The sequence below is a fragment of the Lissotriton helveticus genome, chromosome 2_1, assembly GCF_964261635.1.
Source record: "Lissotriton helveticus chromosome 2_1, aLisHel1.1, whole genome shotgun sequence".
Taxonomy (NCBI): domain Eukaryota; kingdom Metazoa; phylum Chordata; class Amphibia; order Caudata; family Salamandridae; genus Lissotriton; species Lissotriton helveticus.
Genome location: NC_136059.1, coordinates 1840370581 through 1840514759, shown reverse-complemented (window position 1 = coordinate 1840514759; position 144179 = coordinate 1840370581).

The following is a 144179-nucleotide window of genomic DNA, read 5'->3' as shown; positions in this document are numbered from 1 at the left end:
TAGGGTCCACATCTGTTAGCGATTAGCCCTAGATTGGAATGTGTTCGCCGAAACCCTAAGACTGTTATCTCCACCCACTGATCGATTGTGCTTCTCGATATTACCTTATATGTACATAAAATATGCTCTTGTGCTTTGTACCGCCTTCTTTTGAGCCCCTTTGTGGGTATAAATAAAACACGCACCCCTAGTTCGGGGTGCTACTTCTTGCAATGCCGCAGGGTACTGTTTGAATTGTAGCACCACCTCATGAGGTGTAATAAAAGTTATGTTTTGTATTTCCAGTTCCTGTGCCAACTTCTTTCCTCTTGTCTGAGGACTTTGTGCGGAGAAGGGTGAACCCCTTGCACTAGCGGGCCTGGCTGAGGCTTGCTACTACAAATTGGTGCCGGCACGTGGGGCTCATCGGCGACTCGGATGCCCGAAGGATTGGTCGTGACGAAGGTTTGGAACCTCGCCAAGGACGCAATCGCTGCTAGAGGAGACCCAACTCTTGGCACCCGAGGCGTTTCTTCCCTCCTTTCCGATCCGACCATCCAGGTGGCACCGGTCCTCGACTGAGATCTCTTCTGTTGGTCTGCCGTGCAGTGACTGTTTGGTCGAATTTGGAACTTGGCAGTTGGAATCTGGACAGCCTATGATTGGTAAGAGCCGTTTTTCAGCACCTATTGTAGGTTTTTGGATGCCTGTATGGTAAGGTAGTTTTTAGGAACACTTGCTGTGGCATATTTGTATTTGGAATAGACTAGTCTAATTTGCATTTGGAATTTGTATTTGGAATTTGGAATTTGTATGAATATATGTGTTGCAACTCATATAGGCGGGCAATGTGAAGACTTTTCTTCAACTATTTGATTTGAACGGCGCAACGTACTAAGAAAGTACCTTAAGCGCTACTTTGCGTATAATATTGTATATTTTCCAATATTTCTGGCATGACTGTTTTCAGCACACTTCGAAGATTGTGCTGCTTTTGTAAGGGTACCAATTTGAGACTTGAGGAATCACAGCCGGCTCCCCCGGAAGGGACGCCTAATAGGGATATGTATGTGAAGTTTGGTCTTTCTGCCATAATGTACAGCACGTTGTGGCACAAATATACCAAAAAGGATCCTGAGTTACGATGGCCACTGCATGGGTCATTTGATGCGCGAAAGATTGAGTATGTGGAACGATGTATGTTTGAGCGAAGGTCTAGACGTGATATGTTTGAATGTTTGCGTATGTGGGAGAAAGAAGTACGACAGCAAGAGAAGCGTGAGCAAGCGTTGATTGAGAAAGAAGAGCGAAAGAATGTGTATGAGAAAGCGCTGGAGTTGAGAAAGAAAGAAGTGAAAGAGTTAAAGGAGCGAGAGGAGAAAGAACATAGGTTGCAGGTATCTGGCCAATATCCTGTCCGACAGCCTCTCTATCCTGTCCTTAATAAACCGCAAGATGATTTTTTGTTATTTGATTGACCTCCACCTCCGTATGCCGTTCCCTCCGCTCCGGCCGAACGCGACGAGGATTCTGACGCAGATCAACGGAAAGCACGGGACACTCGATCCATGTTGTCTGCTGAGCGTTCGTCCGAAATCAGACAAGCTGCTCGTAAAGCATTACGTAATATCAATTCTGTTCCGGATCTTTTAGCTATGATGAAAGATTGGTCGGAAAAGGAGCAGATATATTTTTCTGCGACATTTGCTGAAGAAGTTGTAGAAATGTCTCAAAAACACTCTCCAGTATGAGAACCTAATGATATAGCATATGATCGTAAACAGCTACGTGATGGTTCTTTTGTTTTTTCCCAGGTAGAAGACGCGATTAGATGACTGTTTAAATTACGAAACGAGGTGTTCCATCTGAAGGAGCAGAAAAAGAATGCGGACGTCGCTCCACAGTCCAATCCACCCGTAGAAACGCAGTCCCCTATCCTCGTGACAGATAAGAGAATACCAGCCGAAATGAGACCTATGCGGGAAGCCACGCCCTTGTATGTTACTCCTAAAGGAACGGGTGATAGTGACGATAAAACTTCTGTTGATGCTAAGGGATATTTTATTTATAATTGGGTGTACACTCCTTGGAATAGAGCAGATGTAATGGCGCTTAAATTAACGTTGCCTGATCCGCGTAAAAATCCAGCCGCTTTTTATGAGGAAGCGAAGGAGCTTTAAATTCTTGTACTATGACCCTATGTGATATAGATTTATTTTTCGGCCTAATTTTGCCCCCAGATATGTGGCGGACTGTTCGTAAAATTGATGACCGTGTTACTTTTGGTGCCGAATGGAAAGATTTGGAACGAATAGATGCAGAAAGAGAGCCCGCCCAAAAGCCACATCGGCTAATACTAGATCTTCCTGCAGCGATTTTAACTAAACTTAAAACAGTTAATCCCCCTAAAAAGATTGATTGGACTATTTTATCATCGTGTAAACAAAAGGTAGATGAATCGGTTTCTGATTTCTTTACACGTTTTGAGGAAGCCTTTCATGACTTTAGCGGTCAGTCTTTAACGGATGATACCGGCAGACATTTGTTTGTCGATAAATATGTCACGAATATGCTACCAGGAATAGCCAGCCACTTAAAAGCTAGTGAAAGTTCTTGGACTACATCCTCTCCAGCATCCGTTTTAACAATGGCTCAATATTATGAGCGTCAAGAGTTAGAAGCAAAGGGTAGTGAGGATAAGAAATCTAAAGAATTAAAAACAAAAGTTATGTTGGCTCAGGTTTACAGACCGCCCTCTAGAGGCTCTGATAGAGGCTATGATAGGAGTTATGATAGAGGCGGATGAAGATTTTCCAATCCCTCCTACACTCGTTCGAATTTGGCTATTGATCAATGCGCGTATTGTAAGGAGCTTGGCCATTGGATGTCTGATTGTCCAGTGTTGCGCGCTCAGCAGAATCCACGAGGGCGGGGACAAATGAGAAATCGTTCAGGGTTTTCGGGGCCTGGGGGAACTACGAACGATCGTGCCCTATCTGATACGAATGTACAAACACAGAATAATCGAAATACTTTTGATAGACGAAATTAATATCAAATGTCTGATTATGTCCAGCCTGATCTTTACGATTCTGCTCATGCATAGGATTGCCTAGGATGGGGTAAGGAATCAGTTGAAGTCCCAGTAGATCAGACGGGTCCCTATGTTACAGCACATGTTTTGGGTTCTACTGATCGGTTTCTGGTTGATACAGGAGCTACTCGCAGCGCTTTATCTAAACAATTGGTTCCGAGGGCTCCCCTGTCTGGCACGACTATTACTTCGATAGGTTTCGATGGAACACCTTCCCTTAGCCCATTGTCATAACCACTTGCATTCCATGTTGATAGATTTAGTGCTCCATGTCCATTTTTGCTTTCCCCAAATACACCCGATAACATTGTGGGTCTTTGAGATGTTGAAGTATTTTAGAGCCACGATACGATGTTTCCCTGAAGGAGTGCGTGTCATTTTGAATGATAATTACTCCGAGCCTGAAAGAATTTGTTTTGTTAAAGAAGATATTGCATTAGCTTCACTTCCCAAAACTTTGTGGGCTACCTCAGACACTGATGTGGGTCAAATGGTTATCCCACCGGTTCAGATTAGTGTCAAGGAGGGAGCTGTGTTATCTCGTTTGCCACAATACAGGATCTCACAGGAGGGTGAAGAAGCACTCATCCGTATTGTATATGATCTCATCCAAGTTGGGGTTGTTGAGGAAGTCCCTTTTAATGTTTGTAACAGCCCGATTCTTCCAAATTTGAAGAGAGACACTGATACACGAGTTTACAGGTTCATTATAGATGTCAGGGAAGTGAACAAGATTTGCATGCCACAGTATCCTGCGGTTTCTGACATCACAACACTTCTTACTTTGGTTCCCCCAACTGCTACTACATTTTCTGAAATAGACTTGAAGAACGCTTTCTTTTCGATCCCTATTCATCCTGACAGCCGATATCTGTTCGGTTTCACTTTGAATAATCGATCGTATCAATTTTGTAGAGTTCCTCAAGGCTATACTGAGAGTCCGAGTATTTACAGTCAAGCATTAAAAAGAGAACTTGATTTGTTTGCTTTGCCCGAAGGTGTGGCTCTCATACAATATGTCGATGACATCTTGTTGGCAGCCGACACCCCAGAACAGTGTGAAAAATGTACGCTATCTTTGCTTTCTTTTCTTGCTTCACTTCATCACAAAGTGTCTAGAAAGAAACTGCAATATTGTAGACCAAAGGTAACCTACTTAGGTCACCTTTTGTCTAAGGAGGGACGTGCATTGACATCAGATCGCATACAAGCCATTTTAGATACGCCAGTTCCTACTACACAGAAAAGAGTACATGCATTTTTGGGTCTTACTTCGTTTCGTAGACAGTGGATTTTCACACATTGTAAAGCCCTTGTTAGCACTTTTGACGAAAGATACCCCCATACCTCTTCCATGGACAGATGAATGTGAAAGTGCTTTTCGACAGTTACAACAAGCGCTTGTTCAGCACCAGTGTTAGGCACACCAGATTACACGAAGCTTTTTACACTTTACATACATGAGAAAGATGGGTGTGCATTGTCAGTTTTAGTCCAGTTACATGGCGATAAGCAACGTCCTTGTGCTTATTTTAGCTTTTTACACTTTACGTACATGAGAAAGATGGGTGTGCATTGTCAGTTTTAGTCCAGTTACATGGCGATAAGCAACGTCCTTGTGCTTATTTTTCAGCAGTACTTGATCCTGTTGCTAGAGCATTACCTGGGTGTTTTCGTCCAGTTGTGGCAACAGCTGTGTCAATACGGCAGAGTGAGGGAATAGTTTTGTCACACAAGCTGTTAGTGCTGGTACCCCATGCTGTTGATGCCCTTTAGAATCAAACAAAGATGCAGCATTTAACTAGCGCGCGTCTGACAGGATACGAACTGACATTGCTAGCTCCTCACATTACATTGAAGAGATGTGCAACTTTGAACCCAGCTACTTTGTTGCCGTATCCGGTGACTCAGCCTCAGTCACAAGAAACGCATGATTGTATATTCCTGACTGAGGAACAGACAAAGGGTCGCATTGATCTGCAGGATAAGCCCCTTCCAGATGTGGATGGTGAATTGTGGGTTGATGGGTCTTGCTTGAAATTACCAGATGGTACGACCTCAGCCGCGTATGCAATCACCGCGCTTGAAACAATAGTGGAGGCAGCTCGTATACCACAGAAATCAGCTCAAGCAGCTGAACTGATAGCTTTGACACGAGCATGTGAGCTTAGTGCTGGTTTATGTGTGAACATTTATACAGATAGTCGCTATGCTTTTGGAGTAGCGCATGATTTTGGCCTACTCTGCAAGGAAAGAGGCTTTCTTACATCTCACGGAATGCAGATAATGCACAGAGAATTAGTGGATAATCTCTTGATTGCATTGACATGCCCAAAGAAAGTAGCCATAGTGAAATGTATCGCGCATAAGAAAGTAACATACAAGATTGGACAAGGAAATGCCTTTGCAGACCATGTGGTACGTGAAACCACGGTGCAGAGAAACACTACTCACATGTATGTAGTGAAGTCACAAGCTCAGAGATGGCATGATGCTAGGCAAGAGGTCCGAGAGATACAGAGGACAGCCTCTGACAAAGAACGTGAGCAGTGGTCTGAAGAAGGAGAGTTAGATGACGAAGGTTGTTGGAGAAATAAACAGATGGATAGATGGAAGCTGCAGATAGCTTTCGTACAACCTATGGTTCAGATGGCACATGGGCTAGCACATCTTGGAGCTTCCGCAATAACGAAAATGCTTACGCAAGTTTGGGAGCATCCAGAAATTGCTAGCACAGCTAAAAGAGTAGTACAGTCTTGCTTGATTTGTTTGCAATACAATCCTGGAAAGGGAACACGAGTTCCATCTGGAGGTTTTGCTACACCGACTGCACCTTTTGAAGTCCTACATTCAGCTTGAGCATTGTAATAACCTGAAGTATGCTCTAGTGGTGGTTTGTGCTTTCAGTAAATGGATTGAAGCATACCCCACGGAGGATAATACTGCTATTACTACTGATAAGGTGCCATTGAAGGAGTTCTTCCCGAGGTTTGGTGTTTGCAGAATTTTATGGAAAGATAACGGACCTTATTTTGTCGGGGAAGTTATCAAGTATGTCTTGAAGGGATTAGGAATCAAGCAGAAGTTCCATGCTGTGTTCCATCCACAATCAGCAGGATTGGTGGAGAGGTATAATGCTACTCAGAAGCTGAAAATTGCGAAAATTCAAGCTTCTACGCACTTGACTTGGCCAGATGCGTTGCCATTGGCATTGTTGTCCATCAGATCAGTACCACATTCTAGAACAGGTCTCACCCCATACGAAGTGGTATTTGGACGGCCAATGAATATTTGGGGAGTTCCGAAACCGAGTTCTGTGTATGATGTACCTTGTGTCTTAATGAGTGACTATTTGGCACAATTAACTGACAGTTTGGTTTCTATTCATCAACAGGTTCGAGAAGCACTCCCTGATAAATCTGAAGGTGAAGGCCATGAACTCCGTCCTGGTGATTTCGTGATGGTGAAAGTATTTAAGAGGTCAAGCAGCTTGGAGCCGAGATGGCGTGGACAAGAACAAGTGCTCCTTGCCACGAGGACAGCGGTTTGGGTTACCAACAAGAAGAATTGGGTGCATAGCACTCATTGCCGGAAGGTTTTGTCGACCTTGGTGGTACCTGCTGTGTTGACCGATCATCGAGAGATCTTGACCACGGAGAAAGGCCCTGCTGTATCACCTGACGGATCTGCGGAGTTCTTCCCGGACCAGGCGACTCCTGGAGCAACGCGATACAACTTGAGACCGAGGAAGTGATCTACAGTTTTGTTTTTTGATAGAGACAGGTTGAGCAACCGCCCTGGGTAGTGGAAACGGAATGCCAATATGACAAGGGGGGTGGATCAGTCCTGCGTAGTGTAATGACACCCGTCTTGGTCTGTGGTGAAGAAAACAACGTCTACCCACGGAGAAGAGCTCATTGACTATTTTTGTTTTTGTTTTTGTTCTTGTAGTATCTTTGAGAGAGTTGACTCTGCTGCTATGATAACCACTAAGAAAAAGATTTTAGGAGTGTTAGGTATTTTTACTGTTTTGACAATTATAGCAGTGATTACTTGGTCTATTGAAATGATGATTCCTGCTCGTGAGTTTTTTGTGGTGCCTACTACTCCAATCCCAGAAGAACATCAGCATTTTACTCTTCCGTATCATGAGCAAAAGCATCGAGAATCTTAGCTCAATATTACGTTTGTTCAGATGCTCCACCATACTCACAATGCAACGAATGCCACAAATTGTTGGATATGTGGTATGCTTCCAGCACATCAAAACAAAGGTGGAACACCGTTTATTCCACTTCCTTTTTCACATAATGGTTCTTGTCGAGCCTGGTACACTCTTCTTTTTGCAACTAGGAAACCTGCAGTAGGTGGACTTCTTTTCCGTCTAAATAAAGAGTGTTATCAAGATGAACATGGGTATCCTCAAGCAAATGGAACTATATGGGAATGGGAGGAATACCGACCGGACAATGCTTCTACACCATATGTTTTCACCCATACGAGAGACTCTACCACAAGCAACCAGTCTGTAATCACTGTTACAAGGACTAAGGCAGACCTGTGTGTGCAAAGTACTGGACAAATTCCAGTTGGAACTAGTGATTGTGTTACTGTGTTAAATATAGACGGAATAAATGATAGTTCGTTCTTGGATTCGGATAACACATATCTAGTATGTGGAAGTCATGGGTATCAAAGACTACCAGTAGGGTGGTCAGGTATACGTTATGTTTCTTTCTTATTGCATCCTGTTTTTCTGGCACCTGCTTCCTACCATCGAGATTTTAAACTGTTTAGAAACATTTCAATGAATCGTTATAAAAGGACAATAAGAATTGATGACGTGGATCAGACTGATACCAGTCTGCAGCAATATGTTGATTTTAATTTAGGTCTGTTTCCTTTTGTGGGTGCTGCATTAAATAGCAGGAAAATACGACGATTGACTAGAGTTGTGGAAGCTGTCACTAATGAAACTGCTATAGCCCTTGGCAATATTACAGAGGAGTTGCAAATTGCTACAATTGTAACTCTCCAGAATAGGATGGCTCTAGATGTAATGTTAGCAGATAGAGGAGGAGCATGTAAAGTTATTGGTAGTAGTTGTTGTGTTTTCATCCCAGACAATTCGCCTTCAGTGTATGAAGCAATTCTTAAACTGCATAAGATAGCTACAGACATTCATACCAAAAATAGCTCTTGGACTTTTGCTGGATGGTTTTGGGCTCTAGTTTCTGCTTGGGATTGGAAATTACTGACTGTACTATGTATTGCAATTGCAGTGATTTTCACCTGTTGTACGTGTATCCATTGTGGCCCAATGCTATGTTCTATGTTCATAACTGCTTGTATACCATCCAAAAGGAATGCGGTAAAAGCACAACGCATGTTGGATAAGGAAGTGACTAACATAATGAGTATAGATATATGAGATGAGTGTTTAGATTACCCTAAAAGAGCATATGTCTTTAGCTAACGCTAAAAGGGTCGTCTGTTGTAATTTAACGGCGATTAGGTTGAGCGTTAGCAAAAGACATCTTAGTTCTAGTCGTTATCTTGGCATTTAGCGGACTCCATTTTACATTCATGGCAGCCATTTTGTCTGCCACACGCTACCTCGTGTCGACCATGTGCTTTGTCCTATCTTCCTGCCCATTGCACTTGAATCTGCCCAGCAACAGGATATTATTAGCATCCCCTTGTTTTGCTGCTGACCGTTAGGGTCCACATCTGTTAGTGATTAGCCCTAGATTGGAATGTGTTAGCCGAAACCCTAAGAATGTTAGCCCCACCCACTGATCGATTGTGGTTCTCGATATTACCTTATATGTACATAAAATGTGCTCTTGTGCTTTGTACCGCCTTCTTTTGAGCCCCTGTGTGGGTATAAATAAAACACGCACCCCTAGTTCGGGGTGCTACTTCTTGCAATGCCGCAGGGTACTGTTTGAATTGTAGCACCACCTCATGAGGTGTAATAAACGTTATGTTTAGTATTTCCAGTTCCTGTGCCAACTTCTTTCATCTTGTCTGAGGACTTTGTGCGGAGAAGGGCAAACCCCTTGCCCTAGTGGGTCTGGCTGAGGCTTGCTACTACAAAATGATAATCAATGGTGGTGGTAGACAGGGACGATGGCGCAATTTCAGGCTGGCCTGATGGAACATGTGTTAAATACACCAGTCAGGTTCATCCTTATCAATGATTTTACTTCTGACATAGACGTAATGTCCCATGTTTTCAAGGTTTCTGGAGCAGCACCTCTGGGCAACTTACTAGACTCCAAGGACCTCCGTGGTAGCATGTAAAGGCAAACGCTCACTCAAGCAGAGGCCACCTGCAAAGTCCAATCCATCAAGTTCCTACTCATCAGCTGCGTCCTTCAGGGAGAAAGTCTCTTGCAGCTTGTTGTGTCACTGTAGCCACAGAGGACATCAGCCAACTGACCCTTGGAGTTCACTACTTCATCTTGAGTTCAAGGAAGAGCAGGTCCAGTCCTTCAGTGCTAACCCTCTGGTCACTGACAGCAGGTCCAGTCCACTTCTGTTCCTCCACAGGTTAAGAAAGTGTTCTGTTAGGGTGCCTTGGAGTGTCATATTTATGACTAGCACCAAATAGTGGGTGACTGTGATTTCTAGTCCCTCCCTATCCAATGGGAGAAAAGTTCCAGGGGCCAGCCATACCGACTTTTTCAGTAGTTCCTGTTTACCTTACTGTACACAGGCCAACAAAGCTGAGTGTCAGGGCATTTTCAACATGGCGAAAATCTTTGCCACACAAAAACGCCAGGCTAAAATTGGGCTCTGAGTCCAGGTGGTGAGAATGGGGAGTGTACTATGATAATCAGAGAGCCCCCTGTATCTAATATTGAAATACAGTTTGAAGCAGGCATGTATCCATACCAATCCCAGAGACAGGCAGCTGGTAGCAGGAGCAACCGATGTAGATAAGAGCGGTAGAGTGGGAGGGGACTGGACAGATGGCGACCAGGGAAAACTTAATATTTATTTAATTTTCCCTCCTTGCCTGTCCAGTTCTGCCCCACCCCACCTTGACCCACCGCCCCACCACTCTTACCTGCACAGGCCACTCCTGTCTGTTAGGACAAAAGCAGGGACCTTCAGCAACCAGACACAGGATACCCAAGAATTGGCTTGGCAACCTGTTCTCTCCCTTTCCTTTCAAGTGTGCCCATGTGTTACATGGGGCTCAACACCTGTCAAGCAGGATTTGGCAGTGTTGTGTAACAGTATGTCCACAGCCTCCACAATATAGTGTGGAGTTCAGAGGAGTCATCTCTTATTCAGGTCAACGTATTGCTTGTGTCTGGGAGGCACTTCATACCTCATTCACACCTTAATATTTATGAAACATCCAACATCATCATTGAAGACTTTTTTATACCATTTAACATAGTGGTTTAATTGTTGCTCTAGATTGTCCCATTCCTAAAATACAGTATTAGTGTTGTAATCTATACTCGTTTTCTACAAAGGATGACTAGGCCTGCTACAGTGAAAATAGATTATTGGACCTTCTCACTGTAGGGACACGGTAACATAAATGTTCTGCATGTCCCACTTTTAAATATCATACACATTACCTTGAGGTCTCCAAGGCCTACACGGGTGACTTACTAATATTTAACTGGGATGTTTTTAGATATCAAGAGCGGTTATTTTAACAGGTCGCACTGCAGGATTTACACTGCAGCAGTCAGGCTACAGAACCCATGTTTTTGTTTATCACTCTAGTGTATGGCACATTAAGTGCTGTAGTCCACAGCTGATAGTTAATGTTTCATGCCATGAGTTTATTTTCGCACCATATTCTTGGCTATATAGAAAAGTTCAATACACCAATAAGTAATTAGCCAGTTTCTCCATGTTTTGGAGGTCAGAGCACATAAGCTTGGCCCTGGACAGCAGTGCCTCAGTGTGCAGAGTCTAAAAAGAGCAATAAAATAGAGTCCAGCTAAAAGCAAAACAACTGGTATAGCAACACAGAAAAGGAGAATTTCTTATAGCCATGTTTATGTTAGCTTGTAGGGCTGTCATTCTCACAAAAAGACTATACTTTCTTGTTATAGAATGCCCTTGACAAAGAGTAAATTAATGATAAAGAAAATACTGTAAATAATTTTTATATAGTTTATTTAAATATGTTAGTACAAACAGTAGGATTTTAATTGTTTTCTGATGATAAGAAACACCACATCCTGAGCATTAATGAGAAACAATGAATTAATTACCAAAAAGATGGTTATGTAGCACGTATGGGTTATTTCTCTGTAATTGGCCCATTTTAAGGAGGTTATAAGGTTATAGATTCATGTGAAAAATTATAACAGATTGCTTATCTGTTGAAATTAAGGGGTGTGTTGTGTGTTGCTAACAACATGCTGTGAAATCGCTTTTGAACTTTCTTCAAATCAAAAGTAAAAGCTGCAATTTGGTGTGAGGAGGAAACGAAGTGTTTTAATCCATCGGTTGCAAGAGCCTGCAATAGGCTTTGGAGGATGATAGTAATGTACTAGCTTTCACATGTGCCAAAAATCCGTATACCAACTAACTGATATTGGACATAACTTTAAAATATATATAGGATAGGCTGCATATTTTACAACACAAAAATATGATGAACTGAATACTGAATATTGTCAAATATTCACCACCAGTCACAGATCTGGGTCTAAATCTATTGTTCTTTGGCTCACCTAGCCATTCCAGTTTGGACCCAGGCATACGCAAACCAGCCCTGACCCTGCTCCCCATAGGAACAGTGCAGCCTAAACTGCCAGGTCAGGTCCTCCAAAATTATGATGGATGGAATGCTAAACATTGTCAAACATTTGCCACCAATGACAGATCTGGGTCAAAATACATAGTTTTTTTGCTTGCCACACAATCTCAGTATGGACCCAGCAATATGCAAATTAGTCTTGAACTTGATCCCCATGGGAACAGTCCAGCCTGAAATGCCAGGCCTGGTACTCCCTCGACCGGAAAACCAGCCTCCTGGGACTAGGTCCAAGGTATCACCCCTCATCAGCCAGCTTGAATCCAGTGGCATACCGAGCACGGGGCCCATTTCCAGGCATACCATTTCCACTTAGGGCAACAAGAGCAACACAAAAAGATGATGGATGGAATACTGAACATTCTCTCCCCATTCATCCCCAATCATGCATGTAGGCCTTTGGCTGTGTGCTGCAGCGGTAACCCCCTGCATGCACCCAACCCCAAGCTTCAGACAGCCTTGCACCACAAGTACCAGCCTGCAGCCAACCATGTGGCCAAACCCCAAAGACAGCTACCCTTTGGGCCCCCACCCTGGGGTACTTTTAGTCCCACGTACTTGATTCCCCAGGGCCTAGCTGATGATTAAAGGAGCATGCAGCCCCCTCCCTGGGCCCATTTTGGCCCTGGAGACACCATCCCCTGGGGCCCAGCCAAGAAAGAGTGGGTACTCAGGGCACCCACTATCTCCTTGTTGAGTGTCACGGGGGGAGCCCCAAGCCCCGAGCTGGCTCACCACTTTGAGTGGTAGCTCGCATTGCTCCCACTCATAGGGAGTAGCTAAATCCTGCTCCTAGTGGGCGGCACCGACATTCAGATCTGAAGTCCACTCCCAGCTGAAGGGATTCTTTTCAAAGCTATTGCCAGCAGGGAGTAGACTTTGTGTTTGCTCTTGCTTGGTGTGAGCTTTGAAACTGCCTTTGCCACCAAGCAAGAGCAAACACAGGTTTTGCCGTGCAGGCTGGGATATCACTATGTTCCGGGGGTGTGGGCACCCTAGGACAGGGTATTGCTGGAGTGTGATTGGGGCTCCCAGGGCCATTAATGACTCTGAGAGTGAGACCCCCGCCCCTTTCTAAGTTCATCCAGGCCCAAAGGAATAGGGTCCCCACGGATAAAATCAGCCCGGGAGGGGAACAACTTGTCCCCACTCATTATACCTAGACAGCAGGGCCTCGGGGATGGGGTCCCTAGTGCCAAAATCAACCCGGGGAGGGGGACTGAATGCTCCCTTCCCCTATGAACCTATGGCTGTGTCCTGCGGAATGGGTCCAAAATTGGCCTAGGAGGGGGGCTACGTGCCCCCTCACAATATAATTTAAAGGCCGGGCATTAGGGGATGGGGTTCCTGGGGTCTGAATCAGCTTGGGGAGTGGTAGCGCCAACCCCTCTCCCTTCATATTATCAGTTGGGCTCTGGGGAGTCGGTCCCCGGAGCAGCCACATGCACCCCCTCCTCCCAAACCTGTGAAAAACCCCCAGAGACCTGGCCCACCCAGGGGCCATAAAAAAAACAAGCAAAGGAAGCTGCACTTATTTTTCTTTTAAAGTTTGCAGCGGATCCTCTGTGAAGTCGGAACAAAATAATAGGGAGTCAGGGAGGGTATTCCAACCTTGCACCATTATGTTTTTTTGTGTATTTTTCTTGGTACTCAGCTGAGTCCCAAGATGGCTGCCACCTCTTCCTGGTTGAAGTGGTAGCATCCAATCAGATTCAAGCATGAGATCTGTTGGATCCGCAGATACGTATTTTGTTCAATAACTCCAAAAATACTGAACAAATTTATACCAAAGTACAAAAATGTTCTTTATCGACCAAGATCAAGCTTTCTGCAAAATTATGTGTATTTCTTTCCAGTGGTTCAACACGTAGTCGTGTCTAAATTACCCGCAAGAATTAACGTGTTTTGGGACCAAAGTTTTTCTCAGGGCCCCCCTTGCCGAATCACCCCAAGACTTACCAGCCAGCAGCTGAAATGAGCATCAAATGAATTCAGAAAACTTTATGATGATTCATTAAACAGTGCCAAAGTTATTGACAAAACAAAAAGCTTTTTTTCTACAGAAAGTAGGTTCTTCTAACTATAACAACTAACTGGAGATTGATAGTAGGTAATATATAATGTATTTATAATCTGAAGTGAACAATGACGTCCCTGTTACATTTGGATTTTTAGTGAGTATATAAGCCATTTTTTACCCTGGGGATCTCACCTGCTTAAGCCCACCCTTAAATTTATGAGGAAGATGGGCATGCAGCCCCTCTTCCCAGGCTGGTTTCAGTCTCAGGGACTCCATCCTCCTTGGGCCAGGATTATTAAAATGTGAAGGGGACACATGCTCCCCTTCCTGGTATGATGTCTGCATGGTGGACCCCATCCCCCAATGCCCAGCCAAAGTTAATAGGGAGGCACACAGCCCCCTGGGCCTATTTCAGCAGCAGGGGGACCTCCCCTGGCCAATATTGGCCCCAGGCCTCCTCACCTGGGGCCCAGATTATGATTAAAAGGGGGAGGGGGCATGCAGCTTTCCTCCGCAGGATGATATCAGTCCCCAGGATTCCCATCCTCGCAGCTCAGCCATGGTTAAAAGAGAGAGAGGGCCACACTCAGGCCACAGGACCCTATCTTCTGGGGCCCTACCAACTAATGGTGGGTACCATGGCTTCACGTATTAACCGGGAGCTGGCATTGCTCCAGACTACAGGGAGCAGTAAAAAATGCTGCTCCCTGCTGGCGGGAGCAATATTCACATCTGTTTCCTGGCCTGCATCACTGCAGGTATGGAAACAGTTCTGAAGACTGATCCCAGCATTTATAAAGCTCTAGTCAGTTTGAAGCGGACTTCGTGTTTAAGTTTGCTTGGCATGAGCTTTGAAATCACTTCTGCCAAAGAACGTACTTGGTGGCCAACTACCCCTCCTGTTACCTCCAGTAAGTCCCACACAGCAGGATTGCTGAGAGGTTGCTGGCGGCCACGCCCTCTTTCTCCACCATTCTGAAAATGCGCCTTTGGGCAACAAATGTACTTCAGTCCTGGGAGCAAACTGGTGGAGAATAGGAGTGTGGCGTCAGAAGACCTCTCGGGAATCCTGTTGTGTGGGACTTACAGAAGCTAAAAGGAGGGCCTGTTGGCCCCCAAGGACCCTCTGGGCCAAGGGGATTTAATCTCCCATCCGGCAGTGTTGCAGGAGGACGTGTATCTGCAGAGTGGTAGTGAAGTGGGCGTAGCTGCCGGGGATTTCCCAGAAGTTTGTTTTTGTTTTTGTTTTTTTTAAAGGAGGGGGCTGGGTGGCCCCCGTTCCCTGGGCCATTTTTGGCCATGCGGACTCCATCCCCAAGGGCCAGGCCTTTATTCAGTGGGTGAGGGGGCCACATGACCTCCCTCCACGGGCTGATTTAGGCCCAGGGACCCTCTATCCAGGGGCAGTGGCTTTGCATTTAATTTAATAGAGAAATAAGAGGATGGGGGCAAGGTGGCTCCCCACCCAGGCCGATTTTGGCCCCTGGGGCCCCACACCCAGGACCTGCTCTCCATTTTTGGTGCCATGGTCCCACTCATTGACATTTGACATTGACCATGGGGTGGCTCAAGGGAGCCACTATTATTTTCACAGACAGGGTACAGTTGGAAAGGCCTCCCCAAATTATTTAATCGGCAAGTCAGTGTGCCTGGAGGTGGTCGTCCTCGAGGCTGAGGGGGGAGGCCATAGGGCCTCCCCTGTATTATTTAATGGACAAATCTGTGCACAGAGGAAGTCGCAGTCCCAAGGCCAGCATGCAGGGCTGCAGGGCCTCCCTCTCATTATTTTTAATTTAAAACTGTGCCCCGGGAAGGGGGCCGTCCCTGGGGTAGTTGGAGAGCCCCAAGGCTCTCCTGCATACATAATGATGTTACTGCCCTGGGGCTTTGATTAGCCTGAGGAGAGGGGCCTGTTCACCTCCTCCCAAATTTACACGGTGCCTGGCCCTCATGGGGGCTTCTTAATTAAAATGTGTGGGAGCTTGCCCTTCATTTGTATTTAAATTGTTGGCAGGAGTTGCAAATCCAGCACGACTCCCGACAAAATATTTTTCTAAATGCTTCTTTGCCCTTGTGGGGTGTCTGTGGGACGACCACAAGAGGCCTAGGGGTCAGTGTATTTCTACCATGCTCCCTTTTCTTTATTTTCAATGTTTTTTTCCTGTGACTCAGTTGAACCAAGTCACAAAATGGCTTCCAACCTGGTTTGAAATGTTGTCAGCTAATCACATCTCAGCAAGATAACTCCCAGGTGTTCGTGGATCCTCTGCAGTTGTATATCTAAAAAACCTTTAATTAACTACGTAAATACTGAACAGATTTACACCGAATCACAAAAAGGCACTTTCGTGTACCATCATCTACATTCCTGACAAATTTGGTGTAATTCTGTTCAGCGGTTCAGGCTATAGCTGTGTCTAAAGGCCCTATTGGAATTAACATGGGGAAGATCCACTTTTAAGCACCCCCTGGTTCCATCAAGCGAGGGCCGTGTATAACAGGGGGGTCCCAAAACGCGGTGTCTCCGTGTTATGTCTATGGGTATTCTTCAATTTTTGAACACGACTACAGCCAGAACCACTGAACAGATTTACACCACATTATGCAGACAGCTAGATGTTAGTCCAGAAAGTGTGCTTTTTGTAGTTTGGTGTAAATCTGTTCCGTAGTTTCTGAGATGTTCCACTTTAAAAATGAAGATGTCTGTGGAAACGTGTCCTTGCAGTGGACTCACGGATCCTACTAAACTGTGATTGGCTGCTAACACTTCAGCCTGGAAGTGTTGCCAGCCAGCTTGGCAATTGGCGTGAAGCTGAGTCCAACAAAAAAAGGGAAAAATAGAGAAACACTGTTAGGGTAGGAATACCCTGACCCGCCAGATACAGTGGGGGGCTCCACAAGGATCCAGTTGGGTTTATAGTCATTTTTTTTCCGTGGGTCCATGGGGATAAAACCAAGCTTTTGGTGCTTGGAAATAATGCGCTCCCCAGGCCTATGATCAGCTGGCTTATATGTCTAGGCAGCCCAATAATCCCTAATACGAAATAAAAAATCTTGGCTTCTGGCTCAACAGGGAACTAACCATGGAAACCCAAGCGAAAAAGCTTGCAGGATCTTGTATGGGGCTGCTTAGAATGCTCCAAAAAATTCTTGAGCGCATTCCAGGTTCTCTTTCCTGGGTCCCAAGATCTGGAACTCCTTTTCTGCTCATCTCAGGTGTGAAGAAGACTACCTGCGATTCAGGAAGCTGTTGAAAACTTGGCTCTTTACCATGGCCTATAACTAGCTGTTTCTGGCATAGCACTGTACTCTCCACTCACTTCTTAGCGCCAAGGAACCTGTTGGTGTATGTTGCGCTCTATAAATCCCCATGTAATGTAATGTAATGTAATTCCCTCCCAGCTCAGCAAGACAGTAATTCATGCGTTGGTTACATCACGCCTGGACTATGGAAATTCCCTCTATTTGGGGTACCAAATATGTCATAAAGAACTTCAGGTGGTACAGAACACCGGAGTTAGACTGCTATGTAAAGCCATGGGAAAGAACTTAAAAGCACTACACTGGCTGTCGATTGAGATGGGAGTCAAATTCAAGACACTCTGCCCAATACACAAGGCCGTACATGGCAAGGGCCCCAGCAGAATCAGATATTTGGTATGCTTATATGTCCCAAACAGAAGCCTTCGCTCTGGCACCGAAAGGTTACTAAGAACAACCAGAATGAAAAGAGCCAGATGGGGTGGTAGATCTTTTGCATATTTGGCACACAAGCTATGGAACTTCCTGCTTCGTGAATGCAGATTCTTGGAAGCTGAATCAATTTTCTGAAAAAAGATTAAGACCTGGCTCTTCACTCGATACCATTAATCTCTTTCAGCTTCAGTATCAGACTTGTCTGCACGCACTGGGAAGCCCCTGGGCAGCCTTGCGCTCTATAAATACCCTTAACATAAACAGCCACGAATATGCGGCAACATTTTTAAAAACAGACGGGCGGGCTCCTGTGAGGTCATAAGCAGTGTATTGCATGGCGCGAGTTATAGTTAGCTAACAGCTGAATTTCCTTGATTTTCCATTGGTTTTGTATGAGTGATTCCTGAGCATAACTATAACGTCAATGTAACCTTTGTTTTTTTTCCAGTGAATTTCTAAGGTTTTTTTCATTCTATTTCCTAACTATAACTTCCCTCTAACCTTAGTTTTTTTCTGTGAATTTCTAAGATTTTTTAAATGCTAATTCCTAACTATAACATCCCTGTAACCAGTGGCAGAGATGGAAAAGTCCCCACTAACAGGCCGTCCGCCATGGAGGGAATTTCAAACAGGTGCTAGCTAGGCAGCCAGAGGACAGACAGGAACTCTGCTGTTTTTTTTGTCAATTCCCTATTACCACACTTCTCTTCCTGAGACAGAAGGCTTGTAAAGAACATAATAATGGAAACAAATTTGCTTTTTTTGCCAAAACAGGAGGGGGTCTTAATGCAATGTGAGGTGTTATTGCAAAGTCTACTCAATTGCGTCCATATCCTTCACCTATTAATCTATTCTGTGTATCTTAAAATTTGGCGCTAATAATTATCATAAATTCCAAACCACAATAGGTGGGGAGTGGGCTCTTGACTGCACTGTGCAACCTCAGATGCTTTGACTATACTTCCACATGAATGCCAGTTGCTGAAGCGTCGACATTTCATCTTCGAGTAGTGCAACTGAAGTTGCTACTAATATTTCTTCTACCAGAAGTTCCTGGTCTGTGTCAATAGGTCGGACACAAGGTGGAGAATATCAAAGCATGTATTATTCTGATCAGTTACACATATTGTGACTACTGAGCAAAATCAACTGATCATTTGTGTGTAATAAATCAGTTCAGAAAGAAGGTTTTGTGTGAAATGAATGTGCATTGCGAGAATATTTAATACTTTCACATCACAAAGTACCTGGAATAAAGAACAGTTACTGAATAATATTATGCTGATTTCGTACCCGGAATATGCTTAATAAAATTCACAGAGTGAAATAAGATAAATTATTCTGGCAAGAATTCAAGCATTACAGAACTATTGCTAAATTATGAAGACACACTTATGTAAATAAATGTTAGTACAGGAATATTAAATGAGTTCATTGCAATCAGTTCTATTACAATAATTAAAACAAAGTGTGAGTAATATGCCACTTGATTGAAATCACATTTACATAAAATTCAGGTTTAGACACCGTATGAGAGATTTATGTTTTTGAGAAATGCCTGTGCATAACTAAATTGTCTCCAAACAAAAAATCGCTGTATCTGTTCCTCCCAGGGCGCACTGGAAAGAATCTGATGACTTTAAAGTTGAAAGTGTCGCGCACCAACTGAGTCCTATTTGACAGAGCCAGTTTTACGCAGCAAGAAAACTCGGTTCTATTAGATTTTTATCACAATGATTTCAGGAAATGGTTTCCACAGTGGGAAATGCAGACCTCCCTGCGTGATAGAAGCAGACGTTTGCGAAACAGGAACCGAACATGCGAGCTCCTGACAAATGAATTCCAAGCTAAGGATGTGGAAAAAGAAAAAAGAGAAAAGAAGTTCATTTCGTTAAACGATTCAGAGACCTGCGTACTCGAAGTACCATGCCTCTCGCTATGCCTGATTCCCGATCAGTTTTTTTTTTAATATAAAAGTGTTATTAAAACAATGACAGGGGAAATGGGAAGAGTGAACAACTGTCTTTTTAAAATGTGCTAACTAACGAAAAGCACCAAATATAGTTACGTGGTTGTGGTAGACCGGGTCAAAGTCACAAGTTCAGGTCAATTGTGATGGTGCGTGTGCCAGATACAGGACTGAATTTAGTCCTCTGAAATGTACCTTGTGGCCTTGGCATCGAGATGCAAAGTCCTTGCCTCTCGTTGGGTGGATGGGCGCCGAGGCACAGTCACCGAGGAGCTGCGATGAAAGTTCTGGGGTCGAGATGCATAATGCAGCTTCAGGTTGATGTGCCGATATATTATTAGTCAATTCAAACCATAAACACAGCACAATATACAATACAAAGCAGTTAAAAAAAAGAATTAGGAATACAAAAAAAGAAGAGTCTAAAACATCGTCATATCTGCGTCAACCATAACACCTCATATTAATGAACCTTGACAATGTCTTTCAACCATTCCTATCTATGGGGATAGAATTGCCAAATACAGGTAATAAAAAATACAAGATGATTTGATCAAGCACCGACAATATCCTTAGCTGGAGAAAGGTAAAAAAAATGTGCGAAGCTGCCAATTTTGTTCTTCTAAATAGGCAAGTAGGGTACCTATAAACAAGAGTATGATTTATAAAAGTGCCAATGTGCATGACAGCAGTGCCAGGTTAGGCAAGTTATTACCTTAGCAAGACGGGATAGGGAACAACCACCAGCACCCCGTCCTTTCAGTTTGCCTGCTCATATATATTTTCCTAAAAATGACAGGGTTGTCATGACCTAAAATCAGGTTCCAGGCCACACCCCCCCCCCCAAGTTCACTCAGTACACAACATTAATCAGTTTTTTAAAATATATATATTTTTTAATGGCCACTAGTCTAATGTTCAACCTTGTATTTATTGGGTCCATTGACCCCACAAGTGCAGTACTACAGGATCTGATTCTCCGGTCAAGAAATTCACCCATTAATAAGTGTCTTCATTGGTCAATCAGCATTGGGCAGATGCATATGTGGAGCAAAGTCTCAATTTCCTGATGACACAGATGACAGGTCTGGACGTCTGATAGGCTGCCCATCTTCCATTTTGGCATGAGATCTAGTGTGTCTAACTGTCCAAACCTGAGGGCCAAAAATTACTATTTAACCTTCTGGTCGTAAGGTGCTGCCAGCAAGAGCAATTCTCTTGGGATTGAATAAGATTTAAACACCAGCCACTCGTGATGATATTTGGACAGCATTTCCTTATATGCAGCACAGCTTTGCAATCTGGTCAGCTTGGTTACCACTTTATTACAGGTTTGACCAGTGATCTTAGCGGTCCAAAAGTCGCCCAACTCCAATGACCTGATACTATTTTCAAGAGGTTTCCTATGGGAGCAGTTTTCCATTGTCAATTAATCTCATACCAGAATTGATTTGCCAAGGTTTATGACAGAGCTTTACAAATGCCCCCGGCCTGGCGAGTGACAGTTTTGTAAGTGAAAATTCTAACCGAAGTTGAGCAGGTGAGAACGGCCAAGGCAACCTGAAGGTTTGTTCATAAGCTCTTATTAACAGCTTGCCAAGCAGAGGAGCCTCATCACATAGCATTATCTCTGATCCATATGTGAAGGTTGGCAACAATGTGGCTTTCATTACTGCTCCCAATGATTTCAGATCATGACATTTAATGGTTCTGGAAAAATCAATGGGAGAGCGAGGGCTTAGGGGAGCGTCCTGTCAGGAACCCTAGAGCTCAAGGAAAAAGAAGACAATCTGTAGGTGTACTTACAATGTGTAGAATCAGAAAAAGACCAAAAACAATGGTTTTGGTGCAGAAGAAAAATCGCGGAATGTTCAAAATGGCCGCCGCCATCTACTATGAAGGAAAGAAGGTTGGCGGTCTAGTTTCCAACCCGAAAACCGAGAACCAGGTGAAGCGCGTGAGGAGTGGCGCACTTCACCTGAGTAACGACGAGGAATGGCCGTTTGTCCAGTGCGTATCGAAGATTAGGGAATTTTTCTTCGTCGCACAACACCCAGAGAAATAAAAGAAACAACCGAGCAGAGCAGGATCCAAATAGGAGTAGGACGAGTATTTAGCAGAAGCTGTCAAGTAAGCCCGTTCCTTGTTTTTGAATCTTCGTGGAATTGCAAGAGTTCTAGAAGAAATTGTTTTGGGGCTGAGCTACGGGTGAACTAAGAATATTATTAGGCACTCTAGCAAAACTTTCTGTATTAAGTACAATTAGTATTACATTCACATTGTACGGACAATGTTGAGAAGGCATTAGTAAGACGCATTAGAGACAAAATGAGAATAGCGAAATACAACTCTTATCTAGATTATAGTGATAGAAGCATAGCAGAATATAAATAGGTTACCAGGGCAATATTTATAATTGAGAGAGGTACTGCATCAATTGTGGAAGAAAAGAAAGACTTGTATATAGTTACAAAATAAAAAGAATACAAACAGAAGACTATCCAATAGCCTCAGGTGTCGATAATTACACTTACCAAACCAGAACCCACATCGAGGCAAGGAAGCAGGAGAATAAGGTGCGGAGATCTGTAAAACAAATAAGAAAGAGCGAAACAGTTAGTGTACTTAGAGAAGAGTAAGAAATAAGAGATACATTTTGTATTACAGCAGATAATATAAGAATAGAAAAGAAGAAGAAGAAGCAAGAAAATAAAAAAAAGATAAAAAGAAATAGAAGAGAAGCAAAGGCCACACATGGGCAGGTAGAATTGAAGGAATTCAGAGTTATAGAATAGTGTTAAGAAGTGTTGTTGGATAAAGACAAATAACTCCTTTATTTACAGCAAAATGCAAGCAGCCCGGAAGAGTTAGAAGTCAGAAGTCAGAAGACAGACGGCAAGAAGACATTGTGTGGCAGTCTCTTCTCTGTCCCATCCCCTTTTCTCCCATGGGGCCCAATTGGTCAAATTGCTATCCATTGTGTGCAGCCGAACGAGTCTGAGGAGGGAACTGGGAATTAGCTTCATACTGTTCCTGCGTATTGGTGGAGAAGCACTAGAGAGATTCTGGCATTCTGACAGAGTGACGTGCCCACGACAATATTTTACGCCCGAACAGTATGGCTGAAGGTCTAGACCTTAAAACTTTAGGGGAAATTTTAGAAAGTATTCAAAGAGAGTTGATTGTAGTGAAGGAAGAAAATAGAGAATTAAGAAAAGAAACTACAGACTTAACCCAAAAGATGAGTGACATAGTGTCAGGTACAACTTTTTCCTCTTCTTCCACTGAGGAAAGAATGGGAGGAATACCGATTATGCAACCCAAGCTCACAACACAGGTGATCCACTCTTTATCACCAGTTATTCCTTTAGCTCCACCCGAACGCTTTGGGGGGGACCCACAGAAGGCACAAGTTTTTCTAACTCAGTGTACTCTACAGTTTATGTGTAGACCTGCGGTGTTTCCAGATGCACAATCTCGAGTAGCATTTATCCTATCGTATTTAAGTGGAGACGCAGCATCTTGGTCCATGCCTCTGGTCACTCGAAACGTTCCCGTACTGTATGACTTGGATGCTTTAAAAAAATTATTTCTTCGAATCCTTGACAGACGAAGGGTATCTCAAGCAACTGATAATGAATTATTAGAATTAAAGCAAGGAAGCCGAGACTTGGTGGCGTATCTGGCCCAGTTTAATAAGTTAGTGGTGGAGACGGAATGGCCAGAAAATAAACACGCAGCAGTATTTTACCGCGGATTGAAGGATGAATTGAAGGATGATCTAGCGCAGGTTCCTAACAGGCCTACGGAAATTTCCGCTCTAATAGATTTGGTACTAGAAATTTATTTTCGCCAAAGCGAGAGAAAAGGGGAAAAAAGAAGGGAATTTCGGCCAACTGTACCAAGATTTAATAGAGTGAGGAATGAAGCAGTCAAGGAAGGTGATTCAAATAGAAACGGTGAGCCTATGCAAATTGGAACCATTCGTGGCCCTCTTTCAAAAGAATAGAAAGACTGAAGAAGAGCAAATAAGCTATGTGTGTATTGTGGAGGAAGTGGACATTTTGACGACAAGAAGACATTGTGTGGCAGTCTCTTCTCTGTCCTATCCCCTTTCCCCCGTGGGGCCTGATTGGTCACATTGCTATCCATTGTGTGCGGCCGAACGAGTCTCAGGAGGGAATTGCGAATTAGCTTCATACTGTTCCTGCGTATTGGTGGAGAAGCACTAGAGAGATTCTGGCATTCTGACATGTCCTGCTCCCAAGATGCGTACTATCCTTAAACAATGTGGACGGGCCCACTATGGGTGTGTAATTAAGTCACTGTTTGTAGCATGAGCTTGGACCCATTAGGTATTATTAAAAGACCCCTCACACACCAACCTGGTTGGTGTCATGCTTCATCATCGGGGTCCCAACCGGGCGTCCGAATGCCCCCCGGTTGTGCTACGACGCCTGGTTACAACGGAGCTGGTGTTGGTGCGTAAGTGTGATGTGATTTTATCCAGTTAAAAATACCTCTGAGAATCCTTGCCTCTATTTTTAATGTTGGCGGCTCAGGATATGATTAAAAAATGTGTAGTGCAACTATTCAGGAGTTATTACCTTTAAGTTGGCTTATGTGTGGCGGTCTACATGTTTCAGCCCCCGCTGTGTGATTAACGGGGCTTTCTTCAGGACCAGGTAAGTGACAAGTGAGTGGCGAAAGGTGAAAGATGCCACGTGAAAACCAGTGCAGTACCTAAACACACGCTAAGGTGTGTGGTTGGACAAGTGTTGGCGTACTCACTGACACTTTAATGCGCAAAGCATTCCTGTGGTAAAGAAGAAGACAAAACAAAACATATAGAGTACGCAACATAAAATGCAATCTTTTTGGCTACATTGTTTTTTGAAGTCGTCCTCAAGAAAGGCTATTACAGTGACTGATGTGTTTACCCATGCAGGTCGCGGCATGCATAGATACTGAAATGCATGCTACAATGACTAGAAAGTGAGCAGCAGGGTTCGAGCAGCGCTCCTGTAGGGGTAGATGCGCTAGTAGTGGCTGCACAAGTGAAAGCGCTGGTGCTGCATTCAGTCTTTAACTGTGATAAATGTGGCACTGGATTGTGAGTGGGGGCCACTGAGGTAAGTGCCTAGTGGTCCAAGGCGCACAGTGTGCACTACTGCTGTGGTCAGGTCGTTCACTGGAGTGATTTAGTGCACCCATTTATGGCCCCTAGTAAGGGGACATCACTACGAGAAAATGAAATAAAATACAAAGATTAAAAACACGCACAAGTAGATTCTATAGTTAAAATGCTAATGAGTTTAGGGAAGATATCGAGGCTCGAGTGTGGATGCTCATCCCAGATCCAATGTGAAAGTAAAGAGAGCTCTGGGGTAAGCCCAATCGTCTAGCTATGCTTACTGTGGAGGCAGCATTGGAGCACGCAAAGCCTTACTTGGTGAAGAAGAGTCATCCACCTGAAACCTAGTTATGGTCCCCCACTTCTGGTGGGAGTGCCGGTGTGGGCAGCTTAAGTAGTGTGTGACTCGGCTCCGATATGTGCAAAGGTGCATGTCCGGGTCCGATCATGACTAAGCTTATTGGAGGGGTGTGAAGCTTGAGCATGCGCAATGGCACTAATGCCGGTTTCCATTCGGGCGGCCATGTTGGAAGGTGTTGATATTGAGTCGAAAGCTAAGGATAGTTTTCAGAAGTCACTAAATGTGTGCATGAACACTTATCGTGCTGTATATTACCGCAACTAGACGTGGTCGCGTAGTGACCCGCCGGGTGGCCATCCAAAGTTTGATTAGTTGGCTCCCTGTGGCGTGCGCATGTGCGATTACACTAGTTCCAGTTCTTATTCGGCCGACCATGTTGGAAGGTGTTGGTATTAAGTCAAAGGCTGGGGATAGTTATCAAAAGTCCCTAAATGTGTGCACGAACACTTAACGTGCCGTGTATTATGGAGAGTTGTTATCGCAACCAGACGTGGTCTGGTGGTGATGCGATAAAGATCAGCGCCAAGACGCCCACGGGTATACGTTGCGCTTAACAAATTGCAAAAAATAAATAAATAAATAAATAAAATCACATCACACTTACGCACCAGCACCAGCTCCACTGTAACCAAGCATCGTAGCACAACCGGGGACATTCGGCCACCCGGTTGGGATCCCGATGTTCAAGCATGACACCAACCAGGTTGGTGTGTGAGGGGTCTTTTACTAACACCTAATGGGTCCAAGCTCATGCTACAAACAGTGACTCAATTACACCCACATAGTGGGCCGTCTACAATGTTTAAGTATTTAACGGTTCTAGCCAGCAGTCAAAATCCATAATTGATGGCCTGGGCTTTAGCCCTAATCACCTTCTTCTGAGATGCAAAGGTGCCATTTGCATCTATTTTGACCCCCTAAATATACATAGGTGGCAACTTCATCAATGTTATGTCCCTTAAGGTGCCCTTTTCGACTTTTGTTGGGCCCCGATTGCAAGCCATCACACTAGTTTTTTTATAATTGACTTCCAGGCATTTTTTTCTGTATTAGTACCAAGGGAATGAAGCCTTTGGAGGCCTATTGCATGCAGCTCTGTTATACACCAGTTGCTATTTGCACTTTCATTGATTCTTGTGTGCCATCATACATTTTTATCTTGACCCATGTATCTGAATATACCAGCCTGATTGCACGAATGATGTTGGGAGGAATGGCCCATTGCTGAACTTTGGCCCATAGCTTATCTGGAGGTACACAATAAAATCTGTCCTGAAGTCAACAAAGCACATGTAGAGAGATGTTCCTTTAGCCTTTGCTCTATTTGTGATTAGTCTCAAGGCCATAAGGTTGGTTAGTGTGCCTTGATACCGGTTTGATTCATGTGGAGTTTTCCATTTTTAGGCGACCAGGATTCCAAATCATGTAGTATAGGCATGGAAAAATATTTAAATTCAACATCCATCAGTGCAATTTGCTGGTAGTTGCTAGGTGAACTTGCCTGACCCTTTTAAAAAATGGAGTGGAGTATTGAACCCCTCTAGCTAACAAGATTACGTCATTTTCCAAAATGTAGTTAAACATTGACACCAGGAAGCCAGCCCAGTGCAATATAAAGTGCTTAAAGGGTGCTTGGGGGAGCCCATTTGGGCAGGGGGCGCAATCAGCATGAGATTTTTTTAATGACACTTCCAACCTCTGCCAATGTCATAATCAGTGGTTCAACTTTTTCTTTTTCGGAGCTAAGAGGATTAGTGTTGACCTGCAGATCTTCTTCTTTAATGTAGTGTACTCATTCCATCTTGATAATGTTTGCATTGTTTGCTGCTGCAGGGCCTTTCTCGCTCCTATTGATTATTCACCAGAATCTTTGTGAGTCATTTCTTTTGGCCGCATAGAGTAGCTAGGCCCATAATTCTTCATGTTTTGCTTGTTTAAGTGCCTAGATTTCCTTTTTTCGGCACTGTTACAAAATGTTTGCATTCATTCTAAATCTCCTGAACTTTGACGTAATTGTCTGAACAGTTTTTTTCTACTTTCCCTCCTATTTTTTTAATAGGATATGGACAGGCATATTTGTCATTTTATATAATAATAATAATAATCCACATTTGTAAAGCGCACAATCACCCGCAAGGGTCTCTAGGCGCTGGGGGCCGTCGGGAAGATTAAGCAAGCTATTGCCCAGAGTCACATGGTGCTGAGCTAAACTGCCGCCGGTGATCGAACCGTGATCCCAGATTCCAGAGTCAGTCGCCCTAGCCGCGGCGCCACACCTCTTCCCTTTTTTACAGAAATTCTGTAACCACTGGGTCCATGGCTTTCGTTTGTAAGCTGCTGAAGTTATAAGAGCAAACTGAAAGGCCACCCTGGTCCTTAACTGGTGGACGCCCCTCCACTCAATCCTTATTACTCCCAGTTTTGGATAGGGCTCAAGGTAGCCAACCCCAATGATTGACATGCTCATTATTTGTATCCAGTCTTCCCTGTAGGCCTCAATCTGCTCATTTGGTTATTTTAACCACCACCTTTGTAAAGTCAAAGTGTTTTTTATGCTGAGCTGAGAGGAAGGGCCTTCAACTTGAAACTTTGTAATACTGACGAGTCGAACGCTGGTTGCTCATCTACTGATGCCCTGCTAGGAGCACATGGGGGTAGCGATCCCCCTGACAATTTTTTTCCGTCAGAAAGGCAATGTCTGGGGTGGTGGAGTCCAGAAGGTCCCTGAAGCTCCCAGAGTTCAACGGCGTGTTTGCGTTCAGAGCGGGTGTTGAGATGAATGCATCTGAGGTCGTTGGGTTCTTTAGTAGGTGGGTCGGAAGCTGGTGAAGCTGCTGTTCCGACAGAAGAAGGGTCCTTGGGTGCGCTTTGGGGCGGCCAGGCAGCAGGTGCGCGATCATCCATCGGAGGCGGGTGTCGTGGCGTTTGCGGGGGCTAGTGGTCCTGGCGCTGGACGCGGTCCAGGCGCGGATGGGCGCAGACGAGCTTGCCTTTGGCGCGGCCTCCATATGAGGGGATGTGGGAGGGAGGAGCAGTTGGGAGGCAGGAGTGGGCGGCGAATGGAAGTGCAGGGGGCAGAGGGCGGGGACATAAGGAAGCAGCGGCGGTAAAAACGGGCAATGGACGGCGGGGGGGCCGCGGGAGAATGGACACTGAGGAAGAAGAAACAAGTTAGGCAAATAAACGAGTTAGGCAAAGAAAAACAGGTTATGCAAAGAAATACAAGTTTTAGATAAAGAAAAACAGGTAAGGCAAAGAAAAACAAGTTAGGCACAGAGGGATGAACAAGTTTAGGCAAAGACAGTGCAGGTACTGGTAGCGAGGGAGGCAAAGACAGGCAGAGTCATGCAGCAGCATGGGGAACAACCTGCCTGCGAGCAGGGTCAGAGGGCGCTCCTTCACCCCTGCGCGGCCTCCATATGACAGGATGTGGGAGGGAGGAGCAGCTGGGAGGTGGGAGCGGGCGGCAAATGGAAGTGCAGGGGGTGGGGCCGCAGGGATGCAGCGGCAGGAAAAACGGGCGAGGGACGGCGGGGGGTCTGCAGGAGAACGGGCACAGAGGAAGGAGAAACAAGTTGGGCAAAGAAACGAGTTAGACAAAGAAAAACAGGTTAGGCAAAGAAAAACAAATTAGGCACTAATACAACAAAATCCAGTATCAACGTCGAAATAGATCATCTCCAGAACCACATTAGGAACGCACTGGAACATTGTTCAGTGCTACGTTCCAGTAACAAACCCAGACGTACCATGTCAGAAAAGTGGTATGGGCCAGAACTAAAGTTACTAAAAAGGAAATGTACATCACTTGAACATAAATGGAGACTTACAAAAACTCAAGATGCCAGATTGTCATATAAGAAAGAACTTATACTATATAATAAAGCCATTAGAAAAGCAAAAAAGGAATATTTGTCTCGCAGAATAACAGAAAATAAAAACTCGTCCAAAGAACTATTTAAAATAGTCAAAGAACTATGCAGTCCCACAAGCCTTTCATCGAATCAGACTCCCTCACAGGCAGGCTGCGATAAAATCAATGACTTTTTCTGTGAGAAAATAGATAAAATTTACACCTCATTCTCTAATGTTAAACCAGAATGCCTAGAGCCTCCCGAGTCATCCACCCCCCTAGTCAGCTGCTCCAGCTTTGGCCCGTTCTCAGAAGAGGAAGTGGGTAAAGTCATGCTAGAAATAAAATCAGGTTCCCCGTTGGACCCATGTCCACATCATATTTTCTCGCAACTAGCTCCAATTATATGCCCAGCAGTAACACAAGCATTGAACCACTCGCTAGAATCTGCTGAATTCCCAACTAACTGGAAGAATGCCATAGTTACTCCATTACTAAAAAAAGCAGGCTCAGACATCAATATGCCTGCCAACTACCGACCCATATCCCAACTGCCCTATCTATCTAAAGTTCTAGAAAAATTGGTTAACAGGCAATTATCCACTTTTCTGGAAAATAACAACTTATTAGATATCTCCCAAACGGGTTTTAGGGTCAACAACAGCACGGAGACAACACTCTTGTCCGTGCTGGATAACATAAGAATGCAGGTGGACCGGGGGAAAACAGTCCCCTTGATATTATTGGATCTCTCTGCGGCATTTGATACCGTACCACACAATCTGCTATTAAGAACTCTTGCAGCAAAAGGTATCCGGGACAGAGCTCTGGGGTGGTTGCAATCATTTCTGTCGGATAGAACGCAATCAGTGCGCATGGGTAACTTTTCATCCCCTCACCAGAACATCAAAGATGGGGTCCCACAGGGGGCCTCATTGAGCCCAACCTTATTCAACGTGTTTGTGTCCTCCCTGGCAGCGATAGGAAGAAAGTGGGGTGTCGAGATCTGTTCTTACGCAGATGACACCAAATTAACTGTAATCCTGTATGAGGATGACGACCCCAAGAACAGGCTACTAAATTGCCTCTCCGAACTGTCTGACTGGATGTATAGCCACTGTCTAAAACTGAACGCGGACAAGTCAGAGATATTTCTTTTTGGGGGACATACTCAGCTGTGGAATAACAGCTGGTGGCCAGCGTCCCTGGGCACTGCCCCTAGCCCGACACTGACAGAAAGGAACCTGGGAGTGACGATCGATAACACCCTGTCCATGAAGTCTCATGTGACAACAATCTGCGGCAAGGGTTTTGCTCTGTTAAAAATGCTCAGAAGAGTCTTCCGCTGGATTCCCATTGAGTGTAGAAGGATCCTGGTTCAGTCATTATTGATGAGCCGGCTGGACTATGGAAACTCCCTGTTTGTAGGCATGGCAGACTACCTCTTCACCAAACTACAAATTGTGCAAAATGCAGCGGCTAAGGCAATTTGTAAGAAAAAAAACTCGACTCAGCCAAGAGCTGCCTGAGAGAACTCCATTGGTTGCCAATGAGGCAGAGAGCAACCTTCAAAATGCTGTGTATAACACACAGAGCACTGCACAAAACAGGCCCACTTATCCTAATAGGATTAAGTTTTATGCTCCAACTAGAAATCTCCGCTCTCAATTCATAGCAAGAGCAAGAACTACTCAAGTGAAGAGAACCAGGATGGGAGAACGAGCCTTCTCCCACATAGCCGCAACTAAATGGAATGAGTTGCTCGTGGCTCTTAGGCTTACGGACTGCCATCTGTCATTTAGAAAAGCTTCCTTTTTCCCAAACCAGAGTAAACTTGTAGGATTCAGGTCTACCCACCGTTCATCATAGTCATTGCAGCGCCGTGATATCCTATGTAGGATGATTGTTAGCGCTTTATAAGAAACACAATACAATACAATACAGAGGGATGAACCAGTTTAGGCAAAGACAGTGCAGGTACTGGTAGCGAGGCAGGCAAAGACAGGCGCTCCTTCACCCCTGCGTGGCCTCCATATGAGGGGATGTGGGAGGGAGGAGCAGCTGGGAGGCGGGAGCGGGGCGGCGAATGGAAGTGCATTGGGCGGGGCTGCAGGGACGCAGCGGCAGAAAAACAGGCGAGGGACGGCGGGGGAGCTGCAGGAGAACTGGCACAGAGGAAGGAGAAACAAGTTAGGCAAAGAAATGAGTTAGGCAAAGAAAAGCAGGTTAGGCAAAGAACAATAAGTTAGGCACAGAGGGATGATCAAGTTTAGGCAAAGACAGTGCAGGTACTGGTAGCGAGGCAGGCAGAGCCGTGCAGCAGCATGGGGAGCGACATGCCTGCGAGCAGGGTCAGAGGTCAAAGGTCAGACCATTTGGCATCAACGTTTGGACACAACTAGGGCGATGAGGGTTGATTAATACCTCCGCTCTGCTGAATTTCTATTGTTTTGTACGAGTTGAATCTGAGCCTATCTACACGTCCCTGTAACCTTTGTTTTTTAAGTGAATATATCAATAATGTCTATATGTTCATATAGCTATCTATATCAATATATATCTATTATATTAATCCATAACAACCATTGTTTTGTGATGATCCAGCTGCTCTCCCACCGCAACTCCAACAAAAGTGCCCGAAGATATCTGAATGCTCATTAGGGGTTTATTTTTTATTTTTCATTAACACAGCAACACCCAACAAAGGACGCCAACGCTTTGCAGCTTACGCCCTCAACCAGGCAACCCCATGACCCACGACTGAGTTTAAAAAGACTTTCACATGTTCTTCGCTCATTTCCTGTCAATAGCATTTAGACTGCCTACATCCCTATCATGTTTCACAGATTCAGACACATTGGAGTTACTTTTGATTACATGCAGTAACAAGTTCCCTGAATTTAAACCACATTTTTAAATATAATCTTTTAGGTATTATTATCACTTGATGTATGTATCAGATTTAAGACACTTCAGCCAAAAATTCATCGTCAAGAACTAATGCACAAAAAAACCAATACCTGCCATACCTCACAGGTCCAAAAAGAACAACTGATGGACAGAATGTTGAACAATGTCAAACATTCACCCCAGTACATAGATCTGGGTTAAAATCCATGTTTTTCTTGCTCCCCATGCGATTCAAGTTTGAGCCGAGTCATATGCAAATAAGCTGTGACCCTGTTCCCATTGGGGACAGTCCAGACCGAACTACTAGGCTGGGGCAAGAAAGCAAAAGACACAAAGATGATGGACAGAATGCAGGGCAAATCAAACATTCTCCCCCAGTCAAAAGATCTAGGTTAAATCCAATGTTCTTTTGCTCACCATGCCGGTCCCTGACAGTTTGGGTTGGACTGTTATTTTTGCATTTGTATCCCAGAGTGCGGCGGGTATGCCCAGAAGTGGGTCCCGTGGTCCCCATGCCCCTGGGCTGGAATCAAGCTAGCTTGACAATCACGTTCCAAAATACAGACCACAGACTTCATCTCACATGTGATCTTTTCCCTGATCTCGCACAATCTGCCTTCAAATGTCTTGTAACCTGCACAGTTAGTTCCAAATTTGCAAGCCTTGGAGGTGGCATATTTCTTAAAGCCATAGTTCCTACTTGTTGATAGAACATGGATCTTGTGAACATATCACACAATGATGATGCCTTGTGATCCTCGGATGCTGACCGATAGCTTTCAGATGTTTATAATGTTGTAAAATGAGCCAGTTACGCTTGATCAGGAAGTTAATGGACCCTTATCCCATGTTTAAACCCATAAAAAAGTATAACCTGGTCCTGTTTACATATGTCCCTTGGGGTAGTTGTGGATTTGGCCTGAGTGTTCAAGAGCAACAATTGCTCCCTATTCTTAGTCAGAACCCCCTGTTTGGCTTCTCTGAGAACTTGTGCTGGTATCCCCTCTCAGAGAAATGTGCAATCATCAACCTGGCTTCTGTTTCAAATAATTCATCTTTCGAGCAGATCCTACGCACCCTTAATAGCTGAATGCAGAGTATATTCCATTTCAGGGGGCACGGAAGACCACGATTGCAATACAGAATGGACTTGTAGGCAGTCTTCTTCCAAAATACATTGGTTTGGATGGACTCCCCTACTACTTGTAATTTTATATTCAAAAAATCAGTTCCATGCATGCTCCATTCTACCGTCAGCTGCATATTGTATTGATTGTGTTTTAAACTTGCAACATATTCACTCAGCGATGCCTCATCTCCATCCCACAGGATGAACAGATCATCAATGCTGTGCACCAAGGTTGCTATCTCACTGGTCTTGTGCACATTACAGTGAGCCCATGCAATCCCCCTCGCCATTCCTTGCTTCTGGAGATATTTTTTCTTGTCAAAGAGAAAGATGTTGTGCGTTAGGCAAAATGAGAGCATCATGATGAGCATCAAGGTATGTTGCACAAGTTCCAGGAATCTTGATTTTAAAAAATTGTGGCGGGCCTCTGCACCATAATCATGGGATCTGGATGTATAAAATGAGCAAACGTCCATTGTTACCATAACTGCACCAGGGGATGTTGTTAATCTTGCACAAAACATCATAAGCATCCAGTTTATATGATGCAAGACTTGTGACGTAGTGACATAAAAACAGATCAATAAACCTGGAGCTGTTCTCTAGTAGAGACCCCATCATACTAACACTTAATCTCCCTGGAGATTTTTGAAGATCCTTGTACACCTTCGGGAGACAATACCTGACCGGTGTCTTGGGGTGATCGATATTTAAATACAGGTGTCAGGCACTATCCCTGTTCCAACTGCAGTGTGTGTCACTTGACAACACACACTAAAGAACTCTCCTTAGAACCAGGCAAGACTTGGACACAAAGGACACACACTAACTGTAATTCCACCAACGTTGTTTACTTGATCACGTGCCCCTGTCTAAAAAGATATGTGGGCATGACCACTCGCAAGGTAAAACAACGTATCTGCGAGCATCGCAGCAACATCAGATGTCGCAAGATCACAACAAGGATGAGTGAGCATTTTCTCCAAAATAATCACACTCCAAATGATTTACATTGGACCATCATAGAACAAATCACAACCGAAAAAAACACTGCCAGCCTCCTTTTTGAAAAGGAAAAATGCTGGGTCTATAGATTGGGTACCCATCGCGATGGCCTTAACGATCAAATTCCCTGGAGCTCAGTACTGAAGCGGTAACAATTATGATGGGCTACACAACCACCTCGCTTGCCCTTCTTTGTTACAGAGGGAATTTTACAAAACACTGAACGCTTTGCCCTGCAATTCGCTAATCAGTAACCTTGCTTACCTTTGCCTATTATTGGGGGATCCTTACTCAAGACTGAACATTTCGTTTTTAATATTTGAATTACTTTTTTGCCAGTTCCACTTTTTGCTCCTGTAGTATGGCGCTGTGTAATTCCACCTTTACCAGTCAATAAAGCATCTAATTATATCGCTCTCCCGATCCAAAAAAAACGATCACAAAAACCAATGTAGTTTTTTCGATTAAATAAAGTTAATGAAGTTCATTTCCATCCTGAGTTCCAAGCCTCTTCTTGGCCGGACTCTCTGATAGGTCCCTATGACTCACATGCTCACTATCCATGCCTCACAGTGATGCTGTAACCTGATTGGCTGCCTCTCCCAAGCCTCACTTTCAGTCCTTCCAGGGATTGGCTATTAGGTAATAAAGTTCGTTTCCATCCTGAGTTCCAAGCCTCTTCTTGGCCGGACTCTCTGATAGGTCCCTATGACTCACATGCTCACTATCCAAGCCTCACAGTGATGCTGTAACCTGATTGTCTGCCTCTCCCAAGCCTCACTTGCACTCTTTCCAGGGATTGGCTATTCCGCCTGGGCCAGCAGCCGCCGCCCCCGTCAGCACCACACTTTAGCTTTCTTCCACCACTGCCCCATATCCACGGGGTCCGGTTGCAGGAGACGCTAGGTGCAAAACGGGTGGCAGGCATTGCGGGCGTAAGATCTCCAGACCACCCTCACTTCCAATCAGATAAGTAATCTGCGCACACTCTTTCCTTTGTTTTAACTCAGTTTTTTGCCTTTCTTGTTATCCCTCCACAGGGTGTGCCATTGTCGCTTCCCCCCCCTCCGAGACCCATGGGGTGTGGATCTTGTGCATTACAAGTGAGAACCCTGTCCAGTATTCGTCAATTATTTATTTTTTGACGCCATACTTTACATCACCCTTTGCCCCATTTTCGGGGTAGTTTGATCGCCTAACCACGAGTGTTGTGTTACCGGCCGATCTGTCTAACGGCCATTTCTATGTGACATAGTGCATGTTTCTACGCTGTTCCCACCTATAGGACGGCATTTTCTTGCACTAAAATAGCGTTTATGGCACCATGATCACCTTCTCAGTAGTCTCAAGCACGTCCACACAGAGTTTTTACGCTGCAAAAAACCCTTGAGATGGATCGCACTAACTGTGTGTTGTTTGTCTTTTGTGTATGTATGTCCTTTTCTTTCAGACAGTACAGGGACCTCAAATTGAAGGTTTCCCATCACTTTTGTTTGGTTTTTGCACTTTATTTTACACACTTGTTTTTAGCTTTCACGTCCTCTGGTAAGGGTGGGCCTTAGCGCGCCCATACCGCCGAGGTACACCACCTGACGGTCCTGATGAAAGCCCAGTAAATGACACATAGACGGGCAGAAACATGTAGACCCCACTTTAAGTGGAAACAACCGAGTCATTAACTGGTAAGTTTCCCACACATATTTTACTTATGTCAAACTGACCATTGAATAAAAAAAATTCTGTATGGTACAGTTTCTGACATTTTTAATTCACATTTCTTTTTGACACTTTTGCCACAAAGAACCTGCTCCGCAGTAATCTGGCGTTGTAGCACACCAGGGAGGCATTCGGCTTCTCCTGGTGGGCCCGATGATGAAGCATGTCACCACCCAGGGTGGTGAGTGAGGGCTTCCTAAAAAAAAAACGCTGATTTCCACTGTGACTTCTTCAGGGAGATTTCTTCTCTGTGTCTAGTGCTTACACACTTCTCTCACGACACTCTTTTGTTGTTTTACAAAAAGTCCTCAATTGACAGCAGCCCCTGATCAGCCCATCCATTGAGCATAGCATGATTCTCTCTTTGGTTGTCACAAATAGGGTTGCTTTTCAATTCCAGGTAGTGTTCTCTCACCTTAATTGCCTATTCATTTCCCTGGTTTATTGGCTGGTGTTCATGACAACGGTGTTGCCATGTTTATCTGAGGATTTCAGAATAATTGATCTATTATTCCTCAATGCATTTAACTCACACCAATCCTGCACCATGAAGTTGTTATGTCCTTTCCAATGTTCAGCCACCCTCAGTTTATTAATGTTGTATGTTAACCATTCATAAAACACATCAGCTAAGTTACCTGTTGGCAACTGTGGTATAAATCAACTCCCTGGTTTCAGTCTGCTATCAGTAGTGTGATCTGTTGAGAATCCTATTTGGTTGAGTAAAGTGATGTAAATTTCATTTAGTGCCGATGTGGGGCCTCTTGTGTCTCTGCCCATATCTAGGCTATATATACCCACTGTCATTGATAGGGACCGTGGGGGGAACCAGAAGGCCCCTTTGGTCGCTGATGTCTCCCTGCCTTCTCGGGTAACTGGCACTGCTTTTACAGATAGGGAGCAAATAAAGTGCAGCTCCCTGTGTGTAAGAGCAATTTTGCTCCACTTTGAGTGAGCGGGGGCAAGAAGTTCTTGCTTGTTCAATACAGTGCACAGTTTGCTACAGCTTGGCTGGAGTAGTAATGCTCCTGCCAAGCCATAGCAAACAGATATGTCCCGTGGTTGGGTACCTGAGCCATAGCAGGAGCTTGCCTTGGGGGATGGTGGTTCCTAAAGCCATCTTTGGCTCCAGGAGAAGGGTTGCATGGCCCCCCTCCTTGGTTTCATTAGGCCCCAGGGAGGTGGTGGTCTCTGGGGCTACGGGGGGAGGGGGGGCTGTTGGGCCCCCTGCAAACGTATTATTGTTTGTCCTCGGAGGGGACAGTCCTTGGGGCTGTGGTAGGTCCACGACCCGCAGTGATTTCCATTAAAGCACTCTGGGAGATGGCAGACCCTGGGGATGCAGGACCGGGTGGGCCCCGCATAGTTACTATTGTTTTCCCCCGGGAGGTGGCGGTCCGTGGGCTGCATGTGATTCCCTACATTGTACTTATTGTTTGCCCCAGGGAGATCATGACTCCCAGTTGGGGTTCATCCCTGGGTGCTCAACTTGCAATCATCTCTGCATCCTGCTCATGCATTACTGTCCCTAAAGACATGGGGGGGTGCCCTGTTATCAGTATGATGCCTCCATCCAAGGCCCAATATACGGCTCAAAGAACCCAATGCTTCTGACAATGTCTAAATCCTGGTTTCGAGTCCACCGCCTTTTCTCAGTGGACACCAGCCTGCATGACCATCCTTATGGGCCAAATTCATCCTTTATATTGGTGGCAAGTTGCTTAACTGGGGAACATCGCACGTTGTGGGGATTCATACTCTTCATCAAGAGCTTGCCGAAAGGGGACTCAAGTCCTTTCCAGCACTCCACAAGAAGTATGACCTCCCCCCTGGCTAATACTGCTGGGACCTCCAACTGCATAACTGCCTCACCTACCACCTGGGCCCTCAACCCTACTCTCCCCTGTCCTTCCCAGTGCCTTCCTACCTCAAGGCTGCTCTCAGGAGGGTTATGTCTGACTTTTACAGCCTCCTGTTTCATCATCGGTATTCCTTACCCCTGCTCGACCGCCTGGGCAGCAAAGTCAGACTTGCCTCCAGGTGGAGTACGAGCCGGTAGATTCGACTGCCCTACTGGAGGCCCTAGGGCATGGGGGTAGGGAGCCCTGGTTGAAATTTCGCATTTTCAGATCACTGCATGACTCATGCTGGATGCCCCCAAAGCTGTGGGAGGCGGAGCTGCTGTCCCAATTTATTTATTTATTTATTTAAACATTTGTAAAGCGCTACAAAGGCCCATGGCATCTCGGCGCTGATATCTGCTAAATTCAGCCCTAAAGGGGGATCTACCTATTGGTCAAATAACCAAGTTTTGAGTTGTTTTCGAAAGGACCACAGGGAGGGACTGTTCTTTATGATTAGCGGCAAGGAGTTCCAGAGCTTGGGTGCTGAAACAAGAAATCTTCTGTCGCCCCATGAGACCAGTTTGGTACGGGGTACTTCCAACTGGAAGAGATCAGAGGACCGCAGGGACCTAGCGGGCCGGTAGGGGATAAGTTGTTGAGTCAGAAAGGCTGGTCCCTGGTTATGCAGTGCCTTGTAGACAATGCACAGAGCCTTAAACTTAGTTCTGTTCCTAATGGAGAGCCAATGCAACTCTCTGATAGTGCTCGAGACTGATTGGAATTTGGGGATGTTACCCAACAGTCGGGCAGCAGCATTTTGAATAGTCTGCAGCTTGTTGAGGACTCTCTCTTGGGCATTCAGGAATAGAGCATTACAATAGTCCAAGGTGGATAAGACCAAGGACGTGATCAAAGTTTTGCCAGCTGAGGTAGGGAGAAAAGGGAGGATTTTTTTGATGATTCGTAGTTTATAAAATGCGGAGGAGGCGATCTGATTTGCATGAGGAAGAAAAGTGAGCCTGTCATCAACCATGACGCCCAGGTTTCTCACCTTGCTGACTGGGGTGGGCGGTGAACCCATGGACTGTGGCCACCAGCGGGAGGACCAATCTGGGGATAAGTGTCCAAAGATGACCACCTCGGACTTATCCGAATTCAATTTGAGGCAGTTGGCGGCCATCCAACTTCCTATAGCCTGCATACCCAGATTGAAGTTATCAGCCACTTTTTGCCCGTCATTTCTGATGGCCAAGACCAACTGGGTATCGTCAGCATAGGAAGTGAGGCTCATCCCATGAGCTCTGATGGTATTGGCAAGGTCCGACACGTATATATTGAAAAGTGTCGGACTCAGGGATGAGCCTTGGGGTACACCGCATGGCAGGGACAGGGTGGTAGACTGAAAAGGCCCTATGGTGACCACCTGAGTCCTTCCGGCAAGGAAGGATGCCAGTAGGGCCTTGGCCTTATGCTTAATCCCCAGATCTTCGACACGGTCGATCAAAATAGCATGATCGACCGTGTCGAATGCTGCTGAAAGATCCAACAATATCAAGACCGCAGTGCCACCCGCATCACGAATAATTCGGATATCCTCTGTGGCCTTGATCAGGGCCGTCTCCGTCCCATGATGTTGGCGAAAACCAAACTGAGAATCGTCCAATAAATGATGGAGTTCTATGAAGGCTGACAGTTGGGCGTTTAAGGCCTTTTCGACAACTTTGGCCAAGATGGGCAAATTGGCAATCGGTCGATAGTTCTTAAGCTCATTCCTGTCTAAGTTTGGTTTTTTTAGCAGTGGCTTAAGTAATGTCTTTTTTAGGTCAGCGGGATAGACTCCTGTAGTAATCAGAGTATTACATATATTAGTAATGGCTGGGAGCAAAACTTCCAGAATTGGTAGCAATACTTTAAACGGGCATGGATCAAGGGCAGAGCCTGATTTAATAGGTGACAAAAAGTCCCTGACCTGAGTAATAGAGACCTCCTCAAACTGAGATAGAGAAGGACTGGTTGTAGAGGGACTCGCCTTCTCAGGGGTAGTATTTAGTATTTAGTATCTAACTGTTGGGGCTCCAACAGTGTTCAGTGTGATTTGGTCCACATCCTTGCACTGCCTCACTCTCTGGCGCTTCTGGGGGGCTGTTGGTTCCACTCTGTGTGAGGTCCTACTGATCCCCGTGGCTCTACCCCAATCCCTGATTCTGCTGCAAGATCTCATGGACTCCCCAGCCATGTCTTGACGTGAGGGCCGGCTGCTCCAAATAGTACTTGCAATGTTGAAGAACTGCATCCTTCGGCACTGGCGCTCCTCTTGTCCACCCATGCATGAGGAATGGTTCTAAGCCATGTACCAGACAACCTCATATGAATGAGTCATTTATACCCTATAAGAGAGGGCAAAAAACTTCCTCCAAACCGGGTCACCCTCCTGCAGGATGGCAATCATTGAACTGTCAGCGATGGAAGTCCGATGACTGGGTCTGCTGGGTTATTGAGGTGCCTTGGGACAGGTCCTGCCCCCATGGGCCATTTACCATCACTGCCATGCGCCTGCCTCTGGACCCGAGACCCTTGCTCTACCCCTGATCTCCTTCAGCCCCTCCTACTTTCCCAGCCCTCTTCTTTTTTCCCTCTTGCCTCTGCCCCCTTTTGCTCTCTCCATTCCTCCTTTTTTCCATTACTCCCTGTCCTGCTCTTTCCCTCCCTCTCTCCCCTTTCTTTCTTTCCCATTTTTCGTTTTCCTCCTCTGCTCCCAATTCTCTTACCTCTGTCCTTTACCACCACGGACTTGCGGGTCCTACCTTTGGCTATTCACAAAATGAGTGTAAAGGTATTCAAAAGTGTAAGAGTAAATTACATGTGCATATTACAAAAGTATGTGTTTCCTTTGTGAATCAGGCCCACAGAGTATATTTAACTTTGTGAATTGGCCTCGTAATAAAAAGCATAGTCACCTTGAATTCCACTCTGAGAGCAGAATTTAATAAGGAATCGTTTTTTCTTTTTGGCTTGAAAACAGATGCTTTCAAGCAAGGCTTCAAAATGTACAGTCATTTTAGCAACTGACAGCCATTGTACTTTTAAAGAAAATGTAATTTGCAACGGCATTTCTGTGTCACAACCTGTAATGAAACTAATCACACATCAAATAGCACTGGCCCATTATGCTCAGTTTACTATAATTGAAGAGCAAAACTACATTACCAAGACTGCACTCACCTGTTTAGAGTATAAAACAGAGTCCTTTTGTTTAAAGTTTTATGCAGTTCCGCCAATTGAAGAAGACTAATTTGAAAAGCAGCTTTGGCTTTTGGCTCAAACGTAACTGCCCTTCTCACAAAAGTCCAGTCTCTCTATCATGATTCTCTCTTCAGCCTTAGGTTAGTGACAGTAAATGCCTTTGGGTAATTTCACCTTGATTATCAGAATTCTGAATATCTTGGATGGCCAAAGAAACTATCACTTCTTTACAATAGGTGCAAAACATATTCAGGCCTTATTATGTCTTTAGCAGTCTCAGAGCTAGCCACCATGTGGCTGCCCAGCTCTGAGGCCACAAAGCCATAAAAAACGCCTGCCAGTATTCTGATTTTACAGTCTCTGGCGGGCAGTTCCTTGGCCGACCCAAAGCGGTGCCTTTAAAAACGCACCACAATATGAGGATCAAAGACAGTTCCTGCAGGGCATGGACTGTCATGTCCATGCCCTGGAGGATCTTGGGGTGCATGCAGACATGGGCCACAACATGTGTCCCATTGCATGCACCCCATGGCACAAAGGCAAAAGGGGGCCCTACAGTGTGTTGCCCCACACTAAAGGGTCCTGTAGGGCTCCCTTTATTCCTCACCACTCTGCATCGGCACACTAGCAGCAGCCACGCGCCAACCTAGACATCCTTGCACCATGGTGCAAGGGTGCCCGCATTGCAGGGATGAATGTTGTTGTGCAGGAAGGGACAATTTAATGCAAAAAATAATAATTCATAGTGCTTTGCTTCTGGTATGTGTGCTGCCAAATGCAGCACACATAAAAAGAGTAAATTATTAGGGGAAATAAAAGTATTTCTCCACGTTGTGCCAACCCTTATCACCTCCCCTGTTGAGGCAAGCATTTTTGGTGCTGCTTCAGATATACGATTCCTTGTAAATCTGGGGCAGTGTCAAAAAAACATGGGTGTTGCTGGTAATGCCAACAGCAACACCCATTGCATGCCCCTTTAAGGCCGAAAACAGCATCAAAGGGAACCATATTTCCAAGGCCTGGTTAAGCTATGAAAGTAAGTTAGGACTGCCTTGTAAATATGGAGCAGGACAGCGCCACCAGAGCACGTGCGAGTGATGCTCTGTTTGCACAGGGGCCTTGTAAATTAGGCTCTCAGTCATTAGAGTCCAAGCATGCACTATAGTGACATTCTGGAAAACAAATCTACCATCACTGGATGGCACATGGTGTGAAAAGGATTCGTGCAGCTAGCTAAGATTGGTTGATACCTACAGTAAAATATGGTCTGTGTAGCTAGCAATCATCAGAACCAGAAATGTTGCTAATTTTCCACAACAAAAGTGGGTACGGCTTAGCCGCATTTCTCAGGCGCTGCTTTTACTAACGGGCTTAATTGCTTGGCATACGGTTTAGTCTACATCTGGTATGGCACTGACGATTTACAAAATTATTGAGATTTGCTCTAAGGCCACAACATTTCTACTCTAGGTAATAATATGCAAAGGAACATGAATCACACTTTAAGGAATAAAAGAACTCTAGTCATTGTGAGGTTGTGCTGCTGTGTTTTTAACCTGATTAGAAATTTAAAATCACTGTAAAATCGGCGTTTTTTAAACTTTGTTGCAACACTGCCCCATCAGCTTGATTTAAGAAGCTCTTACTGCTGACTCCTTCCCCCTCTTCCCTGTTGCCCTTGGCCACTCCCAGCCGAGTATCGACGCTGTGGAGTTGGTCCCAGGTTCAGACAAGCGGCGGCCATATTGGGTGTGCAAAAATATTTACAACAAGGGATGGTGATGGACAAAGTCTCTGAATTAAGCAGAATACTCTCACCCAGTCAAGAGATCAGGGCTAGATCCAACACCGTTTTTTAGCTCATTGCACCATCCCAGTTTCAGAACCTGGCTGTATGCAAATTAGTCTGTCCCTGGCCCAGTGCATCATGGGAACAGGGCAGACCAGACTACAAAAGCCAATTCTTACACTGGGAAGGAAACAAGCTTCCGGGGACCGGTTTCTGGCATTTCAGCCGTCTTCGGCCCGGCTTGCTTGAATCCTGATGATGCAATGAGCAAGGGACTCACATCTGAGTATACCCTTCCACGCTTAGGGTGGACACAAATATTTATAACAAGGGATGGTGATGGACAGAGTCTCTGAATTAAGCAGAATACTCTCACCCAGTCAAGAGATCAGGGCTAGATCCAACACCGTTTTTTAGCTCATTGCACCATCCCAGTTTCAGAACCTGGCTGTATGCAAATTAGTCTGTCCCTGGCCCAGTGCATCATGGGAACAGGGCAGACCAGACTACAAAAGCCAATTCTTACACTGGGAAGGAAACAAGCTTCCGGGGACCGGTTTCTGGCATTTCAGCCGTCTTCGGCCCGGCTTGCTTGAATCCTGATGATGCAATGAGCAAGGGACTCACATCTGAGTATACCCTTCCACGCTTAGGGTGGACACAAATATTTACAACAAGGGATGGTGATGGACAGAGTCTCTGAATTAAACAGAATACTCTCACCCAGTCAAGAGATCAGGGCTAGATCCAACACCGTTTTTTAGCTCATTGCACCATCCCAGTTTCAGAACCTGGCTGTATGCAAATTAGTCTGTCCCTGGCCCAGTGCATCATGGGAACAGGGCAGACCAGACTACATAAGCCAATTCTTACACTGGGAAGGAAACAAGCTTCCGGGGACCGGTTTCTGGCATTTCAGCCGTCTTCGGCCCGGCTTGCTTGAATCCTGATGATGCAATGAGCAAGGGACTCACATCTGAGTATACCCTTCCACGCTTAGGGTGGACAAAAATATTAATATTGGGTGTGACTTCAATACCCCGCGCTCTAGTCGCGCATAAAAGGTGTTTCCCGAGCCCGTTTGCTCGTTTGATTGAGTGTCTCGTGTGTCCCTCCTGAGGCGGAAGCCGGGAGGTTGAGCTGCTGTGTTTTTAACCTGATTAGAAATGTAAAATCACTGTAAAATCGGCGTTTTTTAAACTTTGCTGCAACACTGCCCCATCAGCTTGATTTAAGAAGCTCTTACTGCTGACTCCTTCCCCCTCTTCCCTGTTGCCCTGGGCCACTCCCAGCCGAGTATCGACGCTGTGGAGTTGGTCCCAGGTTCAGACAAGCGGCAGCCATATTGGGTGTGACTTCAATCCCCCGCGCTCTAGTCGCGCATAAAAGGGGACGTTCATGCATCCGCGCAGCGGACGCGGGCAGCGGACGCGCGGACCTGCGCCGGAGTCATGCCAGAGTCCTGCCCGTCTGCGCCCGTCAGCGCCAAGGAGGCGCAGGAGGGCCCCACCCCCCTTGTTTATTCCTCTCATGCTCTTAGGGACCTAGACGGTGCATCTGATGCACTACCTCCGAGGATCCTAGATTCTATCTCTGCACTTGGCATTGCGCGGAACGTACCTCCTCCCTCCCCTAGCACTAAACAGTCATCTGATCTCAGTACTACTGAAACGCGTATCAGGGTTATATACCTAAATACACGCTCACTGGTCAAGCATTAGGCTGATCTCTTTCTCCTTCTCACCGACGAAAGGCCTGATATCCTTTTACTTACCGAGACCTGGCTGACTGATGATTCTCTCCCTGACATCTTAGCAGCTCTGCCCCCGATTATTACCTGCTTAATACGAACCGTCCTTCTGGTCGTGCCGGCGGTGGGGCGGCAGCTGTCATTCGAAAGGAGTTTAAATTCATCTCCAGGTCTTCTTTCACCCTTACTGACGTGGACAATCTCATCATTAGGCTGGAGACTGGAGAGGGAGCTCTCACCACTGTCATCCTCTATCGTCCCCCCCACCCTATGCCTTCGTTCCCTGCTGCCTTCCGTGAACAGCTAGCTAATCTACTCACTTCATCTGTTCGAGTTGCCATTTTTGGCGACTTTAACTATTGGTATAACGATAATGATGCTGGTCCTCATGCGGCTGAGTTATTCGAAGTCCTTACCAGCTTCAACATGAACCAACATGTTACTTCTCCCACTCATACTGGGGGCCACATCTTAGATCATATTTGGACTCATAACCTCACTCCCTCCTATCCTGTGATCACCCCTTGTATCTGGTCCGACCATCATTTGGTCGACGCGGTGATCACAGTCAGGGGTTGCATGAAGGTCCCTCCCATGGCCGGTGTGTCTGCCTGTAAATGGAGTACTCTTGACTCTCAGGCATTCCTTTCGTTTTTGGCTGAGACTCGTCCCCCGCTGTCTAATACTGCGACTGTCCATTCTCTGGAGGAAGACCTCACTGGCTGGATCATCAAAGCCAGCGATCGTTTTGCGCCTCCCTCCAGATTTCCTCGCTCCCGGCACAGTAAGTCCCACAAGTGGTTTAATCCCACTTTGAAAGCTCAGCAACTCGAACTGCGCCAAACGGAACGTAGGTGGAGACGCAACTACCTGCCCATCGACAGAGAACTATATGTTGCTGCGAGAAAAAAATATAAAGATGCAATTATGGCAGCTAAAGCTCTTCACATCTCGGAAAGGATCCTCACTGCTCATAATAAACCCAAGGAGATCTTTTCAGTCATAAGGGAGCTCACGTCTGATGCAAGGACTCTCCTCTCTCAGACTCCGACGCAAGAATCTTGCAATGCCTTAAATAGTTTCTTCATCGAAAAAATCGCCAAGATCAAGTATACCATCCCTTCTGTCTCTCCTGATGATATGCCAGCTTCCCCCCCTGAAAACCCGCTCTCATTACTCTCTTTCCCTGCCCTCGACCCCAGCACTTTGGCTAAACTTGCGGCTCGGGTCAAATCCGGCTCGCCCAACGATTGCTGCCCTCCCTCTGTTTTCCGTGACATCTGCCTGTCCTTACCGGACTACATCTTGCCTTTGCTAAATGCCTCACTGGAGGCAGGAGCAGTGCCCAATTCCTTCAAGGAGGCTATCCTTGTGCCCTTATTGAAGAAGCCTGGAGCTGACCCGGACGATCTCGCCAACTATCGGCCTATCTCTCTCTTACCCTACCTATCCAAACTCCTGGAGGCACATGTTACTAGCTGCCTATCTGAATTTATCGAATATTCCAACTTTCTTGAACCTAATCAATCTGGCTTCAGACCAGCCCATTCCACCGAGGCTGTGATCCTGGCAGTTATGGATATGCTTAGGGCTAATGCCGATAAAGGGACATCACAGGCGCTCGTCTTATTGGATCTGTCGGCCGCATTCGACACGGTGGACCACAACATCCTTGTCCACCGTGCCGAGCAAGCCGGCATCCGAGGCCTGGCTTCTGCCTGGCTCAAATCTTTCTTGTCGGGCAGAATGCAGGCGGTCCGGCTAGGTCCCTTCACAGCCGCGAAGGTCCCATCCATCTGCGGAGTGCCTCAGGGATCTTCCCTGTCCCCTTCTGCTTTTTAATCTCTACCTTCAGCCGCTCATTTTTTCCCTGAAAAGGTGGAATGTCACCGTATTCAACTATGCAGACGATCTGCAAATCATCTTTCCGCTTAACACCCCCAATGCAGCTCTCGATTGCCAAGCAGTGATGCTACACATCCAACACTGGATGAACTCCCACCAGCTTCAATTGAACCCGGGGAAGACCGAGTTAATCCTTCCAGGAAACAGTCTCACTCACTGGGGCCCACAGTTTTGGCCGACTGAGCTTGGCTCCCCGCCCGTTACGGCTAAGTCAGCAAAGAGCCTTGGGGTCATAATCGACTCGGAGCTCTCTCTTAAGCCTCAGGTGGGTGCGGTTGTGTCATTATGCATGTTCTAACTCAGAAAAATCAGGAAAGTTTCTCACCTCTTGACCCCGGAGGCTCTGATACAAGTCCTGATTGCCTTGGTGCTCTCCCGCCTGGACTTTTCAAATTCCCTGTACCACGGCCTACCCAAATCCCTCCTTAATAGACTCCAGATTGTACAGAGCCAAGCGGCAAGACTGGCCTATAAAACGCCGAAGTGGCAATCTGCGAGACCACTGCTTCGCAGTCTCCACTGGTTGTCGGTGGAGCAGAGGACTGCATTTAAGATCGGCTGCCTGACCTTCAAGGCTGTGTCCGGGACCTCCCCTGCCTTTCTCAAATCACTGGTCGTCCCCTACCGCCCGGTACGTAATCTTCGTTCTTCTCATCGCCTACTGCTAGCTGTCCCTCCTACCAAACTTAAAAAATCTGGCGGTCGGAGATTCGCTTACCTTGCTCCCTCCTTTTGGAATCAGCTGCCCCTCTCGCTCAAATCTGCCAACTCCCTCCTGGCATTTAGAAAACTTCTAAAAACGTATCTTTTCACGCAGACAGGCTAGACCCCCGTCTCCCCATCTCACAGCACTCAACCAGCACCAGGAAACCTTTGGTGTCAGTGCGCTATATAAGAGCCCCTTAAGATAAGATAAGATAGTCATATACCCATAAATAATAATAAATATTTGAATTTGAATCTGAGCAAAAAGTAAAATTACGTCGACGTTACTTCACATACCCTATTAATTTAAAAATTGAATAATTCAGTATTTTAATGATATCCGCCTTCCTCTAGTGCAGGGGCATATTCATGTATTTGCTCTAGTTCCAGCAACCATACACGATTTAGTTTTGCTTTGTACTGATAAGTAACAATGTGATTAAAGCTGCACTTGTGCTAAAATAAGAGAATGCTATTTGCTATAACCAAACATTCTACATAGTTCAACTGTAGCTCAATAATTAAGAAAATAATAAGTAGGACAACAAGCAGCGTGTTTATCTTTGATCGGGGAAGGTGTGTCAATGGATATATAAATCAGTTGCAAATACAAAACAAAACAAATTTCAATGATGGTTCGACCAAATACAACAGACGTTTATGCATTGGTATCTGGCCCTTGACTGGAATTGACCGGAGCTGGTAATGAAATTCTTGAAATATTAACAAAAATTACAGTAATCATACCGATTTCAGTGCTGTAACTTTCAACTAAGGGATTTAAAGTCACTTTACAGAAAATCAGTCTATGCAGAAGAAGGATCCAATCACACTAAAAGGCGGTGATGTAAAGTTCGTTTTCTAATTGTTCATTCCTATGTTTGTGTTTAATGGTTTTGTGTATATCAGGCTATTTCAGGAATTTCGATCCATAATGCAGACACAGCAACTGCTTAGTAAGAAAGAAGCCATAGAAAATATGGGAGCATTAGAAAATTAAACATCTTCTAAGCAAGAATAAGGCTAGGTTTAAGGGTTTTTGCCAAGTGGGTTGAACTTTGATGGTGGCCAGTCACCTTGCTTGCGCCCACATTCTGGGCTGGCTTTAGCGTTGGTGGCACCCGGTCTGTCAAACATTGTTGCCAGCCCAATGACTCCCTCCTTCATGGATTTCCTCACTACCACCCTTCAATGGTGCCCCTCATCTCTCCTTCGTCACCCTCTGACATTTATTGATATTATAGCGATACTCATCCCAGTGTAGATCAGAGCACCCTTACATCACAAACATATTATGCAGTGTGTAATTCTCAGCACAGGAAATGTTACTGAAGACACGGAGGACTATAAAGTGTAGGAGTCACGTCACCCATAGTGGATAGCCATTATAGGTTAAGAGTGTTTGCTCTGGAGAATTGAAGGGGCAGATTACGAGGTGCAATAATCAAAGTTGCTGCAAAAGGTAGAGAGAACAACACTATATCCACGAATATATAGAGATGTGGATCTCTCCTCTAAGGCTGGTGTACAATAGGCTGCCTTGCACCAATGCACACACCCTTGCAATATGGTGCAAGGATGTATGACGTTACAACGCATACTTTTACAACGCATGCCTTTACAACGTGGTTTTTACAACGAAAACCTTTACACTGCATAGCGCTTTGGGGTGCTGGATAGTGAATAGTTTAATTTACTATTCCAACTCCAGTCCCCGTGGACACTAGGGAAGGTGTTGGATAGTAAATTAAACTTATTCCCTATCCTAGAGCGCCCCACCGCGCAATGCATTGTAATGGTTTGCGTTGTAAAAGTTGCGTCGTAAAGGCACTGCGTGGTAAAAGTTGCGTTGTAAAGGATGTTTCCCTTGTGCAAGTGTGTTGATGTGATGTCAAGCTTAGGGTTTATACTGAAAGGGTACACTTCTAGCACCCAATTCTTTTATTTGCCAAAGTTCAAAATTATATCACATTGTACGTGTGCTTTACAGTGAAGCACACATCCAAAGATGGAGGGATTTGGAGACAATACAGTGCATGGGAACGTCCATGTACTACCCATGGCATGCCCCCTTGACACAACATAGTACATCATGATATTTTTTTTTACTTTAGGGCTTAGGATGTGCGCTGGAAAGTAAGACACAAAAATGCACTTTTGTGTTACGTAAATTCGCCCCATAAATGTAATACAGTGATCATGGTGTCATACTAATAACATTGTATTGCTACCCAAAAGAACCCCTTTTATCAACTTTTGATTAAGGAAAGATTGAGGGGAAAAACAATAAGGTTCTAAACCTAGGCTTTCAATTTGCATGCAGCACTTTGATGCCGGTTCAGACCTCAATGTGCTATATTAGAAGGATTGTTACTTATGAACTCCAAATAATAAAAATATGGGTTATTGTGGTGAAAGCAATAATCCACTGAGCCACTGAGCTATCTGCACAAATACTAATATGTGATCTGAATTTCACACTTGTGCTTTACAGTTGGAACATTTGCCATCTATCCTACTATATCAAGTCTAAGTCAAAACGTGTGACTAGACAAATGGCGTATGTCTCCCTCAAGTGAATTAACCACCAAATATAATACCATTGGAACTATTCCCTGAAAAATGTGGTGCACTCAAAGATTTCAGCAGGTTCCTCTTATCTGGGTTCAGTCTGTCATGCGGAGGATGTCCCTTTGACCTTGGCACTGAGAGCAATGCCACCAGTTGTACCGCCCTAATGCCAGGACTGACCTAGTCCTGGCATTAGGGCAGTCCTGGCAATCTCAAGAAATGGTATGATTCATGCTTACAGGAAAGTAAAAAATACTCTTACTTCAGGGTTGAACGTCCGAGATGCCCCTGCATATACACACTGCCCAAAATACAGAAAAACCTCCCATTTCCTCCTAGCAAACCAATAGAGTCGGGTATAGGGGGATTCATTGAGAGACTTTTAGAATATGTGGACACTATCCTACAGCCACTTGTGAATAACCTACCATCCTACATGAGGGACACCAAACACATTCTAAGCATACTAACTGGAATAACTTGGGAAGAAAACATGACGTTGGTGACATTTGATGTCACAGCACTATACACCAGCATTAAACATGATCTTGGATGGCTAAGATTACAAGAGATTCATTAGGCTGTTTAGAGACATCATCCACAGAAGAAAGGAAATAATAAAACTACGGAACCAAAGAAGACTACTGTTGCTTTATATTACTGTCACTTAATTGTACACTCTAAGCATGTGCAGTGGATTACTGTTTACTTTGTATGTGGTTTATGACCTCGTATTTGGGAATAGGGTGGTTTTCCCTACCTCTTTGCACCGCACACAACTCTAAATGAATCAAATACCCTGAACAGATATTCTTGAGAGTGCCACTTTCCTATAATGCTACATCCCAAATTTCAGTAAACAGATTTGATGCTTTGTCAGGGTTTGTGGATGTGGATTGACATCAACCGGAAGTCCCTACAGAAACCCTATATAGCAGGACCAAAGGTGCTGAGTTTTGGTCCTCAGATCCTCAAGTAGGAGTCCAATTAGAGCCCAATGGAGAAGTGACTACTCCATCCCTTAGCTTTGATTCTCAGTGTACTGCTTTTTCCTGGAACATTGCAGGGATGAACTCAAAGTTGAATAACGAGGACTGGGAGTTTTGATTTAATCTGTTTTCAGGAGACATGGTCAGTAGTGGCTTCTTGGCCATGTTGGACTTGTGTACAGAAAAAAAACGCATCCTCCTCTATCTCCATCATTCATCCCTTGCAAGATTTGATAAATCACGTTAGTTCTTATTTCTTGTTTATTTGAGTGATATTTCTGATGATAGGACTGTGCTTAAGCATAAAGGGCACCAAACAAGCTTGTTTCTTGTTTGTTCCTGGAAGGACTGCAGGTACAAGCATACAGGCCAAAGCAGTTCACAAGGTGGGTCTCCACACTCTTAAGTACTTGGACAATGGACATCCATATTAGAAACAGTGGTTGTGTGGGTCTGTGAGTACCTGTATGAGTGAGTGAATGGGTGCATAAGTGGTGCATAGGTGAGGGAGTGCCTGTGTGAGTATCTGTGTGAATGGCTGAGAAGCTGCAGGAGTAGAATATGAGTGAGTGAGTGAGTGAGCGAGTAGCTGTGTGTGTGGCAGCATGGTTGAGTGAGTGAGGTCATAAAGGGTTGGTGTGTGATTACTTGTATGGGTAAGTGAGTGGGTGTGTGAGTGAGTGACTGTATAAGTGTATGAGTGGGTGGCTGGGTATGTGCATAGTGAGCGACTGGCTGTGTAAGTGGTTGTATGAGTGAGTGACTGTGAGTATTGTATAGGTGAGTAAGAAGGTGCATGAGTGGCTCTATGGGTGAATTAGTGGGTGGCTGTCTGGGTGTATAGATGAGTGCATCCATTGCATGGGCGAAACAGCCTATATGTGGGTGGATGAATGAATTATTAACTGTGTGTGAGTAGTTTCATGAGTGAGTGAAAGGATGTGTGAGTAGCTGTATAAGTGAGTGAGTCTCTGAGTTGCTGTATCACTTTGCAATTGAGCATGTATACAGGTAAGTGAAAGGGTGGTGAGTGATTGTATGAGTGAGTGAGTGATTGAGCGAGTCAGTGTATTAGTAGTGTATTGGTGAGTGAGTGTGTATAAGTGGCTGTATTAATATGTGAGTAGATGTGCTTATGGCAGTATTGGTCAGTGATTGGTTGTGGCAGTGGGTGTTGAGACAGAATATTGAGTTGGAAATGTCGACTTACACAAACATCAAGTTGAAAATATTGTGATTCCGAAATATCGACAGCAAGAATATTGTGGTCAAGAATATCAAATTTAATGTAAGAAATGTTGTTTAAAAATATAGAAGTGAATAATATTGTTTGCAAAAAAACAGTTCTTTAAAATAGGGATTTTTTAATTAGTGTTATGTATTTTAGTTTATGTTTTAATGTATGTGATGTATGTTCTTTTGTCTAAGTAATGCTTATGTTTTTTAATATATGTGTTACATTTTTAGTAGTTATCAATTTCATTTTTATTAAATTTAGCATTTATTAGTTCTGTAGTGGGTTGTGGGTTTATAGGGGAATAGGGTAGGAAGTAATTTAATTATAATAAATCGATGATTATCTTGTATTGATTTAATTTAGAATTTATAGTGTTAATTGTGGGAAGTTATTAATGTGTAATTAATTATTAATTGGTTGTTAATATTAATTAATAATTGATAATTAACTATGGTAATTGTGTAATTCTTTAAGGTGCTGGTTGTGGGGTTTATAGGGGTAATGGTGGGAAGTAATTCATTTTTGTTAATCAATAATTAGTTGTTAATTTATATTAATTGATTGGAAATTAATTATGGAAATTGTGTAATTAATTTTGGGTGCAGGATGTGGGTATATAGGGGTAAAGGATGAGAAGTAATCTCTATTTAATTAATAAATAATTAGTTGTTACTTTATATGAACTAATTGACAATTATTGTAATTGTGTGATATTTTTAGGTGGGGGTTATGGGGTTTATTGGATAAAGGGCGGGAAGTAATGTATTTGTAATCATTTATTCATTAGTTATTAATTTTAATTAATTAATTGAATGAAAGGTAATAATGGAAATTGTGTAAATAATTTTAGGTGCTGGTTGTGGGGTTTATAGGGGTAAAGTGTGGGTAGTAATTTATATTTAATTAATAAATTTGTGGTTGATCATTAATGTTAATTACTTAATTGATATTTAATTAGGGTAGTTGTTTATATTTTTTTGTGTGTTAGTTTTTCTTTTTTAGGAGTAAAGGGTGGGGAGTAAATTAATTCTATTTTTTATATACCAATATTTATTTATTGAAAATAAGCTTAAATTGTGTAATACATTTTATTACAGTTTAATTTTACCAGTCTTTTGTGGCTATTATAGGGGAAAAGTGTGGGAAGTTTATAAATTGTTATGAGTTTAATTTGTTTTGTACTTAAAATTTCTTTATTTGGTAATTAATTATGTTAATTATGTAATTATTTTGTGTTTTACAAAATTTAGATATGGGTCGTAAATTGTGTAGTGTTATCGGGTAGGTGATAAAAGAAGTCAATACATCTAATAGTTACTGTTTGTAATTCTAAAAAATGTCTAAAAATATGAATTAGTTTGAAAATGACTTTTTTATTTATGTTACATAATACTTGGAGTAGGTAATTGTCATATGCACTTAACATTATATATTTTTATATGTATTTATTTTACAGAGTTTTATATAGCGCAAACTAGACCTGAATCGGGTATCAGAGCGCTTTACATAGCACCAGTTGCATTACATGAGGACACATTTGTTTTTTGTTAGGCACGGGGAGATTAAGTGATTTGCCCAAGATCACAGGATATTCAGCATTGTTGCTGAGACTCGAACCCAGTTCTCCAGATTGGAGGTTGACCGCCCTAGCCGTTAGGCCAACTCCTCTATATATGTATATTTATATGTATAAATTATATTCACTGAAAAAAACATAGGTTTCAGGCAGGTTATAGGTAGGAATTATCATTTAAAAAACCTTAGAAATTCACTGAAAAAAACATAGGTTTCATGCAGGTTATAGTTAGGAATTATCATTTAAAAAACCTTTGAAATTCATTGAAAAAACCATAGGTTTCAGAGGTGGTATAGTTAGCTGGACATTTTACTCACACAAAACCATTGAAATTCCTCCGTTATAGTTAGTTGTACTAACTGTAACTCTCGCGCCCCCAATCCACTCGTGATGATGTCACATATTACATCATTCATGACATGGTCAGTGACGTCACTGATGATATCACTGATGACACCTCAAATTACATCACTGATGACATCAGCGCAAAACAGATTAATGGACCTTTCCAAAATATTATATCCCCTCATCAGCACACTAGCTCAAAGTACAGAGATGTGACAACCAAGTATGTATAATGGAAAGAACTCGCACATCAGCAATAATGTAAACAACACCGAGACTACCAGTGAAATACTATACACAATTCACTATATGAACCAAAAACTTTTCCATGTGTAGATGTACCATTGATACATGTACTGTACTGGATAGTGGACGCAACCATATTATCTCAGACACTGGGGAATATTTCGGTCATGTAGCTATGTTCCCCCAATTGAAACAGAAGCGTAGTGGGCTAGCCCAACGTACACAACGTCAACATAAGACTATAAATAATTAGGCTACTCCTTGGGCGTGGTTCACTTCTGCAAAGAAAAGAGACAGCGCCACAGCGAAGGTCCACACCCTGCCACGTGGCTGCCGCCATGACCAGGTGCATCCTTGATAGAGGCCCATTGCGAACTCATCGCCACAGCACCGCAGACTTATGTCTGTATCCACTACTGTCTCCAATCTACACTGCAGACAGCAGGGTTTACAACTTGAATTGAACTTTGGATCTAAATTTGTCATCGGTATCTGTTCTGAGTACTGTCTTCAATCTGCGGTCAGTAGAATTGACAAATGGATATCAGTTGCGCATCAGCACTACAGAAAACATTGAATTCAGTCTCGATTTATTTAAAGCAGAGACAACTGTACTATGTCCTCTGATTTTGTTAAAGTTTGAACAGTATGAAATTCAGCCTTCATTTATTTAATATAGAGACAATTTAACTATATGTCTTTAGATTATGTTTACATAAGTGACAAAAAGCATTCGTCCATGTCTGTGTCAACAACTGCCTTCAATCTATCCTGCGGACAGCAGGGTTCACAACTTGAATTCAGCTTTCCATCTACACTACGAACAGTAGGGAATTCAGCCTTGATGTATGTAATGCAGAGACAATTCTATTGTTTGTGTTCAGATTTTTTTCACATAAGTCACAAAAATCATTCGTCGATATCTGTGCTGACAACTGCCTTCGATGTACATTGTGAGGGCTCACGATTTAGGTGGAATGGCGATTGCACATGACGTATTCCAATAGCCAAGAGACATTTTACAGTGCCACCCGCCCGAACCACGAATCATCGCAGAGTGCGCACACACTCAGTTGTTCATGTACCACTAACTCACTGCACCACAAGTCATCTCCACGTGGCATTGTTAAGGAAGAATTCACTAGGCAAAAAAAAGTGCTCCCAGTGCTTCCTGCCCGGACCACGCATCATCGCAGGTTACGTACATGCTCAGTGCCAAAGGTACCAGTAACTCACTGCACCATAAATCAATACCACGTGGCCGTACTTAGGCAGAATTCAATAGAGAAAAGACATTGGTCTGAATGTGGACCCCCCTTTACCACTCATTATCGCAGGGCACGTACTAGCTCAGCACCAAAGATACTACTAACTCAGTGCACCATAAATCATCGCAAAGAAGAGTGAACAGTTTTATGTCAGCAACAAGGCATACTGTCACTTTTAAATGGAATTCATGCAGAATTCAATCAACAAAAGACATTACTTAAATTACTGTGCCTGCCCCCTCACCATGCATCATCGCAGGGTACATACACGCTAAGCGCAAAAGGTACTACTAACTCAGTGCACCAAAAATCATCACCACGTGGCCTCACTAAGGCAGAATTTACAAGAAAAAAAACATTACTATCAGACAGCCTGCCCGAACCACGCATCATCGCAAGATCCACAGAACCTTGTTGTTTCAGGTGCCACTAACTCAGTGCACCACTTATCTTCGCTGGATGTACACACACTAAATTACCCGTACCCACTTCAACTATCTATCTGTGATGGTGTATTTATTATAATTGTAAAATGCTGCTCCTGTGCCCTCCCATATTATATTATGTTATAAATAGCGTATGCAACCATCTTATTGTGGGAGAGGTGTGGCGCCGCGGCCAGGGCGACTGACGCTGGAATCTGGCGACCACGGTTCGATCCCCGGCTCCGGCGGCAGGTTAGCCCAGCACCATGTGACTCTGGGCAATAGCTCGCTTAATCTTCCCGACGGCCCCCAGCGCCTAGAGACCCTTACGGGTGATTGTGCGCTTTACAAATGTGGACTTTACTTTACTTTACCTGTGATAATAAGTGTGGGCTATTTCTCCTTTTTTTTACCATATTTACATAGCGCAAAATCAACCCAAAACTATGTCAGCAATTTACACGAGCACCGTATTTACAGTACATTTTCAGCCACACGTACATTACATCATTACTCTACAAGAACAGGATGTGCACGCAACTGATTTCCAGCACCAAGTTCTACAGTGTACCTGAATAACCACATACTTATATATATGAGATGCCCTTCATGTGCCAAAAACTGCAACTTAAACCTTTCACAGCCCTGTATTACTACAGCTACAACACTCCACTGAATGTACAACAAACATTCATAATCATAGAAATGCGTCATGTACACCATCTATTATGTATGTAACTATGAATGAACATAGAGTCAGTGATGCCCCGTACCTTCCATGTTGGCCAAGTTGTGGAACTTTACAGATATAATAACACACTTGCGTTTAAGACCCGGGTGACATCATCACTAACAAAACAGACACCCAAATCACTTGATTGTTCATGTAGCTAACGACGGAACCACGCCCATAGCTCCGGAGTCATCGTTCACAGCCTCGCGCAGCACTGACTTTCGTCAGTCCAGCCTATTCCGCTTACGCTTCGAGGAAAAAACTAAAACGCCACATGGCCCAGATTTCCATTGTAGTCATTTCTTACTTCCAGGTCTAGTTGTCAGAACTGCACACACACACTCCCTCATGGCTGGTATACACCCACACCACACCCATCCAGCTCCTGCGTCACTACACACGTGACCCTACCAATAAAAAAGACGGGGCGCATGTGCTCTATGCCATTTTTTAGAGTTTCTCCCATCCCAGGCACTGTGTTGGCCCGTCCTAGTTTTTCGGATGCCTCATATAGGCCCGAACCACCGACTACAAGGGCCCACTACTACGTGTGTGGCCTCTTTGGTCACTGAGTTAGTGGTACCGCAAGGACTGAGTGGGTGAGAGATCTGCGATGATGATGGGAGCACAAGTATATCATTAGCGATAGCAATATCAAGACTCTACACCATATGTCAGACTTCTTCGTGGCAGAGCAGGACTGCATGATGTAGAAGGTGTCCTGTCCATGAAAAGGTGAGCAGTGAGGCCTACATGTGCAGCGGAGGGAGTCGATGGGGTGCATCAGACTGGATACAAAAAGGCAACGCAGCTATTTAGGCGTACGCACTCCTATATACCGTATCTTATTGCATTTATTAAAAAAAATTCAATAGCAGGAACGTTTTTATATTTGGTCAAATGTCCGATGCTCATGATGATCAAAACCACGTGCTTCACTTCAGAAAACACATGCTTTCACAACAACATAAAAACATTACTACTATAATAATTTTTTTTAAATCAAAGCCTATTAAACAAGTTAGAACTGTACAATTAGTTGTTTTTAAATGCGGGAGGGAAGGTGTCTGAAAAGGCTATGTAATTCTACTCCACATTAAGATAGTAACAAATACCAATCATAACATCTTTCTTTTACTATCTTTTAGATACAGAGCATAGGAGTGCATTATGTCCCGGCAGGTGGTGGAAAACACCGGTGACAAAAAGGTGAGCTGCAAATATTCTTTTCAGTCACTCTTTCACTTCCTCTCTCCTTTGATAAGGAAGTTACAAACAATGTCAACTTCCTTTTTATCTTACAGGTTGTGTTTCACAAATTGGCGTCATCCCCCCAACACCTCCAAAGCTCAGCGTTTGAGGATTCTGCGATGATGCGTGGCCATTGTAACAACGGATAAGAAGCTTGCTTCGACACGTGATGCACCCTCTTTGAAACACGCCAATGGCACAAGGTGAGCAAAGAAGCTTGTTTCCAAAGCAGTGAGAAGTCACCTGAGAGTGGGTAGTGTGCAGCAGCTTGACTGCGTACGAATGTACAATTCCCTCCGGGCAGTGGGAGTGGATAGCACCGACACCTCCTTACTGTGGAGGTTGATGAAATACATTATCCTTAGTGTACAAATAAATAAAGCAAACATATACTTGTGCAGTTGTATGTACTATGCTATTACTAACTCTATATGCTATCTTTCAGATGACTAAACTGGAGGGTGCACTATGAACCAGCACGTACTTGGACTCACAACAAAGGCAAAAGGTGAGCTACGAAGATTTTGTCCAGTATTACCTGCTCCATGTATAACTTTCTCTCTCTTACGTTTTAATGTCATTTTTTCTGTCTTTCTCTCTCTCAATCTCTCTCTTACATTGTTTCTCTTTCTCTTTTAAAGTTATGGACGGTGCTGTCCACTTTGCCGATATAAAAATCAAGGCTGAAAATTATTACTCTCCAGTGTAAAACCAAAGCTGAGTTCAAGTTGTGAACTCTGTTTGCCACAGTGTTTTCAGAAGGTAAGAAAGGCGGCCTAGATACACAATGCCTCAGATTAAATGTGTTAGAAATAAAGGGGCTTATTTACAAGCCCCTTGTTCCACTTTTTCGTCACTTTTAACATGAGAAAAGTAACGTAAAAGTGGCGCAAGGGGCTTGTAAATAAGGCCCCAAGTATATTGTCCTTCATAATGACGTAATCTCACACCTAATTCTGTCTCATCTCTGAATCATTTTAAAGACCTGTTGATCCATACTGTAAATTTGACGCAGTAGGCACTTGCTTACAGATACCTCTTGCACTCAGGCCTATAAGAGAGGTGGAATGTATCAGGCACACTCCAGACTTGCAAATTAAAAAATATTGCCAAGTAATACCATAGTTTGTAATGTTTGACCTCTTTTAATCACATCGATCTAATTTTGAACACTTATTTTCATTTTTGTTTTGCAGATTACCTACCCTACTTCTATTGGAGACATATCACAGTTTCTTTATTAAATTGTTTTGTTAAAGTTATGTTTCTAGTTATTTATGATATTGTTATCTTTAAGTTACGTTTCCAGGTATTTTAAAAAGTATATACGTCTTCTTTTTCTGACAACATTTCACTATTATTTAGTGTGATAATAATACAGTTAGAAAACATTTAAAAATAGAAATGATTTTTATAATTAGAAATATATTACTAAGGCTAACTCTTTACCAGCTCTTTACCAGAGTCTAAAGCTACGACTAACGGTTTTAAAACTCCAGCACAGTAACTGTTTTAATTAGCAATTTAGGAGCCGATTATGATGGCGGTTTTCCCGCATCCTCCGGGCCGGCGGAAGCCACCGCCGGCCCGGAGGATTCGGGAAAACTGCAGCGCACTGAAAAAGACCCCCGCCAGATTAGGATGGCTGGGGGATCGTTTTTCAGTCCGCAGCTTTTCCGCCGCGGTCGCCTCCCGTCCTCGGCGGAAAAGCACTAACTTGGCCGGCGGTGTCTATCAGATACCGCCAGCCATATTAGGATGTCTGTAGTAACATGCCTGACACGGCGGCATTTCCGCCGTGCAAAGGCATACGGATTTGTGTTTGGGGGCCCGTTGCGGGCCCCCAGGGGTAAAGGGGTGTTGGGGGGGTGCACATGGGGGGTACCTATGGCACCCCCCTGCATTTGTGTGCACAAAGCGGCAGGCACCGCGCGGTGCCTGCCGCTTTGCGCATGCAAATGCACAACTTACATTTTTAACATTGCGGCGGGTGCTGCTTCAAGCAGCACCCGCCACAATGTTAAAAATACAGGATGTGACCGCCAGGTTGGCGGTCACATCCTAATTTGCACGGAGGGACCGCCGCTGCCCCTGCGGACGGTCCCTCCTTCTCTATGGTGGCAGACGGACTCAGGTCTGTCCGCCATCATAATCGGCCCCATAGTGTGGTGAACTTCTAACCTCTGTGCTCACTTAAGTGTTCCATGAATTGTTACTATGGTACAGCCACGGCCGGTAGTGGGAGTACCGGCCAGGCGGTGACGTGAGAAGAGGGAGGGGCAGGGTGGCGGTGACATGAGGAGGGGGAGAGCAGGGTGGGGGGCAGTAATGTATGGATTACGGACTTTAAAAGGTAAGTAAATATAAAAATATATAAAACGAATCTCGTTGCACACGATGCAGTGTGTGCAACGAAATTCGTTTTTTTATTTTTATGTTTACTTACATTTTAAAGTCCGTAATCGATACATTACTACCCCCCACCCTGCCCCTCTCCCTCCTCACGTCACCGCCCGGATGGTACTCCCACTACCGGTTGCGGCTGCTATGGTAACAAGCAGTAAGCAGTTTGGGGGTAGGGTTGAAAGATACTGACTGTACAGAAACTGTTATATTTACCCAGGGATCCTCTACATGACAGATAGGAAAGCAAAGTAAAACAGAACACTGTGTACAAGATTTACAACCACCTTGTGCCACTTTCGCATCACTTTTCCCATCTTAAAAGTGATGCAATAGTAACGCGATGAATTTGTAAATCTGCCCCTATGCACATTACGAGCAAAAGAAGAGCACAACTCATTCAATTCTTTATCAATCACAATTAGACAGTGTTACTTCACGATTCTTAATGCACTTCAATAAATACTTTGTGCCTACTTAAATGGGAGATGAGATTGTCGATATTAAAAAACTCAGTGACATATTTACAAATACGGAGTTAAAACTGTCAACCCTTTTAATGGCTGCAAACTAAAACAAAAACACCGAAAATGGACTTCGAAATCCTTAGTTATCTCACCGGAAGATTTTCTCAACATTGCTGTTTGCTATTCAAGAGTGAGAGCCACCCCCAGGGCTAAACAAATAAATGGTTGGGGGGGTCCAAGGCCCCCCTGCAAAATTAGAAGTGGGGGGCCCCAATGACCCCCTCAAGTCCCGGGAACGACCAACCCCGGGGTTTTGTGTATTGTGGAAAGGAGGGTGCGTGGCCCTCCGCCTGGAGCCCTTGAGGGCCCTGGGGACCTCCACCCCCATGGCCGACTCCTGCAGTGTCCTGGGGTGCCTCTCCCCGGGACACTGCTGTTTGCTATGAGAGGGCAGGAGTCTTGCGGCTCCCACCCTCCCATAGCAAACTTGGTTTGGATTTTGAAAGACAGAGAAGTGAAATCTGTTCTCACTTTCAAAATCCAAACCGGATTGCTTTTCCACTCGCAAGTTAGCATTTCCCCATGTGGAAAAGCAATGCTGGCTCCCAAAGGACGCTGGGAGCCGGTGGAACCGTGAGGGCATTTTGGCTCCCCCCACACTCCCCAACATTTTTTATAAGGCCCGGGGGATGGGGTCCCCGGGGATATTAGAAATTACTGACAGAGAATACTTTTTTACGGTAAAATTAGAAGCCTCGCAACCAGCATGGAGCTCAGTGCAGCCCCATGGTGTGCACACGCTGGATGCACGACTCATAATCTGTAGGGTGCACAACTTCACCGCCTTTCATGCACAACTTCTAAGCGTTTGGGAGCCGGCATTTCTTTTTCACATGGGGAGCTACTAACATGCAGCTTCCCATGTGGAAAAGCAATCTGGTTTAGATTTTGAAAGAAAGAACTGATTTCCTTGCTATAGGAGGGCGGGATGGGCAGCCCGGGACACTCCAGGAGCCGCCCCTCCCACAATACATAAAGCCCCGGGGAATAGTAGTCCCCGGGGCTTTGGGGACCTTGGAGCCCCCCCAACCATTTGTTTTCTAGCCCCGGGGGATGACGCGGCCCTCAATTGCTCCAGTAGGGGGCCACGAAGCCCTCCTCGCACAATCCATAAAGTTCTGGGAGGTGGTGGTCCCTGGGGCTTTGGGGACCTTGGAGCCCCAACCATTTTTTATTGTAGCCCCATGGGGTGACAATTCCTGGGTCTGCAGGGTCCCTCTGGGCCCCCCATAAAATGTAATAATTTTGCCCTCGGGATTTGGCTCCCCCGGCGGCTAATTTTGAAGAAAGCTCCATTTTATTTATTTATTTATTTATTTTACGGCAGAGACCGCGCACCCTACGCCACTTGCCGTTAAAAAAAAAATTGTGGGTCCTGGGGGACCTTCTGGGACCCCCTAAGCAGGTCTAGAGGGTCAAACTATTTCTACCCTGCCCCTTTCTACGTTTTGCACATTTGTTCCACTAACTTCTTCAATACTATATATTTACCTCAAAGAACTTCATATTTTTATCTTTTGACATAGTTCATATGCATCTTATTAAACATTAAACATTAATAACTCAATAGTGACAACTCAACTCTTCTCATTACTTTTTTTAATATTTCATATTCTTTTTTCATCTCTTTTTTTACATTATCAGACTTTTTCAAAGAACTTCATTTTTATAAATTGTTCATCATCATATTTTCTCACAAGAACATTTCTCCTACCACCGTGATTATTCACAATCCATTTTTTTTCCCACTAACTTCTTCAGCCTCGCTTCTACCGAGCCACAAAATGGCTGTCAACAGTTTCTGGTTTCGAATGTTGACAGCCAATTAGCATTCAGCGCGTGATCGGAAGGCTGCGCTTATGCTGCGCTAACGGTGCGCTCACGGTGCGCTCATAGTCTGTGGACTCACCGCGCCCATAGATATATATATATATATATGCTTTTAACTGTACTTTTCTCAGGAACTACTCAACAGATTGACACCATTTAAGCAAAAGGCACAAGTCTGAACTGAGGACTACATCTCTGTCAAATTTGGCCTAATTCCGTTCAGCAGTTGGGGCTGTAGCTGTGGCTAAAGGTCCTATTGAAAATTGCATGGGGAAAAAATGTTTTGGGACCCCTTTTTTTCTCAGCCTCTGCTTGATGAATCAACCCAAAATTTTCAGGGAAGGAGCGGAACGGAGCTAGTCGTTAGTATCGAAAATTTCGCACAGATTCATCAACCAGCGCCAAAGTTATTCCAAAGAGTGTTGCAGATTTCCTATGGAAAATCGGTCCTAACTATAACTACCTACTGGAGACCGCCAGTAGGTAATATATCTACATATATATATTCACTGAAAAAACCATAGGTTTCACAATCATTATAGTTAGGAATTAGCATTTAAAAAACCTTTGAAATTCACTGAAAAAACCATAGGTTTCACATTTGTTATAGTTAGGAATTAGCATTTAAAAAACCTTTTGAATTCACTGAAAAAACCATAGGTTTCACACCAGTTATAGTTAGCTGAACATTTTACTCATACAAAACCATTGAAATTCCCAAGTTATAGTTAGTTGGACTCATTATAACTCGCGCGCCCGCAATCCACTGCTGATGATGTCACATACTACATCATTCATCACATGGTCAGTGACATCACTGATGACATCACTGATGACATCTCAAATGACATCACTGATGACATCTCAAATGACATCACTGATGACATCATCCATGTAATAATACGATGCACCTCCTCACACTCTAATCAAACCTTTGATACACACAGTGTTAAATACAAACTACCATTCTTGAAATTATTGACACACCAATACCAGTAACTACATACACACTCACTGATTTCTAGGTCTACACAAACATCCACTCATACACACATACAATCACATACACATACAATTCCTAACTATAACAAATGTGTAACCTATGGTTTTTTCAGTGAATTTCAAAGGTTTTTTAAATGCTAATTCCTAACTATAACGATTGTGAAACCTATGGTTTTTTCTGTGAATTTCATAGTTTTTTTAAAAGCTAATTCCTTTGCATATCGACTTTGTAACCTATGATTATTTTCTTTTTATTAGCAGTTTTTACAACAATTAATTATAATTTTTTTAAATAAAAAATAATTTGTTCAATGTTTTTTTTTTTTTTAATTTTTTCCTGGTGCGCTCAGGGTGCGCACACCGGTAAGCTCTCCCGAGAGCGCACCGAGAGCGCTATTTTTGCGTTCGTAAAAAAAAATATGTATGAAAAGTAAATAATAATGCAAGACATTTAGTACCATACTTATAAAAGGAATATTTTTGGTTTACGAAATGAAAATGATTTTGCATTTCCGTAAAGCTATCAAAACGTCTCTCAGGCATGCCACGTAAGCGCCCCCAGAAGCGCCTACGTTCGCGCCGCGTAAGCGCCCCCGGAAGCGCTCCGGTGCGCACAGCGTAAGCGCGTCAAGTCATATGACCTTAAAATAACTCTTTTCATTGGTTGCTAACAGTTTTTTTTTTACAAAGAATGAAATCCACACCCATTTCCTTCACTTCTTCTTTCACTTTTGTGACTGCAAGAACTGTCTTTTTGCTCTTGGATCTTTGTTGGATTACCATGGCTGCCAGACCATCCAGCAGCGATGATGACACAGAGGGATTTATTGATGAAGAGGTTCCTCAGCCCAGGATAAAAGAACACTTCATATGAAAGTTTTTTTCCATTCCAGATGATCAAAAAAAAGTAAATGCTCCAAAGGTGGAGTGCAGGATTTGTCACACTATCCTGTCACGGGGTGACCCCACCAAAAAATATTCATTCGGAAACTCCACCATGATTCGCCACGTCGAGAGGAGGCACCCCCAGAACTATGCCCGGGAGAATGTCAGGGCTCTGGCACGAGAGGCTCCCAGGGATGGTGCCTCTACTTCAACCGGAGGACCAACTACATCAGTAAGGGGGCAATCAGAGGAGCTGATCCCTAATATTCAGCCTGCTTTTAATAGAGGCGTCTTTAAATGGAAATATTGTGATCAGTTACTTTGCTATGGGGAACAAAGTGTTCTGCTCATGGTTCGAGCATTAGACAACCACCGCTGCCGTCCCCAGCCCTAATTTTTTATTTTATTTTGCTCCTGTTGAGCATTCCCTGTTTTTGTTCAAAAAAAGGAAAAAAGAAGAATGAAAAAGTTCTTTTCAGAACTACCTCCAATTCTCATTAAAGAGCTGTATTCTTAAAAAAATGAAAAAGAGTAAGTGAAGTGGAGTGCAGTGAGAGAGGAGAGGAAAATGAGTGAGAAAGCAAAGAAAGGGACGAGAGGGGAAGGGAAGTGAAGTAGGGGGACTGAAAGAAGGTGAATAAGTAGAAGGAGAGTGAGGAGAAGGAGAGTGAACATGGGGAATGTGGATAAGTGAAGAAAATATAGTAAAGAAACGGGTGTGTGGAAGGGTAAGAAAAGAGCAGTGATGTATAGGAAAGAGTGGAGATACAGACTGGATAAAGACAAGTGAGTGTGAGACCAGGTAAGTAAGGCAGTGAAGAAACAGAGAAAGTGAAAGAAAAAATAACAGTAGAAGACTGAAGGCCTCATTTATGCACCTGCCTCACAGCAGGCGTAAGACTGACGCAGGCCCTTTCACATGGGCTTGGCCCCATGTGAAAAGATGCATTACTGGAGTTGCGTCACTTTTGTGACACACTCCAGCAATGCGTCACTTTTGCGCTTACAGATACGTCAGAAATACTGAAAACCCCTGCGCCACATTATACCTGCGTCAGGTGTAATGTATGCAAAGGGGGCGTATTGACGCAAGAAAGGGTTGTAGAGGTGACGAGGTGAAATCTATGATATTTCACTGCGTCACTTTTAGGACACCATTGCATCAAAATCTTGCACCTGCCTCACAGCAGGCGTAAGACTGACGCAGGCCCTTTCACATGGGGCTGGCCCCATGTGAAAGGATGCATTGCTGGAGTTGCGTCACTTTTGTGACACACTCCAGCAATGCATCACTTTTGCGCTTACAGATACGTCAGAAATACTGACGTATCTGTAACTCCTTGCGACATAATGTGTCATACATTAAATATGATGCATGAGTAGAAGACTGAAAGTCTCATTTATGAGGCCATGCGTCACTTTTACGCCACCGGTGCGTCACTTTTTGTGACGCACCAGTGCTGTAAAAAATACACCTTGTTGAGTCATATTTACAAAGTGACGCATCTAGGTAGATGCGTCACTTTGTAAACCCCTGTGCCACATTATACCTGTGCCAGCTGTAATGTATGCAAAGGGGGCGTATTGACATAAGGAAGGGTCGTAGAAGTGACGCAGTGAAATAAATGAGATTTCACTGCGTCATTTTTACGACGCTGTTGCGTCCAAATCTTGCGCCTGCCTCACAGCAGGCGTAAGACTGATGCAGGCCCTTTCACATGGGACTGGCCCCATATGAAAGGATGCATTGCTGGAGTTGCATCATTTTTGTGACACACTCCCGTAATGCATCACTTTCCTCTAAAAACTCTACTTTATTTTTTTACTCTATTTTTTTATACTGTTTTTTCCCATGGTACGCTCAGGGTGCGCGTATCGGAGAGCGCACCCGGGAGCGCACCCAGCGCTTACCCCGCAAATTTAAAAAAAAAATGTTTTTTGACCTTCAGGGTCCTTCTAGGCCCCCCTCAGAAAACCTAGGGGGTCAGGGGTTGTCTACTCTGCCCCCTTTTAATTATTTCCCCATTTATTTTTCACCTCTTGTGTCTCTGTTCTTCAGAGTCACAAGATGGCGGACTATGCAGACCATTTAGAATGTTTACAGACACCCAAGAGCCAATTAGCTTTTGAAATGTACAACCAATTAAAATGTTTATTTGGTTTTGAATTTATGTGTGATGAAGTTTCATTGGTTTTCTACTAATGAAATGGTTTTCTAATGAGAGGGAAACACAGCCATTTTGTGATAGTACTCTTTGAGGTACATTTGTGAGGAATTTTTGGTGTTCTATTTCTGGTGTGAAATTTACACAGTATTAACTCTTCTACTGCTTTCTAAAAGGTGAGTTGTTAATTTGTAAGGGGAATTTAATACTTGATAAAGCTAGTTTAATATTATCTATTACTAAAAACGAAAAATGAAAGTGATTTTATTTTTCTGCAATTTACAGCAAGAAATTTGAAAAGAATATGGATCTCAATGAGGACACCGTTAATATTATTTTTTAAATTTCTGCGACCTTTGTTGAGGCGAGTTTGATTGAGGTCTTAAATGATACTGTTGATAACACTATCTATGAAGAAGACCTTCTTTTGAGAGGAGATGGAATGGAGGATTTTAATGATGAGACTTTGGATGCTGAATTAATGGAATTTTTGGACTATATTGAGTTCCAGGAGTCATGTATGAAGAGTTCTGATGAGGAGATTCCTGATCAGTTAATGTTAGAAGTTCTTCTAAATTATGAAAATTCTGAAGAATAAATTTATATTTATAAATTATAAATTGTTTGAGACATTTTTCTATTATTCTACTTGAACTTTATGAGATAGTAGTGAAATGATTGTGGTATAAAGTGAGACTTATAGTATAGAGTGCAACATTTCTGTGTTACATAGTAAGTTTACTCACAGTTACTTCCCTTCTCCAACTATATTTTCTCCAATGTGCACTTCACATCTCTTCTTCATCTAATGCCTTCTTTCTCTCACTGTCTCTCTCTAATGTACACTATCGCTGCCATTTTTTGTATTTTCAGAAGACAGTGAATTGTAAAGCTCCAAAGGTGGAGTGCAATATGTGCCATACTATATTTTGCAGAGGAGACCCCAGAATGAAGTACAATTTTGGTAATCCAACTATGATTCGGCACGTGCAGAGGAGGCACCCCCAGAACTATGCCCAGAAGAGTGTCAGGGCTCTGGCACGAGAGGCTCTAAGAGATGGTGCCTCTACTTCCACTGGAGGAACAACTGCATCGGTAAGGGTGCGCCCAGAGCAGCTGATCCCAAATATTCAACCTGTTTTTAATGAGGCCTCCATCAAATGCAAAAATTGTGATGCCCTACTTTGTTACGGGGAACAAAGTATTATGATCATTGTTCGAGCATTAGGGAACCACCGCAGCCGTCCCCAGTCCTAATTTTAGTGAGAGAGGAAAGGAAAATGAGTGAGGGAGCAAAAAAAGGGACGAGAGGGGAAGGGAAGTGAAGTAGGGGGATTGAAAGAAGGCGAGTGTGTAAGTATAAGTAAGTTATAGGGAGTGAGCATGACAGAAGAGGAGTGAGAGACTAAGGGGACGGAGAGAATGAGGCTAACAGAGAGAGAATGAGGTAAGGGGGAGTGTAGAACTAAGAAGATAGAGGGAGTAGGACAAGGAATTAGTGAAGTGGATTAAGGAGAGTAAGGGAAGGGAAAACAGTGAAAGAGCGAAGGATGGGAAGAGAGAGGAAGGAATGTAAAGGAGAAGGTCTGAAAGAAGATGAGTGTGGGAATATGGCTCAGTAATAGGGAGTGAGCATGATAGAAGAGGAGTGAACGACTAAGAGGACGGAGAGAATGGGGGTAACACAGAGAGAGTAAGAACAGGGGAGTGAGTAAGTTAGAGAACAGAGGGATTGACAGAAGCAGTTAATGAACTGCAGAAGAGGAGTAAGGGAAGGGAAAAGAGTGAAGGAGTGAAGGATGAGAAAAGAGAGGAAGGAAAGTAAAGGAGAAGGTCTGAAAGAAGGTGAGTGTAGGAGTATGGCTGAGTTATAGGGAGTGAGTGTGATAGAAAAGGAGTGAGAGACTAAGAGGACAGAGAGAATGAGGCTAACAGAGAGAGAATGAGGGAAGGGGAGTGTACAAATAAGAGGACAGAAGGAGTAAGAGAAGGTGTTAGTACAGTGGAATAAGACAGTAAGGGAAGAGAAAAGAGTGAAGGAGCAAAGGAAGGAAAGAGAGAGGAAGCAAACTAAAGGAGAAGGTCTGACAGAAGGTGAGTGTGGGAGTATAGCTGAGTTATAGGCAGTGAGCGTGACAGAAGAAAAGTGAGAGACTAAGGGGATGGAGAGAATGAGGCTAACAGAAAGAGATTAAGGGAAAGGGAGTGTAGAAGTAAGAAGACAGAGGAAGAAAGAGAAGTAGTAAGTGAAGTGGAGTCAGGAGAATAAAAGAAGGGAAATATATAAAACAATGAAATAAAAGAAGAGAGAGGAAAGAAAATAAAGGAGAAGGCCTGTTTTCCGTATGGTGCGCTTCAGGACCTCATTTATGAGGACATGCGTCACTGTTACGCCACCGGTGCGTCATTTTTTGTGACGCACCAGTGGTGTAAAAATTGCACCTTGTTGAGTCATATTTACAAAGTGATGCATCTAGGTAGATGCGTCACATCTTAAACCCCAGCGCCACATTATACCTGCACCAGGTATAATATATGCAAAGGGGGTGTATTGACGCAAAGAAGGGTCGTACAAGTGACGCAGTGAAATCTAAGAGATTTCACTGCGTCACTTTCAGGACGCCGTTGTGTCAAAATCTTGCACCTGCTTCACAGCAGGCCTAAGACTGACGCAGGCCCTTTCACATGGGGCTTACCCCATGTGAAAGGATGCATTGCTGGAAATTATTTTTTTTACTATAATTTTTTACACTGTTTTTCTCTGTGGTGCGCTTCAGGGCCTCATTTATGAGGACATGTGTCACTTTTACGCCGTCGTTGCGTCACTTTTTGTGACGCACCAGTGGTGTAAAAATTGCTGCACCTTGTTGAGTCATATTTACAAAGTGACACATCTAGGTAGATGCGTCACTTTGTAAACCCCTGTGCCACATTATATCTGCGCCATGTATAATGTATGCAAAGGGGGCGTATTGACGCAAGGAAAGGTCGTAGAAGTGACGCAGTGAAATCTATGAGATTTCACTGCGTCACATTTAGGACATCGTTGCGTCAAAATCTTGTGTCTGCCTCACAGCAGGCGTAAGACTGAAGCAGGCCCTTTCACATGGGACTTGCCCCATGTAAAATGATTCATCGCTGGAAATTATTTGTGGGTAATAGAGAAAGAGTGAGAAAAGTGGAGTGAATAAATTAGAAAACAGAGGGTTTGAGAGAAGGAGTTATTGAAGTGGAGTAAGAAGAGTAAGAGAAAGCAAAGGAATGAAAGAGCAAAGGATGGGAAGAGAGAGGAAGGTAAGCAAAGGAGAAGGTTTCCAAAAAGGTAAGTGTGGGAGTATGGCTGAGTTATAGGGAGTGAGCGTGACAGAAGAGAATTGAGAGACTAAGGGGATGGGGAGAATAAAGCTAACAGAAAGAGATTGAGGGAAGGGGAGTATAGAAGTAAGAAGACAGAGGGAGTAAGAGAAGGAGTTAATGAAGTGCAGTAAAGAGAGTAAAGGAAGGGAAAAAAATAAAACAAAGAAGTAAGAGAAGAGAGAGGAAAGAAAGTAAAAGAGAAGGCCGGAAAGAAGGTGAGAGTAAGAGAAGAGTGTGAAAAAAGAGAGTAAATGTGGGGATTCAAAATAAGTGAAGCAAGCGCAATAAGAGAACAGAGGTGTGAGAATATCAAAGAAGAGTAGTGAGGTGATCGAAAACAGTATAGAGAAAATAAATATTGCACATTAAACTTACCTTATAAGTAATGTCAACTTAGTTTTATATTTTCATTTAAATGTATATCTGTGAAAGACAAAACAAAATAAGTTACAATATTTATAATATATATTTTACAATACAAGAGACAACGTAGGAGATTAACAAGTGTAAAGGAGGGTGAGTGAAGGGCAGGGAGGCTGATGAAAAAGGGAAAATAAAGAGAGGATAAACGCAAGTGAGCTTGAGACAAAGGAAGTGAAGGAGTGAGAATATAGAGGTAGTGAAGGAAAGAGTGACAGAAAGGAACTGAGTAAGATTACAAAAAAAAGTAAGGAAGGGAGTGTGGGTCAGTTTTAGGGAGTAAGCATAACGGAAGAGGAGTGAGACAGTCAGAGGATCCAGAGACTGAAGCTAAAAGACAGGCAGTGAGGGAAAGGGAGTGAGGATGTGAGAGGACAGAGGAAGTGAGAAAAGGAGTGAGTGAAGTGTAATAAGATGAGTGAGAGAAGGGGAATTATTGAGGGAACAAAGAAAAGAAACAAGGGGAAGGGGATTGAAGTAGAGTGACTGACACCTGGAAAGTGGTGGATGGAAGAGAAGTAAAGGGCCGTGAAGGAGTGGTTAATGAGAATAAGTGAGGAAAATGGAATAAGGGAAGGGAGGTGAGGAAGAGTGAAAAAAGGCCAGTGAGGGTGAGTTAAGAGAAGTGAGAGAGGGTAGAAATAGGTAAGTGAGCATAAGAGAATGGGATAATAATATATATTTAATAATACAAAATACAAAATAATTTCAACAACATGTTAAATGGTTTATTTTTGCTGTTCTCAGAATATATTGAATTTCACTTAAAACAGTGACTTCAACAGTACTCGTCATATAACAGCGGGCAAAAAAAAACACAATCAAAATGATTGTTTAAAAAACCCATTAAATAATTTCTTAAATAATGTAAAATTTTAAAAACCATATCTAAACTCACTTTTGATCCATCCACTTTTCCACGAGGCCAAATAGTATATGGAAAGTCCTTTTCGATGGAAATTAGTCCAGAGTATTCTTAATATCTTATTTACCCGACTTTCTGAAAGAAAAGCTCCAACATCTTTTGCATTATGAAACAATACTTTTACTTCCACCTCTAGCTTACTTTTTATAAAAAAATTCTATAATACTCACAGCACACACTATATGATAAACATATACTATCTCTATGAGAACTACATGTTTTTCATTACCTTCATCACTCTCATTCAGAAAATAATTTTGAAGAGCAAACTAAGTTATATTAACTGCTGCAATCTTCATAGGCCAATTACCTTCCCTAAAATTTCGGTTGTAAGAACATTAGGTAAGAATTTAGTAAGTCAGAAGGCAAACGTTGTTTGAAAGTCAATTGAGTATCATTACAGACCTTCCAACCTTTTTCACATTTTAAATAACATGTGTAATGTCCTGATGTTGTTGAAGGACCATCATGGTAAATAATTGCTGCAGTTGTAAAGGTTCTTCCTGAAATTGATAATTGAGAAGCCACAACATTTTTTATGAATATTGTCAATTTAGTTCCATCAGGTCTACATCGTTGGAACATTAAAATAACATACTGTCCATATCTTATTAAAAATAAAGTTGATAGCATTTCAGATTTACATTGACTACAGACCATGTTTTGATTTGCTGCTCTAACTAGATTATTAAAAGACACTGTTTTGCAGTTTGGTAAAGTCAAATATATAAATCTTTCAGTGTCTACTGTAGTACTACTTGAAAAGGAGCTATTGTCACAGTCATGTTGCCATTGATAAGAAAGGCCAAAAAGATTTTCTACATCTACTCCTTCATCTTGCAAAACAACAAGCATATACATTAGAAATTCCTGACAATCTTGCTGAATATTCTGTGAAAATTGATTTAGACCAGAACATTTGTCTAAAACCTTTCGAATTTCAGAAACACTTTATATTTTCGTTCCATCACTGCTACATTTCTCTAATACAGAATTTAATAAACAACAAAGTGTTTGATCCCGATTTTCAGCAATCTGTTCTTTTACAGTTTGGAGAAAAAAAAAACCATTAACCACTACATTAGCATAGCAGTTGATAACAGAACTATTTTCAAATTGAAATCCAACAACATCTTTAACTGAATCCATTTCCTTTCTGCTTACAATTACTGTTTCATCTACTTTTTTCTTTTTGCTACAACTTCACTACAATTGTTCTCATTTCTTCTTTTTCGGCCTACCACACGCTTTTCAAAAAGAGGCTATTGAGGTAAATTTGGAGCATACTCTCTTCTTAACCTATTATATTCTTTTACACAATTTAGATCTGCATTAATCTTTGTCTCATCAAAATCAATCAAGTATGATCCAGATAAATTTCTGACTCGAGATAAAGCAACATATGCCATGCCCTCCTTGAACACAGTATTTCCAATATTCACCAAAGCACTATCAACACTTAAACCTTGAGATTTATGAATAGTTACTGCATATGCCAAAGAAACAGGAAACTGTTTTCGGCGGACATATAAATCTTTCACTAGACAAAAGCGAGCAGAACAACGAGTGATTTGTTGTACTTCTTCAATACCATCAAATTTAATTTTTATAATTTCAATTCCATCTCTATTTCGGTAATTCACAAAATCCACAACATGACCCATTGCTCCATTTACTAAACCTCTTTCCACATGTAAATTACGTCGTAAAATTATACGACAATTTAAAGATGCATACAGAGTCTTTTCCATACCAGCAGTTTTAGATATTGTCTTCTCTAAAGAATCCAATTTTTTTTTCAACTTTTCTGACAAAATAATAGTGGCACTCCGCCTGATTGGCCCCAGTAACAATGATCATCCATGCCCAGTCACAGACCCACTCAGAAACTCATGCACAAACACAGTCCCACTCAGACACTCACGCACCCACTCACAGACTAACTGAGACACTCATGTTCTCATTCACAGATCCACTCAGAGACTTTCACACTCACTGACTTACATTCACACACTGACACACTCAGACAGAGATCCACTTTGAGACTCGCACACCCATTCCTAGACAGGAGCAGCCAATGGAGGGAATAGTGGTGTGGCGGGATGGGGGAACTTGATAGACGACGACGAGGTAAAATTGAATATTTATATAATTTTCCCTCATCATCATCAGTCAAGTCCTCCCCACTGCCCCATTGATCTTACCTGCATGGGCCACTCCTGTTCACTGACACACTCACTCATGCATGCACTCATTCACCCACTCAGAGACTCATCCGTCCATGCAAAGATACTATCAGATACTCATGCACCTACTCAAAGAACAATTCAGAGACTCATGCACCCACTCACAGGCATACAGAGACACTCATGCACTCACTCACTGACCCACTCAGACATGCGCACACCAAGTCACAGACGCACGCATAAACTCAAACACCCAGACACAGTCACAGCCCTACTCACAGACTCACACACCCAAATACAAACTCACAAATTCACTCAGGCACTCATACACCTACTCACAGACCTACTCACAGTCTCATGCACCCACTCACAGACCTACTCAGACTCTCACTCACAGACCCACTCAGACACTCACGCACCCACACATCCACTCACATATTCACTCAGGCACTCATGCACCAACTCACAGGCCCACTCAGAGACGCACATACCCACTTACAGACTTATGCAGCCATTCACATTCTCACTTAGATACGCACGCACCCAGTAACAGACCCATTCAGATACTCAAGCAAGCACCCACTCACAGATCCACTCAGGCACTCATTCACCCACTTATAGACCACAGCAGACAGTGTTGGAAATGGCCCTTTTTGCAGGGTTATCCCCAAACTTTTTGCTTCTTCCTCCTACTTTTTCCTGCATTGTTTGTGTTGATTGTAGGACTCTGGGCACTTTACCCCTGCTAATCAGTGCTAGAGTGCATATGCTCTCTCTGTGTAAATTGTGTTATGGATTGGTGTTTACATGATTGGATATTTGATTTACTTATTAGTCCCTAGTAAAGTGCACTGAGTGTGCCAGGGCCTGTAAATCAAAGGCTACTAGTGGGCCTGCAGCACTGATTGTGCCACCCACGTTAGTATCCTTAAAATGGTAACTCTGACCTGCCATTGCAGAGTCTGCGTGCAGTTGGTAACTGCCATATGGACTTGGCCAGTGCACACACTTTCCAGGTCCTAAACCTTCCCTTTTCTACATGTCAGTCACCCCTAAGGAAGGCCCAAGGCACCCTGGGGGCATGGAGCAGTGTATGTGAAAGGTAGTACATGCCTGGGTGTGTGTGGCATGTCCTGATAGTGAATAACAGCCAATTTCGTTTTTCACTATTGCAAGGCCATCCGTTCTCATAGGCCAGAATAGGCAGTTTGATTATAACATCTTATAATCCTAAAGTGACCCAGGGAACAAGGTAAAAATTCGAGTTTAGTATACCTTTCTCTGAGAAATGTACTCCACCACTTCTATTTATACCTTTCCATGCCTAAGCATATATTGTTGCTGTAGATGGAGCTCATGTTATAATCTCTGAGGAATATAGAAATAGTTGTATTAACATGTTTCCTGGCTTCATCTATTTGGACAGATTTAATTTGACTTCTGTATTTCTGACTTTGGGAAATGTTACAGTACACCAAAGCAGTATGTGGGAATGGTGTCAATAATCAACCAAAGATAACCTTCATTAGGATTTCCAGTCCTACCCAAGTAGGTGTGCCTAGGTCATTGCCACCAAAGTGTACAATTAAGAGGTCTGAATGTTGGCAATCCATAATGCTTTCAAACAAAGGCAGGAATTGCTGCCAATTTAACCCTCTCTGGCCCATCCAAATAATGTCCACATTAGGCAAACCCAAGTCCCTGTCAGTGCTGCACTTTCTAGCATACTCCCTGGCCCAAAAATACATAGCTGCCCCACAATCCACACTCTAGGCATTTCAAAGGCATGGAACAGTTCTTTATAGGAGAAGACTGAATGAGGCAATTTTCAAAATGAAAAGCAGTTAAGACCTGATTTATAAAAAGGACATATTCCTTTGGATGGTGTAAATATGTTGGTCACTAAAAATATGTAGTGATTTAAAATGTAAAGTTAGTAGATCTGTGATTGACACTGGGTATATCAAAAAGAAGAAATGGAATTTTGAATATGCTTACATTCTCAAACACTCAATTGCACCTGCTACAGTTGAACTTGAAGCTAGTATCTGATGACTGAAATTGCAATGCACGTACGACCTACTGGAACAGTAGAGTCTTCCAAATGAGGTTGCTATGGCAACTGAGGTAAAACAGTGTGGGGGAAGGGTGCTGGCAACTGAGGTAAAACAGTGCGGGGGAAAGGTGCTTGAGAAACTGTGCTTTCTACTTTACAGGGGGAGTTGTTTGATTTAGTATGCCTTTGAAAAATAAATTGTCTACCTCGGTGCCATCATTAAATGTCAAATATAGATGAAAAATGATGACAGTTTTATGATAAATGTTTAACAAACTCCTGTGAGGATTTGTGACTTCATCGCAAATTTACACAGACTACCACACTGGGCATACACCCACAGACACTACCGGATTGTGCATCTTACAGGGGTCTATGAATTGATAAAATAAAAACTGACCATTCAGAAGTGGAATAACAAAAGAAAAAAATGAAGGGAACATTATGATTTGCTAAGTAAATCAGTATGTGTGAAAACAGAGTATTGAGGATTGCCATTACTGGTTCTTTTCTTTTGAGAGTGGTACTTATCATTTTGTCTGATATGACATTTTAAAGTAAAGTGCATTAAAAATGGGGAAAAATAAAGCGATTTGACAGATATGTTAATGATGCAGCACATTGATAATGTATATATGTGTATGTATATGCTGAGTTATGAATGTATGTTAAATGAAATGAAGTGTAAATATTGTTGCATATCTAACTAAATAGGCACAAATGCACTCAGTGACATATGAAGTGCTGACAGAAATAGTCACCCTTTTCAATACTAACGGATATATGTGTGTGAACAGTATCCTATATAAGCATTTGGATTATGAAACATCCACTAGCAAAGCTAGATCCATACTGGCTTATTCAGATGGAATATTGTGAGTGAAAACATTATTAATGGTAGATAGTTGTGAAGTAAATGTTTTTGTTTTCTGTGTGCTTGCATTATAATATCCAAAACTAATATGTTCTATGTATTTGTAAGGTTGCAGTTCACTACTCCAGCTGTGCCAAGGATCTGCAATGTAAATAGTAGTAGACGTATTGAATGTCTGATTGTGTAAACCAGGGAAGTAGTTTTTCAGATAAGTGTTACTTGTAGTACTCTAGAACCTGTGTCTATAGTTTATACTGGTATGTAGAAGTTAGATTTAAACCACGTTGCTGTTATGCTTTTGTTTTATCACAAATAAAGAACCCCTTAGGTAAGCTGTATGTTGGCAATAGGGCGGAAGGTATGTGTTTAAAAGGTAAAACATATACATATGAAATTAGAAACATACTCAGATACCAGTATGTTCACTTTTATAATCACAAATCTATGTATGTACTTATTAAGATAACCATTTAGAAAACCCTACAGTCACTCACACATCCAGTCACACAGCAATAGAGGACCCTTCACATTCAGTCAAACACAAAAGGGAGCACTTATGTATGCAGCCCTAAGAGAGTCAGTTGAACACATAGTTATATGCCCCAATATTCATTAGCACAGCTGGTAAGGTATTCATACAGCCAGTAGCATATGGATGTACATTCCTATAGAGTTAATAAGAGAGCACTCTTATTGTGATTTGGTTACTTACATAAAAACTCTTATACACACATACAGGCTCTGATACAGTCACTCAGCTCCTGTTGAGCATTCCCTGTTTTTGTTCGAAAAAAGAAGAATGAAAAAGTTCTTTTCAGAACTACCTCCAATTCTCATCAAAGAGCTGTATTCTTAAAAAAATGAAAAAGAGTAAGTGAAGTGGAGTGCAGTGAGAGAGGAGAGGAAAATGAGTGAGAAAGCAAAGAAAGGGACGAGAGGGGAAGGGAAGTGAAGTAGGGGGACTGAAAGAAGGTGAATAAGTAGAAGGAGAGTGAGGAGAAGGAGAGTGAACATGGGGAATGTGGATAAGTGAAGAAAATGTAGTAAAGGAACGGGTGTGTGGAAGGGTAAGAAAAGAGCAGTGATGTTTAGGAAAGAGTGGAGATACAGACTGGATAAAGCCAAGTGAGTGTGAGACCAGGTAAGTAAGGCAGTGAAGAAACAGAGAAAGTGAAAGAAAAAATAACAGTAGAAGACTGAAGGCCTCATTTATGCACCTGCCTCACAGCAGGCGTAAGACTGACGCAGGCCTTTTCACATGGGCTTGGCCCCATGTGAAAAGATGCATTACTGGAGTTGCGTCACTTTTGTGACACACTCCAGCAATGCGTCACTTTTGCGCTTACAGATACGTCAGAAATACTGAAAACCCCTGCGCCACATTATACCTGCGTCAGGTGTAATGTATGCAAAGGGGGCGTATTGACGCAAGAAAGGGTTGTAGAGGTGACGAGGTGAAATCTATGATATTTCACTGCGTCACTTTTAGGACACCATTGCATCAAAATCTTGCACCTGCCTCACAGCAGGCGTAAGACTGACGCAGGCCCTTTCACATGGATGCATTGCTGGAGTTGCGTCACTTTTGTGACACACTCCAGCAATGCATCACTTTTGCGCTTACAGATATGTCAGAAATACTGACGTATCTGTAACTCCTTGCGACATAATGTGTCATACATTAAATATGATGCATGAGTAGAAGACTGAAAGTCTCATTTATGAGGCCATGCGTCACTTTTACGCCACCGGTGCGTCACTTTTTGTGACGCACCAGTGCTGTAAAAAATACACCTTGTTGAGTCATATTTACAAAGTGACGCATCTAGGTAGATGCGTCACTTTGTAAACCCCTGCGCCACATTATACCTGCGCCAGCTGTAATGTATGCAAAGGGGGCGTATTGACATAAGGAAGGGTCGTAGAAGTGACGCAGTGAAATCTATGAGATTTCACTGCGTCATTTTTACGACGCTGTTGCGTCCAAATCTTGCGCCTGCCTCACAGCAGGCGTAAGACTGATGCAGGCCCTTTCACATGGGACTGGCCCCATGTGAAAGGATGCATTGCTGGAGTTGCATCATTTTTGTGACACACTCCCGTAATGCATCACTTTCCTCTAAAAACTCTACTTTATTTTTTTACTCTATTTTTTTATACTGTTTTTTCCCATGGTACGCTCAGGGTGCGCGTATCGGAGAGCGCACCCGGGAGCGCACCCAGCGCTTACCCCGCAAATTTAAAAAAAAAAAAAGTTGTTTGCCCTTCAGGGTCCTTCTAGGCCCCCCTCAGAAAACCTAGGGGGTCAGGGGGTGTCTACTCTGCCCCCTTTTAATTATTTCCCCATTTATTTTTCACCTCTTGTGTCTCTGTTCTTCAGAGTCACAAGATGGCGGACTATGCAGACCATTTAGAATGTTTACAGACACCCAAGAGCCAATTAGCTTTTGAAATTTACAACCAATTAAAATGTTTATTTGGTTTTGAATTTATGTGTGATGAAGTTTCATTGGTTTTCTACTAATGAAATGGTTTTCTAATGAGAGGGAAACACAGCCATTTTGTGATAGTACTCTTTGAGGTACATTTGTGAGGAATTTTTGGTGTTCTATTTCTGGTGTGAAATTTACACAGTATTAACTCTTCTACTGCTTTCTAAAAGGTGAGTTGTTAATTTGTAAGGGGAATGTAATACTTGATAAAGCTAGTTTAATATTATCTATTACTAAAAACGAAAAATGAAAGTGATTTTATTTTTCTGCAATTTACAGCAAGAAATTTGAAAAGAATATGGATCTCAATGAGGACACCGTTAATATTATTTTTTAAATTTCTGCGACCTTTGTTGAGGCGAGTTTGATTGAGGTCTTAAATGATACTGTTGATAACACTATCTATGAAGAAGACCTTCTTTTGAGAGGAGATGGAATGGAGGATTTTAATGATGAGACTTTGGATGCTGAATTAATGGAATGTTTGGACTATATTGAGTTCCAGGAGTCATGTATGAAGAGTTCTGATGAGGAGATTCCTGATCAGTTAATGTTAGAAGTTCTTCTAAATTATGAAAATTCTGAAGAATAAATTTATATTTATAAATTATAAATTGTTTGAGACATTTTTCTATTATTCTACTTGAACTTTATGAGATAGTAGTGAAATGATTGTGGTATAAAGTGAGACTTATAGTATAGAGTGCAACATTTCTGTGTTACATAGTAAGTTTACTCACAGTTACTTCCCTTCTCCAACTATATTTTCTCCAATGTGCACTTCACATCTCTTCTTCATCTAATGCCTTCTTTCTCTCACTGTCTCTCTCTAATGTACACTATCGCTGCCATTTTTTGTATTTTCAGAAGACAGTGAATTGTAAAGCTCCAAAGGTGGAGTGCAATATGTGCCATACTATATTTTGCAGAGGAGACCCCAGAATGAAGTACAATTTTGGTAATCCAACTATGATTCGGCACGTGCAGAGGAGGCACCCCCAGAACTATGCCCAGAAGAGTGTCAGGGCTCTGGCACGAGAGGCTCTAAGAGATGGTGCCTCTACTTCCACTGGAGGAACAACTGCATCGGTAAGGGTGCGACCAGAGCAGCTGATCCCAAATATTCAACCTGTTTTTAATGAGGCCTCCATCAAATGCAAAAATTGTGATGCCCTACTTTATTACGGGGAACAAAGTATTATGATCATTGTTCGAGCATTAGAGAACCACCGCAGCCGTCCCCAGTCCTAATTTTAGTGAGAGAGGAAAGGAAAATGAGTGAGGGAGCAAAAAAAGGGACGAGAGGGGAAGGGAAGTGAAGTAGGGGGATTGAAAGAAGGCGAGTGTGTAAGTATAAGTAAGTTATAGGGAGTGAGCATGACAGAAGAGGAGTGAGAGACTAAGGGGACGGAGAGAATGAGGCTAACAGAGAGAGAATGAGGTAAGGGGGAGTGTAGAACTAAGAAGATAGAGGGAGTAGGACAAGGAATTAGTGAAGTGGATTAAGGAGAGTAAGGGAAGGGAAAACAGTGAAAGAGCGAAGGATGGGAAGAGAGAGGAAGGAATGTAAAGGAGAAGGTCTGAAAGAAGATGAGTGTGGGAATATGGCTCAGTAATAGGGAGTGAGCATGATAGAAGAGGAGTGAACGACTAAGAGGACGGAGAGAATGGGGGTAACACAGAGAGAGTAAGAACAGGGGAGTGAGTAAGTTAGAGAACAGAGGGATTGACAGAAGCAGTTAATGAACTGCAGAAGAGGAGTAAGGGAAGGGAAAAGAGTGAAGGAGTGAAGGATGGGAAAAGAGAGGAAGGAAAGTAAAGGAGAAGGTCTGAAAGAAGGTGAGTGTAGGAGTATGGCTGAGTTATAGGGAGTGAGTGTGATAGAAAAGGAGTGAGAGACTAAGAGGACAGAGAGAATGAGGCTAACAGAGAGAGAATGAGGGAAGGGGAGTGTACAAATAAGAGGACAGAAGGAGTAAGAGAAGGTGTTAGTACAGTGGAATAAGAAAGTAAGGGAAGAGAAAAGAGTGAAGGAGCAAAGGAAGGAAAGAGAGAGGAAGCAAACTAAAGGAGAAGGTCTGACAGAAGGTGAGTGTGGGAGTATAGCTGAGTTATAGGCAGTGAGCGTGACAGAAGAAAAGTGAGAGACTAAGGGGATGGAGAGAATGAGGCTAACAGAAAGAGATTAAGGGAAAGGGAGTGTAGAAGTAAGAAGACAGAGGAAGAAAGAGAAGTAGTAAGTGAAGTGGAGTCAGGAGAATAAAAGAAGGGAAATATATAAAACAATGAAATAAAAGAAGAGAGAGGAAAGAAAATAAAGGAGAAGGCCTGTTTTCCGTATGGTGCGCTTCAGGACCTCATTTATGAGGACATGCGTCACTGTTACGCCACCGGTGCGTCATTTTTTGTGACGCACCAGTGGTGTAAAAATTGCACCTTGTTGAGTCATATTTACAAAGTGATGCATCTAGGTAGATGCGTCACATCTTAAACCCCTGCGCCACATTATACCTGCACCAGGTATAATATATGCAAAGGGGGTGTATTGACGCAAAGAAGGGTCGTACAAGTGACGCAGTGAAATCTAAGAGATTTCACTGCGTCACTTTCAGGACGCCGTTGTGTCAAAATCTTGCACCTGCCTCACAGCAGGCCTAAGACTGACGCAGGCCCTTTCACATGGGGCTTACCCCATGTGAAAGGATGCATTGCTGGAAATTATTTTTTTTACTATAATTTTTTACACTGTTTTTCTCTGTGGTGCGCTTCAGGGCCTCATTTATGAGGCCATGTGTCACTTTTACGCCGCCGTTGCGTCACTTTTTGTGACGCACCAGTGGTGTAAAAATTGCTGCACCTTGTTGAGTCATATTTACAAAGTGACACATCTAGGTAGATGCGTCACTTTGTAAACCCCTGTGCCACATTATATCTGCGCCATGTATAATGTATGCAAAGGGGGCGTATTGACGCAAGGAAAGGTCGTAGAAGTGACGCAGTGAAATCTATGAGATTTCACTGCGTCACATTTAGGACATCGTTGCGTCAAAATCTTGTGTCTGCCTCACTGCAGGCGTAAGACTGAAGCAGGCCCTTTCACATGGGACTTGCCCCATGTGAAAGGATTCATCGCTGGAAATTATTTGTGGGTAATAGAGAAAGAGTGAGAAAAGTGGAGTGAATAAATTAGAAAACAGAGGGTTTGAGAGAAGGAGTTATTGAAGTGGAGTAAGAAGAGTAAGAGAAAGCAAAGGAATGAAAGAGCAAAGGATGGGAAGAGAGAGGAAGGTAAGCAAAGGAGAAGGTTTCCAAAAAGGTAAGTGTGGGAGTATGGCTGAGTTATAGGGAGTGAGCGTGACAGAAGAGGAGTGAGAGACTAAAGAGAAGGAGAGAATGAGGCTAACAGAGAGAGAATGAGGTAAGAGGAGTGTAGAAGGAAGAAGATAGAGGGAGTAAGACAAGGAATTAGTGAAGTGGAGTAAGGAGAGTAAGGGAAGGGAAAACAGTGAAGGAGCGAATGATGGAAAGACAGAGGAAGGAAAGTAAAGGAAAATATCTGAAACAAGGTGAGTGTAGGAGTATGGCTGAGTTATAGGGAGTGAGCATTATAGAAAAGGAGTGAGAGAATAAGAGGACAGTGAGAATGATGCTAACAGAGAGAGAATGAGGTAAGGGGAGTGTACAATTAAGAGGACAGAAGTAGTAAGAGAAGGAGTTAGTACAGTGGAAAAAGAAAATAAGGGAAGACAAAAGAGTGAAGGAGGTAAGGAAGGAAAGATTGAAGAAGCAAACTAAAGAAGAAGGTCTGAAAGAAGATGAGTTTTGGAGTATGGCTGAGTTATAGGCAGTGAGCGTGACAGAAGAGAATTGAGAGACTAAGGGGATGGAGAGAATAAAGCTAACAGAAAGAGATTGAGGGAAGGGGAGTGTAGAAGTAAGAAGACAGAGGGAGTAAGAGAAGGAGTTAATGAAGTGCAGTAAAGAGAGTAAAGGAAGGGAAAAAAATAAAATAAAGAAGTAAGAGAAGAGAGAGGAAAGAAAGTAAAAGAGAAGGCCGGAAAGAAGGTGAGAGTAAGAGAAGAGTGTGAAAAAAGAGAGTAAATGTGGGGATTCAAAATAAGTGAAGCAAGCGCAATAAGAGAACAGAGGTGTGAGAATATCAAAGAAGAGTAGTGAGGTTATCGAAAACCGTATAGAGAAAATAAATATTGCACATTAAACTTACCTTATAAGTAATGTCAACTTAGTTTTATATTTTCATTTAAATGTATATCTGTGAAAGACAAAACAAAATAAGTTACAATATTTATAATATATATTTTACAATACAAGAGACAATGTAGGAGATTAACAAGGGTAAAGGAGGGTGAGTGAAGGGCAGGGAGGCTGATGAAAAAGGGAAAATAAAGAGAGGATAAACGCAAGTGAGCTTGAGACAAAGGAAGTGAAGGAGTGAGAATATAGAGGTAGTGAAGGAAAGAGTGACAGAAAGGAACTGAGTAAGATTACAAAGAAAAGTAAGGAAGGGAGTGTGGGTCAGTTTTAGGGAGTAAGCATAACGGAAGAGGAGTGAGACAGTCAGAGGATCCAGAGACTGAAGCTAAAAGACAGGCAGTGAGGGAAAGGGAGTGAGGATGTGAGAGGACAGAGGAAGTGAGAAAAGGAGTGAGTGAAGTGTAATAAGATGAGTGAGAGAAGGGGAATTATTGAGGGAACAAATAAAAGAAACAAGGGGAAGGGGAGTGAAGTAGAGTGACTGACACCTGGAAAGTGGTGGATGGGAGAGAAGTAAAGGGCCGTGAAGGAGTGGTTAATGAGAATAAGTGAGGAAAATGGAATAAGGGAAGGGAGGTGAGGAAGAGTGAAAAAAGGCCAGTGAGGGTGAGTTAAGAGAAGTGAGAGAGGGTAGAAATAGGTAAGTGAGCATAAGAGAATGGGATAATAATATATATTTAATAATACAAAATACAAAATAATTTCAACAACATGTTAAATGGTTTATTTTTGCTGTTCTCAGAATATATTGAATTTCACTTAAAACAGTGACTTCAACAGTACTCGTCATATAACAGCGGGCAAAAAAAACACAATCAAAATGATTGTTTAAAAAACCCATTAAATAATTTCTTAAATAATGTAAAATTTTAAAAACCATATCTAAACTCACTTTTGATCCATCCACTTTTCCACGAGGCCAAATAGTATATGGAAAGTCCTTTTCGATGGAAATTAGTCCAGAGTATTCTTAATATCTTATTTACCCGACTTTCTGAAAGAAAAGCTCCAACATCTTTTGCATTATGAAACAATACTTTTACTTCCACCTCTAGCTTACTTTTTATAAAAAAATTCTATAATACTCACAGCACACACTATATGATAAACATATACTATCTCTATAAGAACTACATGTTTTTCATTACCTTCATCACTCTCATTCAGAAAATAATTTTGAAGAGCAAACTAAGTTATATTAACTGCTGCAATCTTCATAGGCCAATTACCTTCCCTAAAATTTCGGTTGTAAGAACATTAGGTAAGAATTTAGTAAGTCAGAAGGCAAACGTTGTTTGAAAGTCAATTGAGTATCATTACAGACCTTCCAACCTTTTTCACATTTTAAATAACATGTGTAATGTCCTGATGTTGTTGAAGGACCATCATGGTAAATAATTGCTGCAGTTGTAAAGGTTCTTCCTGAAATTGATAATTGAGAAGCCACAACATTTTTTATGAATATTGTCAATTTAGTTCCATCAGGTCTACATCGTTGGAACATTAAAATAACATACTGTCCATATCTTATTAAAAATAAAGTTGATAGCATTTCAGATTTACATTGACTACAGACCATGTTTTGATTTGCTGCTCTAACTAGATTATTAAAAGACACTGTTTTGCAGTCTGGTAAAGTCAAATATATAAATCTTTCAGTGTCTACTGTAGTACTACTTGAAAAGGAGCTATTGTCACAGTCATGTTGCCATTGATAAGAAACTGTTATAAAACAGGGGTTGACCCAATGTAGTCAAAGGACCTGGGTATTTAGCAGTACAGACAACAAATGGTCCTAGACATAATTTTAATAATGAGAATAATCATAGCATTCGGTCAATTTAAATGACTCAAAACCCAGATTGAATCTGTTATCTCAATAGCATAGAGGATATTAGCCCACAGCCTCAAAGAAATCTAATTACAGTAAGTGCCAAAGAACCAATGAAACCAAAAAGGTCCTCTTGGGACGATTAATTTAATATACCATATAGCAATGTTTGAAAATCAATCTAACTATGTACATATATTTACACAAATCATAACGCAAATTACAATTTTATAAAAAGAGGAGACGTGCACAGAGAAAGATAAAGTGAGTGCTCAAGTGAATGATCAAGAGGATCAGAAAATAGTGTAGATGATTTATATACAAAGAACTAATGAGCCTGTTCTAGGTAATGCTTGTATAAAATTACTTCTTTTTTACTAGCTAAATGCTATATACAATTCCTTGGTCCTTCAATTGCACCATTGGCAATGGGGTGGCCAGGAAGAGAGAGGGGGGGACAATGGACAGGGATTAGTAGGTACAGGCTCCCAAGGGGGAATGTCGTCGACGTTTCGACCCAACCATGAAGTGGGTGGTTCAAGTCCTCAACAACGGGTCTTCATCAGGACGGAGTGGGAAAGGGGAATGTCTCTCAGAGTGCACGTCAAATAGAATTCATTGGGCACCTGTAATGATAAATAAATAGCGGGGCTAAGTATCACTATAACTTATCAGAAAGGGTCAACTAATGGCCTGTGTAAAAAAGCACTCACCCTTCAGTGGTGCCTTGGCAAGACAAGGTGCGTCGATTGATCCGCACCCACAATGTTAAAATATCCAAAGTTATACTGCAAGAACAAAAAAGAAGAAAGGAGGTAGCCATTAGTGCTACAGCACTATTCTCTCTTTGTAATAACTCCACAACAGTGAGAGATTAGACAAAGTCCATTTAGTAATTGTAATAACTCCATAACAGTGAGAGATAAGGCAAAATCCATTTAGTAATTGCCAATTGTCTGATAAATCAATATCTCAGTCAGTACGTGAGAAACAAACTTATTTGTATATATATCCAAGTACTCGTCTGGGAGGTCTATACTCTATACATAAATTCTTTAAAAACTGTTCTCACAATGTTCTCGCAGTGATCACTTACCCAGTACGTGTGTACACTGCTGTTATTCAAAAAAATCTTTTTCAAGCCAAACTGACACTGAATGTCGAGGCGTTAGTTCGCTGGTTTGGTTAAATTTCGGGCAAAACAGACACACAGTGCTGTAGAAGAAATGAGACAAAATACGTCTACATTAGGGCGATGCCAGCAAGACCCAAAGCTATTACACCTTCGGGCCTCCATTAAAACACACGAATGCTCCGTATTTACATACCCCGTTTTTTTCTGAGGGCGAAAGATATTGTTTCTTTCGTCTCACTCTGGCTCCGCTGAGTGGTGCACAGCTTCCCTCACCGATCCGCGTTATGGAATGCGGAAGCTGAATCCAACGCGGCGTGCTTGTGCTCGTAACTAAGTAACCAACGCGCCTACGTTGTGGCGTCCCACTGGTTGCTAAGAGATCGGCCATTTGTCGGGATGTTCATAAAGAAGCGGTATTCCGCCCTGGAAGGTTTAAGCATAGCCTGTCGAGGCTATTTATTATTATGTAAATGTCTCCAAAATTAAAAATAATAATAAAAACGTGAGTTACTCCTGGAATTGCACCTTAATTAAGTACGTCTGTATTTGTATGAAAGAGGGTATGTCGTCATTGGAGCCTATGGCTATTTTGATGAAGGGAAACAATGTGACTCATATACATCAATTAAATCACAAACAAACATCGTAAATATTCAAAAAGTGACATATATGAACAGTTACAATAGAATTTACATTTACTGGAGATTGCTATGCGAAAGAACTTCTTTTATTTTGATGGGGATTACTATGTGCAGACATGCGGAGTAGCCATGGGGGCAAGTTTTGCGCCGGACCTGGCTATACTGTTTATGGACGCATATGAAAAGGAATTCATATACAGTGACACTAACCCATACTTCACTAACATCAGGACATGGCGTCGATATATCGACGATGTCCTGATGATTTGGGAAGGCGATGAAAAAACTTTGATGGATTTCCATAAATGGTTAAACCTACGCTCTAAGGATATACAGTTTACCTTGGAATTCAGCAAGAAGAAAATTAATTTTCTTGATATCAATATAGTGGAGGAGGAGGGATTGTTACACACTACCCTCTATAGAAAATCGAGTGAGAGAAATACTCTACTTCGTTACAATAGCCATCATCCGCGCAATCTCAGGGACAATTTACCGTATGGTCAATTCCTGAGATTGCGTCGGAACTGCACCCATAAGGAGGATTTTTTTAATGAATCCATGTCACTTATGGAGCGCCTGTTGGAGAGAGGCTATCCACAACGACTGTTGAAAAAGGCAAGAAAAAAGGCCTGGTTTTGCCACAGAGAATTTCTGTTGGAACCAAAAACTAAAGTTAATAACAGTGATGAAAGGATAACATGTGTCACCACATTTAATACAAAGAGCACAGAAATCAAGAAGATAATAAATACCCATTGGCACCTGGTGGCGGACGATATAGGGATCATGTCCCCACCTATGTTTGCCTTTAAGAAGGGAAGAAGTGTGAGGGACTATGTAGTCCAATCATTGTTACCCAAAATACCCAGGGAGACCCAGTCCACATTATGGAACACACCACCTGTATTGGGCCACCATAAATGTGGATCATGCAAAGCATGTCAACTAACACAGGAATTACAATCATGCACTCACAACAACTACACGCATGTAATGAAACAACATACTAACTGCAATTCAACTGGAGTGATATATGTGATTGCATGCCCCTGTGACTTTTGGTATATAGGTCAAACGGTCCAGAAAGTCAAAACCAGAATCCTCCAGCACTGCAGCAGGATCCGCTGTAGAGTCCAAGGGGCCCCACTGGTTGAACACTTTACAAATTTTGATCACACACCTGAAAGTCTGAAATGGTGGGTATTGGAGAAGGTTACTGTCAATGTGAGAGGAGGCAATTTTTCAAACTGTTTAAATGTGCGTGAGTGTAAGTGGATGCACACTTTTGATACTGTGAATAAGGGCCTCAATGAATATGAGGAAATAACAAGACAGATGGCAACGCTCTATAATGGTTGAAGCCTCTGCGCCAGTGTTGTGACTGACCTGGCTGGCATCAGTAATCAAGGGTTGTACCCGTTAATCTTTCTATTATGTATTGCGCATGCTGTAAATGTTTTGCAATATATGCACTATGATTCTATTGTAACTGTTCATATATGTCACTTTTTGAATATTTACGATGTTTGTTTGTGATTTAATTGATGTATATGAGTCACATTGTTTCCCTTCATCAAAATAGCCATAGGCTCCAATGACGACATACCATCTTTCATACAAATACAGACGTACTTAATTAAGGTGCAATTCCAGGAGTAACTCACGTTTTTATTATTATTTTTAATTTTGGAGACATTTACATAATAATAAATAGCCTCGACAGGCTATGCTTAAACCTTCCAGGGCGGAATACCGCTTCTTTATGAACATCCCGACAAATGGCCGATCTCTTAGCAACCAGTGGGACGCCACAACGTAGGCGCGTTGGTTACTTAGTTACGAGCACAAGCACGCCGCGTTGGATTCAGCTTCCGCATTCCATAACGCGGATCGGTGAGGGAAGCTGTGCACCACTCAGCGGAGCCAGAGTGAGACGAAAGAAACAATATCTTTCGCCCTCAGAAAAAAACGGGGTATGTAAATACGGAGCATTCGTGTGTTTTAATGGAGGCCCGAAGGTGTAATAGCTTTGGGTCTTGCTGGCATCGCCCTAATGTAGACGTATTTTGTCTCATTTCTTCTACAGCACTGTGTGTCTGTTTTGCCCGAAATTTAACCAAACCAGCGAACTAACGCCTCGACATTCAGTGTCAGTTTGGCTTGAAAAAGATTTTTTTGAATAACAGCAGTGTACACACGTACTGGGTAAGTGATCACTGCGAGAACATTGTGAGAACAGTTTTTAAAGAATTTATGTATAGAGTATAGACCTCCCAGACGAGTACTTGGATATATATACAAATAAGTTTGTTTCTCACGTACTGACTGAGATATTGATTTATCAGACAATTGGCAATTACTAAATGGATTTTGCCTTATCTCTCACTGTTATGGAGTTATTACAATTACTAAATGGACTTTGTCTAATCTCTCACTGTTGTGGAGTTATTACAAAGAGAGAATAGTGCTGTAGCACTAATGGCTACCTCCTTTCTTCTTTTTTGTTCTTGCAGTATAACTTTGGATATTTTAACATTGTGGGTGCGGATCAATCGACGCACCTTGTCTTGCCAAGGCACCACTGAAGGGTGAGTGCTTTTTTACACAGGCCATTAGTTGACCCTTTCTGATAAGTTATAGTGATACTTAGCCCCGCTATTTATTTATCATTACAGGTGCCCAATGAATTCTATTTGACGTGCACTCTGAGAGACATTCCCCTTTCCCACTCCGTCCTGATGAAGACCCGTTGTTGAGGACTTGAACCACCCACTTCATGGTTGGGTCGAAACGTCGACGACATTCCCCCTTGGGAGCCTGTACCTACTAATCCCTGTCCATTGTCCCCCCCTCTCTCTTCCTGGCCACCCCATTGCCAATGGTGCAATTGAAGGACCAAGGAATTGTATATAGCATTTAGCTAGTAAAAAAGAAGTAATTTTTTACAAGCATTACCTAGGACAGGCTCATTAGTTCTTTGTATATAAATCATCTACACTATTTTCTGATCCTCTTGATCATTCACTTGAGCACTCACTTTATCTTTCTCTGTGCACGTCTCCTCTTTTTATAAAATTGTAATTTGCGTTATGATTTGTGTAAATATATGTACATAGTTAGATTGATTTTCAAACATTGCTATATGGTATATTAAATTAATCGTCCCAAGAGGACCTTTTTGGTTTCATTGGTTCTTTGGCACTTACTGTAATTAGATTTCTTTGAGGCTGTGGGCTAATATCCTCTATGCTATTGAGATAACAGATTCAATCTGGGTTTTGAGTCATTTACATTGACCGAATGCTATGATTATTCTCATTATTAAAATTATGTCTAGGACCATTTGTTGTCTGTACTGCCATTGATAAGAAAGGCCAAAAAGATTTTCTACATCTACTCCTTCATCTTGCAAAACAACAAGCATATACATTAGAAATTCCTGACAATCTTGCTGAATATTCTGTGAAAATTGATTTAGACCAGAACATTTGTCTAAAACCTTTCGAATTTCAGAAACACTTTATATTTTCGTTCTATCACTGCTACATTTCTCTAATACAGAATTTAATAAACAACAAAGTGTTTGATCCCGATTTTCAGCAATCTGTTCTTTTACAGTTTGGAGAAAAAAAAAACCATTAACCACTACATTAGCATAGCAGTTGATAACAGAACTATTTTCAAATTGAAATCCAACAACATCTTTAACTGAATCCATTTCCTTTCTGCTTACAATTACTGTTTCATCTACTTTTTTCTTTTTGCTACAACTTCACTACAATTGTTCTCATTTCTTCTTTTTTGGCCTACCACACGCTTTTCAAAAAGAGGCTATTGAGGTAAATTTGGAGCATACTCTCTTCTTAACCTATTGTATTCTTTTACACAATTTAGATCTGCATTAATCTTTGTCTCATCAAAATCAATCAAGTATGATCCAGATAAAGTTCTGACTCGAGATAAAGCAACATATGCCATGCCCTCCTTAAACACAGTATTTCCAATATTCACCAAAGCACTATCAACACTTAAACCTTGAGATTTATGAATAGTTACTGCATATGCCAAAGAAACAGGAAACTGTTTTCGGCGGACATATAAATCTTTCACTAGAAAAAAGCGAGCAGAACAACGAGTGATTTGTTGTACTTCTTCAATACCATCAAATTTAATTTTTATAATTTCAATTCCATCTCTATTTCGGTAATTCACAAAATCCACAACATGACCCATTGCTCCATTTACTAAACCTCTTTCCACATGTAAATTACGTCGTAAAATTATACGACAATTTAAAGATGCATACAGAGTCTTTTCCATACCAGCAGTTTTAGATATTGTCTTCTCTAAAGAATCCAATTTTTTTTTCAACTTTTCTGACAAAATAATAGTGGCACTCCGCCTGATTGGCCCCAGTAACAATGATCATCCATGCCCAGTCACAGACCCACTCAGAAACTCATGCACAAACACAGTCCCACTCAGACACTCACGCACCCACTCACAGACTAACTGAGACACTCATGTTCTCATTCACAGATCCACTCAGAGACTTTCACACTCACTGACTTACATTCACACACTGACACACTCAGACAGAGATCCACTTTGAGACTCGCACACCCATTCCTGGACAGGAGCAGCCAATGGAGGGAATAGTGGTGTGGCGGGATGGGGGAACTTGATAGACTACGACGAGGTAAAATTGAATATTTATATAATTTTCCCTCATCATCATCAGTCAAGTCCTCCCCACTGCCCCATTGATCTTACCTGCATGGGCCACTCCTGTTCACTGACACACTCACTCATGCATGCACTCATTCACCCACTCAGAGACTCATCCGTCCATGCAAAGATACTATCAGATACTCATGCACCTACTCAAAGAACAATTCAGAGACTCATGCACCCACTCACAGGCATACAGAGACACTCATGCACTCACTCACTGACCCACTCAGACATGCGCACACCAAGTCACAGACGCACGCATAAACTCAAACACCCAGACACAGTCACAGCCCTACTCACAGACTCACACACCCAAATACAAACTCACAAATTCACTCAGGTACTCATACACCTACTCACAGACCTACTCACAGTCTCATGCACCCACTCACAGACCTACTCAGACTCTCACTCACAGACCCACTCAGACACTCACGCACCCACACATCCACTCACATATTCACTCAGGCACTCATGCACCAACTCACAGGCCCACTCAGAGACGCACATACCCACTTACAGACTTATGCAGCCATTCACATTCTCACTTAGATACGCACGCACCCAGTAACAGACCCATTCAGATACTCAAGCAAGCACCCACTCACAGATCCACTCAGGCACTCATTCACCCACTTATAGACCACAGCAGACAGTGTTGGAAATGGCCCTTTTTGCAGGGTTATCCCCAAACTTTTTGCTTCTTCCTCCTACTTTTACCTGCATTGTTTGTGTTGATTGAAAGGACTTTGGGCACTTTACCCCTGCTAATCAGTGCTAGAGTGCATATGCTCTCTCTGTGTAAATTGTGTTATGGATTGGTGTTTACATGATTGGATATTTGATTTACTTATTAGTCCCTAGTAAAGTGCACTGAGTGTGCCAGGGCCTGTAAATCAAAGGCTACTAGTGGGCCTGCAACACTGATTGTGCCACCCACGTTAGTATCCTTAAAATGGTAACTCTGACCTGCCATTGCAGAGTCTGCGTGCAGTTGGTAACTGCCATGTTGACTTGGCCAGTGCACACACTTTCCAGGTCCTAAACCTTCCCTTTTCTACATGTCAGTCACCCCTAAGGAAGGCCCAAGGCACCCTGGGGGCATGGAGCAGTGTATGTGAAAGGTAGTACATGCCTGGGTGTGTGTGGCATGTCCTGATAGTGAATAACAGCCAATTTCGTTTTTCACTATTGCAAGGCCATCCGTTCTCATAGGCCAGAATAGGCAGTTTGATTATAACATCTTATAATCCTAAAGTGACCCAGGGAACAAGGTAAAAATTCGAGTTTAGTATACCTTTCGCTGAGAAATGTACTCCACCACTTCTATATATACCTTTCCATGCCTAAGCATATATTGTTGCTGTAGATGGAGCTCATGTTATAATCTCTGAGGAATATAGAAATAGTTGTATTAACATGTTTCCTGGCTTCATCTATTTGGACAGATTTAATTTGACTTCTGTATTTCTGACTTTGGGAAATGTTACAGTACACCAAAGCAGTATGTGGGAATGGTGTCAATAATCAACCAAAGATAACCTTCATTAGGATTTCCAGTCCTACCCAAGTAGGTGTGCCTAGGTCATTATTGTGGTAATCAAGTAGAAAAGGACACTTGTATCTACAGAAACCATTGGTTCACTTTGACAACCCTCATAGACGCTAGAGATTTTGACGATGCGGGATATTTGTTTTTCCGCCCCTCATCTAGCGACATGGCATAGTCATTGGGTGGTCAAAGGTAAAGTATGCCTGCCTCACCCGAGGCACCTCTGGAGAGTGTAGAAGTGTCCAGAGATCAAAAGGAGAAGGTTCAATGGCCAACCAGCGAGGGAGTTTTGGTAAAAAACAGTATAGTCACCATAAACACATTTATTAAAGAAGGTGAATACTGTAGACTAAAATCGAATGGATATATTCGATAATCGTGTGACTAGATTATCATATATAAAGTTGTTTTTAAAAAAGTCGACATGTTTCAGCTCCTAGTGGCCCAGGAGGGTCGGTGGAGCTTTCGTCAGGACATACACAAAAAGTTCTACTTACACCACTTGTGCAGTATTCAAATGCTTAATGGCAATCATGGAAATGTTATCCTGAATGCGTGGGGAATATTTCCTCTTCAGGGTGCTAAGGGCCGCTGTATTGTGGTCTCAGCTGTAAGTAATAGATACGGCCACGTGTGTTGCTCAAGTTGTCTGTGCTGGCTCTGCCCCTGGAAGCCTTCCAGGGGCAGAGCCAGCACAGGGGGAGTTGTTTGATTTAGTATGCCTTTGAAAAACAAATTGTCTACCTCGGTGCCATCATTAAATGTCAAATATAGATGAAAAATGATGACAGTTTTATGATAAATGTTTAACAAACTCCTGTGAGGATTTGTGACTTCATCGCAAATTTACACATACTACCACACTGGGCATACACCCACAGACACTACCGGATTGTGCATCTTACAGGGGTCTATGAATTGATAAAATAAAAACTGACCATTCAGAAGTGGAATAACAAAAGAAAAAAATGAAGGGAACATTATGATTTGCTAAGTACATCAGTATGTGTGAAAACAGAGTATTGAGGATTGCCATTACTGGTTCTTTTCTTTTGAGAGTGGTACTTATCATTTTGTCTGATATGACATTTTAAAGTAAAGTGCATTAAAAATGGGGAAAAATAAAGCGATTTGACAGATATGTTAATGATGCAGCACATTGATAATGTATATATGTGTATGTATATGCTGAGTTATGAATGTATGTTAAATGAAATGAAGTGTAAATATTGTTGCATATCTAACTGAATAGGCACAAATGCACTCAGTGACATATGAAGTGCTGACAGAAATAGTCACCCTTTTCAATACTAACGGATATATGTGTGTGAACAGTATCCTATATAAGCATTTGGATTATGAAACATCCACTAGCAAAGCTAGATCCATACTGGCTTATTCAGATGGAATATTGTGAGTGAAAACATTATTAATGGTAGATAGTTGTGAAGTAAATGTTTTTGTTTTCTGTGTGCTTGCATTATAATATCCAAAACTAATATGTTCTATGTATTTGTAAGGTTGCAGTTCACTACTCCAGCTGTGCCAAGGATCTGCAATGTAAATAGTAGTAGACGTATTGAATGTCTGATTGTGTAAACCAGGGAAGTAGCTTTTCAGATAAGTGTTACTTGTAGTACTCTAGAACCTGTGTCTATAGTTTATACTGGTATGTAGAAGTTAGATTTAAACCATGTTGCTGTTATGCTTTTGTTTTATCACAAATAAAGAACTCCTTAGGTAAGCTGTATGTTGGCAATAGGGCGGAAGGTATGTGTTTAAAAGGTAAAACATATACATATGAAATTAGAAACATACTCAGATACCAGTATGTTCACTTTTATAATCACAAATCTATGTATGTACTTATTAAGATAACCATTTAGAAAACCCTACAGTCACTCACACATCCAGTCACACAGCAATAGAGGACCCTTCACATTCAGTCAAACACAAAAGGGAGCACTTATGTATGCAGCACTAAGAGAGTCAGTTGAACACATAGTTATATGCCCCAATATTCATTAGCACAGCTGGTAAGGTATTCATACAGCCAGTAGCATATGGATGTACATTCCTATAGAGTTAATAAGAGAGCACTCTTATTGTGATTTGGTTACTTACATAAAAACTCTTATACACACATACAGGCTCTGATACAGTCACTCAGAAATATACTCAAGCACTAAGACAACCAACTCACCCATCCAGACAATGAGCAAATTACACATCTATCAGGCCTGCTGGTGCAGGTTCTGTGTATGCAGTTTTACTAGTTCAAATAAGAGGAACCAGGAGCTTTTGGAGAGGCCCAGCAAATGCGCTCCTTTGGGAAATAACTGAAATATAGGAGTGAGCAGTACCTTACAAAGAAAATTGGAGGTCCACTTAAGGATCAGTAGTGGAATGTCAGGTCAGTGAAATAGGCTCCAATTGGATCAAGTACCATCACACTCCCCGAGAGGTGTCATGCTCCATCAACTGGGCATGCTCCTCATCAGGCCGGAGCTGCAATGCCCGATGGGAACCCGTGAAGGGGATCCTTGCCGGAGATCATAATATGCCGTTGGATGAAGTGAGGGTATGAGGGGTATTAGGTATGTGTAGTGTGGTGAAATTGAAAATAGGTATAGTTGTGCTGAGTTTCAATACGTTTATTAGTGCAGCTCATTACCCTAATTAAACTTCAGTGATGCTCATTTTAGATACAATGTCCTATAGAGCAGTCGTGATTTGGTTTTCTAAAAATGTGAGGTCAACATGTTTCTTGACTGTCATAACCCATGAAGGGTCTGTTGGCAATTCATCAGGAACAGAAGAAAGCTACCTAAACTACTTGTGTCACTGATTCAGTCAGGTGTGTTGTAATCAGTCACATTGTATAATCCAACATAAGATTCTACCTTGTTGTTCGAACTTACCTGAAAGACATAAATTGACATGTAATTTTGTATCATGATTCTATCAGAAAACAGGGCTAAAGTAAATACACCATGACTAAGTATTATTTGTCCCATTCTGAAATTCATAGTAAAACGTTATCAATTGAAGAAGGACAAGTGCAGAACAACCAACATAGCAATGGTTTGCCAGGTCCAAGATGTGGCAGAGGCCTAAGTGCCTCACATTACAGTGACTGTGTGGTCAAGGTAGGTAATGATATTCTTGTTTACAGAAGCACTCATACATCCATACAGTGACTGGTATAGTCACTCAGATTTCTACTCAAGTGCTGAGACAACAACATCACCCATCCAGACAAGTAGCTGTTTGCACGTCTAGCAGGCCTGCTAGTGCAGACCTTGTGTGTGAAGTTTTACTGCAATGTTGACTTGCCATTTAAACTGTTTGTTGGGTCTTACAGTTCTATTCTACTACATATACATAACCATTACGGTATGCCATAGGTAGGCATATGACAGTGTGCTTTAGAGGCAACACATGTAGTTTAAAGTTTCAGTGAGTTACATGCACACTTACAGACACATACGCCCAGTTATACATCCTGTGTCTTTTCAATCCTGTAACTCACATATGTATATTCAAAAGCACACATACATTTTCAAACCCTGTCAGACAGCAACAGCGGGAGTTATATATTCACACACTCACACAGCACATTTGTATGTAGCAGTATCAGAGCTAGTTGCACACACAGTTAAATACTGTTACACTAACGAACACAGCCGGAAACCTAGCCATACATCCACTTACATATAGATTTACATACCCATTAATTACAAAGAGTCCCACTATTATGCTGAAATACTTACTTAAAGAAACACTCACACACCCATACAGAGACTGATACAGTCACTCAGATATATATGGAGGTACTGACACAATAAAGTCATTCCTTCTGGCAAGTAGCCATTTACTCATGTCTTGGGGCTGCTACTGCAGCACCTGTGTGTGCAGTTTTACTGCCATATCAACGGCAATTTAATACCCATTGTCAGGCCTTAACTATCCTTGGACTACATATAAGTCACCCTCAAGGTAGGCCGTAGGTAGGTGTAGAACAGGATGCTATGTAATTAAAAAGGTAAGATATGTAGTTTAAAGTTCTAGTGAGTTACATGCCCACTTACAGACATATATGCCCAGTTATGCCTCCAGCGTCTCACACATACAGTAATGCACTTATTTATTTCTAAAAGTACAAAGACAGTCACACACCCTGTAAGACAGCAACTGAGGGAGTTAGATAGTCACGCACATAATCACACAACCCTTATGTATGCAGCAGTACGAGAGGTAGTTGCACACACAGTCACATAACACAGAAAGTAACTTATCCATCTATATGCAACTTGCATATAGATTTACATACCCATAGAGTTACTAAGAAAGCTACTCTTATGCTGATATTCATACTTTCACAAACACTCACACACCCATACAGGGAGTAATACAGTCACTCAGATATGTATTTAGGTACTGCCATAACAAAGTTACTCATCCAGACAAGTAACAGTTTACATGTGTCTTAGTCCTGCTACAGCAGAGACTGTGTTTGCAGTTTTATCGACCAAGTGCATATTTCTAGACATTAGAACAGCTCATGCTAGAGGATTTCTAGTTGCTATCGGGAGTGAGAGGCAAGTAGTGAAATATTGAGTCATACACATGAGAATTAATGTCGTAAGTGTTATTCAGGCAGTTGCAGATTAACTAAATCTAGATGGCACAAAAACATATTTTACGTAACGTAATAGTTAGAACGGTAGCATAATTATACTGATTAACAAGTAAGAGAAACGGACGAATGGGTGCACTCATTTCATGCGTATAGTGCTAACAAACAGTTTATGTGCTTTGAGACCAACTCACTAAAACATGATCCTGTAAGGCACCGAAAAAGAGATAAGTGCAGGAATGATTTCAGAAGGAAGGTAGGAATTAAAACATGCACACAGGGGTAGTGAGAAATAAAGGGGGGGAGCATGGTGTCTTTATCACGAAAGTATTACCTGTAGTGGCGTGGTATTTCGATCTGGAGAGGGAGAGACAAAATGGGGCGGGCGGCCGGGATGAGTATCTGCATGATGCCATGGATCGGTAAATGGTTGTACATGTGGGCTAAACACAGAGTCAGAAATGCTAGTGGAACTCACCAATTTACCAGTGATAATTACGGCCCGGTGAAAACGGGTTAAAAGAAAGCAGTGGGTAGGGCAGGATAGGATAAGAAATGGAACACTAGCGGGTGAGTCCATGTTCGTCCAAGACCTGTAAAGGAAATGGTATTGAGGGTCAGTGTAGTGCAGGGCTGAGGTCTGTGGCCAATGTAACTTATGCATGGAGGAAGGGAAATTACCTCAGGCACTACTGTTGCACTCACCCATTCCCTCAAGCATTACATATGCACTCATCCATTCACTCAGACACTACACATGCACTGAAGAGATCCAATGGAATATCACGAGACCTTGGTGAGCCTCAGGAGAGTTAAAAGAGGCGCTAGCTAAATTGTGTCAAGAAGTAGTAATTGAGGAAACCGATGCATCTGAGTGGGTGTCCGCGATTGTGGTCTCAAAGAAAAGGAAGACTGGGGAAATAAATCTGTTTGTGGACCTCAGATAGCTAAACAAAAATATTTTAGTGAACTGCCACCCGCTCCCAATGATTCAGGAAATCCTACAATCTGTAACAGGATCAAAATATTTCACCCTGATTGACTTAAAAGCCGAATACCATCAGGTGATGCTGTCAGAAGAATCAAAAAAGCTCACTGCATTCATAACACCATTTGGCGCTTACAGGTATATAAGACTGGCATTTGGCCTGGCTTCCTCATCTGGTGTATTCCAGAAGCTAATGGACATCCTGTTTGGCGAAATTAGAGGAGTCGAGGCGTTCCAGGATGATATCCTAATACACACCGAAACTGAGCAAGAACACCTACAAGTTCTCAGCAAAGTATTAAGCATCCTAAGGAACAAAGGAATAACAGTATCAAAAGAAAAATGTAAATTTATGGAGAGGAAAATAGATTATCTGGGACATGTGCTATCATCCGATGGAATACCCCCTAAAGAGGATCTAGTACAAGCTATCAGAGAGGCACCAGAACCGAAAGACAAAGAGACCCTAAAGTCTTTCCTAGGACTTAGTGAATACTATTCTAAGTTCATAAAGGGATATGCAGATAAGGTGGAACCACTAAGGAAAATATTGCGAAAGAATGTGACCTATGATTGGTCCAGTGAGCAAGACCTGGCATTTAATACAATAAAAAAAGAAATTGCAGAGGCACCTGCTTTGAAAGCTTACAACCCCATGCTGGTGAATGTCATCACGGTAGATGCCAGTGCTAAAGGCATAGGAGCTGTATTCTGCCAAGTAAAAGGAGGCCAAGAAAACACTATCGCGTTCATATCTAGGAGGCTAAGTGACACAGGGAAACACTACAGTACGATTGAGCGTGAAGCACTTGCATGCATTTGAGCCGTACATAAGCTAAAAAATTACCTGTGGGGAAAAAGTTTTGAAATAGTAACAGACCACAAGTCATTGGTGTATATGATGGACGGAGAAGGACGTGGAAGTGGAAGAGCAAGCTCCAGATTAATAAGGCTGCTGTTAAACTCCAAGAGTACACGTTCAGTATTAGACACATCAAAGGAGGTCTAAACAGCAGAGCAGACTGTCTATCGCGGTTGCCAGTGGACAACCAGGATAACGAATCACTGGATGATTTGGAATGCATAGTAGCTTGGGTAGAGGCCCTGGAAGTAAACAGTGGTTCCATAACGGAAACAGATTGGAAAGAAGGACTGGGAGAAGACAAGACAATAAGAAAAGTAATGAACCATGTGAAGTCAAAGTGGCCCGCTATCAGGAATCTGCAGAACGAGTTCAAAAGCTATCAACAGATAAGCGAGGAGCTGACAATAGAGAACGGATTCCTAAAAAGGTGTGACCAATTTATACCACCTGCGGTTTTAAGAGAGAAAATAATGAAGTTAGCTCACAAAGGACAACCCGGAATCAGTGCTACAAAAAACATTATAAAAAAACACTACTGGTGGCCGAGAATGCATCATGATGTGAACAATTTCATCGACAGGTGTGAGTCCTGTCTCAAAGCCGACAAACACTGGAAAATATGCAAAGGAGAATTACAAATAGTGGAAATACCCAGCGGACCTTGGCAAAAGGTTGCTATAGATTTCGCGGGTCCGTTTCACGGATTGGATGACGACTGCAAATATATTATTGTTCTGACGGAATACTACACAAAATGGGTGCATTACAAATTTGTACGCTCAATCACAACAGAACAAGTAATTAAATTCTTTAAGAAAACGTTTGCTATGGAAGGACAACCCAAGATTGTTGTCTCCGACAATGGCACACAGCTGGTGTCAAAACAAATGACTGAGTTCTTCAAGAGTACAGGTATCAAGCAGGAAAAGACACCACTGTATAGCCCAAAGAGTAACGGCCAAGTGGAGAGAATGAATAAATTCATAAAAGAAGGAATCCAACTGGCAATAGCATCAAAGTTGAATGTAAAGGACAGCATCTGGGAAAAGATAAACACTTACAACAGAACACCTAATGAGACAACCAAATTTAGACAATTTTTCTTGATGAGGGGGAGAGAGTGTAATGATATACTTACGCGTAAATGTAAGAATTGGTACAGAAACGAAGAAAGTACTGAACAAATAAAGGACAGTGAGCTCCAGGTAAGAGAGAATATTATGCGCAAACAGGAAAAAACCAAAAGATATTCGGATCAGATCAACAAATCAAGGGTGAAAGAAATAGAACGCGGAGATTGGGTGATAACGAAGAAACCATTCCTGGTGGCAAAAGGAGAGTCAACTTACAGTGGTCCTGTGCAAGTACAGAATGCCTCCGGTGGAGCAGTGTACATAGAAGGGAAGGGTTGGCGAAGCAAGGATGATGTAGTCAAGTTAAAAAAAGGACAAGAGAAAATCTTTATGAAAGGAAGAGGAACAGAGGAGGATGGTGCCAATGATAGTATTCTGGAATGGGACGAAGTATCTGATAGACATTATTCCAGAGTTGAAGATGAAAGTTTTAACACGTCTAGCGTAGAAGGTGTAGCAGAAGGTAGCATACTGGACAAGGGTCATAGCGGAATGGAGATGGACAGTGCCTTTACAACTGATACAAGACTGGGTGGTAAATGTACTCAAATTAGAAGTGAAAGGCAATTTAGAATGCCTAAACGTTTTGAGGATTACGTTCATGATTGCCTGTAGATCGTTTACTGTGTGAAGGAGGGAGATGTTGTGATTTGTTAATCTTGGTCCATATCAGCGACCGTATGTTAGTGGTGCCGTACGTTCTCTATGTTTGTGATGCTACGTCACACATTCCATTTTGGAATGCACGTTTGGTATTTATGTGACGTCACTCCGGCATCCTGGCTTTTCCTTATCTTGTCCCTAACCTGACCCCTGCTCCCGTATAACCCAGTGAGCCTTTCTGCTTCAATAAATAACTTAATCTGCTACTCTGCCGTCAGTCTCCTCTTTACAACAGTCTGGCTTGCGGATTGTGCGATCTTCTGGAGATGTCGGAGTATTGAGGCACGCGATTTGGGGACTGATACGCCAATTGTAAAAGGTGAGTGTTGTAAGCAGAGACTAGCTCGATCAGGGGTTATTATAATAGAATGATGGTATCAGTGCAGAAGTGGTTATATTTTTTCAATGATGCTCAGCCACTTAGATGACACCAGTGTGGAAGCAGTTTACTTATTACTGAGGGTCTGTTTTTTTGGGGGGTGTCTAGAATATCCCACGCTGCTTGGACCGCTTAAAAGACTCTAGAATGTTATCTGCTGCAGGTATAATAGAGACCGCCGGATGGTGTCTATCAATACGATGCAATGTCCAAATGTTACTCACTTGCTGTTTAGTGCCTAGGAAACCATAATTAAGGGACACTGATGGTGGGCATTGTGTCAGTATTAGGCTACATTATAAGAGTGGCAGGAGTATATTCATAACCGCAGGATTTATAGGGCTCATGGGGAGTCAGTGGTCATTATTTGTTTGAATGGGGCTGTCTCACTCTTACCCCTATGCAAAGCCAGGAACACAGTATGCTGTTGTTAACAGTATTATAAACGCGTCGTAAGTTAGCATATCCTGTTTCTTTTCTTGGTAGTGGTACAACGAAGTTGAAGGGAAGACAAGGCTCTGATCCATGTCTCTTTGTGGATGGATGACAGCCACCTGTGTTTGAAAAAGGAGAAGAATACTGTGAAGTTATATTTACTACACAGTCAAGGTATGTTGGTTCCCCTCTTTTGTGAGAATATTACTATAGGGAATCTTCGAGGAAGGGCGTCATGGGCTAATAGAATATTTTAATTCCCTTATGCAGATTTTGGTGTGCAGCAGTGGGGTGTTTAGCATCTAACCTTTTGGTTAAGGAGCAAGGAGGAGACGCTACCTTTGGTAAGAATATCACCTTTTGCGGAGATGGAAACTGGGAGAAGGTTTTTTTTCATTAGGAGTCAGTAGTAACTGACAGCCTTTCTCCTCTTACTTTGGTAGGATTCGGGCAAACTCTTGAAAACTTTATCATTGTGGGGGGGGGTCTCATACATCATTGAGAAGTCCCTTGCTCCATGGATAATATTCAATTACAGTAAGTACTTTAGTATAAATCTTTGCTGGGTGTGACCAAATGTTCACAGATAGTATTCCCCAAATTATAATATCCTTGGGTGTCTATAATTGTACAGTGTTTAAGAGAATGTACATGGTGATGGTAGCTGAACAAGCTGTTGTGTTATTCACTAATTGTTCCTGTTTTATTCGTGCCCTATGCTCGTATGGGCTGGATAATTACAGAAATATCACTATCATAAATGTCCACATCTTTCAGTGGGATAAGGTGGCACTTGTGTATTATAACACACGTTTTTTTATGTACTTAAGTGTTTGATTGTGGGTCCAATCAATGTCTGTATATATTAATATTGTTACGTCATGGGCTAGTAACCGATTGATTGTCTCACTTATTTTTCTAGGTAAACCCAGGGTGGTGAGAACTATTGGTGTGATATCTGGCGGGTCCTGATGAAGGTGGGTTTTATGTCTTTTTATGCCACCGAAACGCATTGCCCAAGTCCTTTTACAAGCCTACTGTTTAGCGGCAGCCCTGTATAGGGTCTTAAAGACTAAAACCAACTAAATGTGGAAATTTGGACAGCTATGCAGAGTTGTGGATGGGATATGGATGTAATGTATATGTGTGTATGAGTGGTATGTGTGGGTCTGTTCTCTACCTGGGTGTGAATAGATTATAAATGTAGAAAATAAGTTTGTACTGGAGATCTTTTGTAAACAATAGAAATATGTATTTTTTTAAACATTGAAAATGAACCAAGATAAATGAATAGCAACATAGTAAAAATGAAAAAAGTCAAAATAAATATGTTGTGATATGTTATTGATTTTTTTGTTCAGTAGCCCATGGTTGAAATGTATTTTGAAATTGAAAATAATATCATATAGGTTGTGAGGGAGTATTCTTTGTACTACACATGCACTCTTCTATTCGTTCAGGCACTACCCATGCTGTCATTGAAAAAGTAAAAGAGTCCAACTATGCTGTTTCTGTTTAACATAGAAACATAAGCAACAAAAAAAACAAAAAATAAATTTACATTTGTGAGCTCTGAGGAGTGTCTTGATGGCGTCAATAGACAGCTCTCCCACAGAGAGTGTTGTAAGGCATTTGAGGCAGTGGATGGCAGCATCCGCCAACTCCAAAATTATCAGGTGCTGTGGAGTGTTCAAAACAACCCTTGCAGAAGTTGATGGTTGTTGTCCAGCATTGTTGGCTGCTTCCTCCTGTCTTTGACGCTCCCCCTCTCATGCCAGGCCAACAGGATGCATGGTATCTAGATGTTTTTCATTGAAGAAGTACCACAGGAGTACTTCTTCTCTGAGCCTCTTGACAACACTTTGTGACAGATAGTGCATATCACCTTTCGCACATTTACATTTTTTCGCCTTCCGCCACATTGAAGAAGGCCTATACACCACTTTCCTTCCTCTTCCTCACTGGCTCCTTCACCTCCTCCATCTCTTCCTCCTGGTCCTCAGGGCATTCTGATGCCATTTTCAGTCTAGAAAATTAAATACACCCCCCCAAAAAAATGTAAATTGCCACAGCCTACAAAATAGGTAGTCTTCAATCAGACAAACCCAAAAATAAGGGACTTGAAGAGGTCTTGGTTCCACCCACCAAGAGTATGGAAAGCTGTTCAACCAATGACAAGCTTTCTTTCTATGGCACATGGAGTCACGTAGGGGTCGCGCACCCTACGTGTATCCTACGCATATCTGTCACACACCCATGAAATGTACTAAATGTCATATAAAACTGTAAATTACTATCAGGTGTCAGAGTCATTCACTTCTGGCTGGTGAGTCATGCAGGGGTTCTAAACTGTTCTCTTAAGGGTAGCCTTTCGGCAGCGCAGAGAGCTGTCATATAAAACTGTAAATTACTATCAGGATATTGTGTTTCAAAGTATTTCAATCAAAATTATTTGTGTAAAACAGATATTTAAAGTAGAAACATTCATATTTCATACATTTGAAATTACGCCGAGTCACATCCCCTACCTGAACCAGGAAGTGACGGCAGGATTTGCCACCTGTACGCGTCCAGTGCGCAATGGTACTGCATACACCAGAATATGCTCTAAACATCTTAAAATATTGCACAAGTAAACAAATAGTAATTTATAGCATTGATTAATAAACCTCTGTGTTTAAAAGATATATTATTTGAGTGTAAGTATGTATTTTAGGGTTACATTCGTGTAACGGATTTGTGCACCCAACGTGATGATACGCGTCCCGTACGCGTTACCATCGGGTCAACAAAATCTGTTAAAAACATTTGAAAACACATTTATAACACCTCTATTACTATTTTTATGTGCTCACTAATTAACCTCTACGTTAAAAACATATACTAATTTGTTCTAAATGTGTTCTTTAGAGTGATATTCGTATAACGGACCCGCAAACCCATCGTGTAGTGTCACGTACGGTGTGCAACCCTTTTTTGTAAATTAAAAATACATACATATATCAATCAATCAATCAATCATAGCATTTGTAAAGTGCACTACAGACCGGTGAGGGTCTCAAGGTGCAGGGATGGGGGGGAGGTGCTGCTACTGTTTGAAGAGCCAGGTCTTGAGGAGTCTCCTGAAGGTTAGAAGGTCTTCGGTCTACCGTAGGCAGATGGGGAGGGTGTCCACGTCTTGGCGGCAAGGTGGGAGAATGATCTGCCACCGGTGGTCATTCTTCGGATGCGGGGGACGGTGGCGAGGGCGTGGTCTGTTGAGCGGAGCTGGCGGGCGGGGGTGTAGAGGCTGAGTCGTCTGTTGAGGTACGCTGGTCCAGTATTGTGGAGTGCCTTGTGTGCGTGGGTGAGGAGCTTGAAGGTTATCCTCTTGTTGATGGGGAGCCAGTGCAGGTTTTTCAGGTGGGGTGTAATGTGGCTGCAGGGGGGGGGATGTCGAGGATCAGGCGTGCTGAGGGGTTCTGGATGCGCTGGAGTCGTTTCAGGAGTTTGGACGGGGCTCCTGCGTAGAGTATGTTGCCGTAGTCCAGAAGAAGTAGTCCTGAAGATCCTGCGAATCATGTTGAGGGTGTTGAAGCAGGAGGAGGAGACTGCGTTGACCTGCTTTGTCATGGAGAGTGTGGAGTCGAGGATGACCCCTAGGTTTCGTGTGTGGTTGGTGGGTGTAGGGGGTGCTCCTAGTGCCCTCGGCCACCAGGAGTCGTCACAGGCCGACGGGGTGGAGCCAAGGATGAAGACCTCTGTCTTGTCCGAGTTCAGCTTCAGTCAGCTGTTCCTCATCCAGTCGGCGATGGCCTTCATTCCTTCGTGGAGGTTGGTTTTGGCGGTGTGGGGGTCCTTGGTGAGCGAGAGGATCAGCTGGGTGTCGTCGGCATAGGTGATGATGTTTAGTTCGTGCTATCGGGTGACATGGGCAAATGGTACCATGTAGACGTTGAACAACGTTGGGCTGAGAGATGAGCCTTGGGGTACGCCGCAGATGATCTCGGTGCCTTCGGAGCGGAAGGGGGAGGCTGACGCTCTGCGTTCTCCCGGAGAGGAAGGAGGTGGTCCAGTCCAGGGCCTTCGATTGGATTCCGGCATTGTGGAGGAGTGCTCTTAGTGTGCAGTGGCAGACTGTGTCGAAAGCGGCTGACAGGTCCAGGAGGATGAAAGCCGCATTTTCTCAGTTGTCGAGCATGTTCCTGATGTCGTCGGTGGCGGCGATGAGGGCAGTTTTGGTGCTGTGGTTGCTGCGGAAACCTGACTGGGATGGGTCCAGGATGTTGTCTCTTCGAGGAAGCTGGTCAGTTGTATGTTGACAGCCTTTTCGATGACCTTCGCCGGGAACGGGAGCAGGGAGATGGGTCGGAAGTTCTTGAGGTCCTTGGGGTCCGCCTTGGGGTTTCTTAAGTAGGGGGAGGAGGGCAGAGGAATCACGTGGACAGGGAGAGCAGAGTGGGGAAAAGCGGAGGCTTATCAGGAGGCGGGTTGGCAGAAATGAAAAAGCACCATATTCTGAGAAAGGTAGTATGGGGAAGCAAGTGACAGAAAAAGGAAGAGTAGGACAGGTGGTACTACATATACATCATGCGTACAGCAACAATTAATATTTTTGGGTTGAGCGATGCTGCCAAATGCAAGATAGTGAAGGAACATCTTAAGACAATACACACCAATATAGTTTGCATACAGGAGACACATATTGAGGGGTCGTGAAAGATCCTCCTAGAACAGCTGGGATTACAATTGATAGCACACAACACACAAGGGACTAGGACTTGGGGGTAGCAATATTGGCTCAGAAGAGGGGGATTGTGTTTAAATCTTGCTTAACTGATGGGTATGGCTGATGGGCAATTGTTGAATGTCAAGAACAGGGATTTAACTTTACGCTATGCTCAATCTATAGGTCAACGGGGATGACCCCGAAGTATTACATTTTCTAACCTCAAAATTGGCTAGGTGGCCTTTACCGATCATTGTATGTGGGGATATTAATATAAATGGTATAGAATGATTGTGGAAGGAGGATCCCAGTAAATATACTGGCCGGAAAAAAGAGTCCACAGGGCCCTAATTCAGATGATGGAGGATAATAGGCTTATAGATGCTTGGGGACAACTGAAACCACAGGAGGTGGTCAGCATATACTATTCGGCACCGCTGAGAGCTGTAGCACAGCTAGATTACTTCTTGGTGTTATCCTCTCTCCTCCTATTTGTATAATCAAGAAATTCCCTCAGGTGATTTCCGACCGTAATCTTTTGGTCCTGGAGGTTCAAAGTTGTGCTGGGGGTATCAGAACGCAGTTGAATTTTTGAACACGCCTTGCTGCAGGACTCGAGCTATGTTTAACATATGAACAAATGGCTTAAGGAATTTCTAGAGATCAATAGGGGAAGTGCTGGATATGGGGTAGTATGGGATGCTCTCAAAGCTGGTATCAGGGGGTAAACGTGTGTTACTCCCTGAACCAGAATAAAAAAGCAAAGCAAGAGATTAGGACCATGCACACAACAATCATGGACATTGAAAAAGAACTGGTTAGGGCTATTGTCACTTGGTCAAATACAGATGAGTTCCATCAGAAATTAGTGCTAGCTAAGGCTGCAGCAGGGGAGATCATGGCAGCAAGAGTAGCAGGGACATTTTTGGCTTGGAGACAATCTTGCTATGAACTTAGTAAGCAAGTTGGGCACATGCTAGCTGTAAGGACTAGACAGAAAGCCAGCGGGGAAGATATTTTAGAGATCAAAAATTCAGAGGGGGAAGCAGTCACAACACCTAGGGAAATATGTATGATTTTTCATAGTTATTATGAAAATGTATATAGGGAAAATACGCGCAGTGAACCCAAGAATGTAAAATAATATTTAGCTTTGCTCACTGCCGAGACATTTTCACCAGAAGACTCAAGGGCTTTGGAGGATAGATTCTCAGATGAAGGAATTGAGGGAGCATTATAGGGACTGCCTTCAGGCAAGGCTGTAGGCCCAGACCAAATACCACTGGAAATATTTCAACTTTCGGAGAAGACTTAAGTTATTTATTGCGCCAGGCACCAAGTGGGGAAACACCTCCAGAATCATGACCAGAAGGTAGCATGATCATTTTCTTAAAGAAAGGAAAGCCCCCTGAGGAACTTGGTTCTTATAAACCGATCAGTCTAATGAATAGTGACGCAAAAATCTAATAAAAAATCCTCGCAAATTGCTTTAGAACCATGATTGGGAAGGTGATCTCGCCCCACCAGCACAGGTTTATCCCTGGTAGAGGCACGGCCGAACTTATCTGCAGAGTTTGTACTCTGTTTGATGGTACCTCTGTCAAGCAAGATCCTTTGTCGCTTATCCTCTTGGACGCAGAGAAAGCATTCAATAGGGTCTCGTGGGGCTATATTTGGCTGTACTTGTGAACTCGGGGTAGTAAAGGGGTGCATCAAAGCCATTCAAACACTATACAGGAATCCTAAGATCCAACTCTGAGTGATGGGGGGAAGTGGCTTAATATATATCACATGAGGGACGAGGCAGGGGTGCCCCTGCTCTCCTCTCCTATTCGCTTTTTATATTGATCCTTTGATTAGGAGAATTGAGGCAAATTATGGCAAACAAGGGTATCCTTCCTATTCGACTAACCTGATTCGAAACTAAGATTTTGGGATATGCCGATGACCTGTCAATAACTGCTGCAAATCCATCCGTGGCTTTAACAGAAATAGAGAATGAGGCGGAATGCGTTGGGGTGGTCTCTGGTTATTGACTTAATCGTGGAAAGACCCAAATCGTAGATAATGATAGGATCTCTTTGCCGGATCCAAGAGTGACTGAATCCGACACCTATCTCAGTGTTATTATAACATCAGAATTAAGTAAGATTGTTGAAAATAACTGTAACCATGGGGTGGCGGCGGGCTGGAAAATCAGGCAAGGAGGTCGGATAAAGTGGGCAATGGCGTTTCTTTTTATTGCACACTTGGAGTCAATGCGACAGGGGCAAACAATAGAAACAAGGTTAGGTTCCACTGGATGGCGTCTTGATCTTCTCCGGGTTCTTTGTGGGGTGTAGGGTCTTCGGGGAGATCGGAAGCTGGGGTGGTCCTCGGAGGTATCGGATGAAAGAAAACAAAAGGAGCCGTTAATCCGACTGGACTTTCTATAGTACAATCCTTAACCAACACCGGGAGTAAAGTGGAGGGATTCGAAAGACCAACCGTGAGGGAGGGAAGGCGGGACGAAATCGGGAAGGAAGGGGCGGAGAGAAAAGAAAAGAGTGTCCTGTGAGGGTTCGTGACGGGATACTCTTTTTACACAGTGCTGTACAAGTGGTGACGTGCTGTACAAGGATATTACAGTGATGGCCAGGCCAAGTGATGTTAAAGAGAATCTAAATATATACAGAGCACCTAATGTGCTAGAGAGGTGGTTTCGCTAGTACTCACACGCTCCACCGCAACTCTCCGGTGAGTTGCGGCCGCTCTTCAGCCACATCAATGAGGGGGAGCGGGTGTAAGGGGACCCTAGGGGGGTCGATATCTGCTGTTTTTTTGACAGACCAGGCATTCTCTGCAGTATGTCTTGACCTGTTGATGTACGCCCGGCCAATAAAACTTCTCCAAAATGGCCTGGCTCGTCTTTTCATCACCAAAATGACCCCCCAGGAGATGACTGTGGGCCAGAAATAGGACTTTGTTTCGGAAAGGGCCGGGAATCAACAACTGGGGAGTCTGATGGGGCCCACCTTTCCTGTATAGCAGTCCGGTTTTTCTTAAAGAAATAGGGACCTACTTGTAAGGGGTCTTCGCTGTCCATGGCCCTTCCCCATGCTTCCTGTAGGAGGGGATCTTCCCTTTGTGAGGCTCTGAATTCCCTGTCTGTCTGCCAGGGATGGTCTTCGGGTACTATGGGGAAGGCACCGGAAAAGCTCTTCTTTTCTTGTCGTTTCTGGGTTTGTGTCTTCTTTGGTCTGAGAGTCGGGATTGATGCTGGCTGTTCCTGAGAAAAGGGCGCTTCCTTCCACCACTGAGCAAATGAGTCTGTTGTGTCCTGAAGGAGTTTCGGAAGACCGGAATAATCGCTCCCCAGAATAACCTGTTCTGGGAGACCTGAAACAAGTCCCACTGTGAGGTTGGTTCCAGGATCCGCGGTGTGTTGTACTCGAATTTGAGCGGTTACATATATTTTAGTGTCGCCATGGACGCATTGTATGGCAACCATGCAAGTGGAAGGAAGGAAGAAGTTGATAAGTCTTGAGGCCTTAGGACGCTTTGCCTGCACCCTGTATCTGCTAGGGCCAGGACTGGGTGTCCATCAATGTGCACAGGACAGCGGAATGGGGGAGGTGCGGCCCCTGGGGTGATACACACATAGTTCCGGATGAGGCCGACCTCCATAGGCTCTTCCTTTTGAGGGCACATACGGGCGATGTGGCCGAAACTCCTGCAATTATAACATTGTGGTCCTGGGTTGGGTGTTCGGTACAGTACAGTATCAGGTAACAAGGGTGGTGGCTCTGACCTTCGTGGTAGAGGGGGTCGGTGCGGACGAACACCAGCTGTGTTGTGCTGTCGATTGGGGTGCTCTTCCCTGCCTCGTTGTAGCTCTTGGGCTCGGTTGTAGGTACTTGCAATGTCCACCTCTGTGTCGAGCGTGAGACGGGCGTGTTGTCTTACCCATCTCTGGGTGGCTGGATGTAGGGATGCTAGAAATTGTTCCAAGTAGATTTTCCCAAGGATTTCCTTTGAGGAGGTGTCTGGTCTAAGCCAACGATTGGCTAGGTCCTTAATACGAAAGGAGAGGGCTCTGGGGTTTTCTTGTGGTCCTTCTTTGGCTTGACGCAGCTTAACCCTGTACATCTCATCGTCTATGTCTAGACGTTCTAGGATGCATTTCTTTATGTCGGCATAGGGAGTGTTCCCCTGGATATTGGCTTGCTGGTAGGCTGCCTGTAGATCGCCGGTCAACAGTGGTCCCAGATATTGACCCCAGCGGTCGACGGGCCATGAGGCAGCCTGGGCTAGTCTCTCGAAGTTGGTGAAAAAATAGTCCGGGTCATCACCCGGTATGTAATTTTGAAGGACAATCGAAGGGAGGGAGGCCACCGGTCTTTGATGACCCAGGGCGTCGCTGAGCTTCCCCATGGCTTGGTCATGTGCAACCCCCTGGCCCTTGAGGACGTCATGTAGCTGGCCTCTTTCGTCCTCCGCGGTCTTAAGGAACCTTTCCATCATTATTCCCAACTGCTCTTGGGTCTCCGCCATTTTCTTCACGGCGGCCTCCATGCTGCCAGCTGATCCCACTTCTGACACCACCTGTAACCGTGGGGTGGCGGCGGGCTGGAAAATCAGGCAAGGTGGTCGGATGTAGTGGGCAATGGCGTTTCTTTTTATTGCACACAAGGGGGTCGATTCCGATCCGGGAAAAAGCGCTCGGAATAGCGGTTCGGAGCGTTTTTCCCCGTACGAGTCGTACCCGTAGGCGTCCCCGTACGAATCAGCAAGTACGATCACAATCTAAAGCGTCACTCCGTACGACTCGTAAAAAACGCCGTACGAATCGAAAGTCCATACGAATTGCATTCGGCTGTCGCTCGACGCAACGTCCGAACGTAAAAAGAGCGCGTTTTGCGACCCAGGAAGTACGATCCGTGTAGAACACACTCCGTACGGCTCTTTGTCTACGAGAGCTCTAAACTACCGTAAAACCACACTCCGGCACGAACCGCACCCCGGTACGCAACAAGCAGGACATGAACGCCATCGTTCGTCTCATCCCTATCATGTACGGCCACCACCTCGTACTTAGAAACCGATGACGGCGCAGAAGGTGAGTACATCGAAATCCAACATACCTGTACGTGTTGCCACACGTGCACATCTCCATTGCACGACTGTCATCTCTGGGTACGTTGGTCCACACACTCCCGCACTTCACCAGTGTAATACGTGCAGCATGTACGCCATCCAGCTGGGGTACGGTACGTCAACAACCTCGGGGTACGGTACTTCACCGCACAACACCAGTGCAATACGGAGGCGTGCTGCACCTACGTCATCGAAGTACGTCACCGCACTTCACCAGTGTAATACGTGCAGCATGTACGCCATCCAGCTGGGGTACGGTACGTCAACGACCTCGGGGTACGGTACGTCACCGCACAACACCAGTGCAATACGGAGGCATGCCGCACCTACGTCATCGAAGTACGTCACCGCACTTCACCAGTGTAATACGTGCAGCATGTACGCCATCCAGCTGGGGTACGGTACGTCAACGACCTCGGGGTACGGTACGTCACCGCACAACACCAGTGCAATACGAAGGCGTGCTGCACCTACGTCATCGAAGTACGTCACCGCACTTCACCAGTGTAATACGTGCAGCATGTACGCCATCCAGCTGGGGTACGGTACGTCAACGACCTCGGGGTAAGGTACGTCACCGCACAACACCAGTGCAATACGGAGGCGTGCCGCACCTACGTCATCGAAGTACGTCACCGCACTTCACCAGTGTAATACGTGCAGCATGTACGCCATCCAGCTGGGGTACGGTACGTCAACGACCTCGGAGTACGGTACGGCACCGCACAACACCAGTGCCCAGCATCAGAGTGTGTGTGTGGCTAAGACCCCCACCAGTGCCCACCAGTGCCCACCAGTGCCCAGCATCAGAGTGTGTGTGTGGCTGAGACCCCCACCAGTGCCCAGCATCAGAGTGTGTGTGTGGCTAAGACCCCCACCAGTGCCCACCAGTGCCCACCAGTGCCCAGCATCAGAGTGTGTGTGTGGCTAAGACCCCCACCAGTGCCTACCAGTGCCCAGCATCAGAGTGTGTGTGTGGCTAAGACCCCCACCAGTGCCCACCAGTGCCCAGCATCAGAGTGTGTGTGTGGCTAAGACCCCCACCAGTGCCCACCAGTGCCCAGCATCACAGTGTGTGTGAGGCTAAGACCCCCACCAGTGTCTACCAGTGCCCAGCATCAGAGTGTGTGTGTGGCTAAGACCCCCACCAGTGCCCACCAGTGGCCAGCATAAGAGTGTGTGTGTGGCTAAGACCCCCACCAGTGCCCACCAGTGCCCAGCATCAGAGTGTGTGTGTGTGGCTAAGACCCCCACCAGTGCCCACCAGTGCCCAGCATCAGAGTGTGTGTGTATAACACCCCCCCCCACTGCCCAACAGTGGCCAGCCATTACAAAAAAAAACTACCATTCTTAACCATATTACCACCAGGAGATTGACACATGTCAACATAACTATATTTTAACATCATACCACCTCCCAGGCACACAGCAGTCACAGACATTTTCACACAAACTCAAGTTCAGAAGAGGAAAATAATAGCTTTATTCAGCTGGTTCCAAATATAAAAGCAAATAAGAGTCCTCGCTCATTAAAGGCCAATGGCCAGTCCAAAGATGTCTCTGCAACAGTCTGTGCCTCCATGGGTGTGCACACACCCAAACTTGCCTGCACATGGCGTTTAATCCGCTGTGGGAACTATGGGGGCACCATCTGTGGAATCCTCCGGCGCCGCATGGACAGGAGAGGGAAGGACAGGTGGAGTGGGTGCAGGTGTAGTGGATTCATCCACACTGGTTGGGGCATCGCCAAAAGTAGATTCAAAAACCTGGCTGCACACCGCAGCCAGTGCAGAAAAACTACCACCTGAACCTGGGGACACATTGGGGGTGGAGGTACAGGGCTGTGAGTCAGTTCTACTGGGTGTGTGGATGCATGTGTGAGGTGTCTCCCCTCTCCCTGGGTGTGTGCCTACTTCCCCTTGAGAATGGGTGCGTGGAGCTTTGAGCTTCATATGCTGTGTGTGTGAGCTGGGTGTGTCTGACCTGTGGCGTGTGCGAGTATGCTGTGTAGGTATGTGAGAGGCAGAGGTGGATGGGTCTGAAGGAATCAGGGGGGACAGATGCTGCTGGGTGTACAGAGCTGCCGTCAGTGTTGACTCCATGGCAGCCACACTCCGACGTAGATCAGACATGGCCGATGACATGCCCTCCATGAACGACACCACCTGTGTAAGCAGTTGTGTATGTCCATGGAGGACAGTCAGCATGGATGTCTGACCTACTGCAATCTGCCGGAGTAGGTCCACAGTCTCAGCACTGAGGGCAGCAGGGGACACAGGGGCAGGGGCTGCGGTGCCGGGAACAAAAGAGACACGGGGTCAAGCACGGACCCTAAGGACACTAACGACTGGGAGGGTGGAGATGGTACTGGAGGAGGGGAGGGCAGCCAAAGAAGAAGATGTGACCATTGCTGCATATTCCCCCTCCTCCTGAGAGTCTGACTCGGAGTTGTCGGCATGGTAAGATGTGTCAGTCACATGTCGTCCGGCCTGCAGACTCTCCTCACCCTCCGTGCCACTGCCTCCCTCTGACTCCTCATAGCATGTGGCACTGTCGCTGGGTCCCTCTGCCTCGTCCGAGCCTGTGTCTCCTTCAGATTCAGATGCTGGTGCTGTGGGCAAGGAGAACAACAAAAACATATCAGTCACCTGTACACATCAGACATATAAGCTACAATACATTTTGCCTCATTTCTAAACATGGCATGCATTATGAGTCACATGACACAGAACTCTGCACAATGCAAAGTCTAGTTGTGGCCAATTGTGAGAGACACAACGCTCAATGTATAGTAGGATACAAGCAACAGGCAAGGAAAACACTAGTATGAGAGACACAATGATGATCCACTGCCTGACAACAGGATAGCTGATTATGCATCCCAGCTCATTTTCCCACCCTGCCACCCAAACCCAGACCTGGACATGTTTGAATTGCTTACACCTTGTGCCACATGGGAAAAGTCCTGCCTGAACTGAAATCTGATGCCATCCTGGGACATGAATCAAGTGTTACATCACCTCACTCTGGCATCACAGCTGTTGACACCCAAAGCCACATTGTTTGGCTGACCATCATTATTAGTTAGAAACAACAATCTAAGTATTTGGCGAATATGCACACACGCACTGCCCAGTGTGACTATGCATGAGCCCAAAATATTGCACATGTACATTGTGCACCTGTATCCAACACATGACAAATCGAAAGAGTACCATGGACAAAGGCCACTGAGGCTGACTCGTGCAGAAAACACATGTTGACACTCAGGATACGTGCCAAAGTATTAAGAATGGCAGACACAGTGCACATGTGGTGCTACATGTAATGTACCAACAGGTGTCACAGACCCACCTCCAACATGATGATGTGCAAAGGAAGATGCATACGGAGACATTGCACCCTAGGAGTATATGTGAAAAACAAACATCAGCCAAAGCGCCGGGCAAATGTGGAGTACGGCTAAAAGTTTAAAGAAGCATCTGCAGAAACTGGGACATTCTAATGCCAATGCATGTAGGGCCTGTCTGACCACACCACTCTAACTATGGGAGTGTTACCATGCCTTGGAGCACTGCAGGGAGCATGTGACACACATGACAACAAACAGACATGTACCTACCCCCTACTTGCTGCTGTCCCTCCTGCAACTGCCTATGGAGGTCTGGGAACACTACTTCCAGGACCCGGAGCATGTGGGGGGTGGGTGGCGGGTGCCGCCATGCCGGCGTGGAGCTTCCAGAAGCAGCTGGACTCTGGCGATGCGGCGGGTCCAGCACCGGATGTCCTGCCACCTCTTCTTGATTTTTCTGAGCCTCCTGCAAGGCCCCCCCCCCCTCACTCCTGACAGCCCTGGCGATGTCCAGCCAGATTTCACCCTTCTCATAGGTATATACCTGTCACAAATGTAAAGTAAAAGAGCATCAGTACACCTGGTCCATGTCCAAAAGACACACATATGTGCACAAAATACTTGATGACAACAGGGCATCGTAGCCTCCACACATTTGCATCATTGTCCAGGAGTATGTGGCCTGTGAGCAAACACTGCTGCAGTACATGCTATTAAAAGGCTACAGATGACATGACGTGCGCTAAACACTCTTAGAGCTTGGCACTCACAGAGCAATGTATGCTACATCTGGATGCACTGCAGCCCATGACACGCTGTCACGCACCCCACTACAAGAAATAACCCTCTTGACACAACACTGTACACCCTGGCATTCACTCCCAACAACATTGCATCTAAACACCATACATACACAGTGGCCATTATGTCACACACACAACAGGTGCACAATCCAAGGTATTGCACACATCACTCACCTGATCCCCTGGTCTCCCATACAGCTTGCTGTAGTTTGGCAGGAGGGCATCCAGCAGGGCCTTGTTCTCAGCATCAGTAAATGCAGGTGCCCTCTCCATGCTCAGCAAATCAGGGTCCAGAGGATTCAGAGACAGCAGCTGTGGTTACCACACCAATGTTGTGCAGGCAAGTGCCCTCCCATAGCCACATGCTGCCTTATATCTGTGCTGCAGAGGGTCTGTGAGTCCAAGGAGTAGTGTGTGATAGGCCACCATAGTTAGCATCCTATGTTCCATCCAATCACATCACACATAAGGCCATGACACATATATGCATGGTTTGAAAACTGAGCCTGAGCTGAACAACAACATTTGCAACATTGTATACTTTTGCCCAACTGAATTTCCTACAACACCTGTAGGAGCCTCAAAAAACTCTGTATCCATGACAACCTGTTTGCATTTTGATCAGTACACTATTCCCCTAGATGTTGGCTATGTATTTATTCAAATTCCCACACAAGTACGGTGACATTGCCGTTGCGTATGCAACCCATCCAATGGTGTTACGAGGCGTACACATGCACGTACCATTGGGGTACGCTTGGCTCGCGTATGGCTGAAATGCAATAGGGAAACGAGGTGTACACACGCACGTACCATTGGGGTATGCTTGGCTCGCGTATGGCTGAAATGCAATAGGGCAACGAGGCGTACACACGCACATACCATTGGGGTACGCTTGGCTCACGTATGGCTGAAATGCAATAGGGAAACGAGGCGTACACACGCACGTACCATTGGGGTACGCTTGGCTCGCGTATGGCTGAAATGCAATAGGGAAATGAGGCGTACACACGCACGTACCATTGGGGTACGCTTGGCTCGCGTATGGCTGAAATGCAATAGGGAAACGAGGCCTACACACGCACGTACCATTGGGATACAGTGCGTCAGACATGCTCAAGTGTACGATTGTGTAGGCTGCGTCCCTGTCCTACCCCATGTCACCATTGGGAGAGTGAGTCCAGGAGATCACATAGCAGGGATGTAGTCTACACTCATGTCTAGGATGTGGATGCATACATCAGAATGGCATCCATACATCAGCATGCCCAAGGTGTGGCAGACATAGAAGAAGCACAGGGACTGTGACTTTGTGACTCAGTTGATGTGTGAAGAGCTGGAGAGACATGTCATCAACCATATTTCACATGTGCATCACATGCTTTCAACACTTCACACCGGAGTAAATTCTGCAACATATTGTGATGCACATCAACACTGGAATGCCACACCATTCAGTACAGGGAACTGGCACATGATGACAGCAACATGCCCACTGTCACCGAGGTCTAATAGCCGCTCAGCATGACCCTGTGTGACCAAGTCATGTGTGTGCCATGTGCGACATTGTGCATGATGTTAGCATATGACATTTACAGGTCAGTATCATATTACTCACCTTTGAATATCCCCAAGAGTCATCCTGGATATGGCAATTACCGCTCAGCACTACACTTGTGTGTCGGTAGGCATGGCCTGCGGCCCAGCATGTGATGTTGGCGTTGTGTGTGCCGTGATGACGTTGTCTGAGTACTCAGACGTCACCTCTGCGTGCACACGTCAGGAACTTTATTTCACAATACAAGCGCTGGTCCTGTATGAGTGTAAGCTAAGTCATTTTTCAAGGAAAATCATAGTACGTTCACTTCAGACCATTTCACTTGGATTGTCTGACTCCGGACGGTGCCAGTATGGATGTCCGTTTCTAAGCCTGTTAGGAATGCCAACGTCTCATGTTGGTGACTGACCCTCACCGTTGGTGTCTCCACTGTTTTCACGTCAAGCACAACAAGTGCTGCTCCAACTGCTGGGAACACACCTATGAATCCAGGTGTGATTGGACCCACAAGCCGCTCAGACTCCAGCAGTTGGCCCTGCACCACTATAGCTCATGGTCTGGACGTAGGACGAGTGCCTGGGCGTGGGTGTTGAGACATCAGAGCCCCTGAATTACACATCAGTCCACCAGGGCTGAGTCGTCACGTATCCCAAATGAGTCAAAGATATGTCATTGCACTTCCAAATCCCCACAATGCACGTGCAATGCTGCATGTGATCCGGGTGACACCGGCCATGCGGCTCTGTCAGATTAGCTGCCGTCGTAGCCTGCACCACGACCTCCGGGCCCTGCCCTGCATGTGAAGCAGGAGGAGTCAGTGCACTTCCTCATATCCATGATGTCCCTCAACCCAACAACGGCCTCCGCATCGGCTCCTGGCCCAGCGGACCCGTCTGGGGGCACGAGCGCGTCTGGTGAATTGCCCCTGACGCCATCACTCGCTTTGTCCCTGACGCAGGCGGCGCATACGTCCCAGAACCGCTGGGACAGACAGGATGTGAATGGTCACCCTGGCCCTCGCTGGTTCACCTCACAACCTCACTGGCAACAGTCCCCCAGGTGTCAGCCTTGGTGCCGTTCTTGGGTGGTGCTGTCCCCAATACCACACACTGTACGGCTCCAGCGTGGAGACTGTGCAGCTGAACACCGCTATTAATGCTGCATGGGGAGTAAAACTTCAAGGAGCCTGCCACAGCTCATTACAATGGATGTTAATGGGTATTTGTAGGGTCATGAAGACCCAGTGGCACGTGAGTGTCAGTCCCAAGACGACAGGACAGGTGGACTGGGGGATGCGAGTGGTCTGGACACCTAGCCTGACACTGGTGATGTCTCTACTCCAAACGTGTTTGTGGATGGGCGGGCAGTGTAGTGTTTACGTGGGTGGCCGGAGCCTTGCCCCTTCATCTCCCCGTTGCCGCCGTGAGGACCAACCTCCTCACTTAGGTCCTTCAACTCCACTCATGCTCCGCTGTGCCTCTGCAGGCCTATCTTCAGGAATGTACTGTATCTATATTGGCCAGCATGTACAGGCACGCTGCATGTATGGCTGTAGATAGGCACGTTGTCAGACGCCCACTCCCCTCCCCGGACTGACCATGTTCCCTGTCCTCCCACCCCACCCCAGAGAGCATGGGCATCCAGGCCCCCAAATCACAGACCACATTCCCGTTAGCTTCGCTGTAGAGGGCATCCAAGAGGTATGAGCACTACAGAAACATGTCTTCATCCTCCCTGAGTCTGGGAGTGGGCTCTTCCTACATCACATGCCTCTTTGTCTGGTACCCACACTCTCTGTGGGACATGGTTGTGTAACTGCTGGCAGAGTGTGCATTGTAGGTACGGGCAATACTTGGCCACGCTCTTGTAGGATGCCAATCACCCACACTGTTTTTTTTCCAATGTGGCCTGGATAGCCCCGACTCACTGGGCAGATTGATGGCATCCAGGGAGGCATATTTGTCAAAAGCTTGTCATGTATTCAAAGTCGGGATTATGCGAATAACTACTGTTCCTTAGTGATATCTTGTTACAAAACATAAGTAACTCGTCCATACAGTTCAGTACATGTGCTGTAGGAGCATCTATGTTGTGTCCTTGGTGTGATGACCTGGTTTGTAATGTACACACACCATGCCCCGTGTGTTAATTACCCACTCATATGTGTGATGGCAGCACATGCCATTTGTCACAAATCAAAGATTTATGATGTATGATGATGGTCATGTAATAGTTTGGGAATGTAAACACCGCAACATTACTAAGTCAGAACTGTGCAAATGATGGCACATGTGGTGTGTGTGTGTGTATTGCTGTCAGCTGTCTGGATGTGCAGACAAGCTGCTACTCACATTCACATGACGTGTGTCACTGACATGATACATTGTCATGCCCACTAAGACCTTTCCATCAGATCATTTGTATGCATGTCATATCCATTCCACACACCACAGGTCTTTTACTTTTCACGGAGGAGTGGCTGGGAGCTGGCACATGTTACATTAGTGTGTATCCGACGCCACACTCCAAATTGTCTAGATTATTTGAAGCAGTGTTGCTTGTGCCATGTACATTGTTATTGTCTTAGTCAGACCATTGAAGACATTTTCTATAAATTGTGTATTGCATGGCACCCCCTCTGGAAAGGCCGTTGCCTGACTTGGAAGCCATGAGGGAGCGCAATTGCATCCGTCGTTATTGCTTCAACCGACAGATAATCAAGGACCTGACGGACAGGCTGGAAGCTCACCTACAACCACGCCACAGGTATCCAACTGCGCTGACACCCAAGGTAAAGGTGATGGCAGCCCTCCATTTCTTTGCCACAGGTACATTCCAATTCCCCATAGCTGATGTGGGAGGGATGTCTCAGACTATGTTTAGCCGGGTATTGGGTGATGTATTGGCAGCTATGTTGCTGCACCTGGATGAATTCATTACATTCCCTACTCCAGAAGAGTTGACAGATGTCAAGGGGGAATTCTATGCCCTGGGCCGCATGCTACATGTAATTGGTGCAATTGATGGTACACATGTTACTCTAGTGCCACCACAGGATCAGGAGCAAGCGTATCGCAACAGGAAACACTACCACTCGATAAATGCCCTGGTGGTGTGTCTTGCCAACATGATTATCTCACATGTTTGTGCACGTTTTCCAGAATCGTGCCACGATGCTTTCATCATGAGGCATAGCAGAGTACCACAGATGATGCTGCAGCTGCACAACCACCGGGCATGTCTTGTTGGTGAGTATACCCTGTCAGCTGTGTATGTCAGTATGTCACAACTTCATGATCTGCATCATATTACACACTCATTTCCATGATGTCAATTTGCAGGAGACGCTGGATATCCAAACATGCCGTGGTTAATGACTCCACTACGCAACCCCAGGACAGCTGCAGACCAGCGGTACAACAATGCTCATGGGAAGACCAGGCGGGTGATCGAGCAAACTTTTGGACTCCTGAAGAGCCGGTTCAGGTGCCTGGACAAGACAGGCGGAGCCCTCCAATACAGCCCACGCAAGGTGTGTGACATCTTCACCGTGTGCTGCATGCTACACAACATGGCAGTGGAGAAGGCCGTGCCACTCTACCTTGATCCTGATGAGCTGGAACATCCGCCCGTTGAGGATGAAGGCCTTGCCCAGGATGCCAGCGACGAGGAGGGTGAAGATGATATCCGGAGTCACCTCATCCGCAACTTCTTTTCATGATGGTGAGTCATAGCAGCTGTAATCTGAAACATCTACAATAGAGTTGCATGGGTAGCATGCTGTGTATGCAACAGACTGTATGCAAGCTCACTTGGATGTTTGTTGTGCAGTGTCACACAGGTGCAGATGTAATACAACACACATACGTGCTATGTGTGCATTTTGAATGTACAGGTGTACTGCAACATCTGGATAATAAACAGGACATTGTCAAAATGACATGAAACAGAACTTGACCCCTTGTGTGCCACTCTCACCCACAGCTCGCCCTGCCTGTTGTCCGTTGGGGTCATCGTGGTCATCCTGCTATTGCTCATCATGATTGCAACGTCTGCCAAATCAACGGAGCATGCATGGACATGTGGAGAAGTCAATTTGGGTAAGGACTCATATGAGGCTGTTTAGCGTAGGTATGTTTTGAAATGTGTGGTACATGTTCATGTGCATGTAGTGAGACCATGGATACATGCAACTACAAAATGTTACTTATTACATGTATGCCCACTCCCATGACAGGATAGTCACCCCATCTGACTGTCATCTGTTGTAGTTAGAGACTCTGATGAAATCATCCATGTGTGTAGACATTGACACTGCTACATTGCATATACCATGGCTTTACATTGTGTCAGAGGTCACAACCACGGACTCTGTGGGGGATTGCAGCCTCACTGTGTGCATTAGAATGTGACTGGATCCTCTCCTCCAGCTTGTGGGCCAGTTCCGTTTGATTACCATCAAACCATGTGGTGTAGGTGTGGCACAGTCTATGATCCACATGTTCAGATAACTGTCCTGTCATTCTGTTTACATGGATGCATTGCCCCTTGTTGCAGTACATCATGTCACTGTCATGTCGTTACCGCAGTGCAGCTCAAAAATACAGCTACACCAGCCTTCACAGTGAGTAGCAGTTCTGTTTTGATTCACATGATGCCATTAATGTTTAGCATGGGAAATGACAATGTTTGGGTGATGCATAAGTGATTTATTGTGTAGCACCAGTGGAGTGCGGTCATTCCCATGAATCTCTAGTCCCGTGCAGCAATACTGGGCAATGCTAGGGTCTCATTATGTGGCTTGGATCAACATCACTTGCACTTTAAATCTTTTAAACCTGCATATCATGTTTAGCATAGTAATGCACACTTGACAGATCAAAAGACTGGCTACTGAGTGCCTTCATTGCATGTAGATCATTAGCTTCGTCATCATATGTGATACTTACAGCTGTTGTGGGTCAAGTCAAGTTGGGGTACATGGCCCTTATGGGTACCCATAATCACATGCAGACATTACAGTTAGCGTAAGTAGCATTGCCATTTGTTTCCATGAGTTTGTAAGGTCAACCTCATCTGAGCCAGTGAATGATTTGTAACAACATAGATCTCATTGCATGGTAGCTCACTTGAGAGCGTAACACATGACTCGAATGGATGACAGACTGTCCTAGGTTTTATGTGTCTGTGTCATAGCATCGGATCTCATGTGATACCATGATTACTCATCTAAAATTGTCTACAGTCAGTAAATTTCACAAGTGTGACTGGTACAGTGTAGCTAATGATGTTTTTGTAGTGTCAGTGACATGAGAATGTACTCCTAATGGTTATTTACCTCTGTTTCAGGTCTCCCTCCCAGCAGTTCCCATCCTCTCCTTCCCTCGCCTGATCACCCTTTTGTGTCTGTCGTTTGTACTCAGACCAAGGGGCTATTTGGAGGTGGAACCCTTTGAGCATCACACCACTCTGATAAAGTAAGGTATGGCCAGTCCTTGACAGGCATGAAGCCAATAGTACTGCTGCATTACAGGTGACATCATTAATAGTGTTATTTGGAGTTCTTGCCAATGCTCATGTATGTTTGATAATGCCCTATGGGCTCCCAATGTAAATAATCATGTTGTGCATGACGTCTGACTTCTACAGATAAATGTGCCGCCTTGATGTCAATGCACATGTCCTTCTAATGTGCATGTATACTATTTAGCATGAAGTTAGCTTATGCTTGTTATGTGTTTACCTGTAAAGTGACCGCACGCATGGTGTGGGGGAGGCTAGAATACTATGTTATGTGTGAAGTAGATGGCTTTGTAGTTGCTGTTTGGCTTTGAACACACTAGCTGTAGTGTACACCTGCTGACGCTGTGTGTCTTGTGCCCCACTTGTCCGTAAGGGCCCTGATCCAGTGGCTGTGATCTTTGGTGATTACTGTGCCATTTTATTTGCTGTGACCCTGAGTGAGGCTGACACTCCTGCCTTCACATACACATGTCACTTTGTGGCTTGCAAATGCCCTTGTGGTATGTGCTTGTTTTGCAAGTTGTCACACCCCTCCTGCCAGCATGTCTTCACTCATTGCTGCTGCTGCATACATGCCGCACACATTATCCAGGGACACAGAGACCTACAGGATGACCCTCCTTCCATCCATTTATAGAGCATGCTCCTGCCACCCTACACACAGACTACCCCAGACATTCACCCTCCTGCTATCACAATGCTTCTAACTCAGCCATTGCAGCTGCTATGCCTGTGTGTGCAACACATACTGGCACGACTATGGCAGATTCACATTAAATTGGGTCTATGTACGACCAGGTCATGTGCCGTGTACAGCACACACACACCTTCCATAGGCACAATATTGTACAGTGTTACCTTGTCAACGCCACAGCAGCAAAAACATAGCTGTCACTGTCAGTCAAGTAGCCACAGGGGAGACAAACCATGACCACGTCTCTTGGGTGTGGTGTGATTTCCCCATTCTGGTGTAGGTATTTGTCAGATGTGGGTAGTTGTTCTGTATGCGTTGCTCCCATTACAGTAGTATAGTACTTGTAGCTACATAGGGGTAGGTCACCTATTCAAGTGTGCTTGTGTAGAGTGCTACAGCCCATTGCCCACAGTCTGTCCTGCCAACCTTGTCCTGTGCGCCATTCATCACATCCACAGTACTGCATCATGCAGACGATAGTTCACATACCTGAGGACACAGTTGTAGGTACTCCCTACGTGGCCAACTACTTTTGTCACACTGATCTGTACACCTCAAAGTGACTCTCCAGGGCCTGCCTGTGATAGCAGTTTTGGGCTCCAAACCCCCCTCCAGCATTTACTATCCCACACAGGTGTGTCTTTCCATCCATGTATCTAGTTGTTAGGATATTCCCCCCAATGTGTGTCCACACTCAGATTCTGATCCAAGTGTGTGGTTGGCTGCTGTTTCTCGGATACCCTTGCATTTCATACATTTGCACACACATATCAATTTATGCTGTGGTTCAAAGATAACTCACCACATGCGTATGAGGATTAGTATATTTATTGGGAGATCTTGTGCAGGGAACGTGAATAAGTGCTGTACAGAAAGGGGTGGAATCCAAAGTTCACTGCCGGAGATGAGATGCCTTACAGTTTCAGTCAACAGAGTCCAGGCCACAGTGCTTGGCATCATTGGGCAGACTGTGACTAGCATGTCCATGTGGGAGAGTCTCATAGGGGATGCTGTTGCACCCAGGGGCAATATGCCAGCTCCAGTTTCCCGGGAGATGTGCATGGCCCACTGCCCCTCAACGTCTTAGCCGTGGATGACCCACCTTCCTTGGGGGACCCTCAGGTGCAGGCCTGGACGATGCATGGGATGCTACGTCAGAGAGTACCTCCTCCTCCTCCTTCTCCCTCCCGGCGGCTGGTGTCACACTTTGCCGTGATGTTGCTGGCCTTGTGACACAGGGAGGGTGCTGCATGTTGGCAGCTATCTGACGTAGCGATTGGCTCATTTTCCCGATGCACCGTCAAGAGCTGAGCCAGACTTGCCTCCACCCGTCCATAATGTAGGTCTTGCCTGGCTATTTGCTCTGCCTGCTGTTCTTTCACCTGGTTGAGGGCCTCCGCAAGCTGGCCTATCTCCCTGGTGTCCCGCCGGTATGCCTCCAGGATGTTAGCGAGTTCAGGCATACCGGATGCTGCAGCTGACTGGCCAGAATCTCGCCTCCGCCTTCCGCCACTCCCACCACCCTGACCCACACGAACACGGCCTGCGCTTGTGGGCACATCCAATCGACGGACCCCCCGAGTGCTGCCAGGGTGGAGGTCGTCTGCAACCTCAGGGGCACCCGACAAAGGGTGTCCCTCATTTTCAGACTGGCTCTCTTGTGGATCATGGGCAGGGCTGTGACCTGTCTGCTGGGATGTGGTGGGAATGGGTCCGGTGGTTGGCTGAGATGTAGCTGGTACAGTTGCTGCAGGCGTTTGGGATCCATAGGAGCCAGGTTGGTTGGGGTCATCCACAGTGCGTTGGCGTCGCTGTCGGTGGGGTCTGGGTCCTGCTGAGCCTGGGACTGGGATCCTTCTCCCCCCTGGTTGGGGGGGGGCACACGTTCCCCTGTGTGTGGGAGAGACAGACATTGTTAAGGCACTATCAAGTGACATCTTGTTTAGTTATCCATTATGAGCATCACAGTTCCACAAGCTTTACATTGTTGACATTGTTCTGTTGTGTATGTAGTGGTAGTAATTTGACATGTACTCTGGGGTATTTTCATTATTCCATTCTCTTGACAATGACTGACACAGCCATTGCTGTGTCTTGTATTGGCGGCACAACACATGTAAGGCATTGGTCATGTTCAGGCAACATCCAGGATACGGTGTAAATCCTTATGTCTGCGTCAAGCATGCACAGAGTTTCGATACAGCATGTTGATGTTAGAGACAGAGCATCATTAATTTGCATGACATCTACTACTTTGGATGTCTTTTGCTGTACCGTGATGGCCAAACAATGCCAACACCCCTGGACCTGTACACACACTTATAGATCATGGATTTAGAACTTGGCACTTCTGTAAGACGCATTACCTTGTCAATACCCATGTCCATGTTGGTACTTCAGTGCATCCACAACGTTCATGAGATGGGGCACGTGCATTGTTTGAGCGCCACAATGGACTTGAGCATCTGCAATGTGCATGTATGAGTAGTATGCGTTTTCATTTGAGTGAGTGTTTTGTTGTGGTACATGACAATTGGGACAGTGTTGCACTCCAAAGCCTGTCCCCAGGGGATGAGTTTCTGTAAGGCGGGTGTAGGATAGGCCATGGTAGTAGTTTGTGTGTGATTTGCAAGCGTCCATCGTTCATGATTTGGCTGCCCCCTGATGTTGCATGCTGGCATATTGGTGGTTTTGTCTTCATGCACAGGGTGTGTGACCTTGTCCTGGTGTTTGTGTTTGCTGTGATCACAGGAGGGACTTGTGCTGCCTACACCTGTGGCCATTGTGTAATACAGAGGTTTCCGATATGTGTGTCCTGACACAGTACAGTGTTGGCTGGAAATGGTGTGTGTGTTGCAGGCACTTAGTGGATGACTACTGGTAATTAGGAGACATCCCTACACATTCTGCTCTATGGTGTTTGTAAGGCCTGTGCAGTGCTTGGGTGCAACTGTGTGTGTGCCCAGGGAGATGCGGTGAGGTGACAGTGGGAGGGAGGGCGACAGTGGGAGAGTGTGACAGTGGGAGGGAGGGCGACAGTGGGAGAGTGTGACAGTGGGAGGGAGGGCGACAGTGGGAGAGTGTGACAGTGGGAGAGTGTGACAGTGGGAGGGAGGGCGACAGTGGGAGAGTGTTACCGTGGGAGGCAGGGTGACAGTGGGAGAGTGTGACAGTGGGAGAGTGTGACAGTGGGAGGGAGGGCGACAGTGGGAGAGTGTGACAGTGGGAGGGAGGGCGACAGTGGGTGAGTGTGACAGTGGGAGGGAGGGCGACAGTGGGAGAGTGTGACAGTGGGAGGGAGGGCGACAGTGGGAGAGTGTGACAGTGGGAGGGAGGGCGGCAGTGGGAGAGTGTGACAGTGGGAGGGAGGGCGACAGTGGGAGAGGGCGACAGAGGGAGAGGGCGACAGTGGGAGAGTGTGACAGTGGGAGGGAGGGCAACAGTGGGAGAGGGCGACAGAGGGAGAGGGCGACAGTGGGAGAGTGTGACAGTGGGAGAGTGTGACATTGGGAGGGAGGGCGACAGTGGGAGAGTGTGACAGAGGGAGAGGGCGACAGAGGGAGAGGGCGACAGAGGGAGAGGGCGACAGAGGGAGAGAGCGACAGTGGGAGGGGGAGACAGGGTTGGAGGCAGGTTGTTAGTGCTTGTTCACTTGCTACACTGCCTTACAGTGTCACAAAATATTGTATCTCTGGAAGGTGTGTCCACAACATGATATTATTTACAAGCTGTGGTCTACTTTCTTGTGTGATATTTCCCTATCCCTGTACATTGGGCATGGTGCCTGGGTGAGGCCCTGGGGCATATGGGATGAGAGCAGCCTCCTACCCTCCACCTTCCACCTTTTGTGGGTCCCACTTGCAACACACCACTTTTAGTTGTGTCCTGCTAGGACTCATGGCCACCCACCCCATGCTGCTGGGCACTGTTGTAAGTCCACCAATGTAACATGTATTTTTTGTACACTCACCAGACTCAACGGCTCCTAATATTCCACGTACTCCCGCCGGTGGCAGCAGGGCCATGACTTTCTCCTCCCAGGGCTGGTATACAGGAGGTCTGCGGGGACCACCACCTCCAGTGTGGTGTGCAGAGGCGTAGTCCTGGTCCATTTTCTTCTTGACCATCATCCGCAGATCATACCACCTGGCCTGGCATTCCCCCTTGGTGCGCCGGATGGGTGCAACAGCATTGACCCGGTCTACGATCCTCTCCCACAGGCGTGTTTTTTCTGCCATGCTGGTCTGTCTGACCAATGCGCCAAACAGCTGTGGCTCGACTCTGATGACTTCATCTGTAAGTATCTCCATCTCCGAGTTAGTAAACTTTGGATTCTTGGGTGTGGTCATGGTGTGGGGTGTATGTGATTGAGGGGGTGATGGTGTGTATGGATGAGGGTGTGTGGTTGTGATTGTGAAGGGGGTGGTGTGGGTGTAGATGTGATAGGGTGTATGTGTGAAGGTATGTGGCTGCAATAGTTGGTGTGCTCTCTGTTTCTTGGCAAGAATGGGTATGTTGCAAAGGATGATGGGTTGTATGTGTGGAGCCTTTTATTGGTCAAATAGTGGGTGTGGCTTAATTTGAATTGGTTGTGTGTGTGTTATATGGGGTGGGTGTTAGTGTTGACCTCAGTTTGGCTGTGACCAAGACATTGATTCTCTTTGGTCTGTACACAGGAGACATGTTCAGTGTTGTTGTGCCACTTGTTTGCAGAGTCCTTGTGCTGGTTTAGGTGTTGGCGTTATGTGTGCGTGTCGTACTTGGGCGTGCGATTGACTGGTACGGCCGTTGGCGGGTGGGGGTGTTCGCGTGGGGGTGTGTGCGTGTCATACTTGTGCGTGCGATTGACTGGTACGGGCCGTTGGCGGGTGGGGGTGTTCGCGTAGGCTTGTTGGGGGGTATGCGTGTCGTACTTGTGCGTGCGATTGACTGGTACGAGCCGTTGGCGGGTGGGGGTGTTCGTGTGGGCTTGTTGGGGGGTGTGCGTGTCATACTTGTGCGTGCGAGTGACTGGTACGGGCCGTTGGCGGGTGGGGGTGTTCGCGTGGGGGTGTGTGCGTGTCGTACTTGTGCGTGTGATTGACTGGTACGGGCCGTTGGCGGGTAGGGGTGTTCGCGTAGGCTTGTTGGGGGTGTGTGCGTGTCGTACTTGTGCGTGCGATTGACTGGTACGAGCCGTTGGCGGGTGGGGGTGTTCGCGTAGGCTTGTTGGGGGTGTGTGCGTGTCGTACTTGTGCGTGCGATTGACTGGTATGGGCCGTTGGCGGGTGGGGGTGTTCGCGTAGGCTTGTTGGGGGTGTGTGCGTGTCGTACTTGTGCGTGCGATTGACTGGTACGAGCCGTTGGCGGGTGGGGGTGTGCGCGTGGGCTTGTTGGGGGTGTGCGTGTCATACTTGTGCGTGCGAGTGACTGGTACGGGCCATTGGCGGGTGGGGGTGTTCGCGTGGGGGTGTGTGCGTGTCGTACTTGTGCGTGCGATTGACTGGTACGGGCCGTTGGCGGGTGGGGGTGTTCGCGTAGGCTTGTTGGGGGGGGTGTGCGTGTCGTACTTGTGCGTGCGATTGACTGGTACGAGCCGTTGGCGGGTGGGGTTGTTCGCATGGGCTTGTTGGGGTGTGTGCATGTCGTACTTGTGTGTGCGAGTGACTGGTACGGGCCTTTGGCGGGTGGGGGTGTTCGCGTGGGGGTGTGTGCGTGTCGTACTTGTGCGTGAGCGAGGGGTACGCGTGTGGTATGTGTTGACGCTGCTAGATGCGAGCCGCATATTGCCGTACGAATCATTATTCAAGTGCGATAACTTAGTTCCGTACGATTCGCTGTCAGGCTTCTCGTACAGGATCGTACTTGTGTGTTTGTACGGGCTGGTTACGAATCGTACGGTAGGATTCCCGATGCATGTTCGTACGGATCATCGACTGTGATTCGGACGGTTCGGTGATAATCGTACGGAAATAGACGGGAACGGATCGGAATTCGCAGGTCGGACGTAAAGTTCCCATTCGTACGGAATTGGATACGGATGCGAGTCGTACGGCAGAATATTTTACCGGATCGGAATCGAGGCCTTGGAGTCAATGCGACAGGGACAAACAATAGAAACAAGGTTAGTTTCCGCTGGATGGCGTCTTGATCTTCTCCGGGTTCTTTGTGGGGTGTAGGGTCTTCGGGGAGGTCGGAAGCTGGGGTGGTCCTCGGAGGTATCGGAGGAAAGAAAACAAAAGGAGCCATTAGTCCGACTGGACTTGCTATAGTACAATCCGTAACCAACACCGGGAGTAAAGTGGAGGGATTCGAAAGACCGACCGTGAGGGAGGGAAGGCGGGACGGAATCGGGAAGGAAGGGGCGGAGAGGAAAGAAAAGAGTGTCCTGTGAGGGTTCGTGACGGGGTACTCTTTTTACACAGTGCTGTACAAGTGGTGACGTGCTGTACAAGGATATTACAGTGATGGCCAGGCCAAGTGATGTTAAAGAGAATCTAAATATATACAGAGCACCTAATGTGCTAGAGAGGTGGTTTCGCTAGTACTCACACGCTCCGCCACAACTCTCCGGTGAGTTGCGGCCGCTCTTCAGCCACCTCGTCTGGACTCCACCAGTCCTCGCTCCACTCGTCTTCTCCTTCGTTCACCTGCTCTACATCCGCTCCGGTCCGAGTCTCCTGCCACAAGATCGCTGCTCCGACGATGTCTCTGCCTCCGCTTCAGCCTTTTCCTTGGTCCGGGGCCGGAACTGAGGCGGGTCTTCCGGGGTCATGGGGTTGTGTTTCCAGGAAAAGGCCGCTCTGGATTGGTTCCTGAAAGAAAGAGAGGGGAGGGGTGCTGGTTGTCATGGCCGTATCCAGAGACGCCTCTGTGTTGGTTGTCTGGAAGGGTGAGCATCCGAGAACAGGAGGTCCGGGCGGGGTTAGGGAAGGAACTGCATCACAATAACCTTGTCCCCTTGATTCAAAATCCAAGAGAGACTTGTATAGGCTACATAATTTGCATCTTTTGATTGTGGGACATTGTAAGATCAGTAAAATGATATTGTTACCGAAAATGTTATATCAATTCAGGACGATACCCCCGAAATTTGAAAATCATTGGTTTAAGGAAATGGAGAGCATGATTAATCAATTCATCTGGGCTCAAGGGAAAATTAGTGGAGCACTTAGACATATGTCTCTGTCTAGAGAGATAGGGGATTTGGGTGGTACCTGATTTAAAAATGAATTATTGGGCCACAGTGATTCAATATATCCGTGGGTTATTGGGCGGAAAGGTCACTGACCGGTGAAGGGATGACCCTCCCCTGTATGTATATGAATTACTTCTATATAGAGAAGCCCCTAACTGGCTTTTGAGGTTCAGTGAAGCCAGCTACTACAAAAAAGTTGAATTCAAGACCCTTGGTGCAGCAGTAGCGGTTTGGACTGGCGTCAGGAAAAAGCTGGGGCTAGGAAGAATGAATTGTTGCATCACTTTATTCAGGAATCCGTCTCTACCCGAGATCTTTCATGATGGAAATATGCAGCGGTGGAATGCTTTAGGGATGAAAACGATCAGAGATCACTTTGACCCAGATGGTATAATCTCATTTGAGAAAGCCCAAATTCTTTTTAACCTTGATCGCAGGGAGTTTTTTCAATTCCTCCAGATTCAGTCTGTTATAGTAAGGAAGAAGGGGGAATGAGAGCTTTCTCCAGAGATTCAGTCATGGAAGGGGTCCAAAACCCTGACGGTTGTACTTTCGCCCAGATGTATGGAGAGCTGAGTCAACAACAGAGCGATGATTTAGAAAAACGCTCTGCGAAATGGCAGCGGACGCTGAACATTGAAGGGGGCGAGTTTATGGCATTGCTTAACCTGGGGTACACCGTTTTAAGAGTTGCGAGCCTCCAAGCACAATATTTCAAAACTGTTTTTCACTTTGTTATACCCCAGCTAAAATTACCCAATGGGGCGAGACTGAGGGTATTCTCTGTCCCTGTTGCTAAAGCAATGAGGCAGACATAGTGTACATGTTTGCCTCATGCCCTGCCTTGGAACCTCTTAAGAGAGCTATAGAGGATTTTATGGGGCAAACTCTGAGGATCCAAATAAAATTATCTGCTGAATTGATGGTTTTACGTTTGCTTAAACCGGAACAGTGATAACCCACAGGGAATTTCTATTTCTTGCCATGGCTGTGGTTAGAATCTGTGTGTCATCTGCATGGGTGGACCCTAACGCCCCTATATTTCAACAATAGTTATCACAACTCTTAGGTATGTACAACTTGGAAAAGAGCCTGTATGAAAAGAAAGGGTGGATGACTAGGTAACTAGGAAAACGTATTTGGGCCCCTGTAATAGATTGGAAAATTAGAATGGATAGACTCCATGTATAAGCCAAGCATTTAAGTACATCAGAGTATTGTTTATGTTCTGACCTTCCCTTTTCTTTTTCCTCTTTTTTTTCTTTTTTAGGCAGCTTTTATATACTCTGTACTTTAGATATAATGGTATTGTATAACACATTTTCTGTTTGCCTTTAGGATTTATTCTCTTAAATGTTTTTTTGTTAATTCGTTTTCTTCCTTTTCCTTATGTAAATATGTTTTATTAATTACGGATGCTTTTGTAACGATGTACCAAAATTGATGGTGCAATAAAAAAAAAGACATTCGCTGAAAAAGCCACAGGTTTCAGGAAAGTTATAGTTAGGCTGACATTTCTCTCATACAAAACCAGAGAACCAGAGAAATGCAGCCGTTATAGTTAGCTGAGCCAACTATAACTTGTACCCCCGCAATGCACTGCTGATGACGTTGCATATTACATCACTCATGACATGGTCAGTGATGTCACAGATGACATCACTAATGACATCTCAAATTACATCACTGATGACTTCACATATGTCATCACCCACTTAATATCTGATGCACCACCTCACACCCTAATATAACCTTTCACTCCACACTCCAAAGTACAGACTACAATTGTCAAAACAATACACACAGCTATACCAGTTAGTGCATACCCACTCATTGATTCGTATGTCTGCACGCACATCTACTTACCCATGCATACAGTCACTCATTCACGCAGTCACTAATCAATAGAGCCACTGATATATGCACTCATATATCCATACAGATCCTCACACACCACCACTCACCCATAATGTTCCTCACACACCTAGTCAGTGACCCACAAAATCAAAAACGCTATAATTTCCTTACCTATGCTGTTACAAACACACCGCCTCACATATTCATATAGATACTAACTCTCAGGATATATCAGACTGTGAAATACCACTGACCTTCAGGAACCAACCAGTTGTGATGATGGTCTGATGAATAAGTCCCCCACTCCCCCATGCGGGGGATCCCCAAAGAGCGTAAAACACCACTACTTTGGAAGACAATGCGTAAGGTAAACGGGGAATGGATAGCATAAATAAAGATGATGCAAGGACAGGTGTCTTCTTCTAACCTATCACTGGACATGCAGATAGGCCCCACTTCAAAAAGAACATCACATAGAGGGAATACTCTGTATGTAAGAAAGGAGAAAGAAACATAAAGTAAATCACCCTTTAGTCATACCCCAACTGAAAACAGAAAGCGGCTTAAACCCAAAAGCATACTCACTGTCATTCACACAGCAATAAGGACTATCCAAAAAGTGTTCCGCACTAGGATATCCAAGGGGGGATATACGAAGGTATGGGGGAGAATGCTTCAACCAAAGCACAATAGAATGGAGAACCAAAACATTGTTATAAAAATAAGCAAAAGAAAACAAAGTGTCTCGACCCTGCAAGAACATCCGAATGCTGTGTACCTTGAACACTTTGGTACCTGTATCCTGTAGATAAGTTCTCGGCAAGGCAATCCCCACTCAATCCTGAAATTGCTCACTGTTGCGCACTCATAGCAAGGTGTGTGACAGGAGATGCGATCCTTTGCTCTTCCACCATCCATGAAGGCACAAAACTAAATGATCTAGAACTCGCTCACTGTTGCGTACTCACAGCAAGGCATGTGACAGGAGACGCAATCCTTTACTCTCCCACCATCTGTGAAAGCACCAAACCAAATGATCCAGAACTTTCTCACTACTGTGTACTCATAGCAAGGTGTGTGACAGGAGATGCAATCCTTCGCTCTCCCACCATCCGTGAAGGCCCAAAACCAAATGATCCAGAACCCGCTGACTGTTGCCAATTCACAGTGAGGGGAGTGCTAAATTTCTGGAGATGTAATTCTTCACTCTCGCGCCCACCATGATGGTAAAAAGCTGAAAAGTACTAAACTTGTTCAATTTTGCCAAGTCACACCATGATGAGTCCAAGTTACAGGAGACTTTATCCTTTGCTTTCCCACCTCAGTGGAGGCGATGACCTCAGTTCTGCCTAAATTCTCTCAGAACCGTCAAGGAGAGTTGGAACAGAGCTAAAGTGTTGGTATCCGCAGGGAACGGACGGAAGAGCTGCCCTCCGGTGTATAGTACAAGGACTCCATCCGGGATTAAAACAGGAAGTAGATTGTCAAGCCCAGAACTCTTGAAGGGGAGGGGCTTATATACATGGCAATTACTCATGCCATGTCAGGTCTTTCAGTCCACTAGGCGTCCCACTGCTTCTGGGACATGTAGTTTTATAATCTACCCCCGAGATCGGGTTATCTGGCATCAGTCTCTCCCCAGTCACACAATGATATAGAGATGGGTATAAAAGCCCTGTGCGTCTCTACTTGCATACTATTCACCCCAAGCCCACTTTGAAGAATAATGACACTAAAATATACTTACTCTCTTATACAATCACTGACACAAACACATACTCATCCATAGATCCACTCTCACAATCACTCACTCACATATTGTCACTTATATACTGCAACACTCACATATACTGCTTTTAACAGATGTAGTCACTAACACATATACCACTGAGACATCCATACACTCAACAACACAGCCATATACACACTCACTCGTCCATAGCGCCCCTCGTAGATGCACTCATGAATGACTTATCTGTGTGAATGTTTGTATCCGTCTGTCAGTTTGTGTGTAAGTGGCTGCATGGGTTGTGAGTATCTACATGAATGTCTATGTGGGTTATTTATTAGTTGTCTTAGTACTTACATGGGTTCCTGAGTGTCTGTGTGTGTGGGTGGGGGTGTGGAAGTTCATTAGTGCATCTGCGAGCGGTTTTATGGATGAGTGAGTGTTCATATGGGTGTGTCGGTGAGTGATTGGATGTCTCAGTGGTATATGGGTGAGTAAATGCATTTGTGTATTGCAGAATATGTAAGTGTTGGAGTATATAAGTGACTGGATGTGAGAGTGAGTGATTTTGAGAGTGGCTGTATAGATAAGTGTGAGCTGGTGTCATTGATTGTATAAGTGAATAAGTGAAGTGTTATGTGTTTAACTGTGTAGGTGAGTAAATGGCAGAGTGACTAGTTGTGTGAATAACTATGGGTGATTGGTGGTATGTGAGTGTCTGTATAGGGGTATATGTACATATATCTGTGGGCATATTGGTGAGTAAATGTGTGTATGAGTGGCTGTATGGGTGTGTGAGTGGATGTGTGTTTAGACCTAGGAATTAGTGAGTGGGTATTTACTAACTCCTATCAGTGTGTCTATGGTTTCGAGATTGGTACTCTGAATTTTGGAGTGGGTGTACGAAAGCTTATATCAGAATGTAAGTAAGTGCAACAGATATTATGTAGATGATGTCATCAGTGATGTCATTTGAGATGTCAACAGTGATGTCACTGACCATGTCATAATGTAATATGTTACGTCATCAGCAGTGCATTGCAGGGGCCCAAGTTATAGTTAGCTCCGCTAACTATAATGGCTGAATTCCTTTTGGTTTTGTACAAGTTAAATGTCACCCTAACTATAACGTCTCTGTGACCTTTGATGTTTTCAATGAATTTCAAAGGTTTTTTTAAATGCTAATTCCTATCTATAATGTCCCTGAAACCTGTGTTTTATTCGGTGAATTTCTAAAGTCTGTTTAAGGCTTATTTGTAACTATAACATTGCTGAAACCTGTGTTTTTTTCAGTGAATTTCGAAGGTTTTTTAACTAGCAGTCACGTTTGCAGTGGTGGAGAAAGGGGTCTGGCCCTCCGACCAGCTTTTAGGAATTTTGATGCGTAGGACTTACAGGAGGTACCAGGAGGGCTTCTTGGCCCCCAAGGTCCCTTTGGAGTGAAGTGGACTTCCTCCCCAACTAGTAGTGTGCCAGGAGGTGTGTTTGCAGAGTGGTGTCAAAAGGGGGCGTGGCCTCTGACCACCTCTCAGTAATCTAGCTGTGAGGGGCTTACTGGAGGTAACAGGAGGGCTAGTTGGCCACCAGAGACACTTAAGAGGCAAGGGGACTTCATACCCCAACCAAAAGCATGCCAGGAGAGGCGTTTGTAGAGTAGTGGAGAAAGGGGGTGTGGCCTGCGACTACAGCTGCGTGAAGGACCTGAAGAAATGTCTCCAGTGCACTTGTATGTCTGTAACTTTGCCACCGAACAGGAAATGCACTGGGGTGCTTTCAGTAAGCTGGCCATCATTTTGGGAAAATGGTGGGAAGTCGATGATGAGAAAGAACATTCTGGTCACAGACACTGAATGAGGTCTTGCGCTTGAGAAAAGAAAGGGTGCAACCACCTCCGTCAGGGATTACAGTGATCTTTTTCAAGGCAGAAATGAGGAGAAGGCACACCTTCTTAGCCATGACCAAACCCACGAAATTATGCTGATAAATACGTTAGACATGGAGCTTCAACTCGCGCACCTGCTTTCCTGATATCTGTAAGCCCTGGAGAGGTGGTAATTCCCGGGGCTGAGGGGGCTCCCGCATATCTAATTATAATTGCCCCTGGGACATGGCCCACCCAGGGGCTTAAAAGAAATGAAGCACTGTAGACCACACTTCAGTTTTGGTGGGATTGACGGACACCCTACGTGACTCCTGCTGATTTGTTTTTTTTAAAACTTTTTTGGGCTCTGGGGTCCTCTGTGGGACTAGGGGGTCAGGGTGTTTCTATTCTGCCCCCTTTACTTGTTCCTAATACTTTATCTGTTAACCTTTTTTCTTGTGACTCAGCTCATCTGAGTCACAAGCTGGCTGTCAACACTTCCTGGTTGGGACTGTTGACAGCCAATCAGATCACTTCCTGTCAATATATGGATATCTGGGAAATGTTTAAATTTTTACTGCAACTACTGAACGGATTTACACTATTTATCAAAAAGAGTGCTTTCTGGACCAGTAGCTACCCTTTTCCAACATTTGGTGAAGATTCGTCAAATGTCGATATTGGCAAAAGAAGAGAAAATACTGTATATATATATATATATATATATATATATATATATATATATTACCTACTGGCGGTCGCCAGTAGGTATATATAGTTAGGACCTAGTTACCATAGGAAATTCCGAACATTCTATTGGGAATAACTTTGGCGCCGATTGAGGGATCTGCCTGTAATTTTCCTTAACCCCTTCAGCGCTAATGACAAGGGTAACTCGTCATGGACTTTCCATTGATTTCAATGGAAAGTCAATGGGAAGAAGAGGGAGTACCTTAGCAGCCAAGTGGTTAAATTTGCCTCGCTGCGCTCCACTCCTTCACTGAACATTTCGGGGGGATTCGTCAAGTGGGGCCGAGAAAAAAGGGGGTCCCAAAACATGTTTTCCCCATGTTAATTTCCTAGGGACATTCTGACAAGGCTACAGCTCGAACAGCTGAACAGAATTATACCAGATTTGGCAAAATGGTAGAGATTGGTATGCAGCAGTGCCTTTTGTATGTTTGGTGTAAATACCTCCAGTAGTTCTTGAGAAAATTGAATTTGACATTTTTCAAATGGCATTTTCTGTGGGACCTTTAGACACGGCTACAGCCCGAACGGCTGAACGGAATTACACTAAACTTGGCAAAATGGAAGGGACAGGTATGCAGTAGTGCCTTTTCTATATTTGGTGAAAATCCCTCCAGTAGTTGTTGAGAAAATGAATTTGAGCAAATTATATATCTACATGTGCTCAACATTCTATTGGGAATAACTTTGACGCCGAGTAGAGGAATCTGTGTGTAATTTTCCAGAATTTTGGCCAGCCCCGCTCCGCTCCTTCCCTGAAAGTTTCGGGGTGATTTGTAAAGCGGGGGCTGAAAGGGGGGTCCCAAAACTTGTTTTCCCCATGTTAATTTCCATAGGGACCTTTAGACACGGCTACAGCCCGAACGGCTGAATGGAATTACACCAAACTTGACACAATGGTAGGGCCTGGTATGCAGATGTGCCTTTGCTATGTTTGGTGAAAATCCCTCCAGTATTTCTTGAGAAAAAAATTGAATTTGAAAGTTTTCAAAAGGCATTTTCTATGGGACATTTAGACACGGCTACAACCCGAACGGCTGAACGGAATTACACCAAATTTGGCAAAATGGTAGGGACAGATATGCAGTAGTGCCTTTTCTATATTTGGTGAAAATCCCTCCAGTAGTTGTTGAGAAAATTGAATTTGATCAAATTATATATCTATATGCGCTCACCGTACGTGCACCGTACGCGTACGGTACACGTACCGTACACGTACGTGCGCGTACCCTTACGTGCGCGAGCGAGTTTTTGATTGGCTAGCAGTCGACTGTCAACATTCCAAGCTGTCCAAACCAGGAAGTGTTGGCCACCATCTTGTTTTTCAGGAGAACTGAGGCACAAGAGAGCCCAAAACAAGAGTGGAAAACACGAAAAGGGGGCAGGGTAGAGAACCCCCAACCCTCTAGCCTTTCTCAGGGGGTCCCAAAAGGACCCCCAAGAGCAAAATAAAATAAAAAATCGTGGAGTACGCGCACCGTACGCGTACCGTGCGCGTACCCCGCGATTTACAAAAAATACATTTTTGCACTTGGTGGTCCTTCTGGGACCCCCTGAGAAGGGCTAGGGGGTCTCAACCCTGCCCCTTTTTCGCGTTTTCCACTCTTGTTTTGTGCTCTCTTGTGCCTCACTTCTCCTGAGAAACAAGATGGCTGCTCAGGTGGTCCCAGAAGGATAATAACATATATAAACGTTATCTGCTAATACAATTAGCATTTACAAAACCTTTGAAATTTATTGAAAAAAAATATAGGTTTCACGCCTGATATAGTTAGGAATTAGCATTTAAAAAGCCTTGCAAATTCACTGAAAAAAACATAGGTTTCAAGCCTTATATAGTTAGGAATTAGCATTTAAAAAACCTTGCAAATTCACTTAAAAAACCATAGGTTTCAGGCCTTATATAGTTAGGAAATAGCATTTTAAAAACCTTGCAAATTCACTTAAAAAACCATAGGTTTCAGGCCTTATATAGCTAGGAATTAGCATTTAAAAAAACATTGAAATTGCTCCTATATAGTTAGTTTTACTAACTATATTTCGCGCACCCGCAATCCACTGCTGATGATGTCACATATTACATCATTCATGACATGGTCAGTGACATCACTGATGACATCACTGATGACATCTCAAATGACATCACTGATGACATCTCATTTGACATCACTGATCACATCACTGATGATATCATTCATGTGATAATATGATGCACCTCCTCACACTCTAATATAACCTTTGATACACCCAGTGTTAAATACAGACCATTCTTGAAACCATTGACACACCAATACCAGTTACTACATACGCACTCACTGATTCCTAGGTCTACACACACATTCACTCATTCACCCATAGAATCACTCATACATACAGTCACTCATCAATACAACACTATCATATGCACTCATACACCTATACAGACACTCACACACTGCCACTCATCCATGGAGTTACTCACACACCTAGTCAGTCATGCAAAGAATCAATCACACTTCCATTTCCTCAACTATACAGTTATACACACAACACCTTACTTATTCAAACATATACTAACACATACTTACTCTCTTATACAATCACTGATACAAGTACACAATGATCCATATAGCCACACACACATTTACTGGCTCTCATGTATAGTCATTTATATATGCCAACTCTCACATGCACTGTGTTTTACATATGTACTTACTTGCACATGTAGTACTGAGATATCCATTCACCCACCAACACACCCATGCACACAGTCAACCGCCCATATAGCGTTTTCCACATGCACTCTTGAACTCATACACCTAGTGAATCAACTGCTCACACATCTATGCACAGAGTCACTCACCTCCCAGCCACCCGCACACACACTCAGTCTCCCATTCAAATACTTGGGCAACCAATCAATAACCCATATAGCCACTCATATAGCTACTGATCAACACATGCAGCAGCTTACACAACAACAGACATACTGATGCACACATTCAGACAGTTTAGTCACTAACCCATGCATTTAGTAAGACACATTTAATCACTCACTCATACAGTCAGTCACACACCTACTAAATCCTTCATCCAGACACTTATACATCCACTCATTCTTCAATATGTAAAACATATTTAAACTTTACAGAAACACACAGTCACTGGATGATGTCATCAGTGATGTCATCACTGATGTCAAATGAGATGTCATCAGTGATGTCATCAGTGATGTCATTTAAGATGTCATCAGTGATGTAATCAGTGATGTCACTGACCAGGTCATTAATATATATCGCGCACCCGCAATCCACTGCTGATGATGTCACATATTACATCATTCATGACATGGTCAGTGACATCACTGATGACATCACTGATGACATCTCAAATGACATCACTGATGACATCACTGATGACATCATCCAGTGACTGTGTGTTTCTGTAAAGTTTAAATATGTTTTACATATTGAAGAATGAGTAGATGTATAAGTGTCTGGACGAAGGATTTAGTAGGTGCATGACTGAATGTATGAGTGAGTGATTAAATGTGTCTCACTGAGTGCATGGGTTAGTGACTAAACTGTCTTAATTTGTGCATCATTATGTCTGTTGTTCTGTAAACTGCTGCATGTGTTGATCAGTAGCTATATGATTAACTATATGGGTTATTGATTGATTGTCCAAGTATTTGTATGGGAGACTGAGTGTGTGTGTGGCTGGCGGTGTACTTGTATCAATGATTGTATAAGAAAGTAAGTATGTGTTAGTATATGTTTGAAAATGTAAGGTGCTCTATGTTTAACTGTATAGACAAGAAAATGGAAGTGTGATTGATTCTTTACAGGACTGACTAGGTGTGTGAGTAACTCCATGGATGAGTGGCAGAGTGTGAGTGTCTGTATAGGTGTATGAGTGCATATGATAGTGTTGTAAAGATGAGTGATTGTATGTATGAATGATTGTATGGGTGAATGAGTGAATGTGTGTGTAGACGTAGGAATCAGTGAGTGCGTATGTAGTAACTAGTATTGGTGTGTCAATGGTTTCAAAAATTATACTCTGTATTTAACACTGGGTGAAACAGAGGTTATATTAAAATGTGAGGAGATGCATTGTATTGTCACATGAATGATATCATCAGTGATGTGGTCATTGATGTCAAATGAGATGTCATCAGTGATGTCATCAGTGATGTCATTTGAGATGTCATCAGTGATGTCATCAGTGATGTCACTGACCATGTCATGAATGATGTAATATGTGACATCATCAGCAGTGGATTGCGGGTGCGCGATATATAGTTAGTGCAACTAACTATATATGGAATTTCAATGGTTTTGTGTGAGTAAAATAAGGTTTTTTAAATGCTAATTCCTAACTATATATGGTCTATAACCTATGGTTTTTTCAGTGAATTTTCAAGGTTTTGTAAATGCTAATTCCTAACTATATATGGTCTATAACCTATGGTTTTTTCAGTGAATTTCAATGGTTTTTTAATAGCAAATATCATAAGCTGTCGAATGTCAAGTACGTGGTAAGTGAAAACATTTTCGTGTTTATGCACACTGATCTGCTTTGAATGGTGCCCCCCCCCCTCATTTCTATTAGGAGTACTCTCTCTTTGCAGATAGTGAAAGGTAGTTAACGCAGGCCTTTGCCCCCGTTGTAATACGTCGTGCCTGCTTCTCTCTCCATTTGATTGATTGTTGTCCAAGCATTTACTGTTTTAGAATTGGTTCTCTTTGGTTCATTCTCTATTTACAAACAGACACAGAGTCGCAATACTCTGTTTAGTCTTTGCAGATAACGAAAAATTGTGTAAAAAAAAAGAAAAGGAATCGAGCAAAATCAGTAGGCCACTAATGGGATCTCTTTTTGACCTCGCTAAAATAGAAACATTAGGAACAACCCCTCATGACAAATACAAAACTAGTGAGATGAACTGAACTCCACACAATGATGGCTGCAAAACAGCTCGGCTCCGCCACCCACCCCGCCCAAAATAACGATAAAGAGCGGCTGCCATGATTGGTTGCGGAGTGGCCACGAGGGAGCTACGAAATGGTGGTGCTCTCATGCTAACCCCAGCTTCAGTCTGAAACATCCAGAAACACTGTAGACTACCAATTCGATCAGTTCCGGTAGCGCCCCAATGTAACCCGGTAGAGAAGAACTAGCCCTCCCCTCTTTGACTGATGGTTCTTGTTGCCTGTCCCTTCTGTTGTCATTTAACAGAACTATTTAGCCTGCTGAAAGGGGTTGTGTTCCGACCGCTGGTTGGTGGAGACATTTTGACTATATTCTGGACCTGCGTTGTCGCGTAATGCGTCATATGACGCGCCGCGTTAGCGCATCCGGAAGTCATCCGGGGCGCGACGCGCAGCGCGTAACGTAAGCATAACAAGTCATGTGACTTGTTAATAAAACTTTTCATTGGTTCATTTTACTTTTCTTATTCTAATGATGAAAGGCTTGGTCATATGACCTAAAAATTACGCTTTTTATTACTTCCGAACATTATTTTTTCTTAAATATATGTTATAATGTTCCAGGCTAATGTACTTTCCCGGAAAATTTACAACTGTCCTGCAAGTAAAATATATTCTTTTTTCGAGAAAAAGAGCGTTTCTTCGTCCCATGACGGAGCCGTTGAGCAAAAGAGGGTCGACCTGCTGTCTTAGTCGCCGATACGCCTGAATATGAGATTCTTATCGATCACTTTATGTTGCAGGAGTAGAAAACACAACAGCCCTTGACCATTTATCTTTACTGCTTTCCTGCGTATTATACCTTTTACCCTTCATGTAATTGGTCTGCTTTATTTCACTTGCCTTTTAATGATTCTAAAACAGTGACTATTATTAAAAACGTTACCAATGTATATACTACTACCATGTTTTCTTTTAAAAACCTTTATTGTGAAAATTTCATTATACAAATACGAGCCTATAACCACTTGGGCCGGCCACGGAGCAAACTGTAATCGTATATGATGAGTAGACATTTACACTGTAGAGGAACGTAACGGGCGGGCCATTAGGTTGCAAGAACTAAGGTGTCTAACAGTTGCGGAATCGGTGGACGTACATTTTATAATTAAAATACGACAGGGCCAGTTACAATAAAATTATCTAGATATACATTTGCGGGCAAGTACCATGGGTGACGTTAATTCGAACTTTCAATAGTACAGTAATCAATAACACATCAGAACTTAATATCAATAGGGATGTCGAAATATTCAATCAATTCTCGTCCCCGCCCGCCATATGCTTCAAAACTGCATACGTATCTCGTGATTTCAAGGTTCTGCAACCAGTACACAACAAGGAGTTACGAGTCCCATTTATTCCGGCGCCATTTTGGGCGAGGACGGGCAGGTCCAGGATATAGTCAAAATGTCTCTACCAACCATCGACTATGATGATGTTCATATGCTGTATTTATTAGAGTAACACTCATCTGTCCACATGAAATTAATTTGCCAGAATCTAAACATGTCATTTTAATCTTTCCAAAGTTCTAAATATTTGGGACCATTTCCCTTGCCTCTGATGCTGTCAGTGCCACTTCTTTGATGAATGTACTGGCAGGTCGGGGGTTCTCCTCCAAATCTCTCTTTTATGCAGCACTATAATTAATTGGTGCCACCTCTCCATATGACGATGCATGGTATAGTTACCATAACTATATTTTTTTTCGGTTCCTCTGGAGAGTACATCGTGGCAGATGAAGCGTGTAACATACCGGGCATTTACCTTTTTTTGCATGTACAGGAAAGGAAAAAAAAAAATCGAGCGTCCGAGTTCTAAAGTGTCCCAGGGCCATTTTAGTAGACCAGGCCCAAATCCAAAGAACAAGCCGCCATTTTGAGAGTCCTGTTGCAGCCGCCTGTCGCTGTAGCATCAAGAGCAGCCGAAACTCAGCTGAATTGCAACTGAAACGGTAAAGGGGCGCCCCACTACAGCAGACGAGCCTCCAACTAGGAAGGCCCGTTCACGCCGCCTTCCCCCCCCCCCCTTCGGGCACCCCACGCCGTTATTCGGAGCAGTATTGTAGGATGGCCACACCAGTGCGGCAACTTGCTAGACATCACCTCGGTGGTAACCGA